This window comes from Phymastichus coffea, unplaced genomic scaffold (genome assembly GCF_024137745.1).
Source record: "Phymastichus coffea isolate CEN01 unplaced genomic scaffold, Cenicafe_Pcof_1.1 PCOF00017, whole genome shotgun sequence".
Lineage (NCBI taxonomy): Eukaryota > Metazoa > Arthropoda > Insecta > Hymenoptera > Eulophidae > Phymastichus > Phymastichus coffea.
In genome coordinates, this window is record NW_026706828.1 from 5094609 (window position 1) to 5238787 (window position 144179).

General features: G+C 36.0%; 2 protein-coding genes and 1 pseudogene across 2 annotated transcripts; 2 read left to right on the forward strand and 1 right to left on the reverse strand.

The window, feature by feature from the left end:
• Positions 1-44375: 44375 nt before the first annotated feature.
• LOC131675200 (MOB kinase activator-like 4) lies at positions 44376-99388 on the reverse strand. Its single transcript, XM_058954099.1, has 4 exons — positions 99264-99388; positions 98467-98840; positions 44747-44881; positions 44376-44681 (listed from the first exon to the last, which is right to left on the reverse strand). The coding sequence occupies exons 1-4, from the start codon at positions 99321-99323 to the stop codon at positions 44585-44587; spliced, it is 666 nt and encodes a 221-aa protein (XP_058810082.1). The 5' UTR covers positions 99324-99388; the 3' UTR covers positions 44376-44584.
• Positions 99389-100944: 1556 nt separating this feature from the next.
• Positions 100945-107085, forward strand: LOC131675190 (transcriptional enhancer factor TEF-1-like; annotated as a pseudogene).
• Positions 107086-120815: 13730 nt separating this feature from the next.
• LOC131675191 (uncharacterized) lies at positions 120816-121784 on the forward strand. Its single transcript, XM_058954087.1, has one exon. The coding sequence runs from the start codon at positions 120816-120818 to the stop codon at positions 121782-121784; it is 969 nt and encodes a 322-aa protein (XP_058810070.1).
• Positions 121785-144179: the final 22395 nt, after the last annotated feature.

Consider the following 144179-nt stretch of genomic DNA (forward strand, 5'->3'; position numbering starts at 1 on the left):
CATGCACATTTTGATTAATAATTGTGCAATGTAAATACTGATATTTTCGAGATTATTTGAAAAATATACTCGAAAATAATATTTTACTCCGATCGACGAGTAAAGCACAAATATTAGCTCGTGCTACAGCTATTAAAAAAAATTTACTGCATAAGAGTATCGATAACAATTGAATTACATATTGTAATGTAAAAAATTATATTATTAATTTAAATGAGTAATTCTTTAGAATAATATTTTTTTATTGTAGTGTAATTTTTTAATGAGTTGTAGTTGTTGCATGTAATCATAATTAAAAATTATTCCTTCAATACAGCATTACATCGTTCGTCAAAGTGGTTGAAATTTTGTTCATTTGCGCAAGTATGTATGTAATTTAATAATTTCTGTACAAGTTTTAATGTGACTCTACGAGGTACGTACGAGGGTGGTCCGATAAGTACTTAACCTCACCGCCCGATGGCGCCACTCTCGCAAAAGAAATATTCTATCGCGTAGTACAACCTTCTCGATGGTTACTGTCAAGATTTCAGCCGGATAGGAGTTGTAGTTTATTTTTGAGAGCGTGTGAAAGCAAGTGTGTCCGTTGATTTTTGAAAAATGGAAAAATGGAAAAAAAATTGGTCGGTGATCCGATTCTTGTTTTTGGAAGGGAAATCGCGCAGCGAAATCAAAAAGCGCTTGGATGCTGTGTACGGTGACTTCTCCTTCGATGGGGACCGTCAAAAATTGGTTTAACGAGTTTCAACGTGGTCGCACGTCGAGTCGATTTTTGAAGAGCAACGTCCAGGTGCTCCGAAAACGGCTACCACGGAGGATAACATGACAAAAATTCACGATTTTGTATTGGCAGATCGACGATTGAAGGTGAGCGAGATAGCTAAGATCGTAGGCATCTCAAAAGACCGCGTGGGTCATGTCCTGCATGAAATTTTAGGCATGAGAAAGCTGTCGGCGCGATGGGTGCCGCGTTTGCTCACTCCGGACAACAAGCGCAACCGTGAGACAACTTCAGAGCAATGTCTGACGCTGTTTAAGCTCAATCCGAAGGAGTTTCTGCGTCGTTTCATGACAGTCGACGAAACATGGATCCACTGGTATACACCAGAGACCAAGGAATAGTCGAAACAGTGGACTTTACCCGGCGAATGTGCTCCGAAGAAGGCGAAGACTGCCCCATCGGCCGGAAAGGTGACGGCCACCGTTTTCTGGGATTCGCAAGGTGTGATCTACATCGACTACCTGGAGAGGGGCAAAACGGTCACAGGGCTGTACTATGCCGAATTATCGGTCCGATTCAACATCGAATTGCAGAAAAAACGGTCCCATTTGGCGAAGAAAAAAGTGCCCTTCCATCATGGCAACGCACCGGCTCACATCTCCGCCGTCGCCATGACCAAATTGGTCTAATTAGGCTACGAACTGCTGCTCCATCCACCGCATTCTCCAGATTTAGCCCCGTGCGACTTCTTTTTGTTTCCAAACTTGAAAAAATCACTCGCCGGACAGAAATTTGAGTCGAATGAGGAGGTAATCGCTGCCACGAAAGCCTACTTTTCAGACCTCCAGGAAACGTATTTTTCAGACGGGTTAAACAAGTTGGAGCATAGCTGGGCCAAGTGTATTGAACTAAAAGGAGACTATGTTGAAAAATAAAACGCCACTTTTCCAAAATTTTCGTTTTTCTTTTGTAGACTAAGTACTTATCGGATCACCCTCGTATTACTACGATAAAATGTTCAGATACTGTACTTATAAATTCAATGAGCGAAAATGCAACATATTCATAAATAAATAAATTTATCATTTGTTTTGAGAAAAGAAAGACTATTTTTTTATTTGTATACGTGTCAACTAAAAAAATTTGAATCCAATGTGCGACACGTACGCATGAAAAGCATGCGCAGTAGCCGAAACCACACAGCCGTCAATTGTAACGCTGCCAAATTTACACTGTCTAGCTATCTTAACCAAAGTTGAACATTTTGTGCATGATTTTCATTAGAAAACTTTTCTATAAGGCCGATAAAGTCATGGTACTATAATGAAAATCGAAACTTCAATATCTAACGATCTCCTCTGAAAAGCTTATTGCTTTGTTAATTTGTTAAGTTACTTTAATAAAGAAATATATACTCGTTATAGTGGATCAATTGAGGAAGTTGACAATACAAATACAGTTATTTATATTGAAATACTCTATGAATGGTGCTAATTAATTTTTTTATTGAAGACCTATACTTCCGTTATGAATACTGATCAATTTGGTTATTCAAGATAACAATAAAACGAAGTTAAAAATATTTGTACGGCCGCAGTTTCAGTGTGATAACGATAATTTTGAAAACACTATATTTTTGGAAAACATGCATAACATGACCTACGTTTTTTTGCACACATATATTAATGTTATCTATGATATATTTCAAATTCATTGATGTGTAAGAAATTTAGACTTTACGGGAAATTTTTTTTTTTAATTTTTTCTTTCAATTTTTTCTTTTTAATTTCCTTAAAAAGAAAAAATTTTTATATCCAATGTCAATGATTTAATCAAATTTGCACTATTATAATTGCTTAACGTAAACTTACAATGTTTTTAATGTTTACACTATAACAAGTTTGATGTCAATTCGTTATGTCTCTCTCTCTCTCTCTACGGCAATAATATAAAGAATACTATATATTTATAATGTCATCTTTTGAATTATGTTTCTCCTTAGCAGCAGCAGACGACGACTGCGGAGAACAAGGTAAGAGAGAGTTCCGGCAGAGAGAGACCGCGTGCGCGTGTAGGTATAACTATATGTGGCGAGCCGCGTACCGCGTGCCGCGTGACGAAGGGCCGGCAATTAGCGGATAGCTCGCGAGCCGTGCAGAGGCGTTCGGTCGTGCGTATACTTATTTCAGTTTTTCTTTGTAAATCGCCTCGTGGCAAAGGAGTGATCCTTGACTGTGAGTGGGTAATGAGGTGCAACTGTACGTGCGGCACCTCCTTCCTTTCGTGATAAGCGACAATATAAATAGAGGAATTCAGCAATCTTGTCGAATTGTAATTGAGAGGCATCGACTAATGTAAGTACCGACCGTTCCCTGAATCTCTCTCTCGCTTTGCCTATCTCGCTGCTCTCTCTGAACCGTTCTGTACACTGATACGTACATAAACTATATATATATTTATATACTACTATAACTGCATGGCTTTTCTTTTGGGCTACCTTTCCTTCCTAATGCTTCCCTCAACTTTCGCAATTTAAGCTGCGTGATCCACGACGCTCTCCGCGGGCCAGTTGGCAATTCGACCTACCGGGCCGGTCTTACGTAGCAGAACGTAATCCTACAAAGAGCTGCAATTGTGTTAGCCATTACTTGATCTCGGTAAAATTAATATATTGTAGCGGTCTAAGTCCCTGTTACAACACGTAATTGCATTCGCATCACACTATTTGTTAAAAAAAAAATTTCGAATGATTGAAAGAGATAAGCTTCTGTTGATATCACGTTGCACTTTAGTCTGTTTTATATTTATATTATAATAATTTAAGCATACAAAGCGCGGCTTCCATTGAAATCAATTGGAAACTTGAGCAGGTTAGCATTTAAATTTAATGTTTAAAAAATGGATTTATGAAATTATTGAAAATTGTTATATTTAATCATTAGTTAATAATTTGTACCAAGTCCGACGTTAATCGAAAGATCCATCGAAAAAATGATTTTTTTTAAGATTGAACTTTATAAATAAACTTATTAATTTTTTTTCAAAGCTAGTACATCACAGCGTGTTTCGCGCTCTTAAAGTTAATGAAATATGAAAATATGTTACATATACTGCAACGGTAGTCGATTCAATTAATCGAACCGTTCGCGATTCTGATTTTCGCGCGTTAGTTCTAAGTATTGAGAGAGAGAGGGGGCGCGCGATCTTTCAAATTAGCAGTTACGCTTCAGCTGTATTCGAACGAGCATCGCCGATTTTTATTTGCATAGTTTTTCTCGCCGAGTAATAGTTTTCCTGGGACAATCTCGTGCGTGAGTGTGATAGCGATATTACAGCAAGTACGGGGATTCGGAAGCAGTTTGCAGCTGATAAGCAGAGTGAGGTAGCGCAGCCAATTATTCAGAGGACAGAGGCAGTTGACATTTTGCTGACATCAACAATTACGGCTGATCACCGTAATTGCACCGCAGGGTAGGTGCACCTCCCTTTATTATCGCGTGTCTAAATATATTTATTATTTTGTTCAGCCGCGTTAGCGTTGATAATTTTGTATTCGCGCCGAGCGTTAGATCGCGCCAATTTTCGTATCTTCTCTCTCTCTCTCTTTCTCACCGAAAGTTATTTAATTGTAAATCCTGTTCGCGTGCGTCAGTCTTTCGGCCCGATAAAGACTGTAGAGATTTTTATTAATAAAATCTATTAAAATTATTCGCCGATTTCGTCATATAATTTTTCCTAATAGATTAAACAATTGAAATAGGCTTAAGTTTTAATCCGATCATAGCTAGGGGATTAAGTGGATTAGGAGCAAAGTCGATTACACTTAAAACTCATCGTGTGTCACAGGGCACTTGACTTAAGGTGAGTTCAACTCCGCTTGATCGAAGACAACCAAGTTAAATCAGCTGACGTTAAGGCGAATACACGTATTAACATACGTGTTAACGGAGCGGCGGTTTGCTCTGCATCGTGGGAGTTTGCTCTTATATAAATTTCTCATTTTGCAGGTTTATCCCCCCCGTTACAATACGTGTATATAATAAAAAATAAAATTCGTAAAATATATTAAAATAATGTCAAGGATACAATTCACAATTATATAAACATAATTTTTAACTAAGTGTGACGGCGGACCATTTTTTTTTCTTAAAATTTTAATATTTCTGTATAGCATTTAAGACAAGCGGAGAAACGAGAACAGTCGCTCAAAAGCGAGGGGGACCGAAACAAGTTATTAGAATTTTTCCCCGAAAAACAATAAAACCGCGACTGCATCCGAGCCAGCGTTCTCCAACGCATGTAAAGAGCGTGTAGCCCCTTGTATGTGTTTAACACGTGTCAACATGTCGATGAGAGGAGAGAGTCATAAAACTGCGACTAACATCCTGTAAGCCACTTTTCCAACGGATTTTTCCTCCTTTTAGAATGCTCAAAAATTTACCATTGAAATGAAATAAAATTAAAATTATCTAAATACAATTGTTTCGTTATCGCAATACATCCCGGATAATTATGACTTCTCAAACCTCTCATCGAGTTCTCATTTCAAAGCTAGGATTAGTTAGAAAATAAGAAAAACAGAGAAAAATCCAAGAAAAAATTATTATATACGCGCACTATATTGTTAAACGGATTTTTATTGTAAGAAATTAGGAGATAATCGCCTTGTTAAGTTACATAAGTTTTGTATTAATACTCCGATTAAAACTGAAATAGAATTGTATGATTAGTGAAAAATTTAATACAATATTGTTCCTAGCACTAAGTAGCTTGTAAGTTATCGAGTTTACAAAAAAGAATAATTTTTAAGTTATTGTAAATCCGCTTATTGGATAAATCTTAGTTGAGAATGGTACTCGAGGAGCCATCTCACGAGCCAAGGCCTGTACCTCTGCGTCCGCTCCTCCGATTTTCTCCACGCCCCCGCTCCAATTAGGGCCCGAAAAATCAGTGAAGAAAATGAGAAGAGACAAATGGGCCAATGAAAGCATCATCGCTTACTCCACTCCTCCCAAAGCTAAGACGCTAAGAGAGGGACTTACCACCCAGCCACCCCCAGTGTATAAAAAGAGATGTACGAGCTTCGAGCAACAGTCGTGGAAAAAAAATCAAGAGAAGAAAATTCAACATTGTGCTATCAGTGAAGAAGCAGAGAGCCAAGCAGCCAAATAACAGAATAAATCTGGAATTGAACAAGGAGAAGACATCCAACACCAAACTCAACAAAACTTCTTAATAAAAAAAAGACAGTAAGCGAATAAGAAAAATCCTTTATTTCTATACTTTCCTCTCTCTTTTCTCTAGCGAAGTAATAGCTCGTGTTTCCCCTTTTTTTATTAGCTGGAGACTACTTTTGATAGGCTCCAGGTACTAATATTATTAGAAAATCCGGGTACTACTATTGATAGGACCCGTGGTGCTTCTAGCTCAAAGATTACGACTTTCGATCGGAATCTGAGAGCGGAAGTATAGGCTCTGTGGCACTTCCCCCCTCGATTTAGACAATTTCTTGACGAGTGATCCACGCCAGTTTAGGCGAGAAATCGCAGTTCTGGCGACAACGAATCCTGAGACTGCGCTAAGCCTCAGGCGCACCTGAGCTGTGTCGTTGCCACGACGTCACATAAGGAATCATGTCTTTGATTACCTAGATAAATTTTCAATGAATTCCATGATCTCACTCTAGACATACCAACATAAAGTTAACCATGATTAAAAACATCTCTTCAAAGATCAATACTAATTTTGTCTAAAGTTTACCCTTAAGATTTATTAATAGATAGTTATAGAAAAAGCCAATCGAATTAGAAACTGTCTTCTTTTAAACGAATAGATTAAGTGAATGGATATTGATTTTCACAATACAGCGTAATTCGATTGAGAAATACAATGTAATTGCTCTTGTCCCCTGTTAATATTTTACATTTTAATAAATGATTGGAAAAATCAAGTATAGTATTTGTAATCTTGTTACATTACCCAATCCTTCACTAAGACTAATATTTCCAATCAACATCACTATACATAATTTCCGTAAACATAATCGATGGGGAGGGAAGTTAGGAGGGTTTAATGTGTTGATATATTATGGTAAAACTACTTCTTGCATATCACCATTACCACAGTTTTCAGTGCTGTCTATGCCCGTATAAATGTGCTCTGTAATTTTATTTAACAAATTAGTGATTCTATTATTCATTTCATCTACATCAGCTTTTCTGGCAGATAAAATGGCACAATGACTAATTTCATCAATTTTTTCTCTTGTATTAACTTACCGAAAATGTTTTAAACAATACATTCATTTTCTGGTAATATACATTGTTGAGGAAGCCTAATATTCTTATCACGATCATTTAATGCTTCATTGCTAACATCTAATAAATATTTAGCTGAATCAATTTCATACGGTAAAACTCTTATGTTAGTTTTGAAATGAAATTTTGAAAACAATGGCCATAATTGTGAGTTTTTAATAGATAAATTCAGTATTTCATTGCACGTTCCATTGATTTTAATCGGAAGCAATTGTCTAAAATTGCCACCTAAAATCATTATTTTACCACCAAATGGTTGATCATTATTCATTATGTATTGTAATGTTTTATTTACGATTTCTAAAGTATATCGGGGAGTCATAGGAGCCTCATCCCAAATAATTACTTTAGTATCTTTTAAAATCATGGCTTCATTAAATTGTATTTTAATATTTGAAGATGAATCATTGAACATTGGAACCGGTAAGCCAAATGTCTTACGTACTGTCTTTCCATTCGGTAATAATGTTGCTACAATACCAGTGTATACTATTGTAGAACATTTAATATTATCTGACATTAATAGATTATAAATAGTAGTATAAACAAAAGTATTCCCAGATCCCTTGTCCATCTATGTAAAAGCAAGTAGAGCCAATGTAATTATCTGAACCTGATGCTTCAAGAAAGTTATCAACTATTTTTTGTTGTTCATAATTTAATTTTCCATATTGTTGATTATCAATTTGTGATCGATGATTTTCTACAACATTGTCATTATTATCAACAATGTCAATCATTACGTTTTGACCCATTGTTGGGAAGTCAGCGATACTTTTTCCTTCCTTATTCAAAATATTATTTATTTCTGAATAGGCCATTTGATAGCTGATATTCAAATTGTTGTTACGTGAAAAATCTTCAGACATTGAATCTTTAAACGTTTCTCATAATTTTTCTGGATAAATAGGTTGACAGTGAATCAGTATAAGATCAAATAAATGTCTGAGGTGTTTTGGCATCATCTACGACACTGCTTCCCTCATGGCTTTACTCCATTCATCATCATCTTCAATAATTCCTAACACCAGGCATTTATAAAACATTATTAACTGTTTTTAATTCATTGAAACTGGTAGCCCCTAACATGTAGTAATAATAATCTTAAATGATATAATTCTAATTGTGTTGGGCTTATTCTATAACGTTACCATTTTTTGCTTGTCCAATGATAACTGTAGCTGCGTCGTGTTCTTTATATATAAATATTAACGGATCGCCAGTTTCTGGTCCAACATTTTTCTGGGTTTGGGTATATATGGATTGCTTTTTTCTGGGATCCCCACAAAACATAAAGATTTTTTTCTAGGATGCCTAGAAAGTTGTTTAATGTGTTTCTGGTCTTTGATGGTTAGTAACGCGAATACTATTTTTAACCTGTACTAGGTTTGTGTACTGTAATAGTAACTTAATTGTCATTCTTATATTTTTAACAATATGAATGAATTGGAAGTTCTAAGCCACGTGAGTAGCTGTACTTTATCTGTTTTAGATAGTTTGTCAAGAAAATTAGTTTTAAACGTGCATCTAAATTTTCCAGTTATGCAAATATGCCTAACTAATTTAGATAATTACATAAAAATTAATCTTCGTGAGCCATATTTATCATACCCAATAAGTAGTAAAGAAATACATTCAGAAAGCATTCAATCTATTTTACCACTTATAGTGAAATGTATTAATATTGATAAAATGTTAAAAATTATCAGTACTCAGCAACAAATATTTGATTATATGAATATTTATTTGAAGCTCATAAGTTCTAATGCTTGTTTTATCATTGAAAAAACTTATCGTTATAAAACTATTGAGAATCAAGTAAGAATTATAGCCAAGAGAGACATTACAAAAAATACGAAAATTGAAGAATTAGTTGGATTTAATTGTACAATTTCTGATAAAGAACTAGATATATTGATAAAAAAGAAAATGGATTTTTCTGTAACCTATACTACAAAGACAAAACAAAATAAGCTACTCATAGGTCCTGCATCACTTGTAAATCATGACTGCAAAGCCAATAGAGAATTGAGAAATTGAGAAATAACATTGAGATAACATGAAATAACATTGACATCTTCCCTATTGAGAAATAACATTATTTATATAAAAACTAAAAAGAATATAAAAGCAGGTGAAGAAATAAGTTGTTATTATGGACCTGACTTTTTTGACCACAAGAATAAATAATATTTATGTGTAACGTGTAAAATAAATAAAAGAGGTGGTTACTGTATTCAAGAAGTGAACTCAATAGGTAATATAAAATAACTATTATCTTTTGCATGTATGTTACAAAAGCGGAAAATAAAGTAAATTATATTACTTTTGTAATGTATGGTCAAAAATAATTAACTTTTTTCCCTTTTCTCTTTTGATTATAGATTATTAATAACCACTTTTCATTAAAAAGTCTGAATAGATTAAGATAAAAATTGATAAAATGGGAAAATTGGTGATTTATTATAATGATTATAATTTCAACCCACAATAAATGATCATGTTATATTTTTACATACGTTTTAACTATATCTATTATTACAGATGCAATGTCATGATGAGGAAACTGTTGATTTTATTAAACAATTAAAAATATTTGACAAAGTAGCAAACTCAAGAAGTTTAAAAAAAAACATAAGTGATAATCCTAATTCAAATCAAAGAAAACTTTATGGCCAAGGCAGAAAAGGCTTACAATATGATAGTTATCTGTATACAACATTCATTGATTTTATTATTAGTGAAAAATTAGTTAGATCTGGGACGTTAATATTGACTGATAATACTACATGGAATATCGTTGAAAATGTTTATAATCGTAGTCATCGTTCGAGTTTTAAATCAGTAGAAAAATTTGTTGCAAAATTTCATGATACACTTGTCAGAGATGTATCAGGTAAATCTAATGATTGCATCACTTTTCTCTATTTCTGTGCCTTTATTTGAAAATATATTTCATTTTATAAACTTTTTTATAAACATTATTTGTAATTAAATTAATTTTATTATTTAATTTACTAAGCCTGGTTACAATTATATTCAAATACATACACTCAACATAACGCAAGTTTCTGGTCCTATTTCAATAATTGATCAATAATAATAAATGTTTGAATTTTGAACTTTTGAGTAGAATTGTGCAGCCATTGATAAAAATAATTCAATGTACAATAGAAAATGATCTCTCTTTCTAAAATACTCATTGTACAATTTTTATCTATAAATTTCATGTACGATTTGAAAATGAAAAGCACAATAACATTAATTAGAGCAAAACAGACTTTTTAAAATATATATAATTATATCTTTGTTATACAATATTTGAATTCCATTATTTTATAGATAAGAATACCAATAAAAGTATCAAACTTTTAGCTCTGGAAACAGAACTAATGAAGATTATGATAAAGCATTAGTTAAAACAGCAATAAGTCTATGCCCTATAAACTTTGCGGAGTGTATGTATGGCGAACAAATGATTTCACTACCTTTGAGAACATTAATATTAGAAAATATTTTAGGTAAATTAAACATTTCCAAAACTGCTTACAGTAAAATTTATAATAACTTGACCAAATATAAAATACATTATCAACAAATGTGCCAGCAATTGATTCATTCAGGTATGTTGTACTAAGTTATCACTTTCACATTTACATTTCATGAAATGAAACTCGATTTAACGATTGTCACGTCATCTTATATAATGAATAAACAATCCTGCAAAATCAATCAACTTAGATATAATTAATCGAAATCTACTATTATCTTTTTCTCATTTTTCGGTATATATAAACCGTATTATACGTTATAAGATTTATTACATAAAAATTTCTTGGATTATTTTGAATACTTGTCTAGTTATATATTCGAAAGAAAATTTTTATTGATAATTGAATTTTATTAATAATTATTAATAATTACCTGTAGTTAACGGAAAAATAGTTTTGGCTTTGACAACCCTCTGTAATCGTTTTCTATAATGTTGATTTGCAAAATTGTTTACCTTTCATCTGATTTTCTTACTAACAAATTTATATTGTCCTTTCAGAATTTACATTTTTAAATTTCATGCTTTACAGCCATTAATGGTTGAATTTCTGTATACAACTGATATTGTCAGATTGAACCAATTTTCATGAATTGTACAACTAGGAGTAAACGCGCGTCAAATTCCTCCACTTTTTAACAATATTATACATTATTTAACAAAGAAATTATTGCTACGTTTTACGTTTTCAAATTGCGAACTCATCAACAATGCAATAATCCCGTTATTAAATAACAAATAGGAGCAATCTAACAAGGAAACCCCCCCAACCCGACCTCACCGATTTCAATAATCCTTTGATATGTTATAGTTCATCAAAAAATAAGACATACGTATTTTTTTTTATCGGCGGAAAAACACTTTGAGGGGGTGAAAACAACCCTCAAAGTTCACCCCCAAAAATAGATTTTCCAATGTATCTCAGCATCTAATTGATATTTTACGACCAAACAAATTTCATATCACTTCTCATGTGAAAAGCAAACTAGCACATGCAATTCCGACCACAAGGGATGCAACCCTTATTTTTTTTATTTAAAATACTACCTATTTCATGGCTATTTTTATGAAAAAAATTAAAATAACCCGAAAAAAATTGGAAAAAATATTACCCTACATAAAATACAAAAATAAAGTTAATCTATTCAAGCTTTTTTTCAAACTACTCCCTTAAAGTTGAAAAACCATCCCTAAAAAATTGTTTTCAATACATTACAGGTAGTGTTGATAATTTAGTGTAAAATACGTTAAGCATCATTTATACTGTACAAACACAACTATCTCGTGCAGTTTCGACCACAAGGGTTGCAACCCCTAATTTCTGTCATCGAAATTTTTACCTTCTTTGTACCTATTTTTGAAGAAAAGTTCATAATGAGCTTAAAAAAATTAGAAAAAATATTACCATGGATAGAATAAGAAAAAAAAATTTACTTCTCATTTTTAAAACCACCCCTAATTTCGAAAAACCACCCCCAAAAAATTGTTTCCAATATATTACAGGTCCTGTTGATAATTTACTGTAAAATACGTTGCTCATCACTTATAATGCACAAACACATTTATCTCGTGCAGTTTCGACCACGAGGGTTGCAACCCCTAATTTATGTCATCGAAATTTTTACCTTCTCCATTCCTACTTTTGAAAAAAAGTTCATAATGAGCTTAAAAAATTGGAAAAATTATTATCGTGGATAGAATACGAAAAATATGTACCAATTCAAGATTATATCACCTAACAAGACCCAGAACTGGGACAACGTTTTTCCAAAGTATTTTGTTGCGCCGATTCCGAATCTGTCCGGAAAAATGATCCATCACCCAGTAGCAATTTCTAAAACTCCCCTTATATCCCAATGGAAATTTCCCGCACTAACCCGCACTATCAGAATGCTTACAACCCCCCCTAATAACCCCCTAAAAACCTCCAATGAAAATGCCATTAGCCCCCCACTAATAGCCCGAAGACATAGCTGAGCCCCCTTGCAACCTTATGGCAATGCTTGCAACCCACCGAATAACATAATGGCAACGTTATCAACTCTGCTAACTACTGGGGTTATTAGGGGGTTATTAGGGGGAGGGTCTTATTGGGGGGGGGGAGTTATTAGGAGGTTAATGGGGGGTTGTAAGCAATGCCATTGGGGGATATTAGGAAGGTTATTAGGGGGAGGTTTATTACCATCGCCATTCGGTGATTAGGAGGGTTGATAGCATTGCCATTGTTTTTGTTGGTTGAGTTTTTCTCCTTTCTTGTGACAAAAATTGTAAACTGCCAAGTAATATATATTTAATTGATTTTTATATGCGTTACTATAATTCATTCAGTTACCAATTAAAAACAATCAAAAAAATTAGGACGGATTTATTGTTCATACTTCTTACAATAATGATATTCTTCATAGAAGTGCTCGAAACATAATGATTTTTTGCACCAACCGCATCGTATAATAGCCACATTTTTGCATCCTTCTATGTCACAATGTGTATTGCAGGAATCTCCAAAACTGTAAGCAACAGGATTGTCAAAATTTTCTGGTTTTTTAGTGAGGTAACCACTCTTGAACCAGGAATATTTAAAAAGATTAGTATATCTTGGTGAAGATAATTGATTGTGGACTAACGACTGAAGTTTAATGATGTTGTTTCTTTTATGTAAATCCAAATCATAATTCATCAAAATTACGGTATCTGAAAATTGGCGGACAAAGTTCTTCCATATGCGAAATCCAAAAACATCAAGTGGCTGAATTTTTCCCGTTGTGCCAGTCAGTATTTTTTTTAAATTTATAATTTTATCACGTGGAGTTACAGTTTCTATGGCACTGTCACAATGACCGCTCCAGGAGTCAAGCAACAGCATCATATTGGAACCTACATTAGGGAAATATACTTTTTGCAGCCATATTTTAGAGATCTAAAATCAAAAATCTTATTTGTAAAATCATTTATAATGACATTAATTGTAACTAGATGGGATTATGTATACCTGTAGTCAACTTTCCAGATTTAGATGCTTCTACGTAAACATTTTCGGGTCTAAATAAAGTGGTTTCAACAATGGGTCCAAACTCACCGCTAGATTCCTTCAAAACTAAAAAGAGTGGTGACAGTAATTCTCCTGCGGCTGATATGAGTGGCTGTATAGTATAACTGTGGGTTGTTGAAGAAACTGACTGTACTAAACACTGTACCTGCTTTTCTCCTTCAACCGCTAGCGTTCTTCCGGAGTGCATTTCCAGTTGGAATCCGCTCTGATCAGAATTAAACACATTATGAATTCCAATTATTCTTATGCCTGCTTTAACATCAGCAATAAAAGTATTTGCTTTAATCGTTAGTTCTGAATTACTTTCTAGTGTTTTCTTGGTTATAAAGTTATTTATTTTCCGGGATACTATTCTATGAGCTTTCTTGAATTTACAAAGCCAGTTATCCGAAGCTTTGAATCTTACATCTTCTGATCCTATAATCTTTTGAGCTTGCAATGCCCATCGACGTATGTCACGATCATGAATGATGTAACCAGCGTCTACTGCTGCTTTAAAATTATCAAAAGTGTACTGACAAATTCTTGCAATTTTTTCTCTATAAGTACCACCTTTGTTGACTGTATGAGCCCAACGTTTCAACTGACTCACAGATGAAACTTTCTTAAATTTTTGACGTACACTTTCAACACTTAAATTTTTTTTTTGCCACTTCTCCAGTATTCTACGGCTCTTTGCTTATATTCAAAACTGACATCTTCATTGTCTTTGGTACAATGGTCGGTGGGTGCTTCGAAATCGCCAGGAAAATGGTGTTGAACTTCATCTTCTACTATTTTTGCAGCATGATCTTTGTAATCTTCTTGAAAATCTAATGTATCTTCAACGATCATATCTACTTCATTGAAATCATTCACGGAATCTATTAAAATGCTTTTAATTCTTTCCGACAATTGAATCTCTTTATAATTTGTCTCACTTTCAGGTATTTGTAGAGTTTGAAAGTAAGCTAATAATAAATTTAAAACGTTCAGAGCGTTAATTTTCATTTTTTAATCTGAAATAAAAAAAAAATATATATATATCTTATATATCTTCTATTATATTAAACAGAAGGCGCGAAATGCTCCGTGCGTCCGTCCATCCATCCGTCCCCTTTTTTTCCTTATTTTTCCTCTGTATAGGTCTCTCCTGATATCGCTGGGGAATAAGAAATAAACTGAATAACAAATAAACAAATTAGGATAAAAACAAATAAATAAACAAATTGATAAGTAAACAATAATGATAAACAAACTTATAGAAAACATTCATGAAAAAAATTAATTAATAAATTAAAAAGTTAACATATTAATTAATAAACAATAATAATAAACAAATCAATAAGTAAACAATAATTATAAACATCATTAATTAATAAATCCTCATAATCAGTGTAATTTCAATTTTTTTAATAACAAATATTAAAATCCGTAAAATTATTTGCATATAAAAAATAATTTTATAGTTATACTTACGTAGCAGGTACTACGAAATACGAATTAACGAAATAGTATCTTATTATTATTTGTACTTATAATCTTATATTCTTATTACTATTTATTATGCTGTTAGTTCAATAATCGATACAATACGTCCAACAACAAGAAAGTTGTGTTGGCTACTGATGAAGAATTACTTACTCATATTTATCAATCATGAAAATAACAGACAATCGTCAGAGACGCTGATAGTAGGACGTAAATAAAATTCTGATAATACTATCATTCATATACCAAAATTTTTGCGCATCCGAGAAACTATACTTATCTTCTAGGTATACTTATAATATTATATTATTCTTGACTTGTTTTTTTATATATATATTGAGTTTATTCAACTTAATGTTACAATGATATTTACAATATACATTTCAATTTTGTTGAGTGACGTGTCTTGTTTCTTGTTAGTGTTTTGTGTTGTATTTGTGTGTGATTGTGCTTTGATGAGTTGGTGTTTTTTTCTTTTTCTTTGTGCTTCCTTTTCCTCTTCTTTCCTCTGTCCGTATTAGGGCTTTTGCACCTTTACTGCGATATCCTCCGCTCCCTCTGCTTTCACTCATGCTTACTACGGTTCTCTCTTACCGTTTTCTCTCTTCTCTCTTTTCACTTTTCTTTTTCTTTCTCTTTTTCTTCTTCTTTTCTTCTTCTTTTCCACTTTAGTTCCCTCATCCATGCTATTTTTTCTTTGCTCCCAACCATTATTTCTTCCCACTTTTCTCCTTCTTTTCTTGTCATTTCGCATTTTTCAACTATGTGTTTCCAGTCTTCCTCTTCTTTTTGGCATAATCTACATTTCCTATTTTCCTCTTTTTCCCAGTATCTACACCCTCTTGTCTCGTTCCCTAATCTAAACCTCTCTCTTATCTGTAGCCCTCTTATTTTCCCTTCATTTTGTATTTCTATTAGTCTACTCTTCTTCATTTCCTCCCTTATCCCCTTCCACTCTCTTATATATCTTGATTCTTTCATCTTGTCTTCCATTTCTTTTTCTTCTTTTTTCTTCAGTTCTTCTCTTACTTCTTCCCAGAACTCTTCTCTTTCATCGTCTCCTTCTTCTCTCTCTCTGTATTTTTTACTTTCCCCTAGTCTTTCTTCTCTCTCTCCTTTTTTTTCATTTCTTTCTTCTCTTTTCTTTTCGTTTCTCTTCATTTCTCTCTATGCTTCTTTCTTTATTGTTCCATCCCTCTCTTCTTTTATTTTATTTTCATATCTCATCGCTCTCTCTATTGCTTTTTCTTTTATTTCTTTCCTTCCTGTTTCCCATTTTATCAGATAACTCGGTGTGTTTCTGTCCAAACCCAGTACCCATTTTATATATTTCATTTGTAGTCTTTCTATTTCCTCGTATCTTTTCCATCCCCATATTTCTGTTCCATACATTATCACGCTTTTCATTAACGCATCAAATAACATCATCCTTAGCTTCCAATTTTCTTTAAATAATCTTTCTCCCAACCCCCATACTTTTCCTAGTCCCATGTTTATTTTATCTTCTGTTTTCTTTATATGTCTCTTATTCCCATTATTTTTGCTTATTGTGAATCCCAGATAGTTATATTCTTTTACCATTTCAATTTTCTTTCCTATCCACTCAAAACTTTCTTCCTTTCCTCTTCCTCCTCCTTTCTTACATTTCATCATTTTTGACTTTTCTACGTTTAATTCCAACCCTCTTTCCTCTAAGAATCTCCTTAGTTTTTTCAGCATCTCTTTCATCCCATTTTCATTTTTTGCCATCATTACTATATCATCCGCGTATCCTATCGTCCAAATTTTCTTTCTTCCTATTACCACTCCTCCTTCCTGAATTTTACTCATTTTCTCTTCTAACTCCGCAAAGGCGAGATTAAATAGCGTGGTGCTCAGCGGGCACCCTTGCCTTACTCCCTTTTCTGTGTCGAATTCACCTATTATCTCTCCTCTAATTTTTATTCTGCATCCTGTTTCCTTGTATATTTCTTCTATGCTTCTTCTGATTCTTTTATCTATTTCTTTTTCCTTCATTATTTCCCATATCTTCTTTCTTCTTATCCTGTCAAACGCTGCTTTCATATCAGCGAAGAAGACAAACAATTTCCCACCTTTTTCTCTGATTTCTTTTCCTATTGCCGTTTTTAGCACGTATATTGCATCTGTTGTTCCTCTTTTTATTCTGAAACCCATTTGCGTATCGCTTAGTATTCCTTTTTCTTCTATCTCTCTATCTAGTCTTTTCCTTACTATTTCTGCATATATCTTGTAACCTGTGTCCATCAGCGTTATGCCCCTGTAATTACTTACTTCTTCTTTTTTCCCTTTCTTGTAGACTGGTACTATTATTCCCTTTCTCCAATCCTTCGGGAATCCTTCTCCGTTCCATACTCCATTTAGACATTTTGTCAGGTCTTTTATTAGGCTTTCTGTCCCTGCCATCCACGCTTCATTTACAATCCCATCTTCTCCTGATGCTTTTTTCTTTTTCATTCTCTTTATCACTTCTACTACCTCCCCTACTTTTATTTCCCCTCCCTCTTCTTTTTCACCTTTATCCCATTCTTCTCTTTCTTCTTTTTGATTGTAGTCCTTTTCTTTTTCTCCCAGCTGCTTCTTGAAGTGATTTAGCCATTCCTCATTACTTATCTTTTTGTCAATTTTTGTTCTTTTTTTCTTTCCTCCGCTCACTTTTTCCCAAAATTTCCTTCTCGTTCTATCCTTGCTTATTTCCTCCGCCACTTTCCTTCCTTCCTCTTCTTTTGCCTTTCTTATTTCTTCTCTGTATTCCCTCTTTGCTTCCAAGTATCTGCTTCTATCCCCAGTTCCTCTCCTTAGCTCTTTCAGAGCATTCATTACCTTGTCTCTTTTTACTTTACATTCTTCTCTCCACCAGCTTTTCCTTGTTCCTTTTTTATTTCTTATTTTCTTTTTTGTTACAGCGTTCTGCACTCTGATTTTTATCTCTTCCCACTTTTCCGTTCCTTCTATTGCTCCTATCCATCTGTGATACTCTTTTATTCCTTCTTCGCTCCAGTCTTCTCTTAACCTTTCTTCTTCTCTGTTTTTTTCTTCTTCAATCCTGTTTACTAGTTCCACTTCTACTGGTAGGTGATCCGATTTAGTTCTCTCTCCCATTTGCATTTTCTTCACTCTCTCTTCCCCTCCTATGTTTCCTACTATGTAGTCAATTGTCGACATCCCTCTCGCTCCTATATATGTAATTTCTCCTTCTTCATCTCCTTCTTTTTTCCCATTCATAATCACTAATCCCGTCTGTCCTAGCCATTTTATCATCTCTTCCCCTTCTGCGTTTAACCTACTATCCTTTGTTTTTATTTCTCCTATCTGTTCTTCGCTGTCCCACTCTCTTCCTTCGCCTCCTGTTCTAGCGTTAAAGTCTCCTCCTATTATTAATATTTTTCCTCTATTTTCCTCTATTTCTTCGGTTAGGTACTCATAATTTTCTTTTTTCTTGTGCTGCATGTAGACTGATGCAACTGTGCATTTCTCTCTCTCTATCTCTATTTCCCCTACTATGACTTCTTCAGTCCTTTCTTCCTTCCATTTTACCTTTATTCTCCCTTGTCTTTCTCTTACTGCCATCAGTCTCCCCCTATTTCCCTACCCCTTTTTCCTTCCCTTCTCGAATCCCTCCATTCAATGTTATACCCATTCAGATTTCTTCCTATTCCTATTTCTGCTTCTTCTCTTTTCACCCATGTCTCCGTAAGTCCTACTATATCAAAATTTCTAATATATTTCCAGTCTTCTTCTTCCAAGCTCTTTATTCCCGCCACATTCCAAAATAACATTTTTACTGCCTTCCTTCCCTTCACCTCCTCTCTCCTCTCTCCTCTCCCCCCTTTAATTCCGAAACCCCTCCCTTCCTTTCTTTGTCATTCTCTCCTCTCTCTCGTTCCACCTCCACTCTTCCTCCCCTGCTCTTAGCCCATTGTGCCATATTTTAACTTCCTTACCCTTATTTTTCAATTCCCTTGCTTTTCTTCTTACCTCCTCTCTTATTTTCCTTTGTTTCCACGTCCAGTCGTGATCTATATATATTTTTTTCTCCCCTAATTTACTTTTTTTCTTCATTATTCCCTCTTTTTGCTCCCATGAGGCACACTTTATTTGCCACATCCTCTTCCTTCTATATTCCATCCCTTCTTGGTTCTGTTTTGTTTCTGAGCCTCCTATGCTCCTTAGGCTTATTATTTCTCCCTTTATTCCCATTTTGTCCTTTAACCATTCCTCTGCGTCTCCTTTTTTTTCCCATTTTAGTTCTCTCTCCAGATCTGTAACAATTATATTATTTACCCTATTTTCTCTATCCATCCTCTCCTTCATGTAATCTATTTCTTCCCTATTATCTACTCCTTTTACTTCTACCCTTGTCTCTCTTCCTTCTATGTATTCTTTCATCTTATTCATCTCTTCTTCCCATCCTTTCATTTTTTCTTCCCACTTCTCTTGTCTTCTTTTTTCTTCTCTTTTCTCTTTTTTCCTTTCCTCTCTATCTTTCTCTAATTCTTCTCTAAGTTTTTCCAAACCTCTCTCCCATTTTGCCTCTCTTTTTTTCTCCGCCTCTTCCATTCGTCTCATCATTTCCTCTCTCTCTCTCTTTCCCTCTCTTCTCAACTCTCTCATTTCTGCTAGAACTTTTTCAAATACATTGTCTTCTCCTTTACTCTCCCCCACCCCTATCAATGTTCTGTCCATTTCATTCCCTTCGTCCCCCTCTGTCTCACTCCCCTCGCTTTCACTTTTGTACCTTTTCGCCTGTCTCACTTCTTCCTTGTTTCCCCCTCTCATGCCCTCTTCGCTCTCTCTACCCCTCACCCCCTTTGCCTTCCTCTTATCCCCTTTAACGTCTCTCTCTCGCTGTTCCTGGTGTTGTAAACATCTCGTTCCTGTTTCCTATTCCTATTCCCCGTCTTGCTCCCGCCTTAACTTTCTGTCTTATTCCCTCTATCTTCGCCTTTATGCCCCTCTCCTACGCTCCTCTTTTCCCGCCTTTTAACTTATCCCCCCTAACCTATCCTTTCTCTCTTTATTTCTTTTTCACCTTTCTTTCTTCACTCTTTATCTCGTTCACTTTTTCTTTTCTCCGAACGTCCTTCCACTCCTCCTGCACCTTTTCTCCGCTTTTCTCTTCACTTCCTGCTCTCCTTCACTCCAGAATCGGCTTATATTCTGCACTCACACAAGACACGTCTACTCTCTTCCAAGTCACAATCGTATCCCCTTGTTTTTTTATATAATAAAAGTTATTTATTTTTTGATAGAATTAATAAACGATAGAACGTAAAAGATTTAAAAGAGAGCAACAAAATAGCTATGGAATCATAGCTTATTTGATTTAGAAGAGATTGCAACGATATGTCAGAAAATTTTTTTAGGATGGTTTTTCAACATTGAGGGTGGTTTTGAAAATAAGTTTGAACAGGTAAATTTTTTATTCTTATTCTATCCACGGTAATATTTTTTCCAATTTTTTTAAGCTCATTATGAACTTTTTTTCAAAAATAGGAATGGAGAAGGTAAAAATTTCGATGACATAAATTAGGGGTTGCAACCCTCGTGGTCGAAACTGCACGAGATAAATGTGTTTGTACAATATAAGTGATGAGCAACGTATTTTACAGTAAATTATCAACAGGACCTGTAATGTATTGGAAACAATTTTTTGGGGGTGGTTTTTCAACATTAGGGGTGGTTTTAAAAATGAGAAGTAAATTTTTTTTTCTTATTCTATCCATGGTAATATTTTTTCTAATTTTTTTTAAGCTCATTATGAACTTTTCTTCAAAAATAAGTACAAAGAAGGTAAAAATTTCGATGACAGAAATTAGGGGTTGCAACCCTTGTGGTCGAAACTGCACGAGATAGTTGTGTTTGTACAGTATAAATGATGCTTAACGTATTTTACACTAAATTATCAACACCACCTGTAATGTATTGAAAACAATTTTTTAGGGGTGGTTTTTCAACTTTAAGGGAGTAGTTTGAAAAAAAGCTTGAATAGATTAACTTTATTTTTGTATTTTATGTAGGGTAATATTTTTTCCAATTTTTTTCGGGTTATTTTAATTTTTTTCATAAAAATAGCCATGAAATAGGTAGTATTTTAAATAAAAAAAATAAGGGTTGCATCCCTTGTGGTCGGAATTGCATGTGCTAGTTTGCTTTTCACATGAGAAGTGATATGAAATTTGTTTGGTCGTAAAATATCAATTAGATGCTGAGATACATTGGAAAATCTATTTTTGGGGGTGAACTTTGAGGGTTGTTTTCACCCCCTCAAAGTGTTTTTCCGCCGATAAAAAAAAATACGTATGTCTTATTTTTTGATGAACTATAACATATCAAAGGATTATTGAAATCGGTGAGGTCGGGTTGGGGGGGTTTCCTTGTAAGTTTCATTTGAAGTTTCTTTATTCATATAAATACTAAAGCATCTATTAGCTCTTTTAAATTGTAGTTTTTTTATAAATAATGAAACGATACTCTTGATTTCATCGATATCTAATGACTATAACAAAATATTTTTTCTTTCACAACTATGTATTTTTCAATTTTTATACCATTACAAAAGCAAAAAAATGAAATTTTTAAAAATAAATTATATACTATTATATTTATATACTATTTTCAAATTTATGGGTATACTCCTAAATGGTTCTTTTTAGTTAACTAGCTATTATTCGGGTAGATCTATGTAGTACTAAGATATAATTTTAGATGATGAATTTTAAACTTTTAAACATTTAACCACTTACATGATTTTAGCGAGATATTTATGATATAAAATAGCACAATGAAAATCACGATACGACATTTTTCTTCATTTACTTATAAATCTTCTCGTCTACCGTCAACTTTTAATAGAATAAAAAGGACAACATTTATCGACGTATATGAGAAGAGTGAAATTTCACAATCTAATAATCTCTCGCGGGCTGTTTTGAAATGAAAACTATTTTTCCATACCACGTGCACAAAGTGCTTTTTTATACGATTTGATATAATGTTCCGGAAAAAGCACTTTCTACTTGTTTATAAAAAAATATAATTTAATACATAAGCAAAAAGAGAACAGTTACTCTCGTATGGATGTTAGAACCCGATCAGTGCGAGGTCAAGAAGCCAACCAAAATCAAAACCAAAACCACTATTTGTACTAGAATTTTAACAAATTATTCAACGTAAACTACGCGTAATGAAAAATTGAAAATAATCTTCCGCATATCAATATAGTAAAATCATTCAAGGCATGTTCGAGCATTTGATGAATATATAATTTAAAAGATTATAATATTTTATTAATTATTTCTTTCAATATTATAAGTGTATCTTACTAAACAAATATATTTGACGATTTAAAATCATTAACGAGATGATTGACTATAATTTGCTTTTAGCCTAAAATATACATATATTTATAAATAAATTATAGTTAAGTCTGTATTTTAGAATTCACAAATGATTTGTCTCACAAATTCAAACCGAAAGAGCTGAAAATTCTATTAACGCCTCTAACTGATGAAGAAATCATTATGCGGACCAGTCCTGTCGTTGAAAAAGTAAAGAATCACTTTGAAGGTAAATACTTATGTACGTTATGATCCTCTAATTTATAAGTGTAGAAAATATTGATCATTTTAATCAATACTGACATATGAATACAAATTATTTGTATAAATAATTTTAGTGTGTTCATGATGATCATTCACTATGAAAATATAATAAAATAGACTTAATAATTTACATGAACATATTATTGCAATCAAGTTTTCAGTGAGCTTCCGTTACCTATTTCAGAAATAAGTAATTTTTGTACATTGAATTTGGTTGAAACTCAAGATAGAAGATTAGAAAAATATGAAGAAAATGTGTTCAAAGGTAAAGTTATGCTTTGTATAGTTAATATTTATTATTATTTATGAAGCGAGTAAAATATAATCTTTCCGGCTTCAAATTTCAGCAATTATATTTGATTACAGTCTGATCAATATATAATGACACATATATAATGTATTTAACTATATTTGTTTTATACAGATTTGATGAACAACCATTATTAGCACCTGTATACGAAAATATTATTTGCCCTTCGGAATTAATAGAAGCTAAGAACATCCAGAATGTGGAAGGTAACAAAAAAAAATGTAAATCTTGGAACTATAACCGTTTGAAATCATTTCAAATGTTTAGAGGTATGCTATTATATTAAATAATGTAACATGAGTTTTCTGAATTAGAAAAATAAATATCACATTATGAATAATTTTAGAAAACGTGGACATGGAAATAAAAAAAGCTTTCTCTTATGGACTTAAATACAGTAAATATTGACAATTTTGTCAATCGAGTTTATTAAATACGATAATTCAAAACCATTTTTTCAGATTCAAACCAACAAATTTTGATGTTGAGGAAACTGATCATTTTTAGTTTGATCAATGGACATCATTTGGGGCTACGTCAATACATGAATTCGAACAAATCACTTTTACCGCTTAACGTAAAAAAGAATTTACTTGATGCGTTATATGGGAAAGTTAATAAACATCTAATTACATTATTAGATCTGAATAAGCAATACAGATTTCTTATAATAGAAAATGTGAAGTATTTTGAAATGGTTTTAAGACAACATAATAAAAACATCCATAAAATCGTGCAGGGATCTTATAGTTTTGAAGATACTGAAGCTTTATTTTATGAAGGTAATATTAAACTCAAAATTCGTTTATTATAATATTTAAGCTAACACATACAAATTTGAAAAGAACTTCGCCCTATAATAATCAACATTTTTTAAAGGAATCAGTTTATTGTAAATAATACTGATGTTTTGTAGTTTTATCTAGATTGATCAGGTTTATTTACTTGAAAAACATAAAACTGCTGAGCGAATAGACAGCAATATATAGATACTGATTTATTAAAATATTTTTGCAGTAAAATACTTGTAATTGATATTTCGATTGTGACTCGAATACGCAAACTTTCATTTACTTAAGATAACGCGTCAGGTCCATTGTCATACAATTTATCATAAAAGAAATGGTTTACACATCGAAAAAAAAAATGCAAAAACCTCTTCAATACAAAACTCGTTAAAGTATCCCTGTATAATGAATATTACAAAATACTAACATAACAATGTACAATTTTTCAGTTATTGAAGAGATAGAAGGAAATACTAAATATAACAATGATATGGAAATACGTTAAAAAGGAATTGAAGTGTGAAAAATAACTTGTTTTGCTGAGCAGAATTTAAGAATCGGAGAAAATGCATTCTAGGGTATAATTCTATTATACATTATATAGTGGAAATTTTTAATTCTATTAACACAATGATAAAAATACTTTTTGGAAATGATACATTTTATAACTACATTTGTAATTGATGTTATCAATGAATGTGTTTCTTTAATTAATGTATAAATAATAAAATAATTGAAAAAAAATTAATAATACAAGAAAACTTTTTAATCAGCACTTTAATACTGAAAGAGCTGGAAATCTAGTAGATGGAAGGTAATCTATGAATCTCACATATAAATAGAAACTATTTTGGTTGTCAAACGTGACTTATATACCTCTTACCAGTATTACATCTATGTATACCAGAATCGTAATAAATCTGAAAAGGAAATTGATGTCGAGGGTTGATGAATCAGATATATGATATTTTTAATACTGTTGTACTTTGATCAGATTATCTGTAACGAACATTCTAGTCAATTTGTAATCTGTACGAAAAAAGATATTCAAATATACAAGACACCAATATTATACATATCTATCTTCACAAATGATTGTAGATATTGCTTTACTTAACGAGAGTAACGGGTACGCAACAATCGTCAAAATTGCGAATACAAAATTAATATTGAGGGCTTACGAAGCAAAAGTGTGTTCAATATTTAAGTACCGGCAAATATTGATAAAATTCAACGATCACGATCAACATTAATAATAAGTACACTCTACAAAATCGAATGTCTAAACATTCCTAGGATAAATATCATAGGAATCCAATTAAGATATGAAACTAGCTATTGTTATATTAGACGAGCCTAGCTAGTGTACCATGATCGCTAATATTAGGATTCGAAAATTCATTTCGAGAATTAATGAATCAAAATTAATTTGATATTTTCTCAGACTATCGGATGTTGACTTAATTTATTTATCGCAATCATCTTAACGAACATGTACACTGCACAAAATAATATGTCTAAATATTTATTAAATAAACATAAAACGAGATAAATTGAGAGACACGGCTAGATATTGCTTAAATTTACGAGCGAAGTGTTCATAACATGATGGCCGCTGATGGGTATATTCTTAACGCGAATCCATGAATCAAAATCAATTTGGTATAAAATTAGAGTATCGGATGTTGATTGAATTTATTTATCACACTCTTCCTTATCGATTCGTAAATAGTACTAAATTATCTGTCTACGTATTAATAATAAAAACCTGTCGTAAGATCACTCTAAAGATGTGGCTAAATATTGCTTTCTGTAACGAGAAAGAAGGAAACTTCAAGGTTTTGCAAATATTGCATTGAAAAGTAATAACGAAAGTTGATGCATCAAAATCGGTTTCATTTCGTTTTAGTCCATCGTATATTGACCAAATTTATTCATCACAAACATCCTAACAAATTCGTACACTGTACGAAATGATTCGTCCAAATATTTATGAAATCAATATAATACAAAACCACTTCAGAGATGTGGCTGGCTTTCGCTTATTTTGACCAGCGTCGTTTGCATATCATGATATTCGCTAATGAGTAGATTTTTAACGTTAAACTATGGATCAAAATCAATTTGGTATAAATTTAAACTATCGGATCTTGATTGAATGTAGTTATCACATTCTTCGTTATCCATTCGTACATTGTACGAAATGATCTGACGACCTATCAATTAAAAAAATATGTCGCGAGCCTACTCAAGAGATGTAGTATTGTTTTTTTAACGGGTATGAATGGAAAATAATGGATTTGCAAATATTGAATTGAAAAGTAATAATGAGAGTTGATGAATCAAAATCGAATTCTTATCTTCTTATTTTATCGTATACAGATCAAATTTATTTATTAGAATCTATCTAACAAATTCGTACACTGTACGGAATGATTTGTCAAAATATTCATGAAATTAAAATAATACAAAACCACTTGAGAGACGTGGTTAGATTTTGCTTATTTTGACCAGCGTAGTTTGCATGTCATGATCTTCGCTAATGAGTAGATTTTTAACGTTAAACTATGGATCAAAATCAATTTGCTATAAGTTTGAACTATGGGATGTTGATTGAATTAATTTATCACATTCTTCCTTATTAATTCGTACATTGTACAAAATGATCTGTCGACATATTAGTGATAAAAATTTGTCGTGAGACCACTCTAAAGATGTGGCTAGATATTGTTTTGTGTAACGAGTATGAAGGGAAATTCATGAATTTGCAAATATTGAAAGAAAAGTAATAGCGAGAGTTGATGAATCAAAATCGAGTTCATATCTTTTTAATCAGTCGAATATTGACCACATTTATTTATCACAATCATCCTAACCAATTCGTACACTGTACGATATGATTTGTCGAAATATTTATGAAATTAACATGATACAAAACCACTTGAGAGACGTGGCTAGATTTTGCTTATTTTGACCAGCGTAGTTGACATATCATGATCTTCGCTAATGAGTAGTATATTTATAATGAGAATCGATGGATCAAAATAAGTTTGGTATAAATTTAGTCTCTCGGATGTTGATTGATTTTTTTTATTACATTCTACTTTATTGATTAGTTCATTGTACGAAATGATCAGTGGACATATTAATGAATAGTCCATACATGTTACTAATATTTTATTTCTCTAATTTTACAAGGAATGTATTTTTCCGGTCAAAGCAAGTATTAGCGCGAATGTGAGAAAGGCAAATAACAGTATTCTTAGAGGAGGCGGGACTACACGTGCGTTAGTAAATAGTCGCTAATTTTGATTAGCGTATATGCCTCAAGGCCGTTTTCGAATTTAAAATCTAACGTGATTTTACTTTCGATATTTAAATTTGTTTCGAATATAATTTATGTGATGTATGAGTTGATAACATATAATGCGACAAAATGGCGTTAATATGTTTTATAGTCACAAAAGAAAAAACTAAGGATTACGTGAGAATTTGAGTAGTTGATAATTGTTTTAATTTAATTACCAACGCCACTAGCATCTTATTCATGTATATTTATTACGAACTATAACGATTACCTGTCAATATTAGCCATGATTAACTATCACGTTTATCAATGGTAAAGCTATCAGTAAATAACCGCAATAAAGTAGAAAAATGATAAAACTATGAAATTTACTTCCAAACGAATTGAAAAAGTTACGTTACATCAAATTACCACAAAGAATCAACAAAATTCAATAAATTTTACTATGGAAAACAATTGTATTGGAATCGAAAACGTCAAAGTATTAAAAAATTAATTTCAAACAAGTTAAGTAAATAAAATTATGTGGTTAATTAACTAATCCAAGCTAAAAATCATGAATAAGCATGGCAATATTTACGATTCGATAAAGTTCTCGTGCGAATTTTAGAATCTTTACATTGAGTTGTTGGGGTACAGTGGCGGACTCACGCTTGTGTATAAATACGCCCGCGTTAGCCGTAATCAAGGACTCTTTCCTCTCGTTGCGAGTAACGCGGATAGTGAACTGTGATTTTAATAAATGATTGGAGCCTGCTCTAATCTAAAAATTCAATCACGATTAAATACGATAAGATGGACCCCGATTCAATGTTGCGGTACTTCATAGGCTTATTTTCCTGCTAGTGTTAGCATTGTTTCTGGGACATACGTCCTTCCATTGCTAAGAGCTTCTCACGTTCGTCATAATGTGAGCAACTTATTAGCTAGAATTTATTTATTAACCGTGGAGAATATTGAAATGACCGTAAAATTCGCTTTATGAAAAATGTTTTTTATTAGTAAATTTAATGATTCACTACATTTATTGAAATTTGTTATAGCGCGCAACTCAAATTCTCATTTAACGTTGAATCAATTAATGCGAGGTTGAACTAAAATTTGAATTTATAAGTCGAAGCCACTTAGGTGAAAACATTACAGTGTATCAGTCACATTCGCTTTAGAGATGTAGATAGATATTGCTTTGTTCTGGTTGTAATTTTACTATTTATTGAAGTACATCCGGTATTTATCTTATAACCGTATCACAGAATTATCTAATAATCTATCTGAAGAAATGGTTTAATAAAATCGTTTTTTGATACTTTATTATACGAGGTGTGATCAAAAAGTAAGGTGAATTTTTATTTTTCTCAAAAAATATTTATTTATTCATCAATTTTTATTTTATCTCCTTCAAAGTAATCCCCCTCGGATATAATGCACTTGTGCCAACGCTTTTTCCAATCCTCAAAGCATTTTAAAAAATCATTTTTTGTGATCTTGTTTAGTTCATCCTTCGATGCCGTCTTTATCTCCTCAATCGTGGCAAAACGCCGTCCTTTCATGGGCCTCTTCAGTTTTGGGAACAAGAAGAAGTCACAGGGGGTCAGATCTGGGAAATACGGTGCCTGTGGCATCGTTACTGTGTTGGTTTTAGCCAAAAATTCGCGCACAAGCAACGATGTGTGAGCAGGGGCGTTATCATGGTGCAAAAGCCAATTTTTATTTTTCCACAAATTCGGACGTTTCTGGCGGATTGCTTCGCGCAAATTGCGCATAACTTGCAGGTAATATTCCTTATTTACTGTTCTATCCTGTGGCAAGAACTCATGATGCACCACGCCCCTGCAGTCAAAGAAAACTGTAAGCAAAACCTTTACATTTGATCGACCTTGACGTGCTTTTTTTGGTCTTGGTGTTCCAGAATGCCTCCACTGGGACGATTGAGTCTTAGTCTCGACGTCATAACCGTATACCCATGTTTCGTCACCTGTTATAACCCTGTTGAGTAAATCTGGATCATCGTTGACGTCATTCAGTAGCTCTTGGGCGATGCTCATGCGACGTTTCTTTTGGTCGAAATTGAGCAATTTCGGAACAAACTTCGCTGACACACGTCTCATGTCTAAAACACTCGTCAAAATTGATTGGCACGAACCAAATGAGATGCCAATATCATCAGCAATTTCTCTAATGGTAATTCGACGATTTTCCAACACTATTTTCTTCACTTCTTCAACATTCTCATCAGTTGTTGATGTGCTGGGGCGTCCAGAACGAGGTTCGTCGTCGGTGTCTTCTCGGCCTTCTTGGAAGAGTTTATACCACTTGTAAGCATTTTTTTGGCTTAAAGTAGACTCACCGTATGCCACTTTCAGCATTTCAAGTGTTTTGGAACATTTGATTCCATTTTTCACACAAAATTTAATGCAAACTCTTTGATCCATGTTTTTAGACAGCAGCAAATCGTGGAGCACGCAAAACACTTCTAACCTTGATGCCTCTTACAAACAAACCAAACATACTAGAAAGCTGAAATTTGGAACGTATGTTCTAGACGAGTGTACCGACATAACCAAATAAAAAAGTCGAAGATCGAACGGACGTAGCCCGCTAAATTTCAAAATTCACCTTACTTTTTGATCACACCTCGTATACCGGGCGTTCCAGACCATCCGTACAGCCATTTTAAAATCGAAAATTCGTGTTTTTGTGAAAAATGTTTCAGATGAAAGTTATTTACGACAAAGGGGTCCATCTATATGTATAATTAGTTTTGACCTTGAACATCGTTTTCAAGGTCATTTGAAGGTCGAATTGTTTTTTTTAAATGGGAACCCCTATCTTTGACACCGGATTCGGAAAGAGCGGGAAATTTTACGTCCAAAACGGTATTTTTAAATATTTTTTCGTGGCCTTGAGAAGGTCGATTTAAGGTCAAATGCTTGAAAAACTGCCTAAAAGCGTTTTTTTAATTTCTAAGATATCGAAAAATGACCTCTACAAAATTTGTTGAGAACGGAGTGGGCCACCCAATGCACCTAAAACCTTTGACCTTTAACCTCATTTTGAAGGTCATTTCAAGGTCGAAGTGTTTTTTGTAATGGAAACCCCTCTTTTTGACTCCGGATTCGTACATAGCGCCAAATCCGACGTTTGGATAAGGTATTATGTTGAGTTTCGCGCTATGTGCGAATAGAGAGAGAATTCAAACTTTTGCCGCGAAAACTAACGCTCGGCGCGAATACAAAAAAATAACGATCGCGATAAACAAAATACTTTCGATAGTATTTTTCTCGCGCAATAAAAAGGGAGGTGCACCTAACCTACGGTACAATTACGGTGATCAGCCGTAATTGTTGAAGACAATAAACGGTGCTCCTCAAATCAGCTGCGCTGCCTCACTCGCTCAGCAAATGTTGGTCGCTCCAACAAATGCTGCTGTTGAGATGTTGCTGCTGTGATGCTGCTTACTATCACTCACGCACGTCCAAAAATCTAGGAAAACTTTGTAGCAAAACGGCGAAATCATGTGCAAAATAATTGGCGGTACGCTCACAAAAGCAGCTGAGGCTTAACTGAAAACTTTTAAACTCTCGCGCGCCCTCTCTCTCTCCTAATCGTTCGCTCTAGCACCGCGAGTGTACCGAATCACGAACGGATCGATTAATCAAATCGACTACCGTTGCAGTTCCCTCCAAGTCCTGACTACTCGGGCAGGACGAATATCCGTAATTCGCCGCTATCAGGAACCTGAAAAAGAAAGAAAGGAAAGGAACCAAATGAAGGAAAAGCTTTCCTTCTTTATTCAGGGCTACATTATTATTTGCCCTCCAGGGCCTACATTATTTCTTGGCTACAACTGGCGCTCGATTTTTCGGGTAGCACCAGTGCGTAGGCTTCTTCGTGCACCGGTAGGATTTGGTCATCTCAGGCTCCGCACAAATGTAGCAGCCCCTCAGCTGCGATCGGGATTGAACCTTCCGATCGTGTTGGGTCTGCTCAGGAGACCGAGGGTACTGCTGGGCGCTGACTCCCTGGGAGGTGGTGAACGCCTTCCATCGTGGCGATCGCACGTCCATCCTGCGACCTGACCACTATTGTGATGTCAGAAACCATACGTCCGTCCACGTGGACCGTGAGCATCGGCCCAACACCAGTATCTCTCAGGGCTCTTTTCTCCTGAGCCGTTGCCGGGAGCGCTGCGGGGGATTCCTGTTCATTATCTCCCCGCAGCAGGGCCTCTCCGTAGACCCACTGGCGTTGAGCCACCTCCGCCTACTCCCCGAGCAGTTCTATGCCCTGGCGGTTCATAAAGCGTCTCAGGTGGTCCTGCACCTGAGACTGAAGATCCGTTGCATTCCGCCAGGCACTCTCCACCTCGTTGAGCCCCAGACGCACATGTCTGAAGTCGAGGAGGAAAGTTGGCTGCTCCGGGATACCGAGGTGGTTGCAGACCCAGTGCGATGCCCCACAGGTTTCCCTAAGTTCTGGGCACTGGCTCGCATTGTCCGACGTCTGGGTACGCCGGACTTGAAGGTCTGCACCCCCTGGTCCACGGTGGAATTGGGACGCTCGACTTTATCCTGGTTCTCAGTCTCGGTCGAAGCATCCTGGGAAGCTTTCTTCGGGATGACCCATGTCGCGTCACGGAGAAAATCGGCCACCGAACCGTGGTGGCGCTCCCTTCGGGTGGCCCCCTCCATCTGGACCCTGGCGAAGCTCCACAGATCTTTTATAAGCTGCGCCTCATCAGGGCCCAGCTGTAAATCCAGCAACATCTGCGTGACCACCTCGAAGATATCTTCCTCCACGACGATTCTCCGGTCTGTAACATCCAAAACAAAAAAAAATTTTGGATGAAACTCCCTGCGCGAAGAAAAATTCTATCAAATGCCGCATCCCACCAAGTTATACGTTCTCTCGCTATTTATCGCGTGAACCCCTAGGCCCTTGTCGGTTAGCGTTCAGGATTATCGGCTCAACCGTCCTTTGCACGACGGACACAGTCTTTCCAGGCCTACCTCTCCCTCTAGATTCCTTTAAGGGAGAGTTGTCGCCCTTGCCTGACCGGTGACTGTCTCTGGGACCTTTCGAGGTCGATCTCGATCTTTCTTGGTTGGGGCAGATATCGGTAAATCCGACGCTTCGGTGGGATCGTTACCTACGGCCGTGAGGGCTACTAATCCAATCCGCTCGCTTGACAAATCCCCGCCCGGATCATCGCAGGCTTTCGTGGATTCGTTCGTCTCCAATGGCTCCTATTCGCGCGGCTCGCGAGGATCTTTGACGATCGCTTTCTTGCTTTCCTCATCCTCACCCGGACCGTAATATGGTTTAAGGTCTTTGGCATGGAAGAGCTCAGGCAGGATCTCCAGCTGATTGCCTAGCCTGTACTTGTTGGAACCGTAAACCTCTTCAATCACATACGTACCGGCGTATTTCGGCGCCAATTTGGCTGATATGCCTTGGGTAGCCGAGGAGAGTACCCTGTTTCTCTTCCATATCCAATCTCCGACCTTAAACTTGGATTGACGTCAATTCCGGTCATAATAACCCGTCTGACACGCCACTTCCTCTTTTGAATTGGAGTTGGCTCGCTCCCACAAATTATGGAGCTTCTCCATATATTCAGCCCAATCCACTATAGCTTGGCCCTGCGATCACTCAAGGGCTTGCTGATTCTGGGATCTTCTGAACGTCAAAGGAGGTAACGGCTGACGCACAAATATGAGCATCACAGAATTATATCCGGTGGCGCTAAGAATTGTCGTGTTCAACGCGAAGTTGAACTCTGACAGTTCATCCCAGCTCTTATGATCACGGCTCACATACGACGTGATCATGGTTTTGAGCGTCTTGTTTACTCGCTCTGTGGGATTCGCTTGGGGATGATACACGGGAGTCAAAGCGCCTTGAATTCCGTTCATCTAGAGGTATGAATCAACTTCCTGATTCTTGAACGCGGTTCCATTATCCGACAAGAATACCTCGGGCGCGCCAAACCTAGTGACAATCCGATCGTGTAGCTACTTCGCGATCGTCCACCCATTGACTTTGCGTATCGCAACGCACTCTACTCAGCGAGTAAAAAGATCTACAAAGACTAAGACATACTCAAAACATCGAGAGCTTTTGGGAAATGGGCCAGTGATATCACGGGCCATCACCTGCCAGGGTCGTGACACTTGTCTACGACCCATCAGCCCGCAAGGTACCCTTTGTTCTACCTTGAATTGCTGACATACCGGGCATCTCTTTACGTACTCTCTGACCTAATCATACATCTTAGGCCAGTAATACAAGTGCTACAGAGATCGTACGCTCTCGTCCTTGATACCATGCAGTTGGAGCATCATCCTGGAGCCCTCCTGACACATTGTGATCTCCCCTTCGATATTCAATATCAAAGACATTGCCTTGCAATGCTAGCGCCCACCGCGCTAGTCTTCCCGTGAGATTTCTCATACTGTGGAGCCATTTCAGGCAACTATGATCAGTGAAACCATGAAGTCATGCCCTTCAATGTACGACTGGAACTTTTCAATGGCCCATACCACTACCAAGCACTCTTTCTCGGAGACCGTGTAATTCCTTTCAGCGCTGTTGAGTGATCGGCTGGCGTATTCTATCACACGCTCTTCTTCATCGACATCCTGAGTGAGAACTGCTCCGATCCCACTGTCACTGGCCTCAGTTTGTAGTATAAACTGACCGCTAGGATCAGGTGGTTGCAGTATTGGAGCGGAAGTCATCGCCTCCTAAAACCTCGTGAAAGCTAGGTTTTGCTCCTTCTCCCAAGAGAAACGTACATTCTTTTTCGTCAGGCGGTTTATAGGTTCAGCGATCATGGCGAAATTGGGTATAAAACGTTTATACCACGATGTCATTCCCATGAATCGCTTAACCTGTTTGACAGTCCGGAGTATTAGATACTCCAGTATCCGTCTTATCTTCTCGGGATCTGGTCTTACTCCGTCCTGGTTTACGAGGACTTTCAAGTACCTTACCTCCGTCTTATAGAAGTGGCTTTTGACTTTGTTGATGGTTAGACCCAAACCCTGAATTCTCCTTAATACCTTTTCCAGGTGCCACTTATGCTCCTCAAATGACGATGAAACCACAATTACGTCGCCGAGGTAAGCAATTTTATGGATCGAGCACTTCCAACATCTATTCTGTACTCAACCCACATGGCACAGCCTGAAGTCTGTCCTCCGATAGGAATCAATCTTCTGACGAGGTCTTCGATTTCCTCAAGCTATATTTCCGTGGCCTCCCACAGTCCTACCGGTGCGATAAATGCTGTACCATCAATTCCAGCCACTTCCATTGGTACTTTTACCTGGGCGTCCTTAAGCCATTGTTTCTTTGGCACAATGTCTGTGCTTTTCGTATGAAAATTAATTCAGTACGAAAGGTGATGTTATAGGAAATTTTGATGAATTTAAAGAAAGAATGATTGAGTTATATTTCATGAATTGACGAAGGATACAACTGAGAGCGTACAAGCTCGTCGAAGGCTCTCAGCTAACTAACTGCCGACTCCTGCAATAGTCGTCAATCTTAGTCTTAAAAGCAAGAAAAAAAAGAAAAGCAGAAAAATGAGACGAGTGTCGAACCGAAACGTAGACGATAGTCACGATAACGTGGTCGTGGCTTAGTTGTGTCGTTTATGCGCCGTCGGGGGTAACACATGTTAACCATAACGAGACTCGAAACGCGTAAACTAATAAAGTAGACTGTAGGGCACAAAGAGAGAACTCGACACTATCTCAACGACGCGGCGAGGCGCCGCTTTTCGTAGAATTACTTAAATTAAATATAATGAGTGAATAATAAATGAATATTAGCAAACAATATAAAATGAATTATAATTATATGCAAATAATTTGAGTTCAAGTAAATAAAATTTAGAGTCTATGAAATTGTCCGATATAATAACATTAAAATCACTCGATATCGTACAGCCATAATTCATCCTTATCGGGATCCAAAACTGCGCGGAACTATCTTATAAAGTTCGCGCCTACATAGCAGTCATCTGTGAGCAGTGGCGTAATGGCGACTTTAATCTTTCTTGTGATTCCCCTTACCTTAAACGGGAACATCACGTGACCAATGATGTGGCATGGATGTCCGTCTGCGAGACTTGGATCGCCTGCCCTAGTCATATTCAATTCGAGTCCCATCTCCGATGGCAATCTCAGCCCTAACTAACCCATGACCGTAGATGAGGCGGCGGTATGATAGAGTGTTCTAATCTTAAAGTCTATGTCTATCCGCAACCACCATCTGGTCTCATCCTCTGGGTCATATTCACGAGTCGCATCCTTTCCTCCATTCGTCGCGCTTCTCAGCGGTTCCTTTCCTTCCGCTGCTGCTACGACGATAGGCTTGCTCGTACTCGTGGATTCTTTCGGCAGAAGAGCTTTTTGTGTGGAGGAATCTGAACCTTTCAGGTCTTTGGGTTGCTCGATCCTCATATCTATCGAGTCTTCACCCTGATCCACAACTTGTATGTGGCCACCTGGTCCTTCCAGGATGACCACCCCCCTACTCTGCCGAGGGCTGGCATCGGGCTCAATCGCCTTCTGCTCCGATGTACCGCTAGATCCCGGGCTCTCTTGATGCCCTCCTAGGATCTGTTTGGATCCAAGAGAGAGAAAGAGAGAGAGAGAGAGAGAGAGAGAGAGAGAGAGAGCGAGAGACTACTTTTGAAATAGTTACTGTTTCTTCTATTCACTTTTATTGTAAAATTTTGATACACAACTCCTAGTTTCAGGCATACACGTTGCGATTAAAAATCACTGGTTGACGAGGAAGCGAAGTAGCCAATTAAACGAAGTATCTGGAGTACTGTCATTAACAATGAGGACCTATCTTTTTAAAACCTTGGCGAGTGAATTTCTCATCCTGAAATTTTGGGCACCCTGGAAAGTTGGGCCAATTTATCCTTATGAACCTACAAGATGGTGACCTCACGCCGATAACTTTTCTTCAAGCCGCTTCAACAATCAATGGTTAATGTTCTCCGTTCATTGCACGTCCTAGGAATGCCGGCAGCTCAGGAAGCAACTCCGCGTAAGCGCGTATGTTACCTAACAGTCGGAACTAGTAAGGGGAAATTCTCGCTACAGACCGTCCTCGGTTGAAAATAAAATCAGCATGCAAGGAGGGCAAAGTTAACAAGGCATAAATAACAGATATCGGTTACTCTTCACTTTCCTTTATTCACTAGCTAGGGTACATCGTCGATCAGAATGGTGGATGGGTAGCGCGGATCGAGGCGATTTAATACACGACGGCAACGAATCCACACGTCTCAGCGGATCAAACACGCGACAAATTAAGCGCACAATCCCAAATTCTTGACGGCGAGTAACACTTCACCTAGCTATCCGAATTCTACACTTCTTACGCTCGAGTTAGTCAAGAAAAATGGCGGTTGGTCAGCACGATTCGGTCGGAGCACTCTATTCCCAGCGTTGGCGAATCCACGCGTCATGACGGAATTAAAGATATGGCAAATCACACGCAGCAACACCTAATTCTAACTAATAAGAGGTACTTTGCCTACTTACGTATTTGAAACCTGAAGATTCACTCGACTGCTTCCCAAATCACTCGATTTTCTCGGCTAGTAACAGATCTGCTTACAGCGAAGCTCACGATCAGTGGCAAAATGGACAAGCAACGGCTCTTCACGGTCAAAGATCCTTTACTTCTCCTCTTTCCGAGAAGAAATCATTTTATTGGCCCATATGCTAATTCGGATATCGTTAGTGCCCTCCGAATATCCCCGTCATTAGTCAATATATAAATTAGAAAAGTAACAGCGTCCTCATTTTATCTCCTACTTTCTTCGCTATTTACAATCTCTCACCCTCCACTAAATCGGCCAGCATTGATTGATGAGAAAGATCTACCGGTACTCCTATTTATTTTTTGGTGCGGACGGAAATCAAATTTTATTCTAATTCGCTTATTGGTCGTGACGTCACCGACGAGTTTCGTCAGAGTTTCAAATTTCTTCAAGTAAGTTAGAAATGGCCTCTTGATTTTTTAAATTAAAAATCTTTAAAAAACACAAAACTAAGTAAAAAGTAAAAAAAGGTAAAATTATTGATTATTATAGAAAATTGGGTTGAGTTTAATAAAAAAAACTTTGTTTTCTTAATTTTTTCAAAATTTCAATCAATCGGTCCAGGAAAACCACTCAACCGATCGATCTACCGAATTAGGGAGCCTTTAGGGTACATTAAGCTATAAAATTTACTTCTAATCTAAGCTTTCCCTCCAATATTGACGAAGATACAGTTCATTAACCAAAAAAAGACGAAATGGTATTTATTTGATCTTTTTTTACGTTAACATTACAGGTGGACAATTTTTTTTTTTTTTTGAAACTAACCATGACAGATTTTTATAGGAAATTTCTGCAAAAAAAGAAATCCCCTGTCCGCTTGCTGGGCGACTAGTACTTTCAGATATCGGCAGTTGAGTGAAAAAGGATCCTTTTGCATTGAAAATGTAATATCTCGAAGACAAATGGTCGTATCCGAGTCCCGTAAAAATTCCGTAAAAATTGAAGCTGAATAAATAGGCCATGCAACCTATGCATTAGTCTAGCGCGAAAAAATTTTTCCATGCCCGTAGAGCAAAAAAAATGTAAAATAATATGAAAACTTTTTCTTGGTGCTTTATCCAAGAATTACATAACTACCGGTATTCCGAAAAATTTTGAAACCAAAAAATTCAAAAACTAGAATCTTCAAGCTTCGATTCAAAAGCTTTGTTTTTTATTTTCTGTATGACCATCTTTCACTGAAATACAGCCTTTGGAACATCACCAGAAATTTTGTTCCTTTAATTTTTGCGAGAAGTTTATTAATAAAATTAGATGAATAATTTCACGGTCAATGAATAATTTAGCTGCCGCGTGTCTCTAATCAACTGTCGAAAATTTGAGTCGTTTAACATATTGACTTTTAGGTTTGCATTAATATGTCGCGTAATTATGAAATTAAGATGTCAGGTGCCTCGATTTTTGGTTTACTAAGCTTTTGATTTAGCTGAGTTTGATCGATTGTTACATTGTGAACTAATTTTACAGTAAATAAATGTTACATTTTAGAACGTAACAATATTAATAACAAAAATAAGAATATAAAAGTATTTGAAAATAGAGACTAAGGATGGTCATTTAAAATTATTTAACGTCTGGTATAACATCTTGAATATTATTTGTACACCATAGTTTTAAATAGTCGTTTTATTAATGCAAACTTTTTTTATATGGAAATACTCGATTTGAATATCCTCTACATTATCCTCTTTAATAACACAAGTGCATAAAAAAAAAGTTTAATGTTTATCGACGAAACCATAATATTCCTAAGTAATTTTTTCCGCTGAATCTGAATCTAGCGTCAATTTAATCCCAGCATGTCAAGTCTAAGGACATTTGAAAGTCAAATCTAGGAAAAATAGCCTACTACATTCAAATCATCTTTATCTTTTGTTTTTCGTCTCGCTAAATTCAAATCAGGAGTCCGTTTTATAAAAAGGTCAAGGTCATTTTAAGGTCAAAACTATTCATTTTGCCAAAAATGAATTTTTGACTGCAGATTCTGAAGGACCGAAAAATTTTACTTCCAGATATGATTTTTATTTATTTTTTTATCTTAACGCCGCTTACTTCAATGTTACTAATTTTTTGTATAAGAATTGTAAAAATGACAAAATATAACTCCATGGAGCTAGAATATATTAATATATTTTTGTGATCTCTGAATTCAAGATCCGAGTAAGGCCGCGAGGTCAGTCTTTCCAAGGTCAAATCACAAAAGAAATGCTTGAATAGGATAAGAAAGTGTATTTTTAAGTTTTTGTGGTCACTGAATCTGATTCTGAGATCCATTTAGTCATTTGGAGTTAAGATCAAGGTCATTTTAAGGTTACACATCATTTTGGAATTATAAATTTTCTATAATCATAACAAAGAATTTCAGATCTGTTATAGCATCTGAATTTTTGTGTGTTGGAACCTAGGGCACCTCCATATATGACGGCGGAAAATAGTTTTTGCTTTTTGTTTTCCTGGTAAAACTCTGAAAGGTGAAGGCATTAATGCTGTCATGGCCGATACTCGAGAAGATAATGTTGCAGAATTTCAGATGTCCAGTATCGGCAGTTGATCAGGATGAGCAAGTGGATCCACAATTGTCGTTAACAAGCTACCGAAGCTCTACATTAGTGGGTAACTTGACTTCTGTTGAGTGTAATGTTACAAAAATAAACTCTAGATCTCTTGTTCGATTATATTCTCAATGGATCAAAGTCCATTCGATGACCTTGAATGGTCTTTCATCTTGCTAAGTCAAATAGACACCAGAATCAGATTCAGCGACTACTAAAACATATTAGAGCAATATTTCTGATTGTTTGAACCTTTCAGTTCCGATTTGACCATCATTTGATCTTCAGCACGATCTCATGGAGTATAAAGGGAATCGAATTCAGACTCAACGATCTCGAAAACATATTTATGTAGCAGTATAGTCTACATTATTGTATTTTTTGCAATTTTTACATAAAAAGTTTATATAATAACATAATTACCTTGAAGTAACCTTCAGTGTTATGATACAAAAATTAATAAAAATTATCTGGACGTAAAATTTTCCATTCTTTCAGAATCTGCAGTGAAAAAATTCATTTTTGGCAAAATAAATAAATTTGACCTTAACATAACTTTGACTTTGACTTTCTTCGTTAAAACGGACAACAGATTTGAATTTTGCGACGCGAAAAATGTAAAAAAAGATGATTTAAATGGAGTAGTCTATTTTTCCTGGATTTGACCTTCGAATGCCCTTGAACCTGACGTGTTGAGGTTAAACGGGTATCCGAATCGGATTGAGCAGAAAAAAATTAATAATAGGAATACTATGGTTTTATCGATAGACATTAAACTTCATTGTTTTTTAGTGAGACTGTGTAATAAACTGAACCGATATTTCTGTATTCATTATTACAGTTTGTAAATATCAAGATATTTTCAGTTTGTAAAAGATTATTTGCTGTTTCTAAAAATTTTTTGCCAAACAACACTAACTACTTAAGTTCGGTTTGGGATTTTTCGTAATGTTGGTATATTTCCACCAACCGTTATTGAATTCTTTAATTTAATTCCCATAGAATTTAAGGGAGTACTACCGGTTAATGATTGACGGTTCAGAAAAGTCTGAGACGGAACTAGCCAATAAATTTTTATGAACTTTTGGAGCATAAATAAAATTTTATAAGCAATTTGATTGCCATGCACTTAGTACATGCTAATAGTACATTTTTTTCTTGCCTAGATTAAATTTAACTAAAGGTTCAGAAATAGCTGGAACTTCGTAACATATTAGATAATAAGCTATATAACAACGTTAGTACTTTACAGAAAGAGTTCAGAGTTTGTGAGCGTAATAATATATACACGAAAATAATGTCTTACGGATAACTAGCGTTCATTTACACGATGTGATAACGTCGTAAGAGGTTAGAATGGGCAGGCCATTGAAAAACTCATTATTTATGCTGAATATATATACCTTTATATATACTCGTAATTCTGCGACGTCCAAAGCCACATTTATTAAAATTTTCTATCTAATAAAATCATCCACGTTAGTGTTTGTATTTTAATAAGCTTTTCATATATAACGCACTATATATTTAAAGTAAGAAATATAAGCCATCTTGCCAGTAGTTTATATGGTAAACTATATTTTATTTCGATAGATAGTAATTCGATATTTGACCGGATCCATTTCAGATCGGGCAGGCCTACGGCAATGATATCTCCGATTGACTCGGCTGTGGAGTATGTTATTCTACTTCAAAAATAAGCCGACACGTATTTTTTTTTTTCAATTAGACCTCTACATCATTTTTTACGAGTATTTTAAAAAAGTGGTTAAAAAATAAATTTTCTAAAAATCAAATATTAAAATTTGAAAAAATGCTCTATATTTTCTAATTTTTTTACTTAATATGTTATTTATAGCTTATTTTACTGTATTTCTTATACTCTTTCGAATGCGCCATGCAGAATAAAAAAATATTGAAAATTGGCGGGAAAAACTCAATTTTTCGAAAAAATTTCAAACTCAATTTTCTCAAAAAAGCCATCGTTTTTTTTTTCAAATTTTTATGATAGATTAAGCATTACAAGACCTTTAAATTGGTATAGGAGTGATTGCGTACTTTTACGTTTTAGTGATAAAATATCGATTTTTCGTTTTTTTTTTGCCCAAAACATTGATAATTATAGTTTTAACATGTGAAACGTGTTTATATATATATATATATATATATATATATAGATATTTATATATACATCCATACATACATATACAAGAATTGTACGTTTGATAGTAGTCTTGCGATTTGATAGAATTACATTCCTTCTTCTATAAATAGCTTATAAATATACACGTGCTCGCATTGCTGATAGCACATAGTTCAGTTTCTATCAGTCGTAAATTGTGTACACACAGAGAAGCATGCATGCTTTCTAGGTGTATATTATATATTAAAGCAAGTGTACGTTATAACAAAAATCACTTTAGATCATAACTGAGTGTTTTATTTCTGTGTTTATAATTATGACTCCACATAGTACATATTCAGATAAGAGAGTTAAGTGTTGTGACTTTTTAAAAAGGCATAAATCATGTGTATATAAAACTTAAAACAAGCGATTTAAAAGCCTTGGTGACTTAGCTAATAAATTGAAATTGAAGTTTGGCAGAAAAAAATTTGAACCGTTTGATAAGCAAAAAAATAAAAAAAACTAAAAACAGAAAGACTAAAAAGTCTGGAAAATAAAAAATATAATTTTTATTACTTAAATAAATGAGTTTATTTTGAAACTTTTCATAAAAATAAAGTGTTTTTTATTTTAATTTTGTTGTAATAATTTTTTTGAACATTCACAATGTATTTCATATCTATATAATACATATAAAATATATATGTAAATAAGTTTTACATGTCAAAACTATAATTATCAATGATTTTATTTTATTAAATTTTTGATCTTAGGAGTTATCCCTGTAAATAAGATCAGAAATTTAATAAAATAAAATCATCAAATATCAGGAGTGAAAACATAAGATTTTTTTATAATTATCAATGTTTTGAGCAAAAAAAAAACGAAAAATCGATATTTTATCATTAAAACGTAAAAGTACGCGATCACTCCTATACCAATTTAAAGGTCTTGTAATGCTTAATCTATCATAAAAATTTGAAAAAAAAAACGATGGCTTTTTTGAGAAAATTGAGTTTGAAATTTTTTCAAAAAATTGAGTTTTTCCCGCCAATTTTCAATATTTTTTTATTCTGCATGGCGCATTCGAAAGAGTATAAGAAATATAGTAAAATAAGCTATAAATAACATATTAAGTAAAAAAATTAGAAAATATAGAGCATTTTTTAAAATTTTAATATTTGATTTTTAGAAAATTTATTTTTTAACCACTTTTTTAAAATACTCGTAAAAAATGATGTAGAGGTCTAATCGAAAAAAAAAAAAAATACGTGTCGGCTTATTTTTGAAGTAGAATAACATACTCCACAGCAGAGTCAATCGGAGATATCATTGCCGTAGGCCTGCCCGATCTGAAATGGATCCGGTCATAGATAACTTTATTACCTTCTTGAGGTATAACCGCTTCTTTGAGGAAAGAACAAATACATGAATTACAACTTGTAATTAAACTATACAAGGCGAAAGCTCAATAGCTACGGTGCGTCACAGCTATGCCCCGCGATTTTGGGTCCTACTTCGGTTAAGGAAGCCGGCGTTAACTCCCAAAATATAAATTCACCACGAATGGCTGAAATATTGAGGCCAAGCAATTAAGACATAACATACACCAATTTCATATATATATATATGTGTGTGTGTGTGTTATAAACGGCGATCTCTTTATTACGCCCAATAAAAGCAATTACAAAATTAAATAAATAATTATAGAGTGAGTAAACGGACTCGCTCATACACTAAAACGCGATCAACAACTGAACAAAATTCGAATTAATAACAAAATTACAAAGACTGATCGTATTCGCTCACTCGTGAAAACGCGACAATCGAGTGCAATTTAGGCGAAGAGAATACGATCGAATTCGCTCAGTATCCTCTACGCAAAAGGATAAAATTACGACCGCGAAATTCCGAACGAGAGCTGGTGCAGAGAGAAAAGAAAGTTAGATGCTCTGGAGAGTTACCCACCAGGTTCCGTCGTACTTCGCTCACAGATGACAATCCGGAGGCGACGGGAGTGCAGCCCAACTGGCAGAGGCGCTCGAGGGATAACGATACCTGCGTTGCTGTTCAGCCTCGAAGATTGAAATGAGGGGCACCTTGCCAGGACTTTCTGTCTTTGCTTCGGTAATGATACCAAACTCGTATCTTGGTGCTCCACGGCACGGCCCCTTTAGAGAGTATCCCGGGTAGCTCGGACAAACAGACATTCTTCGGTCTTTCTCCACCTTTTTACGAACTCTCTTTCTGGCTTTTGGCTGCATCTTTCCTCTAACATTCTCTCGGCTCTTCTTCTGATTTCTCTTTCGATTCCCGCGAATTCTCTCGCTTAAGAATCTGCCGATTCACCCCCTCTCTTCGCTAATTAGTTGCTCTCTTTCTCTTTCTCTGTTCTCGCTCTCGTTCTAATCTCGAGCCCCCTTCCTCCAACAGCGCTCACATCTTCCAAGCTCTGCAATAAACTAAGCGTGAATGCCATGATGCCGCAGCAACGCCTGGTCACTGCGTCCGTGCGAGGAGAGTGCCGCACACAGGGCCAGCGATTATCGCTGTTCGCCCTGTCACAACTATTTGACTGTTATGTCACGACTTCGTAGGTATTTTGATTGAAATTTAGTTCGAATGCAATAGAAATTCCGATTTCATATTGTAAATCTACTACAAAAAAAATTAAATAAAGCAATTGTATTAATTTTCCAAAGATACTTCAGTATCAAATAAATATTTTATATATCTTTATATTTTATATATTTTTATATATCTGAATTTTTTATATTCATTTGAACCTATATGCGTAAGGTTTGGACACCACCTGGACCACTTTACCCATATCTTTTACCGCAAATAAGCCTATCTTTTATAATTCAGCTTTTATACGTCTTTTCAAAGAAAGTACACATAATTATAATTTTTTGTATACATAAAATTTTTATTATACGTCTTCAAAGTGTTATAAAATGAAATGATAGGGTGACATGAAAACTGATGTGTGCGCGTACGTGCGTGTGTGTATGTAAAATTTGATATATTTTAAGAAGTTTTTATTGGCCAAATAAAACAAATAATTTTAGTGGATTTTAGATAAATAACGAACTAATATTATTAGCATTGTTTGAAACATTCGATTCATATAAGGACGTTATGCTTCATTATCAATAATTCCTTCACCGTCTGAAATCGGTACTATTAGATTATCTTTTGACATCAGATTATATTTTGTTACAAACGCTGTAAAACTGTAAAATAAATTTAATATAGTTATGAAATGCATAGAATAATCTATTATCTAAATAATACTAACCGACGACACAATGAAGTCTCATTCTCGAAATCGTCAAATATCATTTTATGATGGAAGTAAGCATGTGAAAATATTCTATAAACCCTGCGACATACTGATCCAAGTTTAGCAACTGATGAATCCTTAATAAAAACTCTAGAACAGAATATTAAAAATACAATACTTCTTTTTGTGCATAAAAGTACAATATTTTATTTTAAAAATCATTGTAATTATACTAATTTTTATTGTTTTCTATGAGGTTATATTCAATATTTTGTTGTATTTGTTTACACAAGAAATTAAAAGTAGACGAATTACATATATTTATACGGAATTGATAAATACTAGTAATCACTATGCGCGTTGAACACTCATGAAATTATATAAAGCATATAAATAATTTCAAATTCTTACATCATATTTTTGCATCACATCAGCAAGCCAACCACATGCCAAATATATATCTCTAAATGACTAATTACAATCAGTAGAGGCTTCACTTCTCATCATTCTCCTTTTTAGTAAGGATATTTCTTCAGAAATACAAGCAATATTAAAGAACATATTTCATTACTTCTCAAAATAGTTGTCAGCTAAATGCATAATGCGATGGTTTAGTCAGTTTTATTATAGTCGAATTAGTCGAGATTTAGCAGTCAAAAACTAAAATTAACAAAAATTGGATTATTGGTGCAATGAAAAACTGACGACTCTAAAAACGCAATGCAACAATAGATACCACATAAGACTTGTCTTACAAAATAGTGATGGGAAAAATATGCAAAATTCATATGTGACCCCAAATAACATATCCAAAATTCGCACAAATCGAAGATTCATTTTAAAAATAAATGACTTTTTTTGGATTTTCCTATTTGTCTCGGCTATTTCCGAAACAATCGAAAATCAGCGAAATCCACGTGTAAGCTGAGTCAATTCCGCATATTTTGAATAAAAAAAAATTTTCTCATAGAATAATTTAGGTCGAAATTACGGTCATTTGAAAAAAAATATCAATTTGTATTCTTGTAATATTGGTTTTTCGATGAATAATTTCAGATGACTACAGAGATTTAAAAATTATAAAAAAAAGAAAACACATGTGAGTAGGTAAACTAGAGAGGCCTTAGTTCAGAGGGGTATCAGCTCACTGAGCTGAGATGTCCTCCCTGAGCTGATGCCCGTGCGTTCTATGGTACACACTTTGATTTTATTGTGTATGTATGTGCGTGTGTGTGTAAAATTTTTAGACATAAAATAAGGTAAATGTTATCAGAATAAAACGGACAGACAGATCGAGGCATCGAAGGCGCGTCCTCTGGATCCGCAGGGCGATGCTCTACCGCTAAAGCCACTGCCACTGGTACCCCGGATAGTTCTCATCGTGTATATATTATTAATTTATTATTATGGTGATACTAATATTTCTCCCCTAAATAATTTTATTATAATTTGTGCGTGCGCGCGCGCGTGTGTGTATGTGTGCGTGTGTGTCTCATCTACCGAAGATGGTTCAATAGAAAAAAAGTGCAAGTACCTGTGAAGACAAAGATGAAAAAAATGCAACACAAAATCCTGCTTACTTTCTTTTATTTGTAGCCTTCGTGGTTGTAAGCTACTATAAATAGCACGGTGTAAGAATTATCGAGTCATTCGTCAACCAGTATTCCAATAAAATGGATCGCTACTCTGAAGTAAAGTACTCTCGTCTTCCTCAGGAAGACCCGGACGAAAAGAAAAACAAAGAATCATTGACATGGAAATAAAGTATTTCCAAATTTTCGAGCAATACTAATAATTTTCCTGGACAGAAAGGCTATCAGCAGTTCAATAATGAAAAGAAGGACTAGTAATCATATGTACACATGTCATCATTGTACACCACCTCAACTACAATGAATAAACACTTTTTTTCATCTAAATTCTATGTTCTATAAATTTTTTGGTTGATAAAAAATACAAAATTTATTATAAAAAGATAAACTGCTGCTGATGCTGTCATCGTCAGAGTCAGCGAAGAATTTCGTTTTTTTTGGATGGTTTAATAAAAAAAAATAAAAGAATATTTTTTTGTATCAATTGAAACATCTTATTCTACATGTTTTTAAAAAATATAAGTTTGACATTCTTTTTTTACAGGAGACGTGGGTAGAAAAAAATAAAGAACTAAATTTAATTAATAAATTGAACAAAAAATATAGGCGGAAAATGAAGGCTACGATCAAAGTGAAAACGAGAGGGAGAGCTAGTGGGGGGTTATGGTAGGGAATAAGAGAAAGATAAGTAAAAACGCGGAGATAGAAGAATGGGAATATGGAATAGTAATAAGGAATATTTGGATGGAGAAAGAAAAAAATTGATGTTATAACGATTTATAACAACGTGAAAACGAGCAGAATGATCAGCAAACTGAAAGGAGTAATAGAGGTGAGTTTAGTTGAAGGGAAGAAATTTATTATAGCAGGGGATTTCAATATAAGGGCGGGAAGCAAACAGATAAGTAAGGGCAGAAAGAGGAATTCGGAGGACAAAAAAACGACGCGGGAGGGATTAAAACTGATAGAAAGCCTCAAATACTGTAACGCGGAAATAAAAAACGGATGTTGCAACGGAGACGAAAGGGGGGAAATTACTTTTATTGGGGATGCGGGCTCATCGGTCCTCGATTTGGTAATAGAAAGAGGAATTGGGCTGACAAAAATAGTGACGGGGATAGAAATAGTAACACGGATAGAATCTGACCACCTACCAGTAATTTTCGTGTTGGAGAAAAGTGAAAAAAAGGGAGGAGGAAGGGGAAGAAGAGGCTAGAGAAAGACTTATATGGAGGAAAGAAAAGGCAGAGGAATATGAGGTTTCGATGGGGAAAAAATGGAGGATAGAAGAACTGAGGGGCAAATCACTGCAGGATAAATTGAATAATTTGGTAACGAAAATAAAAGTAACAGCAGAAGAATTAAAGATGAAATGTAGTGTAAGGGAGTGGAGGTCGAGTAGAAACAATGATAGAGAGATAAGAATCCAAAAAAAGAAAGTATGAGAAGAGTTGAATATATGGAGAGCAGACAGAACGGTGAAAAAGAGAGAGTTATGGAAAAGTGAGAAAAACAAATTAAAAGAGATGATAGCGAGAAAAGTAAGAAAGGAAAACGAAAAAAAGATCAAAGTCATGGCAACAAGCAGGGACATGGGGGAATTCTGGAGGATAGTAAATAAAGAAAGGCCGAAGAGAAGCAGAAACGGGGAAATAATTAAAAGAGAGGAATGGGCCGAACACTTTAAGAATTTACTAGGAGCAACAGGGGAAGAGAGGAGATACCCGAACAAGGAGGGAAGCATGAACGAGAGGGGGAACGAGAATGAGAGAGGAAGCGCGAACCTGGAGGGAGAAGCGAATGAGGGGATAGAAGAGGGGGAGGTTGAGGACAGGTTAAATAGGAGGATAAGTGAGAAAGAATTTAGATGCTTTGAAACAAATGAAAAACAGAAAAGCAGCGAGTCAGAACGGACTCTCCATTGAATTCATAAAGGGACTACCGGATATTAGGATAAAAACATTTCTCCCTCAAATGTAAATCGGAAAAAAAGCTTTGTAACAAGGCTCTCTATCGACGATAACGCAGGCTTGCCCATACTCGAAGGTGGGTTGACAGTAGATGAGCTAGTCGTTGCGCGCGTTGCTGGCTCTTCCCACGTTTTTGCTGCCCGATACTCGAGCTTATACCATCCATAATCATCTCTACTTCTTCGAGAACGTACTAGTACAGAGCTCGATCCGATCGGCACATTGCCGCAACTTCTGTTGCGAATGAAAAGGCAGCGGCCAGCCCAGCAATGATGTTCCGTCACAGGGTCGTCACCTTCTTCCCAACGACAGACTTCCAGACCACATTCAAAACAGCGCACACGATCGATCTGCCCCGTATAATAAAAGCCCGCCACAGCAAGATCTGCTGGTTGTACGTGTGCGCATGTCCATTGAAATATGAAGCTATCCAGCTTCGTTTGCTTAAATCTGCACAAATAAAAAATATTGAAAAAAAATATAAAGTATGTTCTATAAACAATAAAACAAATAATTACCTATAGTCAATCTTGTTGGATCTCATTGTAGAATGCTCGTATCACCTTTTTTTTCTTTCGCACTTTACACTAGTTCACGCTCGATGCCAATGCGACTGCTTATGAGATGCAGTTCACTTTTCTAGCGGACAATTGAGGTTTCCCCTCCATTCTCCATTAAAAACATTCTATACGTGCCATACGTGCCATACATTCCATTCATTCCATACATGCCATATCTTCCATAAAAAATTCATTTAATTTGTTATGAGTTATACATATACATGCGCGCGCGCATTTTTTTATTGTTTTATTGTTGTTTTTTAATAACGATATTTCAACTATTTTAATTAAGAAGAAATTACCTATCCTTTCTGTTGAATTTAATTGTTAACAATGTACATATAAATAATTACTTGTCTACATCTAATACTCTATAAGATAAAAATTAGTAACTTTATTTATCGTATTTTTTCTCGTAATAATCTTTCAGTGAAAAAGATGTGACTTATCGGTAAAATTCATTTAAGAACAAGAAAAAAAAATAAGAAAAAAAAGAATAGACATACAGGAGAATTGAAACCAGCCTCCTTTGCATTTATATGACAATGCTCTACCGTCTGAGCCATTGTCGCTCTTTCTAAAGATAGTGCGTACTAACTGTATATTACTTTATGATTTAGGAAAAAATTATCATTTTTAGTATTATTTTGTACACTGAATTAAACGAACTATTTTAATATAATATATTTTTTAACTTATTAAAAAATACTTACCTTATACTTACCTGCTCGTTTCGCTGAAAATGGAGGGTAGGAATAAAGAAAAACACAAGGTTGAATTCATTCGTAATTCGGAATTATTATTGTTTTTTTGTTGAAACGTTTGTTTTTTAGTACTTATCTTAGCGACTACGATATATTTACACGTACGTTTAAATAGGACTCAAAAGTGCTGATTTATAAAAATTATATAAGTTTTTTTTATTGAACAAATAGTTAGTCTATGTTATATTTAAACATACGTTTGAATAACACTGAAAAGTGCTGATTTATAAAATTAATATAAGTTTTTTTATTTAACAAATAGTTTGTCTATAATTGAAATTTAGCACTGAAAAGTGCTGTTTTAAATTTATATTAATCGATGATATCAATTAACTGTCGGGATTGTATAGCTTCGCCAACTTGAAAAAAAGGTGGCCCTGAAATGGGCCGATCGTTCGCTACAACTTGTCACTACAAACGGCTTATTACCATCTACGATTCGTCTGTTGCGTGAAAAAAAGCGCACGCGCTATCGCGATCCTGTATTAATACACATTGGCGTTTTTTCTCCGCACTAATCGCTATTGCTTTAGCTACTCTCACCACTAATTATGATTGTGGTCTCACCGTCTCCATGCTCCTGATCGTCTTCGACGGTGATGTGTAAATTTCATATATATTAATTTTTTTATAGGTCTGATGATGATGATGATGATGATGACATATAGATGGTTTGCCCATATTTGATCGATCATACGACGCCTCAGCCGCTCTTGGTGAACTTAGTTTCACTAGAGCAACAAGAGACGTTCTACCAATAAGAACAGGTATGAATTTTTCTTTTTTCTTTTTTTCTAATCGGAGTAGTTTGTTATAAGTTTCATTTTGTTGCAGGTCTACGATCACGACGACACCATGCTAGTATGCGAGGGCTGGGAGTGCGCATACTGCGCCACTGGTCGCTACAGTCGGTAGCCGCAGTGGATAGAATCACCACCACAGCGCGGGAGCAAACGGCACGACGATCGGACTGGACCGGTCAGACACGTCGTGCGCCAGTTATTCCGATCGCGGTTGACAACTCCCGAAAATACCCCCGCAGGACCATCCACATCGGTGCTACTGCACGATCTCGTCATCACGGGGAAAAAGCGACTGTCCATCATGGACGACACAGTCGACGGCGCCCCGCTGACGATGACGATGACGATAACGACAACGACAACTAAGCATCACTCATTATTATTTTTAGTTATATTTTATAAAGGGTCTAGCCGGATAAGATGGTCGAATGTGCCCTTGACGATTTCGGAAAAGTGATTACACCATCTTGTTCGTCTTGAAAAATGATGAAGATTCCTAGATTTTCAGACCCCAAAATGCCCTAGGGACCCCAAAAAGTCGCATATAGTGACTTTCAGTTTTTTGACGATATCTCGGTCAATTTTTGAGCTAGGAAATTTTTTTTTTTGCATTTTGTAGGGTTTTTGAAGCCCGACAAAATGATGCTATTCAAAAAAATTTTGGCGCGAAATTCAAATTTTTACAGCCGTTTGAAAATTTTGAAATTGAATAAAAAAAAAACAAAGACAGACGCATCGCTGAAAAAAATATATATTGTGTATTTTCAACTCAAAAATGCCTGTGAATTTTTTCAGATTTTTAAAAGTGGTGGAACGATCTTCAAAAAAATTGAAACCACAAAAAAACTCAGTTTTTTGCTCCTAGCCCTTTTAGGTTATGTTCTATCACATAATCGACAACATTTTTGAATTCTACGGGAAAAAATACATCGAAAACATGTATCTTACATTCAGAAATAATTTTTTTTTACCCGTCGATCGGGAAGGAATGAAGGTCTATACAGTGAACACGGCAAACCTGCGTAGGAAATCTTTTGTTTCGCTGAATTTTTGGTGGGCTTTGATGATTTCACAACATTTCAAGCTCATTTTCCATCCATTTTTTCCCCTGGAATACGATAGTGCTATCAGTTTCATAATACTACACAACCTCAAAGTGGTACAAACGAAATACCAATATCAATTTAATAAATGAGCCATTTTTCTACGCTGATCGACCTCTTTGTTCTATTGTTTAGTAATAAAATATTTCTCTATTATAAACAACCAAGATGGAAGCTTTTCTATTTTCATTCTTATTCAAAATTATGAAGCGTTATATGAAACTTATGAGATGTAGCACATGCGCAATAAGGCGTTGCCCAGTGCGATATGCGCCGATTTTGACCATCAAAATTGATTACAGAGTAGTGAAAATCAGTACACAATGTATGATATGGCATATGCGCAATGCCCAGTGCGCATGTGCCATATCTCAATTGTCAATAAGACCCTACATATGAATATAAATATTCATCGGTGCGTCAAATACCGAAGCATGAGTTGTAATTGTTGTATTCTATAATTGCGTGATGAGTTGGTATTAAAATTGAGAATAGTTGATAAATTGTGCTGAGCTACATTTGTGAAGTGAGCAAACCGTTTTTCCGAAGGAGCATTTCAAGAATTCAAGAGCAATCTTCCAAGCTGTCAAACGTCAGTTTGCAAGTATTTATGAAAAACGTGTATGCGCCCTTATGTTGATACATCCTGAACAATTACATGGTGACCGGCTGTTTAAAAAGTTTTTACACCTCGGCTGTTTCTTTCTAATAACGGTATCTGATGTTATTGTTGACGTTTCATCCTTAAAATTATTGTATTTACATATTTTTAAAGCAGAGCATTGAGAAGCATATTGAGTGGATTATATTATTCTTTACTGTGAGTATAATAGAAAGGTTTCTTTCTACTTGATTATATTAACTTGGTTATACTGCTTACCAGTGTTCATGTATAAATGTAAAATGTAATGTTTCATTGTAAATGTAATGTTCATGTATAAATACTTAATATAAATAAATAAATAAGACATTTACTCTTGGTATACAAATATTGGAGATTAATTGATAAAATAAGTTCAATGAGTCTAACCAACCATGTATTCTCTTGTATGTATGTAGAAAAAAGTAAGTTTTTTTCTAACAGTAGTTGATTGAATTTTTAGCTAGCATTTGAAAGTTATAATACTATTTGGGTACTATTCAACTAAACCTAGATTGGAAAAGAAATGTTTGAATACACGCATTGATTTTGTTGATGCAAAGCTGGCTTGTTACATTTTCAGTTGGATAATAGTTTTATAATAAAAGGTCCATGAAATATATTTTGTACAATATGTACTTGCTGATACGACTAAAAACTACATCACCTCTGCTCAGCTCTTGCGGCTTGCTGAAAACTGAATGATTTGTAATGACACTTAATAGATATAACTTGCAGTCAGAAATAAATGTCATTTAGAAAATTTTAATTTTTATGCAAACTTATTTTGCTACATACTCATATTGCCTATTCAAAACTGATATTGATTAACAGCTGGTTTTGAAATTTAATCTTACTAGTAAATCAATTTACCGGATAACTATAATCGCAATAAGTTTTCTGAACAACTGCACACTCTCAAGTAGGGTATTCTGTGCTTGACTTGACACACATCAGTCTATAACTATCGAATGATAAATTATTTTATTATTTTTATCAACATTTATTCTCAAGTAAACACTTTGCGTTCACTATTTTTACGATTGCATCACAAAATATTCAATAAGTCACTTATCTGTTAACTAATATTGGTTCAAGGGTCAAACTCTTTATAGTTTGATGATTTTAAACACACTTATTATAATAACTTTTTTTTGACATGTTAACTGATAGGTGATACAGACACTCAAGGGTATAGGCAGGTCGAGATACCAACTTTAAACTTAAATAATTTTCAACATTACTTTTATCATCATTGTATTTCTGGTACAAAAGCATTCCAAAAATATGGTCCAAAAATTATTTAAGTTGAGTTAAACAACTCAAATGTCTACATGTATGTCATATAATGACGATCATTGAAATAGGTTTGTAATGAATAACTTGACCAAGATTCTTCCTTTAAAGATTTTCTAAAAGAGTAATATATAAGCTAAAAATCTGTCATATGATTTTTATTCGTATTCAAAATATCAAAAGTTGGAGCATTAGTCATCGAAAAACTCCAGAAAACCATCAATTTTTACTGATTTTCAATGTTTTTCATACTTTTAAAATATAACAACCCATTCTTATGCCAAACCGTATGACAGTTTTCAAGAATAACTATTTCTGAACCCAATTCTAGATTTGAGTTTTTCACTGTACAACTATTTAGCGACAACACAATAGCATTCGGACCAACTTTTACTGCCCATCATGGCATTCGAAAAGCTTACTTGGTCCTCTTATTTTGATAACATTCGATAATTATTTCCTACCAGCTACATGAATCTCTTCAACTTGAATGTAAAAAACGAATTATACGTGTATTATAGTGGAGTATATTTACAGAATTGAAGCACTTTTGAAATGTCAAGATTATTTTTTATACTCACAATGTAATATAAAAAGTACTCTAATACTAATCTGTTGTATTTCATCCTATAATCGTTCAAATAAGATAAAATTAGTGAAATATGGAAAATTGACATTTTCAAAAACACTTCTTGTGTCGATTAATTGCGGTACCTAAAATAATCATTTGGGCTACCGATTTTTTTTTCCTTTAAGTTTAGTAGTTGAGGAATGAAAATACGTAATGAAAAAAATTTTGATAATTGCAAAATTTTTCAACAAATCTCGACACGCCTATACCCTTAACCTTAATAAGAATCATCAAAACTTACATCAACATGTTTATATCATTCTCTTTTTTTAGATTCTCAGTATTATATCCGCAATGAACGACAAATGTATAGAATGTTCTATTTCAACAAAGAAAATGGTTGGACTCAAGTACACAGTGGGTACAGTCGATGATGCTGATAAAATAAAGGATATTCTTGATATCCCCATTGATGTTGGAAATGTTTTGTGTAGCAAATGTTGGTCCGGGGTTCGTTTCTCTTTGTCAAAAATACGCAAAGAAACGACAACAGTTTCTCCGCCAGATAGTCAAGTGCTGTCTTCTGAATCTCCAAATGTAGTAGAAAAGAAAGATCCAGTTTATGAACCTCCCAAAGTTCAAAAACCCCTTGCGGAAGAATCAATTGAACTACCTTATAAGAGAGTAGTTTCTACTCACGCATACTGCTTTATATGTGGAAAAGAATCAAGCATTATTAACATTCCTTTTGAAGCGCGTAAGCAGCTTTTTTCAGAAACGGGAATTTTTATCCCACAGGGAAATCGATGCTGTCATCAACACCTTTTGAAAAATCGACTTTATCCAGATGAAATAAAAGACTTGAGAGTTGTTGCTCATTCGTCCTCTATCAAAGCATCAGATTTAACAAAATTGCTTAATAAGTTGAGCATAGATTCGGATAGAGAACTAATGGATAGAATTGCTAATTTTTCAATTCCTGAAGAACGTATTTACACATTCACTGGACTTACTTGGGAACAAATAATCAAATTACGGGATATGATGACTTCTCTGAGAAATTCGGACAATCGAACTGTAACACAAGCACTTGTTGTTTTTTTATTCAGGTTGCGTACCGGAAATTCGAATGAAATGATTTGTTCCATCCTCGGACTAGAAAGACATCAACAAGTCTCAGATTTTTCGACGTCTATTCTCGATTCTTTTGAAAAAGATGTCTTGCCCTCCCGTTTCGGACTAAAGGCTGCATATCGTGACCAACTGATTCGTGATCATACAACACCTCTTCTGAATAAACTTCACAACGTCAGCGATCTAAATCTTGGACTCGTTGGTGACGGTACTTACATAAAACATCAAAAGAGCTCTAATAATGAGTATCAGAGGAAATCATATTCGGGGCACAAAAAACTTCCTTTGTGTAAACCGTTCACGCTTTGTGCTTTAGATGGTTATGTTGTAGACGTGTTGGGGCCTTTTTATGCTACGGAGAATGACGCTACGATTTTGGGTTCTCTATGAGCTGAAGATCAAAGTGATTTGAAGAAATTGATGTGCAAGGAAAATGACGTTTTTGTGCTCGATCGTGGATTCCGTGACATTCAGAGTAGATTAGAAGATGAGAAATATCGGGTTTTGATGCCATCGTTGAAAAATAAAAAAGACAAGCAATTGACGGCTCAAGAAGTAAACGAATCACGACTCGTCACTATGCTTCGTTGGGTTGTCGAAGCTGTGCATGGTATTGTTGCTCAGAAGTACAAGTTTTTCCATCAACAGCTGGATAATCGATACTTACCCAAAGCTGGACTGTATTGTAAAATTGTTTGCTTTCTAATCAATGAATTCGGAAAACGATTAGTGTCAAGGGCTTCTCTTGATGAAGAATTAGCAGAGTATGTTCTTTCGAAAAGTTCAAATGAAAATAGTTTGGCAGTTGAAGCTCATACAGCACATTGGGGCCGAAGAAAGAGTCAGTTCATACAATTGAAATCTTCTGAAGTCCTTGATTTCCCTGAAATGACAGAACAGGATCTCATCAAGTTTTTCACAGGCACGTACCAACTTCAGCAAACAATTTCTTACCTAGCCGAAATGATGAACGATCAAAACGAGTTGAATTTGAGTTATTGCAAAGTAACTATTAATATCATCAAGGTACAAGTGAGATCTAGGCATATTTCTCGACGAAACTACAATTGTTACATTGACTACAAGCCAGATTCAATCGGCTACGCTGGAATTTCACGTCATTATTGTGAATGTTCCAACGGCATGCGAACCATCAGCTGCTGCTCTCACGTGGCTGCAGTCATCTACTACCTGTCGCACGGTAGATACCTGTCCAAAATTTTGAGACCTGCCGAAATTCTCACCAAGATTTTTGAACGCGAACAGGTAACGCCTGTCATTGAAGATGACAGTGATGAAGAGTAGGATTGACACTTTACTTACCCGTGATGAAGGTGATAGCCAACTCAGGTAAGCCTTCAAAGTTCAAAAAAATCTTTTGCCAAAAAATTGAGTACCATTGATTTTTAGCTCAAAAATTGACCGAGATATCGTCAAAAAACTGAAAGTCACTATATGCGACTTTTTGGGGTCCCTAGGGCATTTTGGGGTCTGAAAATCTAGGGATCTTCATCATTTTTCAAGACGAACAAGATGGTGTAATCACTTTTCCGAAATCGTCAAGGGCACATTCGACCATCTTATCCGGCTAGACCCTTTATATATAAGTTCTTTTAAATTATTGTATTTTTTATATGTATTTATATAGTAATAAATGATTATTAATAATAATATCTCTTTTATTTCAGCGAACTAATACACACACACACACACACGCGCGCGCGCGCGCGCACACACACACACACCCATACTTTGAACAGCAAAAAAAATAATTCATCATATTCTACTTATGATAAATACAGTCGAACCTGACGCACTACCTCCTACCGCACTGCCTTTTCCCGTGCACTGCGCGCTCTCTCTCCCTAAGCACTGCGCGGCAGACACTGCCGTATACTGCTAATCCGGGAACCGGGTATCATCCCGTATACTCTAAGACGGCAGAAAGTAAAAACCATGTAAATCTTATGTATTTTTACCTGCTGAATCCAATGGTACTAATAATTTTTACGACAAACCCCTAGGCTTTGTTTAAAACTCAGTTGTTTAAATAATCGTGTACAAATAATTCTTTTTCAATAAAATAATTTTTTATAGATAATTTGGGTCATTTTAAGATGAAAACGTCTCTTGTAGTTTTTTTTTAAAATACATTTTTAAAAAGTTAATAATTGAAAAATTAACTTTTTTTGCAAGTTTAACTGTTAATAATTTTTGATCTATTAAATATTTTTTAGAAATTGAAAACTCAATTTTTTCAAAATTGTGCACTGTAAATATGTAATATTTATAAACAACTTTTAGAATTTAGGTTTGGAAAAATACAAGTTTCCTATTTTTCTCTATATGTAATTTCATTGAAAAATAAACATTTCCGGGATTGAATAATAAGCATTATTGAAATATTTATTTGTCAATGAGAAACATTTTTAACCTTAATATTTCATTAAAATTTAAATACCACGAAAAAGCAATACTCAAAAAACATTATTTATTTTCATCAATGAAGCATTTTTTTAATTACCCAAGCCACGTGGAAAATATGCATTAATATTTACTTTTGTTTAGTAAGGAATATATTTTTAACCATCAAATTTACTGTTTTTCTCTAGAAAGTATAGCGCGTATAATATTTTCCGGTGTCAAATTTATTCGGGCCCCTCAGATCTTCGCTCACCAGCGGGAGTATACGCACACCTGGTCCAACGCTCTGATTGGCTGACGCGCGGCGTGCAGTGCACGGGTCGGCTACTCCCGAGAGCAGGCAGTGCGTTAGGTTCGACTGTATATATAATATTTATTACAATAAGTATATTTATTAAATTTATTATAATAATATATAATATTTATTATAATTAGTGTATATAATAAAAGAAGAAATTCATTATATACTAATTACAATAAATATATATAATAGCATTATTATTTGTATGTATTAGCGTTTAGGCCCCCCATATCAATTATGTAGCTAATATACAAGGGTCTTTTGAAAAGTCCGTGCAAAGTCAGAGAGATGGCGCTACTAGTGCGTATCAAGGTAATTTTCAATTAGTGGCATATCTTGGAAGAGCGCACATCAAGTTTCAGCCAGATCGGCCAATTACTTTGCGTTTTACATTCGTTTCAATCAAAGAAATCGAGTGGTTGTAAAAAAATGGACGAAAAAGAATTTCGTGTATTGATTAAACATTACTTTTTCAAAGGTAAAACGCCTCAGGAGAATAAACACAAGCTTGATAAATATTATGGTGATTGTGCACCTTCGATTAGAATGATTTATAAGTGGTTTCGAAATATTCGGAGTGGCCATATGAGCACAAAAGACGCTGAACGTTCTGGACGCCCTGTTGAGGTTACCACTTCAGAAATCATTGATAAAATCCATGATATGGTGATGGCTGACAGAAAAGTGAAGGTGCGTGAGATTGCTAGTACTGTAGGCATCTCGAGCGAACGAGTACATAATATTTTGCACCAATATTTGGACATGAAAAAGCTATCCGCTAGATGGGAGCCGCGATTGCTCACGATTGACCAAAAACGAGAACGTGTGAAGTGTTGCAAGAATGGTTGCAGCTGTTCCAGCAAAATTCGCAGGACTTTAAGCGTCATTTCATCACTGTAGATGAAACATGGATACATCACTACACTTCTGAGACCAAAGAATAGTCTAAACAATGGGTTACCAAGGGGGAATCTGCTCCGAAAAAGGCGAAGATAATTCCTTCAGCCGGGAAGGTTATGGCGGCTGTCTTTTGGGATTCGCAAGGAATAATCTTCATCGACTATCTGGAAAAGGGTAAAACCATTACAGGCGAATATTATTCATCGTTATTGGATCGTTTGAAAACCAAGTTGCTAGAGAAACGTCCACGATTAGCCCACAAAAAAGTCCTCTTCCACAACGATAATGCGCCAGCTCACGCCTCAGCAGTTGTGGCCGCAAAACTGATGAAGATAGGGTTCCAACTCGTTTCACATCCCTCCTATTCTCCAGACTTGGCTCCGTCGGACTACTATTTGTTCCCTAATATGAAAAAATGGCTGAATGGGCAAAAGATTTTATTCAAACGAGGTGATTGCAGAAACGAATGCCTATTTTACAGACTTGGACAAATCCTATTATTTGGAAGGGATTAACAAACTAGAGCAGCGTTGGATAAAGTGTATAAGCCTAAAAGGAGACTATGTTGAAAAATAAAAAAGATTTATTAAAAAAAATCAAGCAGTTTTTATTTTTGCACGGACTTTTCAAACGACCCTCGTACACAATATGAATTGCCTGTAGTACTAGTGGCAGTAGCTCTAGCGGTAGAGCATCGGCCTGAGGATCCACAAGCCGCACGTTCGATCCCTCAATCTCTCCGTCCGTTTTTTTCCGATAATATTTACCTTGTTTTACGTCTAAAAATTTAACCACACACACAATAAAATCAAAGCGCGTAATACAGAATATACGGGCAGCATCAGAGCACATCAGTACAGTAGGGGCGGGGGGAGGGGGGAGTGCATAGAACGCACGTGTATCAGTTCAGTAAAGGGGAGGGGGTGAATCGACAGTGAAAGTCATGGGCATCGGCTCAGGGGGGGGAGGCGAGTTGACAGTGCTGAGCTGAAGATGCACGGGAATCAGCTCAGGGAGAACTCAACTCAGTGAGCAGATACCCCTCTGAGCTAAAGCCTCTCTAGTTTCCGAACTCACTGTTAGTGTTGATGCAAAATTTCATAATAGAATAGACATAGTTATATATATTAGTGTCGTTACTATGTATCATGTGTTCGATACTAATTACTCTTTCTATATCTTCATTGAGTACACTAATTTGTTTTTTTTTTTCATTAATAATGTTAGTAGAATATTTTTTGATAATTGATCTCGTACATGAACCATATACGATGAATGTTTTAAGTAAAAAATTCCTACATAATATCTCAGCTCTGTGTTGTAGCATTGTCATTTTGGCTTCGTCAAGACATTGGTAGAGGTATTCATTCTTTCGCCAAGAGCCATCGTTGTGGCAAAATATTGTATCCTTCCTAGCTTGGCTTTTCTTACTTTTTGTGTGGGATAATAAATAAAAGAGCATAATTTATTATGGCTCTTACATAACTTTTATAAAAGTTAAGGGACGTGGATGGGTGAGCACCCCACCATAGACATATCAGAAATCTAATATATTAAGTGCTCTATATGCTTTTATTAGTACATATTTTATGTATTTAGCAAAGTTTAGTTCATGATAGAAATACAGTCCGAGAAATGACGTGTTTTTACGAGTCTAATTTTTTATTTGCTAAGACAATTTCAGTGTCACCAGGACGATATCCTTCCTTATTAAAATGCATATAGCTTGTTTTTATTGGTGCGATGTCAAGGCCAATAATTCTCAATCTGGTAGTGAGAATATTCAACGTGTTTTCCATCAAGATCTTGGACTCTTCCAGATTAGCCGTCTTGATATAAAGCACAACGTCATCGGCAAACTGTAGGTTATTGATTATGACATATCTGAATGAATTATTTAAAAACATGACATCTGTGTAGTATTTTTTACAGATAAAGTAAAGATATGAAATAATGGTCAAATAAAATGCAAGTTTTATATATGAAATTTCTTATTATATTTGATTTGGAAATTTTATAACCATTCTATGTGATGGAATAGGATGAGTAATCATAAGTATATAGTAAATAAAATCGAAAATAAAAAATAAACTTGGCAGTTACTAAAACATAGATAAATCTATAAAAATAGAACAATTATTTGTTAAAATTTATAAGTTAACAGTTCTTCTTACTTATGCTTATGCCCCACTGAAAATAAGTATACAAATGTTGTATAGAATATTTACGAAATTTGTACAAGAATATATATAAATTTTATACAAATTTTGCATGAAATTTTTACAAATTTTGTACGTAATAATCAACTTGTTCTTAAAAATTGAGTGAATAAATAATATATGCTTATCGTGAATCAAATAACGTGACAGCTTCTATAGAAGATGAACTATATATGCAAAATGAAAAAATCAAAGAAAATGAATGAGCTAACTAAAATTTGAATTTGACACCTTCATGTTAGCAGATTTATAATTTACCGTTTTGCTAACGACGACGGTAAGGATACATACGATTTCTTTTTATTACATGGAATGTGAACATTGTTTATGAATTATTCCATCGTATTTATAAATAATTTAACAAAAAAAATAATTAAAAAGATAATAATTAATAATTACACACAAGTACAATTCTGGTAGTATGAAAGTTTTAGGTTTATATCTTAATCGGGTCGGTTATTTTTCTTTATTTTGTTATTTTTGCTATCTAATTCATCTTGTAAAGAAGCTGCCCACGTTATTTTGCTAATAACACAACCTCACATAATTTCAAAATGGAAAAAATCCAAAAACGCGATAGTATATTTCCGTAAGTTTTCGAAGCGTTTAATCGGAATCTGGTTTGAGAATTGATCCATCACTTAAGGTTCTTGAGATATCTTAACCTAAAAGTGTGAAAATCACGATATTTTGCTATGTTCGAGATTATGTAACACCGTGAATACATTGTTTTTTTCAAAAACAAAATCATAACAAAGTATCAGTTATTTCCATTAAAACCAATTTTTCGGATTAGAGTTATCTTATTTTTTTATTAAGATATCATTGATTGAAGTTAAGTACTTTAACCTTGAATTGAACCCCAATTGCCTTAACCTAACCTCTGATCCCTGTAATCTGTGACCATATAAGTCTGGGCTTATATAAGGTCCTGGAGCTTTGAACTTCAATTGTACAAATTTTGTACAGAATCTGTAGGAAATTTATACAAGAATAGAATCGAAATATTTACAAAATTTGGTCCCGACTCCTGTAACCTCAGGCCATAGAACCCTAAACTCTTGAGTTCCGATAAATAGCTTTAACAACTGACCTCTGTAACCTATGAAAAATCGATAAAAAAATCTCTAATCCAAAAAATAAGGTTTAAAGGGCAAGAGTATTGTTCTCTGATGGTTTTATTAGACTTGGAAAAAAATTTATTCACAGTGTTACATAACCTTGACATAACAAGTAATCGTGATTTTTGTACTTATGGGTTAGGATATATCGAGAACCTTAGGTGATGGAAGATTCAAATTCAGCTTATCGAATACCGTCGAAAATACACTATAATATTTCTAGGATTTTATGAACGTCGGGCATTGTAATATGCGTATGTATTCAATTTTTTAGAAAGAGAAATTTCGTTTGAAATTTATACAAAACTTATACAAAAATTGTACCAAACTTGTACTAATTTTGTACACATTTTTTTTGAAAAATTCGTGTACAAATTTCGTACGAATATTGCACAAGATGTGTAAAGATTTCGATTCTATTCTTGTACAAATTTCCTACAAATTCTGTACAAAATTTGTATATTTATTTCCAGTAGGATAGAGGTTAAGTAATAAAAATTATGATTAGATATTAATTTAGACTATCGATGTGAAATGCAGGTACGACATTGGGTCAATAAATACTTAGAAAATCTAAGGGATGGTGCGCAAGGTCTCACAGTGGGAATATTATTATAGCATTAATGGTGCAGAAAAAAAATGTATATAAAAAATTACAGATAGACTACTCTATTGAAAAAAAAATCACGTGATTTTCAACGTTATATCACATGATTATTAAGGAAGACTCGGGATATAAATATTACGTAATATTACGTTGTAATTTGTTTTGTAATATCACATGACTATTAGGGTAGTTCAAGGGCAGAAATGCTATATGATATTATCTAATTTATTAAATAATATAACATGATTTTTGGTCGAGTCCTAAGAGACGGAATTCTACGTGATTTCTTACCTGACATCACCTGATCTCTTGTCGAATCCCAAGAGACGGGAATGCTACGCGAATTCATGTGATTTGTTACTTACCATCGTATGACTATTGCACTGTTACGTCTCACAACGTATTTTTGCAGAGATTTCTATTTTTTAACATTGTACATACAATTCCGAAATTCAAACTCTTGAAGAGACCAATATTATTTATACATTTGCAGAAAATCATTGAACTTACACAAACCCTCACTACGAACGAACACACCGCGAAACAAAATCTTTGTATTCAGCGAATTATGATGTAGCAAATGCGGACTATTTTAATTGCTAATGTTGAAAACAAGTAATGTAATAAAGAGATTATAAAAGGTCTTACCTACGTTTTTGCGAGCAGTTTTTATAAGTTTTTTTAAAAATTTGTACTTAGAGCTCCGTACCACGCCAGTTCGACAATTCGGTGTTACTTTTACTTCTACTTAACTCATTCCATTAAAACTTTTATTCCAAACGAACCGTATTAGGAACCTTTCTATTATTTTTTAATAAACACTACTTACAACTTATTTGTTAGCAGTCACAAAGTGAGAATTGTTTTATCGATTTATTTCAACATTACCTGTCCTGATTTACAGACGTATTCAACAAACGAGCCACAAGGTACTATATAGTAATAAATAATTATCTACCATATTTATTTAATCTATCTATCAGTCAGAATTTATTCGCTATTACGTTTAGCAATTAAGTGAGCCTCCCCAATTAGATTTCTTATTGGTACGTCTTAAATAATAGGTTTAACACCAGGTAATTAACGCCCAAGACGTAACAATAGTTTCCGATACTATTTAAATAAATTTTTGAACAAACAAAACAATAAAAATAAATAAGCGTCAACTGGAAATCCGTAGCCTCACAATAAACGAGGATAAACCAAGAATTCGTACTTCACAATACATGAGCATAAACCGTAGAGTTTTAGCCAGTCTTTTTATATTTTAACGTATAGTTCTAAATAAATTTGCAGTTCCAAAATAAAAAAGAAATACAGTTTGAAATTTTTACTATAACGCGTAGTTCGGAAATTCGTTTTATAAATAAGAGAGAAAAAACTCGTTTAATTATCTGTCGATAAATTATATTTCTACATTCTTTATACATATATAAAACGTTGAGCAAATATGAACAGTTTAAATCTCTTTTATTCTTATATTTTATTTAATATATTATTATTCTATTAATGTACTATCACATGCTAAAAAAATTAATACGATTTCTTCAATAGCTGAACTTAAAAACAGGATTTCGTAATTGGAGGCTGTTTTACTTTTTTATTGTACAGTGGCTACGCCTTCTCCTGGAGCTGACCTGACTTCTCAGCCAAGCCCATGTCAAGCTCTACCCGCCCTGGAGGCGGTAGCTCCACGTAAGAGAGGGAGGCCCCGTAAGTCCCAAAACCTACCGCCTGCGTGGCCACCAGTTATGCTTTCGCCTCGCCGACTACGTTCGCAATATAATCCCACATCGTAGTTATTAGGGTGCTCTTACATGCGAGCGGACAAGCGGACACCCAAAACTCATAAAATTTTGTCCGCCGGTCGAAAATTTTTTGTCCGCTGGCGCACGGAAAACTGTTCGCCGGCGGACGAACAAAGGGTTCTCCGTTGAAGGCTCCAGTATATTGGTATCTCAATAATTATCAATTGTTTTTTTTTTCAATAATGCCATTTGAAGCCATTCTCACGGCGTGCGGAAAGTAGCCTTCCACACGCGTTTATCGAGTTCTTTTTAGTACTTTTAGCTCTGCGATTTGATAACTAATGATTTTAGCAGAAAAAGCTTCAGATAAAAGTTGTTCCTTATTATATTATCTACAAAAAAGTCAGTGTAGCCATTATTGTAAATACATTAGTTTACTTGCAAATTTAGAAAAAACATGAAATTTTGTAAACCATTTCAGGTTTTCGTGATTTTTTTGGTCAAATAATAATTTTAGAATAGTGCCTTCACTGACTTTTTTGTAGATAATATAATAAGGAACAACTTTTATCTGAAGCTTTTTCTGCTAAAATCATTAGTTATCAAACCGCAGAGATAAAAGTAGAAAAAAATGCTGTGACGCTACGCAGTAACTATACTTGACTACACTATACGTCGCGGGAAACGTCTGTTAGGTTGCCGCATTTACTTGCTGTGTACCATTGAATATTAAGGATTATTTATCATTTAAAATTGCACATTATTTCATAAATTAATAAATTTCTCTTGTTGCTGACGTCACTGCAAGACTTTATCATCGAATAAATTCAATAATAATAGGCCGTTATGTCCTACAAACAAAATTTATTTCATGTAAATTGAAAATCGTTCAATTTTTGCGATTCGAAGTTCAATAAAATTGTCTTTTCATAGAGACAATGAAAATCGTAAAACGATAACAATTAATCTCTCAAATTAAGTTTCGAGTTTTCCTCCTCACACTTTATTTAATTTTTTGTGGGGCAACGAAAAAGGGCCAAGCGCCCATAGACGCCCCGCGGCGCAAAGCCTCAACGGCCGCTTCATCTTTGGGCAAACGTCGTTAAGGGATGATGCCACGCTATTCAATTTTGCCCAAATTGTTATGTTATCTAAACACGATTTTTACAACGGTAGGCCGAGCATAACTAACCTTGGACTTTATTTCAAAATCTGTTTCTATAATCTATTTGCAATTACTCAAACCATTCATCGCATCATCAGTCCCCTTTGCGTTGGCATTAACGGTAGTTAAAGTTGTAAAATAATAAAATTGTCTTTCGACAGAGACAATGATAATGGTAAAACGATGACAATTGAACACTTGAATTAAGTTTTGGGTTTTCCCGAGAATGCAGTTAAGCTTTTCTTATTTTTTCAAAACAATTTCAATAAAACTTCAGTAAATTATTTTTATCTTTTATTTCATTATAATATAAATATTCATAATCTATTACATTTATATGTTATATTTTTGTACATCTATTTTATTTATATACAGATATGTCGCGCATAAGTTGCCGGAGAGTTTTTTTCGCGGCTGGCGAATGGAGACAAACGGTTCTTATTTATTATATTTATAGTTACGTCTATTCTATTTGTAGTAAACGATCATCAATGAGATTTGATACGTCGCGCATAAGTCGCCGGAGAATTTTTTTATCTTTAATGCTCTGTAGTTTTATGTACCACAATTCCACGGTTGCATCTAACTCGCTTCTTTCACTACCTGTGGTAAACGACGAAGCAAGAACTTGTTCTAAATCGGGCACATGTAAATTCGTCACAGACTCCTTTATCGCGTCCGCTAATGTTTTTGCTGCATCCATTATTGGCTTATTTTTCTGCATATTTTTGTGAGTCCTACTCGTTGTAAACTCTGGCATCACCGGTGCTACTTCGGAGCAGTCCATGTCAGTTTCATTACCGATTCCGTCGTCGCCGAGATTGCCGAATCCCATATTCGACGTCGTTTCCCGAGTATCCAAATCGGTTTTGTCAAGAAAAGCAAGACTATCCATCAGTGGCCAGCGTTTTTTGAAACTCGCGGCTGATCCACTCCTGGGTGCCTTTCTTTTCAATCTTCGGCGGTAATCCACCAGGTGTTTCCACTGCTTTGCGACTTGTTTTGCGTCCGAGCCCAATTCGCTACCAACTTGTTCCCATAAATCTCTCATCCTCATTCTTGACTTCCGTTGAATGGGAAGTGTCGTGTCCCATAGCTCTGGTCGTTCACGGACGAGATTTATCAGCATTTCGTCCGATGATGCTTCGTTCGATGGCGGTTGTTGTTCCTCAATAATGCGGACATTCAAAGCGGCTCTGCTCATGATTTCCTGAATTGACGGAAAAGGGTTCGCCATCGGCTCCACGGGGATAGGAATACATGATGTCTCCCTCTGTCCATGGACTCTTGAGCTCCAGAGTATGTTTTCATCATCTGAAATGACAATAAACCATATGTTGAGAAATATATCAATAAACAACATTAATAATCTTAGTGAATGACATATATTCAACTCACCAACTTTCGGATATATTACACCTAGATTATCGGTGTAAATATCATGATAACCTTGAAGGCACTCATGATTTTCCGTTTCATACCCGTCCAACTCTCGTCTACATAAGCCACACGTATAGAGCAATTCCCACATCTGCAAATCAAGAGAATCACAATAATTAATTTCATTACATAATCCAGAATTGAATGTACAAAACGAAATACAACTTCTAACGTGTTATTTATCTCTATCTTAAAAAAAACAAAACTCACCTCGAACAAGTCACTCATCGTATGATTGTGTATGATGAAATACACGAAGTAGAGCTGGTTTAAGTAGTTATCAGATCACACTGCAGCAACGATTGCGACGATTTTACAGAGCACAACTAATTTTAGCAAAGCGATTATTAGCAAAGAGAAGACACTGCACCAACGATTTCTCGGCTACTATGCTGATCGACTTGACTAGCTCAACTTGTATAGCTAACTCCCTACTTTTCACTGTTGCCTAAAAATTTTACAGTGGCAAATCATCGCATCAAGTTTTGCCCCTCCATCACTTATAGCCTTCTGTTTTACTTCGAGTCGACCAGTGAAAACTTATAGTCAGCTCCCTCTTCGAGACTTTCTCTGGAAAGGATCCTCCTACACTTTTGGCTCAACCTCTGCACTATAGTGGGCGCGTCCGTGCAAAAGTATAAATTGGATGCAGTTTCAGTGAACGACACTATTTGCGTGGCAAGTTTCCTGCAATAAGCTGTGTATTGTGTCACCATGAGTTTTGAAAATCCGAACCCTAGTTCTTCAGAGCTCTCTCGTCCATGGGCACGAAGTAGATTAGACAGGAAAAAACTATTATACGCAAAAGAGTATTGTAAAGCAGTCTGCGCAGTACATACTACTTGGATCAACAAAGTGGCAGAATCCAGCGTTGAATTCCTTACGCTCGTCGATGAAGAATTGAAGAAAGGAAGAAAACGTTCATGCTGGGTAACGCCGTTGTTCGAACAACGCAAAAATCTTGGATTTTTAGCGTGGTACCCTTTGCTTACATCCTCGCAGCATCTAAACCACTTTAGAATGTCAGCAATGCAGATGGAAGAGTTACTTTTAATAGTCGGACCGTACATAACTAAGCAGTTTGTAGTTAGAGAGCCAATACCACCAAACGAGAGATTAGCTTTAACACTAAGGTATTTCAACATTTTTCTTTATTGATGATTATTCGTAATAATTATTTGTTATTTATACATAAAATAACATGAACAACTTATTTTAGATACTTAGCTTCCGGCGATTATATGCAGTCGATATCGCAAAAGTTTTATGTGTCAGGACCAGCTGTAAGCAATATTGTTTACCAGACCTGCCAAGCCATTTGGGCTGTACTTCAGCCACTTGTTTTACCAGCGAATATACCAACGGAGGAGTGGCTCAAAATCGCACGTGGTTTTCAAAATACTTGGCAATTTCCAAATTGTATAGGTGCTATTGACGGGAAACATGTACGGATCCAAGTAAGTAAAAGTCATACTTTTATAACAAAAAAGAATAAAAAGAAAATTGAGTGCCGAAGTGAAAACTTTCATGGGAGACTTTTAAAAGGGTATCTTTCGATAACGGCTGAACCGCTTCGAATTATGATTTGAAATTTTGATAGCATACTCCTACACTTTAGATTCATGTAGTAAAGGAATTATTTTCATCGATGTATTGGGGGATACATAATCTCTTTAAACTAAGATTAACAAATTTTTAAATAATTTTTTTTTTCAGTGTCCTCCAAACGCAGGTTCCCAAAACTTCAATTACAAAGGGTACCACAGCATCGTATTATTAGCCGTTTGCGATGCCAATTATCTTATCCGGTGTGTGGATATTGGCGCATACGGACGTAGAAGCGACGGTGGAATTTTCAGCGACTGTATCTTTGGGCAGAAATTCGAGTCGAACGATATGAATGTTCCCGAACCAGCTCCAATTTCTACCCAAAGACCAACATCATTACCGTACTGTTTGGTCGGTGATGAAGCTTTCCCTGCCAAAAGATACATGCAGAGACCTTATCCGAAGCAGAATTTGGAGATAAGACAACGTATTTACAATTATCGCTTGAGTCGTGCCAGAAGAACTATAGAAAACATCTTCGGTATACTCGCTAATACGTGGCGAGTATATCACCAAGCAATAAATGCTAGTGAGAGGACCACCATCGAGATTGTCAAGGCAACAGTCTGTTTGCATAATTGGCTCCGCAAACAAGAGCCTTGTGAATTTAATACCGACATGGATGATATTCAACGGCAAGGAGAATCATTCGATGAAGTCGAAGATGTTATAACTATCAACAACAGCGCAAGATCAACGTGGAAGATCAGAGAGGAATTTTGTCGTTATTTCAATAATGAAGGAGCGGTTCCTTGGCAGAATGAACAGATATAAACAGAACAATTTAATAATTATAACTCGCTGCGTACGACAGTTCAGCCGCCGCGTACGACATTTGGATCGCCGCGTACAACGGTACATAAAACGAAACATTGCACGTCAGATCCTACGCTTCATTGTATCCATGCGGCTCAAAAAACGCCTGCCTCTATTCGCCTGCCGCGAAAAAAACTCTCCGGCAACTTATGCGCGACATATCTGTATATAAATAAAATAGATGTACAAAAATATAACATATAAATGTAATAGATTATGAATATTTATATTATAATGAAATAAAAGATAAAAATAATTTACTGAAGTTTTATTGAAATTGTTTTGAAAAAATAAGAAAAGCTTAACTGCATTCTCGGGAAAACCCAAAACTTAATTCAAGTGTTCAATTGTCATCGTTTTACCATTATCATTGTCTCTGTCGAAAGACAATTTTATTATTTTACAACTTTAACTACCGTTAATGCCAACGCAAAGGGGACTGATGATGCGATGAATGGTTTGAGTAATTGCAAATAGATTATAGAAACAGATTTTGAAATAAAGTCCAAGGTTAGTTATGCTCGGCCTACCGTTGTAAAAATCGTGTTTAGATAACATAACAATTTGGGCAAAATTGAATAGCGTGGCATCATCCCTTAACGACGTTTGCCCAAAGATGAAGCGGCCGTTGAGGCTTTGCGCCGCGGGGCGTCTATGGGCGCTTGGCCCTTTTTCGTTGCCCCACAAAAAATTAAATAAAGTGTGAGGAGGAAAACTCGAAACTTAATTTGAGAGATTAATTGTTATCGTTTTACGATTTTCATTGTCTCTATGAAAAGACAATTTTATTGAACTTCGAATCGCAAAAATTGAACGATTTTCAATTTACATGAAATAAATTTTGTTTGTAGGACATAACGGCCTATTATTATTGAATTTATTCGATGATAAAGTCTTGCAGTGACGTCAGCAACAAGAGAAATTTATTAATTTATGAAATAATGTGCAATTTTAAATGATAAATAATCCTTAATATTCAATGGTACACAGCAAGTAAATGCGGCAACCTAACAGACGTTTCCCGCGACGTATAGTGTAGTCAAGTATAGTTACTGCGTAGCGTCACAGCATTTTTTTCTACTTTTATCTCTGCGGTTTGATAACTAATGATTTTAGCAGAAAAAGCTTCAGATAAAAGTTGTTCCTTATTATATTATCTACAAAAAAGTCAGTGAAGGCACTATTCTAAAATTATTATTTGACCAAAAAAATCACGAAAACCTAAAATGGTTTACAAAATTTCATGTTTTTTCTAAATTTGCAAGTAAACTAATGTATTTACAATAATGGCTACACTGACTTTTTTGTAGATAATATAATAAGGAACAACTTTTATCTGAAGCTTTTTCTGCTAAAATCATTAGTTATCAAATCGCAGAGCTAAAAGTACTAAAAAGAACTCGATAAACGCGTGTGGAAGGCTACTTTCCGCACGCCGTGAGAATGGCTTCAAATGGCATTATTGAAAAAAAAAACAATTGATAATTATTGAGATACCAATATACTGGAGCCTTCAACGGAGAACCCTTTGTTCGTCCGCCGGCGAACAGTTTTCCGTGCGCCAGCGGACAAAAAATTTTCGACCGGCGGACAAAATTTTATGAGTTTTGGGTGTCCGCTTGTCCGCTCGCATGTAAGAGCACCCTAATAACTACGATGTGGGATTATATTGCGAACGTAGTCGGCGAGGCGAAAGCATAACTGGTGGCCACGCAGGCGGTAGGTTTTGGGACTTACGGGGCCTCCCTCTCTTACGTGGAGCTACCGCCTCCAGGGCGGGTAGAGCTTGACATGAGCTTGGCTGAGAAGTCAGGTCAGCTCCAGGAGAAGGCGTAGCCACTGTAGTAGAGTCCTGAGTCGCCGAACGATCCGCTGCCTCCGGGCTCTCCTCGCGGATAGCTAAGTTATTTTGCCCTTCTGTGTTGTCTACCATTTCTGAGGCGGCGGCGTGAAGGAATTGTTCCTTGTCGTTGCATATTTTAAGCTGATTTACAGCTACCTTTCCTATATTTACTCCACTTTCTGATTGGAGCAGATAGGAATTCATTCCCAAACGTTTAGTCACGATGAATGGACCACACAATTTTGGACAAAGTTTGGCGGCAATGGCTTTAGCCGCCGAAGAGAGAACATGATTTTTCGCCCAGACTTTGTCACCGACATTATAGACGACGTCGCGATGGCAATCGTTAAGGTACTTTTCCTGTAGCGTCTGCGCGGTTTTGCTATTTTTCAGAGCTCCAGCTCGTACTTCGACGAGTTTTTCCATACGGTCGCGCCATTCATCACGGGCAGTAGCCTCCAATGGTAGGACCGACGCACGCTCCTTCTCGCGTCGAACCGTGCAAGGGGGCGCTGGATGTCGCCCGTAGTTGAGGAAAGCTGGGCTTGAGCGAGTAGCTTCATGAATGGCTGAGTTATAGGCGAATGCGAATTCCGCTATGTGTTCATCCCATTTCGCATGCTTATCCTCAATGAAAGCGGCAATCATAGTTTTAATAGTCCGATTTACTTGCTCTGTGGGGTTCGACTGTGGATTATACGAGGCGCATGTTCCATGGACCACTCCGTGTGACTTCAGGAACTCATCCACTAACTTGTTTTTGAAGGGCGTGCCATTATCCGAAAGAAAACGGTCAGGGGTTCCGAAGCGAAGAAAAACCCGTTGATTGAGTTCTTTCTTAATGGTTTTACCGTTAGCCTTACGGATTGGAATGCATTCGATCCAACGAGTGAACACATCCATAAAGATGAGCAGGTGCTCATGGCCTTGGGGCGAGTGAGGCTAAGGCCCCATGGTGTCACCGCAGACCCCTTCCCAGGGACAGGTAACTACGTGTTTACCCATGAGTCCTGCAGGGGATTTTTGCTCTACTTTTACTTGTTGGCAAATCATACAGTTACGCACAAAGTGCGCAACATCTTTGTACATACCAGGCCAATGATAGCGTAATACGGCTCGTTGATGAGTCTTATATCGTCCTTGATGGCCCGATGTCGGCTCATCGTGGCATTCCGCCAGAACTTTCTCTCGTTGTTCTCGAGGAACTACTAGCTTCCATGCGTCGTCATCATTGCCCATCAAATCATCGACTATTGGGTCAGGTCGATAAACATATAAGCGGCCACCTACTACTTTCCAGTAGGGATGCGCTTTAGGATCCTGAGCGACTTGTGGGATCTTGCGTCTATACCAGGGGTCTTTGGTATTGTCGTTGAGGGAGAGAGAGGCTAAAGCGGCGACGATATCTTCGTCTGTCTTGAACATACGTGAAAATGCATCGGGCACGACATTGTCCTTGCCTTTGCGGTGCACGATGTCAAAGTCGTAGCCTTGAAGGCGTAACGACCAGCGGCCTAGTTTCCCATTAGGGTTCTTCAGATTCCTAAGCCAAGTCAGACTGTGGTGGTCTGTAACCACTGTAAAGTGATAGCCTTCTATGTATGGGCGACATTTCTCAATTGACCAGATTACCGCGAGGCATTCTTGCTCGGTGACTGACAGGCGACGCTCGGCAGCGGTGAGGATTCTGCTGCCGTAACAAATGACATAGTCGACTCCATTTATTTTTTGAACCAACACGAAGCCAATGCCCGTGTCGCTGGCATCACATTCGATAGAGAATGGGGCATTTGGGTCTGGTCTAGCCAGAACTGGAGCGGAAGCAAGGAGAGCTTTAAGTTGCTCGAAGGAGGCCCAATGTTCTTCGGTCCATACATATTTGGAATCTTTCCTAGTAAGGGAAGTGAGTGGTTCCGCAATGGCTGCAAAGTCATCCAGAAACTTCCTGTACCACGAGGCCATGCCAAAGAAAGAACGTAGTTGACGCAAATTTTTAGGTCTCGGGTATTGTAAAATGGGTTTCACTCTCTCAGGATCCGGTCGGCATCCATCTCGATTCACAAGTACGCCGAGGTAGCGCACCTCTGACATACAGATCTTAGACTTTTTCCTATTTATAGTAAGCCCAGCCTCGTTAACTCGCTTCAGAATCAACGTGAGCCACTTTACGTAATCGGCAAACGTATCCGTTGCAATGATCAGATCATCTAAATAGGCAAAGGTAAAAGGCTCCATTTCGGGCGTGATAAGCTTATCCGCCAGCACTTGAAACGTAGCAGGACCGCCAGCCAAGCCATAAGGCATCCGAGTAAATTCATAAAACCCATACCTTAAGTGGAATCTGCCAAAAGGCTCCCGAACAATCTAGGGCTCTTATATATTTGGCGTGTTGTATCTTGCGTAAAATAACATCCATATAAGGTAATCCATATAAGGTCTACACAAAACCGATACGTTCCATCTGGTTTCAGGATCATTACCACTGGGCTAGACCATTCGCTCTTGGATCTCCGGATCACTCCCATCTACAACATTTTATGTACTTTATTTTATGTACTGCATTTCGTCCTCTATTTACTTAGACACTGGATAGTATCTTTGCTTAATCGGGCGCGGGCTAGTGAGGTTAATTTCATGAACGATCCATCCGGTGCAACCTAACTATTCACCAGAAGTTTCGGGGATCAAGCTATGCATGACCCTATCGATTTCAGCTCTCTGCTCACCTGTGAGATCTTCGATCCTCAGAGAGAACAAGGCCATTGCCTCTTCAGACTTCTCGGAGGAGAGGGCTGCGGGCATGCCTACGGAGCAATCTTTGAAAGTTAGCCTGTTAGTCGTGGGATCCAACATGGCCGAAAAGGCGCGTTTGAAGTCAGCACCTAAAGTGCACTCGGTGTCGACTTCTGATAAAATGAGAGCGTTAATCGCATGAGTTACCCCTCCCAAGGTAAAGGGTAACTTTACGATACCCATAATGGGTACGTAGTGACCATCGACTGCCTTTGCTCCTGGGCCCACATAAGGATGTACGCGTCTATTCAAGGCGGTGGCAATCGAAACAGCGTTTGGGCCGAGGACAGTATGGGAAGATCCGGTATCCCAGAGGCCTCTAAATTTATAATCGCCGACACTCACGGTCAGCCACCAAAGAGGTAACTTCTCAACCTGGGCGCTAGCCACAGTACCACCATCGCCGGGCTGTTGCACGTCGGAAGAATTAACTTGAGCTAGCATCGGGTGTTCACCGTGTTGTGTACAGCCTGCGGAGCTCCTGTGTCGCCGCTAGTTTCGAAGGTCCCGTGGTTTGGGGGAGCAGTAGGGACCTCATCTACGTGCTCTCTTCGTCGTTTTTTGCTTTGAGTTTAGCACTTTCCAGAGGACCACACTCTGGACAAGACTTTTTCGTATAGTTGGGCCAACTGCAGTTCCAACAAAGAAGTTTATCTCCGTCAGGGCCGGCTGCCCGGTCCTTATTCTTATCCGACCTTGGCGTAGCCACTAAAGAGGGATTTTTATCGCGGGGTCTAAGACCTCCTCGACCACGGCCTCTGCCTCTATACGAGTCCCAACGAGGGTTCTTAGACTCCTCACGGCGGTTGAACTCGGAGTTGGTACCAGTGCTCCCTTCCTTGGCCTGAATAGTAGATGATTTGGAGCTTTCCATTTCTCTGAGCTTCTTCTCAAGGATTCTCGTCATCAACTTTTCCAATTCGTCCGCTGAAGCGCTGGGAGAGCTCTCGTTCATGGAGGATAGGCCGGACGGCTTATTCTTGGTGCCCCTCGGAGGCCTATACGCTGTCTCAGGTAGGATGCTGTACTCAACTGGAGGTGGGGGGTTCCACTGTCCAGCTTCATCATCTTCAGCCTCTTGGGCTTTGGTCAAAAGTACCCGAACGTTCTCCAGGTCATTCCTATAGTGCTTCGGTTTCTTGTGAAGCTTAGGCAGCATATTATCGATGACGAGGGTTATCTCGTCTTTCATCTCCCACGGCGGATCCATTCTTTTCAAAATGGTAAGCAGGGCTACGCTATATTCTGTCACTGGTTCTTCTGCACCCTGGGTTCGGCAATGGGCTTCTACAATTAGGTTTCTCCGATTTTTCTTTGATTTGCTGTAGGTTGCGAGAGCCGTATCTTTAAATTCGTCGAAAGTGTCCCAGGTTTTTCTTAGGGCCCTATACCAAAAGAGAGCTGATCCGGTGAATAAGGGAGTCATGGAGTCCAACAGCTCTGTATCCGCCACTCGGTCTAGGCGCCGGTTCTCCTCTACTCTTTCCAGGAACTCTCCAATGCTTAGCCCTTCGGCACCTGAAAATTTGATTTTCCACTCTCTGACTGTTTTCCCCAGGTTCCTGCTCGGATGGTAATAGGCTGGACCTGTTTGATGTAAACTAGTCGTGTGGCTGGCTACTGGTGGGTAGAAATGTGCACACTGTTGTGGTGAGTTCAATGTCGCGCTAGGTATGGCCCCCCTCCCCCAGCTCGAGCTTGCCGGGGCGGTCGAGGTAACGAGGGAAGCCGTCGGGCCGAGCGAAGAAAGGACATTGAATGGGGCATGCCCCCTGTCGTGCGAGTGGGCCTGCGGGGGTGTAAAATGCCTTTGGGCCGTCGAGGTAATTGTGGAGAGAAATGCATTAGGCGATGCCATCGCAGAGGGATTTGCGGTGGAGTGGAACATCGGTGTCCGTGGGTCCAGTGACGAAGTGGTCGGGGGATGAACTGTGTCGTTAAATTTTTGTGTTTCGTTATAGTAATTATAACTTAAGGTGTCCTGGAATTGCACTGTTTTTGAACTTTGTGTTTCTAGGCGAGTTAGTTCTGCTGCTTGCTGTTGATTGATGGACCAGCTTGTTTTTAACTGCTCGTGCAGTTGTATGTTCGCTGTGTACAGCGTTTTCCGTTTTGAGTTTTTGTAAGTCCGTTCCAAGGCGACTGAAATGACTTTCGTATTGTTTCAGCAGGTTTTTAGTTTCTTCTACTTCTTTTTGCCAGGCTGCAAATTGTGTCTGGAATTGTGTTCGTTCTGCATGTCTTGCCATTTCTAATTTCCATCCTCTACGCAATTCATCTGCTATAAATTTCATCGTAATTTCTGTCTGGCCATTGGGCAGTACGATTTTTATTTGTTCTTGACTAGTACTATCGTACTTTGACGTTGACGCGGTAGTAGTGGGTTGGGTGTTGTGGTGTTGTTTACGAGGGTTACATTTGTCGTCGTAAATGTGATTGTCTGTTGTGATGGTAATACTTGATGGCTTTGTCCTTGTGGATTTGTGACTTCGGGAGATTGCGAGTCTGCTCCGAGGGTTAGTGACATTTCGCTGTTACCGTTGTGAGGTGAGCTGGTTGCCAAACGCTCTTCACTTTCTTCATTTATGGTAATTGGAAGGCTTATATATCTTTCCATTTCTAAAGCTGTATGTAGGTCTTTACTAATGTCGGATGGTAGTGTACCTGACTTGAAGAATGTTTTGGCTAAGTCATCCCGTCTTGTACGGGCCAATGCATCATCTTCGACTTTGGACGCTAAGAAGTCCTGTGCTGTATAGTCTCCTTGTAGTCTGCGGTATAATCTGTCCGCTCGCTCCAGAAAGCGTCCTTCGTTGTGCAATTCTAATTGTGATAGTGCGTTGTCTAGGTCGATACTTGATAAATTTCGGACCCAGGTAAGCAGTTGTTCGTTTAATTTTTCTTTAAAGATTGTTAAGTCGTCGAGCGTCCAATTAGTTGCCATTGTTGTCGTTTCTTGAGTTTAATTTTATCATTTTGATTTGTTTTTATTAATTTTATTTTATAATTGTTAGCAGACTGAGCTAGTTCGGAGACGCTACCGAAAAAAACGAACGAAAGTTGTTAGCCGAAATCGTTAAAGGCTAAGTTAAATGATCGTTAATTGAGTTTAAATCAATTCAACATCTAGCGCAATATATACTGCGTGCGCTCCAAAAGCGAAGTTGAAATTCTTTCAGGCGTCAGTCCAGTTGGATTCGCTCTAAGAATTATCGCGAGGCAATTATGCGAAAGAAAGAAAAAATGTGCCTGCGCCGCCGAGAAAGGTTGTTATATATTATTGTATATATGTACATTTATATATATATATATTATCGTTTTGATTTGACTAGCTTGTTGGTTTATAGGCGAACGAAAGTCCACGTTTCGTCGAATTCACATACAACAACACACTTTTCGCCATGTCCTATGTAAACATACACATATTCATACGTACAATCGTGTGATATTTCTTAAACGGCGTAGCCTTGAAAAATATATTATATTCAAATATTGAAATAGTTTGAAATTGCTCGACAAGCGAGGCCTATAGCAATTTCAAGGCTGCCTTGTAAATAACACACTGTGTTTACATTCGCTGCGCAACCTGAGTCTCTATTATACACGCACTGATGCTCTATCGTTTTCGTAAACACGCAGCGTCGTGTCTCTCGCACGAAGAAGGAAAAGAAAAAGCTACTTGGAATGCCACTGTCGATTGGGCGCCAATATAACGGGGTTGTTACTAACTCGCGTTATTTCGCGAGAGAACAGAGAATAATAATTGTAGCTCGTTATGGGCATACAATAACCGCACGAGACTATGCCCGGATGCTTAGTTATGCCTTAAGGCCCGCGGGAGCGTCGTGGACCAAGCAGCTAGTCTTCGTATTAATTCGTCGACGGGGAAGCGTGGAAGGTTGTAGAGTTGGGTGTAAATAAGAGGAAGGTATACATAAGATAAAACGGTATTTATATAGCATAAGGGTTTACAAGGAATGCAGCGCAGCGATAAAGAGAGAGAGAATAACTAGCTAGCGAGAGAGAAACAAGGCACGCAAGAAGGTACTTACATAGGCGGACTGGACCACGGATGAACCCTCAAATACAGTGGAACTGACAGCAAACTCGCACTCGTTTACTCCCACACACTCTCACACAGCACTCTCGATGGACCAATTGCAATGGGTGGTTTCTCCTTCTAGCTGCCGCAGGGCCAAGTTGAGAGTCTAAATAAAAAGTAGTTGTCGATCTTCACTGCGAAAGCCGGCCGGCGGGAGCACGTGTGCTTACGGACGCGATCCACAAGCTAGTGTCGCGAAAGAGCTCCCCACTCTCTCTCCCCTTTTCTGTCGAACCTAGGTCGGTTCCTATCGCGCGACCGTCTCTGCTCTAACACATGAGCATACCTTCGGTTTAGACCTGCACGAGCTTATCCTTCCTCTCGCTAGTTCGCGTTGCATATTATGTATTCTCTCTTTCTCTTACCTTGTACTCTATTGTCCGCTGCGGCTGCTACTTCTAGACATTGTACATAAATTAATATTATGCCAAATAAAGAATATAGATATAAATATATAAGTATATAGGTACATAAATAAGAGTGGACGTTTGAGAAGGAGAGACATAACGAGTGGTTTATCATACGTTATAAGCCTAAAGCAGACTTATAGTCTGTTCAATGCTGTATTAAATTCTATAGTCCGGTCATTCTGGTACGAAAAAAAAATAGATCTATATTTTTTGCGAACAGCGAAATTTTTTTTTATTTCGACGCAGAATAACACGTAGATAATGGGAAAAATAGGTTTGATTTCGAAAAGTTTCCGGAACATTATTTTATTAACGATTTATTACAAAAATAAGGTACTTTTTTAGTGATTCGCTTATATCTTTTTTCCTAATTATCTTATCGATATAAGCTCAACGGAATTCGATTCCTTAGATAATTCTACATGAGGATAAGCATGTTTAAAAATTAAATTTTTTTTATTAACAAACAATATCTTGGGCTGTTTCCAAGATTGCAAAAGAAAACAATCGCTTATATCTTCTTTAATTTTCAATGAATTTGGTCTAAACTTTCAGAGCCGATACATCTTTAAAAAATTTATAATAGGAAGCCGGTCCGATATTTCGAAAGTTAATTGTGTACGAGTTAGAGCGCAAAAAAGTGTCAACTTTGACGGTTTACCGCGGCTGTCCTGACCAGATTTCGAAAAGAGGACCAAATGTAAGCAATAAACATATTGGAATCTAATAAAACTCATTCGATTGGTAGTTGAAAGACCTTTCATTTAAAAAAAAAGTATCTTTCTACGATAATTAGGAGCCGAGATATTATTTTGGTTTTTAATCCATAACTCATCTTGTTTATAACTTTTTTCAAATTTAATTGCTGATTTCGATTTGAGAAGAATTTACCTATACGCTGAATTTTTTTAAGCTATGCAAAATTTTCATTTCTATAAGCAAAGTTAATTGTAACAATTGGAGCGCGCCACACGGCCGCGCGCGTCCCCCGCGGCGGTGGTGGGGGTCAGGGGAATGATCCTCTCCTCACGGCTTCGAGGCTTTCGAGCTACCTTAGTTGCATAATTAGCTTACACCACTTCTAAATATGGTAGAATTTTTTTTTTTTAAGTATTTTTTTCTCTACATTCTGATTTTTTTATCAGAATTTCATTAAATATCGTCTATCCTGCCCAATTTGCACAATAAAATATCAAAATTAATATTTATTGAAATTTCGTTTTTTAACCCATTTCTTCCCAAGGCGCCATTTTATAGTCGATTTGTTTTTGACCGAGGAAAACCTCAAAATAATCGAAAATGTATACTAGAAGTCACTTTTCTATTGTAAAATTTCCCGCTCTTTACGAATCTGCAGTCAGAATTAGGATATTTTTCACGGAAAATTACAAAATGGCGTCTTAAATGTTGATGAAAATTTAGTATTACATTAGAATTTTTCTTTCAGAAATTAGCTGCTGAAATTTATAGAATCAGGATGAAAATGTAGATTTACATTGAAAATGTTAGTTCTTTGATAAACCTAGGCATTACGAATTTTCCTGGAACATTTTTCCAAGATGGCGGCCAGCAACATGTTGACAAGCGGGGAAATCTAAAATTTTCTAAATAAAAGCCGATTTAGAGAATGAATATATACTACCTATACTTTCGATGTCGCTGAATACAATGCTAGTATCAATTTCACTTTTACAAAATGGCGGATCCAATATGGCGTCGTTAATACCAAAATGATGAGCACCAGTGAGTGGGTACTCAATTCCTATGTTTTGAATATCGCTGAATACAATGCTAATGTCCGTTTTCAATTTTACAAAATAGCGGATCTAATATGGCGTCGGTAGTACCAAAATCAGGTAATGTTAATAAAATTGCGAATCTAATTACTATATTTTTTTCTGGATTCTTTGTCCCTACAGTTGGATAAATCCTTTGTCTTCTCGAGTATTGTAAAGTGTGTATTTTATAACGGTCTTTTTCAAGATAGTTGGAGCATATTCACTCTTTTCTTCGGCTGTCTCTCCAATAGTCCTTTTCAGGATAATTGGCGAACTTTCCCATCTTGTGGAGGATTGAAAAGTGCGTATTTCTCTAACGGTCTTTTCAAGATAGTTGGAGCATATTCACTCTTTTTCTTCGGCTGTCTCTCCAATAGTCCTTTTCAGGATAATTGGCGAGATTTTCCATCTTGTGGAGGATTGAAAAGTGCGTATTTCTCTAACGGTCTTTTTCAAGATAGTTGGAGCATATTCACTCTTTTTCTTCGGCTGTCTCTCCAATAGTCCTTTTCAGGATAATTGGCGAGATTTTCCATCTTGTGGAGGATTGAAAAGTGCGTATTTCTCTAACGGTCTTTTTTAAGATAGTTGGAGCATATTCACTCTTTTTCTTCGGCTGTCTCTCCAATAGTCCTTTTCAGGATAATTGGCGAGCTTTACTATTCACCGAGTATTTTTTCAAGATAAATATTTATCAGATTCGGACTCTAAAAGAAGTTTCATAAAACTAGCAAAATCATGCCGAAACGTAAGTCGATGAGGAATGCCAGTGTTGATAGCAGTGTTGTAGAAAACAATGATCATAGTGAATAAGATGAAAATGATCATGAAGTTATGTGGATACCCGATGATGATAATAGTGACGTAGAAGGTCTCGATAATGACGGAGAAGCTGATGGAACTTCTAGATTCACTGATGCAGTAGCCTTATCTTATGAAGAAGTGTATCAAAATTTTTCCGCAAACGAGAAAAAGTTAGAAGCCTCACATAAATACGAATAGATAGATCAAGAAAGACCATACGATGTTCAACTTGAATCAGAAATATATAATTTTGAAGCAATAAAACAAAATGTACTAGGAAAGGAACCTCGAGAATTATTTGAAATGTTTTTTTGTGATAGAATGAGAGATTACATTATTGAAGCGATAACTGAAAATGGATTTGAATTAGATCCAGATCATTTCAACAAATTTTTAGGTATTATCATTTTTTCCACTTCCAATATTCGTAAAAGCTATAGAGATTACTGGTCGACTGATGAAATGTGGCATTCCGATGTTATTTTAGTAACGATGAATAGAAATTTGTTTGAAAAAATTAAGTCTAATTTGAAAACTTCGAAAAATTCGGATAAGACTGATAATGACAAAGTTTGGAAAGTTCGTGTAATTTTAAACATTTTCAGAGAAAATGTAAAACAGTTTGGATTTTTTTGCTCTTCTTTATCAATAGATGAAATGATGATTAAATTTTTCGGTCGCACGCTTCTAAAACAATTCATCAAAGACAAACCAATACGTTTTGGAATAAAATTATGGGCCCTTTGTACTTCTAATGGATTTGTTTTAGAAATAGATATCTATTGTGGAAAAAATAATTGTCAAAGTGACACGAAGTTCTCTAAATGCAGTTTAGGATCTCGGGCAGTGATAAATATGCTTCATGTTTTTCTAACATCGGTCGATAAGAATGATGTAGCTAAATATCATCTATATTTTGATAGATTTTTCACATCCCCTGATTTACTGGTACACTTGAAAAAACAAAACCTGCGTGCAACAGGTACGGTTAGAGATGATCGTGTTTTTACAAAGGAGATATTTCCAAAAGTGTTGGATAAATCAAGTAAAAACTCGAAAACATTGATCAAAAATCCTGAACAGAAGACATTGATAGATAAACATAAACTAGATAAAAAGAAAGCTGTTAGAGGATCTTATGTTGTAAGTCATGATAAAACCAGTGGTATAAATTACATTACGGTAATGGACTCGAAACCAGTGTCCATATTATATACAGCCGTTGGCGTTACACCTACTATTCCAATGGAACGATTCGATAAAACAGCTAAACGTAAAGTACCAATTAAATTTCCTGGAACATTCAAGCCATACAACAAATTTATGGGAGGAGTTGATCTTCATGATCAATACTGCAGTGATCTAAAAACGAATATTGGTTCAAAGAAATGGACATGGGTTATTTTATGTAGATTGATCGAGTCTTCACTGACAAATGCTTTGATTTTGTACAATATGGTGAACAAAAAGAGAATGTCTAGTAAAGATTTTGCAAAAAGTGTTGCAAAGTCTTATTTAGAGCAACCGATTGAAAAGTTATCAAAGCATTTGAAACTCACAATACCTGATCGTAGACGAATGTGTATAAAGTGTACCATAAGAACAATATTTTATTGCTATAACTGTAAAACTCATTTCTGTGATACTTGTTTCAGAGAGTATCATCATATTCACAATAAATCCACAAAATCTTCACAAAGAATATGCAAAGCTAGCAATGACTGCAAGAAACGTACGAATATTTATTGCGAACAATGTCAAGAGTATCTATGTGCAAATTGTTTTGACTCTGACCATCTTGAAAAAACAGGTACGCTTGATGAATAATTTCTTCCACTATTGCATCAATTATTTTGGAAAATACTAGAAAAAGTGCTAAAAATTCAAGACAAAATGTAGCACTTAGATTTGCGATTTTATCAACACAAACTGATTTTGGTATTACCGACGCCATATTGGATCCGCCATTTTGTAAAATTGAAATTGACACTAGCATTGTATTCAGCGACATCGAAAGTATAGGTAGTATATATTCATTCTCTAAATCGGCTTTTATTTAGAAAATTTTAGATTTCCCCGCTTGTCAACATGTTGCTGGCCGCTCAGGATTTTCATCCTGATTCTATAAATTTCAGCAACTAATTTCTGAAAGAAAAATTCTAATGTAATACTAAATTTTCATCAACATTTAAGACGCCATTTTGTAATTTTCCGTGAAAAATATCCTAATTCTGACTGCAGATTCGTAAAGAGCGGGAAATTTTACAATAGAAAAGTGACTTCTAGTATACATTTTCGATTATTTTGAGGTTTTCCTCGGTCAAAAACAAATCGACTATAAAATGGCGCCTTGGGAAGAAATGGGTTAATATGAATCCCATACAATCTTACACCCATGTTATGTAATTTATAAAAGAAAAATTAGTTTATAAGACGAAAAAAATCAAAATTTCCACTTAAATTTATAGTAAAAAAAAATCTCGTCTATCTCAAAGATATTTTCGTATGCTACTTGAATCTATAATAATATTTTTATAGTATATTCTATTTAATGGGGAAGTTTCACTTTTAAAGGTATAAATAATTCTTTTCATGATTATTTTGCATATAATACATTTTTTTTATTATACAAGAATAACAATTACAATAAAATGTTTTTTTATAAATCATATGTCTTAATATATATTCGATGAAATAATTATAATTAAATTTTCGTAATGAGATACATAAAAATAGATAAATATAGGTGCATCAATTATTATAATTTTTTTCTTTTGCGAGAAGAAACATTATTTTCCATATCTGTGTCGCTATTACTAGATTCGGAATCATCATTCAGATTCATATTATTTGGGTCTGATTCGTCAAATTCTTGGTTTAATTCAAGTCCATCGTTATGTAACAGTTTTTCCGAAGAGAAAATATTTGTATAAGCTGAATTTATTTGGTTTTCTAAGATTTCAATTTCGTCTTCTTCATAATTTTCTACAAAATCAATTTTTTCGCAATTAGAACAATTTTTTCCATGAACATGATGATATTACTGCAGTTACGCATTCCAGTAGCAATGGTTTTGTGGTTGTGATCGGCATCAAACCATATTCGGTTTTACTCCAACCCCATTCTTCAGCTTTTAATTCTACATTGTCCCACAATTTTAATTGATAGTAAACGCGCAAACAGTAATGAATAGCAGCATCTTCTGAAGGAGGCATTATACTCATTTGAAAGCCGGAATTTGTTTTTTTTTTGTTTAAACATTTCGTAGCGGATTTTTGGAAGGGTTCTTTCTTCGAATGTTTCTCTTACGCCATACAAATAAGCAATTAATTTAAAATCTAATAATGCGACTATCTGTTGAGATAATAGTTGATCTCTTATACCGAATTCTCTACATAAATATTGTAACATCGAATCTTTTTGAACAAGATCAATAAAACTAGCTTTTCCTTTTCCATAAAAAGTTGAGGTCGTATCACAGCCTGTAAAAGCATGCATTATTTTCGGGTGTAAGATATGTTAGTAACACAAGAAGATCTATATCTTGGCCAACTACGATAACCGAATCGTACTCTTCCGCCTCGTGAATTGTAGTGTGTATAATCATCGCGTCCGCGTATTCCTTTGCATGCTTTACCCTATAGTTCGATTTCATTAATTCCGTCTGCAAGTAGTGAATGATTTACCTTTTGTTATTTTCATTTGATAAAAATACTGATTGTGATACGGACGCGATAGCCGCCGCTGCTTCGTTAAAAGTTGATGAAAACATCAAGGACCCATGGTACAGAAAACATGGATCGGGTGTATTCCGATTAGGAAGGCCAATGCGAAGGCCAATTAAAAGGGAGCTCAACGAGCGCATATTTCTCCGGTATGGTGTCCCTGATAAATTCCTGTCGGATAATGGGACACCGTTCAAGAACAAGCTTGTGGATAGCTTCCTTGAGTCTAAGGGTGTGATTCATGCGACATGCACACTCTATTTCCCGAAGTCCAATCCCACGGAAAGAGCTAATAGGACTATTAAGACCATGATTTCGGCATTCATCAAAGAGCGTCACAATACTTGGGATAAGCACGTGGCAGAGTTCGCCTTCGCATATAACACTGCTGTGCAGGAAGCTACTCGCTCTAACCCCGCATTTCTGAATATGGAAGGAACCCTGAGTTGCCTAACTCCACAAAAAGGGACGAGGAAAGGAAAGCGGAGGACGAGGAAAGGAAAGCGGAGGACGAGTTTCAAGGAGAAGCCCTAGAAGACTGGCGCTCACGCATGGAAAGGCTCGAGGAATACAGAGCAAAGGCGTCAAAGAACTCGAGAGCCGTTCAAGATCGCCAGGAGATCTATTATAATAGGAAACACCGCGATGTGACTTTCAACGTAGGCGACAAAGTGTGGGCGAAGAATCACTTACTGTCGTCGTCAGCCAAGACCATCGTAGCCAAGTTAGATCCGAAATACTGCAGCCCCTTTGTAATAGCACATCAGAACGGTCCAAGTTCCTACCAGCTCAGGGATGAGAATGGTATAGACTTCGGTAAGGTTGCCTTGGAAGGTCTGAAGCCCTGCTTCGACCAAGCGCAGCTCCCCGACAACGAGGGGAGTGAAGGTGACGAGTTCAACGACGAACCCGACCAAGCTCAACCTCAGTTAGGCCGGTCGGTAGCGGTTACGTGGGATGATGCGGCAGAAGTAGGTCGAGAGGAAATCACCAAAACGGAACTTACGCCGACCGTAGTGCCTAAGAGGAGAGGACGCCCTCGAGGATCGAAGAAACCTCCGTTAACCCCAGTGGCCGCATCCCCTCGACGTCTGCGCCCTAGGACCCACTGACGGGAATAGACTTTTTGACCCATCTCCCCTCCTTCCTATTAGCGCCTGAAATCTTGACTGATTGTATCTGACTTAATTACAGATAATGTCGGCGGACCGACAACTGTGGGTGTCCCAGGAGCTGATCGAAGGGATTGCGCGACTGACGCATGAATTACTGGCAGCAGGAGCTTCACCTATCCTGGTGCGCTTGGTTACCCCAGCCACGGCCGATCTGGCATGGCTACCAGGTACCCCCAGCCTACCGGCTATTGGCGCGCCATCGGAGGCGTCATCGCACATCCCCGAGGCAATCGCTTCGGTCATGGTGCCGGACGGATCAGCTCACCGAACAGCGTTCACACACGATAAAGTCCTTCCAGGGATCATTGAAGCCACATCTGAGGGCAAGCAGACACCGATCCCGTTGCCTGGCCCAAAGGACTCACCTGTGTCAACGCATACTCAGACCTCTCCAACAGTTATCGGGGCAGTCTTTGAAGACGAGGTAGCCCCGAGTCCACTACCAGGACCAACAGTGGCCAAAGATTCGTCCGACGAGTGGGGCGAGATCCTGGCTCGAGCTAAGATAGCCAGGAAAGCCCGCATTGAAGCCACCAAGCTGGAGCAAGAGGCCTACAAGGCTGTCCTCGACTTCACCGGTCATCCATGTCCTCAAGCAGCGGAGCTAGCGAAAGAATGGCTCCCCAAAGTACAGGAGGCCATTGACCTAGCTGTCTACCTCGAGGAGACACGCTCGGCCTGGCTCACGGAGAGGAAGAGAAGACTGGATGCAGAGCAGGAAAGAGAGCGTATCATAGCAGAGCAGGCTAAGAAGCTCCAAGAACTACACGCTCTGCGGGCCCAGCTGGCGGGTGTGGAAAAAGAGAACGCCAGCCGTCCTCTCCTTGTTCCCAACCCACACACGTCCAACAGGGTGAAGAACGAACCAGGCCACCATGCGAGGCAAGGAGCTGCTGCTACTCGCCCATGTGGCAAGTGGGATGGCCTCCGTCTGGACCTTCATGTACAATGCATGTATCACTCAATAAAAATCAATAAAAAATAAAGAACTAAAATCATGAAGACAACCTTTTTATCTTGAATGACCTACGTGTGATTATAATTTTCTGTTTTTCAGACCAGACCATGTAGCTCGAGAGATATATCCTCACCTACAAGTCCTTCAATCCAATAAAACTAATGAAAGTACAAACTCAACATTTGATTCAGCTCTAGGTGAAATTATCAATATCATAGTCTCATACGATACAGGTTGGACTAAACACGGCAACGGACGAAGCTACGACAGCCTAAACGGCTACAGTGCAATCATTGGATTTTTGACGGGCAAGATATTAGATTATGCAACAAGAAATCGAAAATGTCGGATGTGTGAACTGGGTCACGACAAAAGTGATCACGATTGCCGTCTTAATTATCGTGGTAGTGCGAAAGGGATGGAAGCGGATGCAGGTGTACAATTAATTAACCACAGTAATATTTTGAAAGATGCTAAAGTACAAGTACGTGTGATTATTGGGGACGAAGATAGCTCCATAATTGCAGCTGTTAGGAAAGATAATCTTTCTGTTTCTTTTCACAAGTTAGCTGATAAAAATCATTTAGTCAAAAGTTTTGCTAGCGAATTGCATGAGATGAGCGAAGATTATAAACAATTGAATAGAAAGGGTATCATTCCTCACATAAAAAAATGCTTTGCTTATGCTGTTGCTCAAAATAAAGGCAATAGTGATAGATTAGCAAGAGAACTTCGCCGGATGCCAGACCATTTGTATGATCGTCATGAAAACTGTGGCTTATGGTGTAAAAATAAAGAGAACCATACGATTAAGCTTACAGATGAAACTTTACATGAAAAGCTCGTGCAATTTTACAATAAATATGCTGCAAATGCTGGAAAATTTTCAGTAGCAGCTTCTAGTCAAGGTAATGAAAGTTTTAATAATGTTATTGCACATAAGGCACACAAAAATCAATGTCTCAGTCGCAGTGGAGCTTGCGACTTTAGAGTCGGCGATGGTGTATGCGTCTGGAATGATGGTGAAAATTGTATCACTAACAAGGAAGGTACCCGAGGTGTACCTCACCGATTTTCTTGAAATTGTGATATGTTGTAGAACATCAAAAAATATTCGACGCGTATTTTTTTATACGTGCCCATAAGCCCATTTTAGGGGTGAAACCCACCCTTGAAGTTCACCCCTAAAAACAAATTTTTTTTAATTTCTCGAATACAATTCGTAATTTTTTACTGAAACAAAGTGGGTAACACTTGTTATTGAAAAGCACATATTTATGCATTGTTTTTAGTCATCAGACTTGTAACCCCCGTTTTTTATTAATGAAAAACTATATTTGATGACCATTTTTTTCACTATACACATTCCAAAATCTGTTAAATCTTGACAAAATTAATTGTTTTATGCACAATAATCAAAAATAAAGTTGACCTGTTCCGGCATTTTCAAAAAAAAATCCCTTGAGGGGGTGAGCTACCCCTAACATTTATACTATTATATTTCATTATTCCATTACGATATCATGGTGTAAATCTCTTGGATACTATTAAAATTGTTAAGTAGTTGATGTAGTTTGAAATTTTCTGAAATCAGCCCTTACAAATGAATTCATCCCTAAAACTCAATCTCAAGTATTATTTTTTCATTACTTGAAAATACCCTAGGACTATTCAGTGGCATAAAACATGTAATAATATTAGTTCACATCCTTGGTATTGAATTAGAATTCTTCACCCCACTAATGTATCAACCCCTATTTTTCAATAAAAAAATGACACCCTTTTCCATATGAAAATACTAGTTTCTTGAGTTTGACGAAAAAAATTTTGGCAGTATGCACAATATTCAAATACGAAATCGACTGTTCTCACCTTAATAAAAATAACCTATAATAAGGGGTGTACCAGCCCCACAGGAGATATTGTCGTATCTCTATGATTTTATTCTTTTTCTATGGGACTTTCAAAAGTAATAAAAAATTAATGATTCAAAGCAAGAAGAACTAACTAATTATCGAATAAATGCATACGAAGAATAAACGTATAAACGCTTGGAAAACAAATTAAGAGAAGTGAACAGCTTAAAATAACAAGATAAGATTAAATTTATCATTTTCTTGTTGTTGTTGTCGAGATCGGACGGTGGGAAAAACCTCAACGGTTAAATTATCGTCTTGCTATGTTTTGGATAGATAAGACCTTTTTCGACGATGCGATCACACTCTTGAACTCACAATCACCTCGCCAAAACAACACACGAATATTTGATATTACTTCTCATCATCAGTCTTTAGTCAGAGCTTCATCGAGCTCGTTTGAATCAGTATATTAATTGTGAGTGCAGTGTTTGTTGAATTTACAAGAAATTACATTGGAATCCAATAAATGTGCAACCAAATTTCAAACTTCAAATTTCATCAAAGTATAACATAGTATTTTGGAATTCGTACATATTAATTCTACCATATAATTTTTGGTCAATACTTATTTCCTGATTGTAAGTAAAATTTCCTTTTGCGTAAAATTTCTTAACGCGGTAATTGATAGATATTGTATACATGCCCTCGCCATTTTTCAAAAAACGCACAGAAATTGATAGTACTCTATTTTACAGCTCTTTACAAGCCCTATCTAAAGAAACCATAAAAAATTATTTTCATCATTTTTTTTACTCTACATTTTTGAATTAAATATTTTTCCGAAGAGAAAAGCTCAAAAATTTTCATACTCACATCGTATTTGACGAAAATAATTTTTTAATTAGTGATTTAGATATAGCTTATAAAGAGTTATAAAATGCAATACTTCATATTTTTATGTGGTCTTTTTCCAGAATTGGTGAGGGATCAAAGATGGACAAGAAATTTTGGAATTTTCAATATTCAATTATCGTTCGAAGAAATTAGAAATGAAATTGATACGTAATTGTCAGTGTAATGTTGATTTAAATGATATTAAAAATTATTGCCTGACTTTGTAAAAAAATATTCAAATTAATGCGCTTCGGATTTCATCATATAAAAAACAAATAATAATTATTATTTCTATGTATTGGAAAAATGACTATTAATCCTATAAATGTTATACAATTATTATTATTATCTTTTCAAGCTATGAATATACAAGAAAGTCCCATTACTAAAGATGAAATTGCTTTGAAGGATAATATAGAAAAACTATTACTTGATTGTATAAATAACTTTGAGGATCCAGAATTCATTGTGGAATCTACATTAGCTTTTCAAGAACCATTTAAGGATACTGAAATGCATATTGTTGAAGATATTGATAAAATCTGGTCAGCGGATGTTGATGAACACTCACTAGTATGTAAAGCGGATACAGAAGATCTATCTTGGGATTACAAACGAAAAGCTGTGGACTATTGGAGAAGCGGAGTTACGAAAAATCTCGCTCTGCAAACCGTGCAGCATAGATTTCGAAAAGTCCAATCAATTACACAGTTGAAACGATGGGCGCATACTTTGAATAAAGGAGGCACTTATAAAGAAAAAATTGGAAGAATCAATAAATTTGTATTAGATAATTTTCAGTCGGCTTCCGATGCCGGTTATATAATTCACGATAGAGATTTACAAAAATGGGCATTACAAGCTCAGAAAATCGTTGGACATGAAGATATAAGGTTTAAAGCGTCACGTCATTGGCTACAAAATTTTAAAAAGGCTCACAGAATAGTCAGCAGAAAGATAAATAAATTCGTAACAAAAAAGACTGTTGAAGGGAGAGAATATTTACAAAAAACAGCTGATGATTTTGTTTCAGATGTGAAAAAAATAATTAAAAGCAAAGGTTTAGAATCAATTTACAATTCAGATCAGAGTGGATTTCAAATTGAAATGCACTCGGGAAGAACACTAGCTATTGAAGGCGAAAAGCAAATTGAATGTTTTGTAGAATCTGTAAGTTCGACGACTCACAGTTACACAATTCAACCACTCATTTCAGGTGATGGGAGACTGATTTCCCCATTATTCATTGTTTTAAAAGAAAGTAAAGGAACCTTTGGACCGGTAGTAGAATCCAAATTATTCAAGCCATCAAATATTTACGCGATGCCTTCCGCTTCTGGCAAACTGACTTCAGGTATGATATTTATTATTGATGATTACAGTTTTTAACTTATGTCATGTGAATAAAAATGAGTTTTTTCAATGGTTACAGAACATTTCAAAACATGGCTGAAGGATGTGTATTTTCCCAATGTTGGGCATTCAAGTGTCTTATTAATTGATTCGTGGAGTGGGCATTGCCCTGATGCTGTAAAGGAAGCAGCACCTCCAAACAAAATTGTTGATGTAAAAATAATTCCAAAAGGAACAACAGGCAAAATTCAGCCACTAGATGCTTTCGGCTTCCGAGTGTGGAAAAATTACGTCCGTCGCTTCGAGGACAGTGTAACATTAATGAATGAGGATATAGAACTTCATAAAAGAAATAACATTATAAAACTCCAATCCTTGGTACATAATCAATTGTCATCTCCTCGATACAATAACCTATTCAAATATTCATGGTATAAAAGTGGCTACGTTGAATCAAAGCCAGATAAATTTGATAACCCCGTAGATTTTAGTTTTGGTAATGATTGTAATGAGCGTTGTGAAGTTCCTGGTTGCTCTAACTCAGCAATTGTAAGATGCTCTTGGTGTAAGAAATCATTATGCTTGAAACATTTTTTTAATGATTATCATTATTGCCAGGATTATAAAAAGTAACATTAAAACTCGAAACTATTGAAATATTAAATTTAAAATTTTTTTGTACTTTGAATCATTAACTTTTTATTACTTTTGAAAGTCCCATAGAAAAAGAATAAAATCATAGAGATACGACAATATCTCCTGTGGGGCTGGTACACCCCTTATTATAGGTTATTTTTATTAAGGTGAGAACAGTCGATTTCGTATTTGAATATTGTGCATACTGCCAAAATTTTTTTCGTCAAACTCAAGAAACTAGTATTTTCATATGGAAAAGGGTGTCATTTTTTTATTGAAAAATAGGGGTTGATACATTAGTGGGGTGAAGAATTCTAATTCAATACCAAGGATGTGAACTAATATTATTACACGTTTTACGCCACTGAATAGTCCTAGGGTATTTTCAAGTAATGAAAAAATAATACTTGAGATTGAGTTTTAGGGATGAATTCATTTGTAAGGGCTGATTTCAGAAAATTTCAAACTACATCAACTACTTAACAATTTTAATAGTATCCAAGAGATTTACACCATGATATCGTAATGGAATAATGAAATATAATAGTATAAATGTTAGGGGTAGCTCACCCCCTCAAGGGATTTTTTTTTTGAAAATGCCAGAACAGGTCAACTTTATTTTTGATTATTGTGCATAAAAAAATTAATTTTGTCAAGATTTAACAGATTTTGGAATGTGTATAGTGAAAAAAATGGTCATCAAATATAGTTTTTCATTAATAAAAAACGGGGGTTACGAGTCTGATGACTAAAAACAATGCATAAATATGTGCTTTTCAATAACAAGTGTTACCCACTTTGTTTCAGTAAAAAATTACGAATTGTATTCGAGAAATTAAAAAAAATTTGTTTTTAGGGGTGAACTTCAAGGGTGGGTTTCACCCCTTAAATAGGCTTATGGGCACGTATAAAAAAATACGCGTCGAATATTTTTTGATGTTCTACAACATATCACAATTTCAAGAAAATCGGTGAGGTACACCTCGGGTACCTTCCTTGTAAGTCCTCTTCTGTTTATTATTTTTCTCTTCGACATAATTGATTTCTTCATAAAGGAAGGATACACAAGGATTGAAGAGGAGATTGACATTTTACTATTCGCCGACGATCTCACCATACTAGCTGATAATATAGTTGATCTCCAAGGGAAGCTTGATGTTTTAGCTAAATACTGCAGACTCAAAGGTTTAAAGGTCAACATTGATAAAACTGTAGTACTGAAATGCAGTAACGGCGGACGAATCAAAAAAGAAAAATCCATCAAGTTCGAGAACGTACCTCTAAAACTAGTCAAATCGTACACTTATCTAGGAATCGTGTTCTCGTCAACTGGTTCGTTTAAGCCGACCTTGAATAACGCCCTCAGCAAAGAAAAATCAGCCCTTGGGGCCGTCTGGAAGATTCTATGCTTTGGTAACAATTCTTCTCTCGCAACAGCTACGGTTCTCTTCGATTCAATGGTGTCATCAACTGCACTCTACGCCTCGGAAATTTAGGCTCTTAGTCATACGGAGAAACTTGAGCAAATTCACACTTTGTTTTTAAAACGCCTTTTAAACCTACCTCGTTTCACGCCTGGTTATATGGCACGTATTGAAACTGGATCTTTTTCTCTTGAAGTAAAGGTATTAATGAGAGCGCTACAATACTGGGTAAAAATTCTTTCCTATGAACCTGCCAGGTACCCCAGACGCATGTACGATAAGCTGAAAAGGAACGATAATTCCGTATCGAATAGCTCAAAACTTAATTGGTTCTCGCAACTCCTGTCGGCATTGAATAGATCCGGACATGGCTATTTACTGGACAGTGAGGATGTTAATTCAATTCTTCTTGCTCTTCCGACCATTGACGGCAGACTAAGGGGCTTTGCTTCAATAGCGACGTCAATCGAGCCGCGCATTCCTCGTTTAGTCCCAACTACAAAAACTTAAATAACCTACAGTCGCCTTACTGCGAACGATACCTCACGCTTGCTCTACCCCTGGTGTACAAGAGGATGCTGGCCGCGGCCAGACTATCTGGTAACTTTAGTTTAGTGTCCAATGTATTACAGCCTACGCGACAAATATTTTAAAGATTCGAGTTTAATTGAAATATTGAATGTTGCTGATTCTAAATCTGTCTCATCGTTTTACAACTTTTTGTCTAGTATTTTAAGAATAAGAGATTTCAGTATATCTGACTTAAAGGACTAAATTTTTCTCATGTTTAACGCAACCGTTTCTAATCCTAATTTAGACATTATCTTATCTACTATAATACGACGCGTTTTATTTTAATCGTTCTGTACTTTGTAAAATCTTGTACATTATATATTTCCTTTTATCTGTACACTACCAGCGAATTGCTCTAAATCACGATGTTATACATTACCTTTTACAAATGTTGAGCTACTCTCTCAACTATCTGTAGTGGGTCTTTACCCGAAATCAGGAAATAAATAATAATAATAATAATAATAATAATAAAACTGAAAGAACGGTTCTTGGGGTGAACGTGATGAGTAGTTTCCACCCCTTAAATGGTTTCTTCGCCTCACGAATGAACACTTCTGGCTTTTTGTTAGTCGTGCATAGCATATTGAACAGATTCAATGTTAGTTACATTAATTTCAGTTATACAGTTAACTCAAAGCGCTTAATTTCAATGAAAATAAAAAAATTAATTCAAGGGTAGTTTAATCTTAAATTAGGAAAAAATAAAAAACACGTCAACTTTGATTCTTAATGCCCTTCTAAATAATAAAAGTTAGAAGAGAATTGAATTAAATTCACAATTTTATCAGACAAAAATGTAGGAGAAAAATCACTTCCCTCCTTATAAAAAGTAAGGGTTGCAACCCTCTGGAGCTTTGGTACGCTACGTGACACTGTTATACAGCAACAATGAATATCCAGTTGGTTCCAAGAGAATATCTTATTTAGAAGAAATATATCGAAAAAACGATTTTCGGGAGTGAACTTTAGGGCAGTTTTCACCCTTTCAAACCATGTATTAGCACATAAAAAAAAAATGCGTCGACTATTTGTCAGTCCACTACCACATTCAAAGTTTCATCGAAATCGGTTACTTACACTTGGTGTACCTTCCTTGTCAGTTATTTTTCCTACCCTACTTATTGTTACTAGTATACAACATTTTGACACAGATTACTTACTGAACCAATCAGTGCGTTTATTTTCACTTTTTGATTTTGACTGGACAACAAAGAGGTCAGGTAAGTTATGATATACTTCAATTATTACAACTGTGGTGATTCGTACGGATATAAAAAAAATCCTGATACATATAAACATTCTAATATTAAGAATGGTCTGAGTGATGACAATTTGTTTGAAGATTTACAATGTTAGTTGAATAATTTGGCAAAGAAATGACCAGAATTTTGTGCAGATATTTCAGTTAATATGAATGAGAGCTTTAATACTTTTATTGCTAGTTTTGCTCCAAAATCACGTACTTGCCTGTAGTAAAAAACGGTACATTAAACGAAACTTTTTCCGCGGGTCCTCGACAACAATATCATTTGTAAAATTCACCGATGGCTTAATAATTTTACGGGGTAGATACCGTTTAATTATTTTTATTCGCGCAACTTTATTGAAGGGCGAATGTAATCATCTATGCTCAATACATAATCCGGAGAGCATGGGGAAACAGGTGTCAGTCAACCAATAGATCTACTAATCTACGAAAATGTGAGTGGAAGCAATATGGAATAAGCGAGTCGAAAGCACTTGTTAACAACACGAACAGAATCTTTTATTGCCTATCAAATGTTACACTGGATCGGCCCGCGCGTTTATGTTGACATCGGCGCTCGCTCATCGACAACAATATGCGGTGTCGGGACGCTCGCTGCTCTTTGTTGAAAGAGCTATTACATGCACGCTTCGGATGCCGGAAATTAGTCGTCACTTATGCAATTGTATCGCGACCGCGAAATTAAGCTGGCCAGCTTACCTTAATATTGCAGGCGTACGAAGCGGACGATAGAGAGTCACACTGCGTGAGAACTGTTTTTTTTGTCAATGCCGCGGATCGCGAGTTCGCGCACACGTGGTTTCGCCCTCGATGGCGAAACCTCACGCATACTCTGCCGGTCTCGTGGAAGGTGATGCTTCTCCGCCGGGTCGGGTCTCTCCCTTCGGCAGCTGTACAGCACCTTGGCAACAGCGATCGCCCCTCTAGATCACTGGCGCGGACTATTTCCTTTCGATTTCCGATATTGGTGGCTTACGAATCGGTAGTTGTCTAGTAAGCGGACGAGCACGATGATGGAAGAATCCTCATTTACGGGCAAGCGTGATGGTGGTTAGAGCTTCACTGGTTCAATTTCAAGCGCGCGCGTTCCGTCTGCTCGCGTGCCGAATTCCTTCGTTACGTTCCTAATTTCCCCAGTAGGTGCTGCCCCCCGCGAGCAGCAATCAGGTTATTTTATTAGCGCTAATTCGACGTTTACCGTCACATATATTAATAAGAAACGTGCTACGAAAGACTGAGAAATTTCGCGAAAGTACCATATTGACGTGGCTCTTGGGGTAATTGTTATGGGATACGATACGTGACATTTTTAGATAGATTTTATTTTTTTTTTCTTGCGTTCCAACTTAGCATATTATAATCTTTTCTGTTAAATATAAATATTATAAAATAATACAAGTGATATTATATTTCCGTAGGTTTTTAAAATGCTTAATCCGAATCTGGCTTTAGAATTGATTCATCACCTATGGTTCTTAAAATATCCTAACCTGAAAATGCGAAAATTATGATATTTTCTATGTTCAAGGTTATATAAATTATTATTTTATCTAATGGACAATGTAATAAATATGTAATAAGTATTTCAGCAGTTTCATATGACTACATTAAAACAACCCAATCGCCATGACGTGACCCCCAATGGCTGTATAGGTTACAATCTGTGACCTCTAAATCCTTGAACTCCGGTTTCCTGAACCCCAAACCCTTACAACCCTAGATCCCCAAACCCCAATTTAATGTTATTACGAATCTGCTAAAATACTTAATACTAACCAATGATATTTTCATAAAAAAAAGATTTCTAATCCAAAAATATAGGATTTAAAATAGAAAAAGGTTGCTTTGTGATAGGTTTACTGGTTTTTGAAAAATAAAATTATTCAGTGTTACGTAACCTCAAATATAACAAATATGATTTTTGCACTTTTAGGTTAGAATATCTCGAAAATCTTAGGTGATGTATTAATTCTGAAGTTAGATTCAGCGCAATGAATACTTTTGGAAATATATTATTATCACGTTTCTGGTTTTTTTTGTCACAATTGTCACTGCTCAGCTTGCTCAACAAAAACACATTGAAGTTTACAAGCTCAATTAAAATGTTATTCATTTAGCTCATATCAAAAAAGACACATGCAAAAATAAGTATAATGAAAAATCACAAGAAAGTGATCATTACTATTTTTATTATACTTAACTCTCTTTTGTAAGATAATTATTTTATTACAAAGAAATTGGAAGCCAACACTGATTATTAATTTAGTTTACAGATAGAAGAGCTCTTTTGCACTGGCCCATGACATATAAAACTATTTTAAATTTTGTTTTGAAATCATTTCTCAATTAACACTTTGAACTATGTATATATCATACCTACTATATATTATATTATACCTATTAATATATATATGTATATATATATATATATATATATATATAATATATATTTTACCTATTATATCATACTTACTGTAAAGATTTTTAACGTCAACAAATTTATAGTAGCTGAGATTCTACTTAATCAATACTAATCATTTCATTGAAAAATTTTGTAATCAATTTTTTCCAGCGAAAATTCAGAGTAGTTTTGAGTATTGGATTTCTTACAAAGTAGTATACAGAATCTGCATTATGATATCAAACTCTGCATACTTAAATTTAACTACTGAGTTTCTTCTCAACTATTCTTATGTATATTCCTAATCATTATACATATTTACATTTTTAATAAACCAAATAAAACTTTCACCAGAAGTATTAACAAAATTATATAGAAAAACATCTGTACAACTACATAAAAATTTATAAATAAGCAGATGGCATATTTCACCCTTATTTATAGTTTTCAATTCATTAATTTTTAAGTGAAACTAAATTTATATACAACATAAAAATGTTAATTATATAAAAAAAAAAAAGAAATCCTTCATTTTCCAAAACAGGTAATAAATTTTTTAAATGACCTAACTATTAAACCAACTAATCTTTTACAATTAAGTATACAAAGTCTGTCAACATATTAATTTATTTATTTTTTAAATTCTATGTCAATCACCACAAATTTGTTGCAGGTTTATTCTACCCATTTTCATTTTGCTTTAAATCTACAGATTTTGCACTGAATTACAGTGCAAAACATTTTGTGAAAATGTAGTTTCAGAGAAAATTCAAAATTAAAGCAGACTTACTTTAGCATTAATACTAAATATATATAAAACCTTTAAACCCAAGACTTAAATTATTAACATATTCAAATTGTAAAAATAATCTCATATGAAGAGATCCCCCACCAATATAAATAATTATAAATTTGTAATGATAGTGACCATTTTTAATACAGAAAGTTATTTTACCTGCTTGGGAAATATTTGTTACTGTTCAATAAACAAGCTGCACCATCTAATGTATGTCTCGTATAATCAATTGCAGGGCATTCTTTTGGTGTTTTATGTGCTGCACATAAAAAAATCCATTGTTCAGTAGCTGTCATTTGTGTGCATGTTTCTGGATGACATTCATTTTGCAATCTTACTGCTAAACCATTCAATTCCATACAAAATTGTCTGAGATGTTCATATTTCCATACTCCTTCATCTTGTGATTCTGGCATTGTAAGAATGAAATCAATATTTGATGAATCAGTTCTAATAGTTTGTTGAATATATTGTTGAACAGCTAATGTACTATCCATTTCTTCAAAAGGCTCATCTGGCCATCTATAAAAATCCTAAGAACACCGCAAATTAATAAATTATTTAATTGAAACTGAGATAACTTCAAAATATCACAGCATGAAAGGTCGATCACCTATTTAAAACCATCAATGCAAAAAATAGACTAAAAATCTTAATTAGTTTTTAATTATCAATCTAATATATATATATAGAAAGTTACAAGCTTTCTATAAATAAAGTAGATATGTATATGTGTATAGTTTATTTATACCTATACAAATTCAAAGAGAAATAAAAACATAGATTTTAATAATTTATAGAAGAAAATTTTGTAGAATTATAAATATAAATAAGATATCTATAAATGAAATCTTAAACGAAAAGTAAAACAACTTAAAGAATTAATAAATACATCAAATTTTAAATACAATTATTTATTACTGTTATAATCGTTATAATTATGGACTAATTTTTACTTTTGCCGATGTTCCAGATCTTGTCCTCCTGACAATTACAGATCCTTCTGCAGTCTTCATTTTGTTCTGTTTACTATTCTGGCCATGGAGACTATATACAGGAGTGGAAGCACAATGTATAAGCCGTCGGCGTTAGAAAGTGCCCAAAATACTATTTCCGTGACCTCAGCACATTTATTCATGAAAAATTAGCAACCCAGGTATCAAAAAATTCCGCGTAATCTGCGCGTTCCAAATCCGCTGTTAAAAAAATACCGCGTCCCTTAGTTGCTAAGTAATTGTTTAAAAACATGTTTGTGCTGGGTCCTTTTTCTAAAAATGATATCTCAACAACGGTTCATTATTCTGATAATCTGATGACGCCAATCGATTGCGGTAATTTTATTCAATCGATAAAAAATTTTATACGGTCGAAAACAATGAATATTTCACTAAAATAGTTAAATAATTAATTTCGCTATAAAACTGGCTTATGGCGCATGCGCAATAAAAAATCATCTGTACTCAGTAGTCTCAGTACTGATATATATATATGTATATGTGCAGGTCAAGCTTTAGTGAGTCGAGCAGACAACTGAGATAGAGGCAACTCTCTAGTCTCAACGAATTCGTGCACACTTTTTCTATATAAAAAGTGAAGATCTTGGGGTGTCGTTATTCACATTAGGGTAGTTTGATTTTTTTAATACTCAATTGAATGAAACATAACATTGCGCAATAGATACAATTGCCAGGACTGGTCAGGACGAACATAACCTACCAATATTTGACTCGTCACTTAGATAAGTATATTTATTTTTCTATACATCGTTTTTATAAACACTTTAACAATCACCTGCTTGATTGAGATGCTTTGTGATTTATTTAATATTTCTGGGTCGTGTCACTGCAATACTGAAGTGGACAGCTACATGCTCTGGCTACACATAAGGATTACACTCTCTCTCTCTCTCTCTTATCAGTGAAATGTGCCGTGATGATAGGTACTACATTGAACATGCTAACAAATTACAAGTTGTATGTTATATTTTGGTTTTGACTGGTAGCATGATTCATTTCTTAAGTGACGCTCAGTGCTACTAGCGAGATGAGGAGAGATAGTTTGAGATCCAGCTGCAGGTGGATCAAGAGGAGTTACCAAGAAACAGGAAGAGGGCAAATCAGCTGGAGCAAGGTGTCAGACAGAAAGCTGAAGGAGGATGAGGAAAGCGAGAGGCTGTCTCTAGAGATGCGCAAGCAGCTACTGAAGATGCAATAAGCAGTATACGGATGTAGGTTTGTTACACATTTAGTTACACATTTCTAATGTTGTCTGTTACTGAAGACACTTGAACATAAAAAATTTCAAGCTCTTGCTGGATGATTTATATTTTTATGTAATTATCAGTGGTCATTGCGCAACTCATTAAACCTTGCATTTACTTATTCTAATGCTTGTGCCGACAACTTGATATTGAATGTATGGATACTTATGGAGAATTAAGTTGAAAATAGCTGCGTAGCAGATGATTGATTCGCATTGTTGATTTTTATTGCAGTTGAATAGCGGCTCCAACATCCTATATACATCTACAACAGTTGTAATCAGGACAAATCAGCCAATTCACTCATCGTACTAATTTACCATTTGGTTGCATGGCACTCACTTGTTCATCAAAGAAATCATATCACTCTACAAAACATGGCCATTGCTGTAAGTATTATGTTTTAAGTAATGTTTATTATTCGTATCAATGTCAACATAATTTTTGGATGCACATCCTTTAGAAACTTACAGTCTTATGCTTATACAATATAATACAACCTCTACAAAGAAAATAGACTCGTTTTATATATGAAATAGTGCAATAACACAGATTCAACTACATTAGATAAAAGTTCAAGTAGAATGATAAGTATTGATTATTTTTTCAGTTTGGAAACAGACTCTCGGCAATAGATTTATTTGAAGATACTCCTGCAAATAAAATTGATCTTACTCAACTTTCTGCTGGAAAGCATATCATTGCTTCTGCTGTACCAAATGATTTTACTCCAGGATGCTCCAAAGGTAGTTTATTGTTTAATATATCATATTACAACTTTTTTTTTTATGGGATTGATAAATAATTTCAATCTTTGCATATATTCGCATAGATCCTCAGAAGTTGATTCTCGAGGACAGGGTGGATTCCAACGTAGACGAAAAGAGGTTTTAAATGCTGAAAGAGAACATACGTACTTGAGAGTAAGGCTCGCAAGAACTTCCATTTTTTTAAATATTGAAAAAAAAGTATATTATCGCTAAACCTAATTTGATCCCAAATGCCAATAACCGTATGTCGAATTCTGCGATTGACTACTGCACAACTGATCGTTCGCTCACAGTTTCTTTTCGAATGTTGTTAATTTTGTGTACACAACTCATGCCCTGCCTGCAAATGTGGCTTCTTTTCTAATTTGAAAAAGCTTGCGGCGAAGACTCGCTTGAATACTCGCGTTGGTCATATTTATATATATATATATGTATATATATCTAACTATATATATATAGTCGTAAGGGGGCCTCGGAATCTGATCCCTCCCCCCCCTCCCCATAATTTTGTCCCCTCCCCGTCCCCTCCCCAATTGATATTTTTAAGATTGCATAAAAATCAGAAAAAATCACCGTGTTTTTACCGTGTTTTTGAGTGATTGGATGAAATTTTTAATTTTTCATGGCCCCTCCCCACATCAAAAAATAAAAAATAACCCCTCCCCCCCTCCCCACAATTTTGCCCCCCCCCCCCCTCCCCATTTGTTCATTTACATGTTTTTATGCGAATTTTAACAAAATATATTTATGTTTGCATTTTTTTTAATGAATGCCATGTATTTACTTCTAATATTGATAGCATATCAATAGTAGAAGTTCAAAGAAAGTTTTAGCTCACGTATTGAAACCTCGCCATGCATACAGAAAGGATGAGTAAACTAAAAGTTAATCTAAAAATTTTCAAGAAGTAAAGTTTTATATAAAAATGGCTTTGCCTCCCGATATGCTCAGCTTGATCGACCGAACCGTTCAATCGAATGTAAACTGACTGGGATTTTATTATTAATGCGCCATGATATTTACTTCCATGGTGGTGTGGAAATAATATCATTCATTGAATATAATATTATCAGTTCCTATTTTTTAAATTGCAACATGTAACTCAATTTTACTCAACTCTCCTTTGGGGGGTTGACGAGCGGAGCGAGTAGGGGGGCGAAGCCCCACTAGTATATATATATACCGACAAATACGGGTCTTTTTGTGCAGCAATTCTGGTATCCGGATCTGCAGCCAGGCACGTCATAGGACAGCGAGCCTTTCCCGCAGCCGACCTACACGGGTAAACTAGCTACGGCGGTGTTCAGCAGCGAAATGATACAACCACAGCCGTGTAACGGTCCTATATATGAGCTATTTATTAAATCACTGAATGACTGCAACTAGTCTAACGTATCTATCTGTTTACCCTGCTAAAAAAGTTCCATTCATTCCTATTCGGGATCATTCATATTCAATGGTAATCAATGAACTGAATGGTTCAATGTTCCGATGACGATTGAAACTGAATGGTTTTCAATAATACTTCATGGTAAACATAACTAATAGTAAAACTTACCATTAAATATAATAGAATTCAATCTTTCTGAATAATACTTTGTATAGGAATGGTTTCAATGATAATCTATCCAATTGCATTGAATGAATATCAATCACAGTTCAATAAAATAATTAATCAATGATATTTTATTGTATATCTTTCTATGAATTTTAATAATTTTTCGATACAATAATTGTCCAATCATATTTTATTGAATCATATTATATGGATATTAATTTTTATCCAATTACACGGTTGGTCAATAATATTTTATAGAATGGTTTTCCATATATGCCAATATGAGCAAAAGCAATACTGTAACTTTAGCAATATTTCATTTAATAGTTTTTTTTTTAATCTTAATGATTGGTCAATATAAAAATAACCCAATCGCATTCAATGAGGTATAGTATTCTATAATTTCTTATGAAAGGCAAACAAAAAAATTTCAAATATTTTCAATGGAATATTTTTTAATGAAATCTAATGATTGGTAAATGCAAGTAAAACTCAATCGTATTCTATTGAGAAGTTGTTTGTATAGTTTTGAATAATCCTTCATTCTACAAACTTATCAAATATAATTTTATTCTATAATTTTTCATTTGATGATGAAAGAAAAAATTTCCATAATTGAATGATTTTTTATAAATTTGAATAGTTGTTCGATACTATAATTGAAGAATCGTATCTTATGCTTTGGATATTATAATTTTATATAGGTCATGAATGAAAAAACTCCGTATATGATTTGATTGAATAGACTTTTATCAATTTTAATAGTTTTTAAGTAAAAACATATTCGAATATAATTTTTAATGGGTATTCGATTTTTTTTCAATTGTAAATAAATGGTTTTTTATGTACATCAACAAATTACAAAAATTGACATGAACATTATTATTGGATTTCAAATGAATTGGGCATTTTGCATAAATATCTAGCATTTCTAACGTCTACCAAAATTATTTTGCAATCTATTTCACCAATGGGTTTGATGAGATCAATCTCGTTTTCGCTTTGAATTTTTCGGATATGAGTTACTCCTTCAAATGGATATTCTGGAAATACGTTGTACGTTTGTACAACAATGTATGAATCGTCGTCATGTTCGAGAATTTTTGTTATTCTAGCGTATTGTCCACTAGTAAGTCTAACGACAGTATCATCAGTTTTCTTCGCTCGATTGTATTCTTCACTGTGATATACAGTGCTTTTATAAATACACTTTTTGTAAACCATGCACCAATCCTTAATTATGCAATAACAAACCATTCATACTTATTCAATGGGATTAATTTCTGCTATTGCATAATATTGGATTAATGTGATTTTCACATTAAAAACTATCGAAAATTATTCAACGTCAAAAAAAAAGTTGATTCTGCGATAACAAACCATTAATCCCCATTCAATTAGATTGATATTTTCTACTGGATATTATTGAGTTGTTACGACTTTCGTATTCAAAACTATTGAAAATTATTCAACGATACGAGACTTGAATATTGCAATAACAAACCATTGATATCAATTCAATCAAATTGATTATCGCATTCGAATGGTTTCAAATCTTCGATTTGACTACGAATTTTACCATTGAAATCGATTGGGTAACATACATGAGAAATTTCATTGAATCCTATTGAAAACCATTACTTTAATATTATATTTTTCTATTGATAATGATTAATCTCGATTAGGAATCAATAGTAATCTATATTATTGGAACCAATAGTATTTAATATCTTGACATTTCTTGTTGGATGAGGAATCATATTCAATGGTCATTTGGAGTGTTCAGATCGAAGATTGAAAACCATTCAGAAATTCTTCAATGGTTTTCAATGGAACTTTTATAGCAGGGTATTCAAAACAATACATTAAGCGGCGCTACCTCACTGTTTACGCGACTGTATACAAATAAGAGTCGAATCAAAATAAACAGCGTGACGTCACAAAGTAATAGACATAGATATAATGATTTAGGATATTAAGAAAAATATGTTAATTTTAATATAACAAAGTATCGATTATATAGATTTTAGCATGTAGATTTATAATATTATAACAAAAATCTCATTCAATTATGAAATAATAATGAATATCAATATGCAAAAGTTGATTTATTTATTAACATATGAAATATTAGAAAAATATAAATAATTAATATGCAAAGTGAACAAACATAGAACATGAGTAAGAATTGGTTTCATTAATAACAGCTAAATAATAACTGTTATTAATAAATAAACAATTAATAATTTATTTAAACAATAAGCTATATATAGAACGAAAATATTAAGTTTATACTTGATAATGATAACTTTATAATTTAGAAATGTTATATAATTAATCTAATAATTGCATATTAAGATTAGAAAAAAACCGTTACAAATATGAAAAATTAGTCATAATTCAAATGTTATTAATTAATTTAAATAATTAATTTTGGAGAATACTTTCAAAATTAATCAACTATAAAGTTATATAAAAATTTAATAATTTTCTATTGTAAATAATGTAATATCACGTTAATTAACTTTATTAGTTAATAACTTTTGACGACACTATTGGCGATAATTGTATATTGTATAAAATCAACAAATAACAAATTCTGTAAAGTTTACATGTGTTAAAAACTTAATATTAATGGTTATTTACTTGTAAATTAAGAAAACTCATTTCTCAAAATTCGCGAATGTCTCTCGAATTTTCGATGAAATCTCTCCTGCAAAAATAAGCGGGAAAATCTGTGTATAAATAGGCCCACCTTTGCACAGGCTAGCATTCACTTCTAGCCTTGCAAGGTGAGCGCATGAGTCTGAATAAACTTGGATTAATACCTAAGTTCTTTCTCTCATTGTGATTAACTAAGCAAGACTATCCTTTCCTTATAATTTGAGCTCGACTTATAGAATATCTCGCGCTATAAGTAACTTGGGCCGAATTATATCCTATCAAAGAAAGACTTTAGCTCTGCTTATTGTCTGACTTTCCTCGATATATTGCACTTACTTATGTATATTTGATTTACTTATTTATTACATTTGATTTATTTATCTATTTTCTTGACAATTAGAGTAAAATCATTGGAAACAAATTCTTACTCATTAGCTAGATTACGAGAGTTCGAATTATTTTATTTATAAGTGATACGAACATCACACCCGCCACCGCCACCGCCACCGCCACCGGGAAGGACGAGGCATCGCCAAGCACGAACTCAAGTTCGTCAAGTTCTCCGCATTTATGGAACAACCGAGAGATCACGACCATGTCAGTATTTCACTCGAACCTCAAACCCATTAAACTTTAAGTTCCAGATTATTCGTAAAAGCCGAAAAAAAATACAAACAAACAAAAAGAAACTAACGATCGATCGTTTTGGTTGCAGTATCACAGGCATCTGTTCGTACTTATAAACGGCTCAGCAAGTTACACCGACCGGCTGCTCGAGGCGATCGACGTCAGGCAAAGAATAGACAAGTTTCTGGAGAAGAATGGCGGCCTTCAAGAACTGTACGAATAGGGTCCCCAGGCAGCTTTCTTCCTCGTCAAGTTCTGGGCTGATCTCAATACCAACATCCAGGACGAAGGCGGTGCCTTCTACAGCGTTACCAGCCAGTAATTTTTCTATCTTTTGACTTGGAAAGTAGTGTGCCGTCTTTGTGCACTCGCGCGTGACTTTCTATGTCATGAAGAATCGTAGCGGCACACTGTCACGTGCATTCGCTCAATCCGCTTGATCTGCTTCAACAGGTACGAGAACAACGAGAAGATGACGATAAGGTGTTTGACGAAAGTCTGCTCCTTCGGCAAGCAGGTCATCGAGAAGGTGGAAACGGAATACGCGAGGTTCGAGAACAGGAGGTTCGTCTACCGCATCAACTGCTCGCCCATGTGCGAGTAAATGATCAACTTTATTTACAAACTGAAACACCTGCCGGAAAAGTACATGATGAATAGCGTTCTCAAAAAGTACACAATTCTTTTCTTCAGGTATCACTTCCTGCACAATGTTTTCCTGTGATCTTTGGTTTATTCTTTTTTGCTCGTTTGTTAACGCTTACTCGATGTTATTTGTTTACAGGTTGTTACAAACAGGAACGCACAAGAAACTTTACTTCTTCACAGCGTACGACTTCGAAGTTTCGACGTCCGAGTACGGCACTTCACATCACATATACAATACGGTCAAGGACTAGCGTGCTCGACAATTTCATTCGCCGTGCATATCGACAAAAAGTCTTAATTAGTTAGAACTGACATGAAACGCGAACTTGAACGGTCACTTTAAACAAAAATAGTATCTCGATTACATAAAATGAATACCAAACTGAAAAATCCATAAATAAAAAATCCACCTATAAAAATCCACAATTCAATTTATTTGTAAGGGAGTGAATTCGTGTGAGATGAACTGAACTTGGCATTTTTATAATTTACAGAGACTCGCGGTTGCATTATTTTGTTTATTATAAATATGCATTGTATCACGCGAGCGCACTGGCGAGCGCACTGGCGAGCGCACCGTTCCATTTCGTCTCTGCGCGTGAGTGCCATTCAAGGTGTTCGCTAAACCAAAAAAATACACAACAATCGGCCCTATATTCTCTCCTCTCCAAGGATTCAGTTTTCATCATCTCAATTCCACGAAAATCCAAAAGCAACAATAAAATAGCCTCGGTGTAAGAAAAGCAAGATGACAAGCATATTGGATCACGTCAAGGCGTATACTACTTCGTCGCCGAAGCCGGCGATTTCGAAAGTAATTTGGTATTTCTTGGGATTTGGCAACTACTTGCCGACTGTTATATGCAGCTGTAAATTGCTACAATTCTTCATGAATTATGCGGCATAGAATTTTAATAATTTTCATGGTTCGGTCTTTCGGTGGATTTTGTACTAGGTGGAAAACGGAGTAAACGTTATTACATGATTGTAGAAGGTAGCACACTGAAAGAGCTCAATGTTGGACCAGAAACACTGAATCAAGCTGTTCTTTGGCAGACAGAATCGGATAATTCTAAATTAAGGCCTTGAAATTAAAAAATATACATATATTTATTTTATCTTGCATATTTCGTTTTATATAGTAACATTAAACGTTTCCAACACTTTCAGTTTTCTTTCAAAGTCATATTATCACAGCAAATGTAAAATATTGTAACTTATGCTGAATACATGAAAGGAATATGAAGGAATTTTTTATACATTTTTGATAGATTACTTATTAAATTCATTTATTACTTTCACCAACACAATCATTACTAAAGAAATATTGTGATCATTTAATGCTAGAACCAGTAAATGTACATACTTATTTTTTAACACTGTCATCCTATCATTTGTCATTCTGTATTGTGTGCAATGTCTTGTCACTACTCGAAAACTGAGTATACTTATACTAGGATTGCCGATGCGATTGAAAATAACTTTTTCAGGGCCCCCCCTACCCCTATATAGATATACCAACCAATGTTGTTGGTGAACAGCTTTGCTCCATGGTTTGGTGACGAATAATGCTTTAACTCCATAAACAAAAATGTTGTACGATAGTTTTTACCGATAGAATTACGATGAATCAGCTTCAATTCGTTCAATCCAATGGTTTCTTCAAAAATAATTCTCAAAAATAAGTTCATGAAAATCAACATTGAAGTCGATTCTCAATTGTTTAGCCATCTCAGCTTTTAGGTTTGTTTACTTCTGCTACCTCTTCTTCGACAATAAATCTTGAAAAACCTATTGGATTTGGAGAACTGGAATTGATTCATCGTATTTCTATCGGTTAAAACTATCGATTAACATTTTTATTTATATAGTTTGAGCATTATCTGTTGCTAAACTATGGAGCAAAGTTGGTCACTCTCAACATTGGCTTTGTATATCTATATAGGGGTAGGGGGGCCCCTTAATTTTCAACTGAAATCAGCAACATACACGGCAACAGAAATTTTCACATCGCTTGGTAAAAATTTCAATGGTTCTATTTGATTTACCATATCATTTCGTCTTTCCCACGTACCATTTTTTAATAAATAGGCGTAGTAATGCAAATCAGGAACTGTTTGTGGAGGAAGACGTGAGTGTAGTGACAACTTTGGTCTCGATAAATCCATAAAAGCGACAACTCCGGACAATTTGTAGTTTGTCTTTTGGACACGTAACGACGGTGGAATTCCATTTGCATTATTGACTTTACCATTGTTGAGAAATAAGTATTCCAAGTTAACTAATAGCAGTGAGTCGACGATATAATTGTTAATTCTATTTGGAGTTTTGCATCGAGAACAGAATGTATTTCCACGACAAAAATGTAGATTCAAGTAGCGCTGAAGAGAATCCATTCCTTGATTTTGGAAATTGTTAACTTGTGACACAGGTATAATGGCTATGGAGTATTCATCAATTCTGATGAAATCACAATTAGTGCAACTGACGGTCCTTTTAATCAAAGGTCGATCGGAAAAGAATTTTTCCAGAAGATCACTGACATTATACACGCAGGTGATCGTTGAACCTGTTATTTCAGTTGTTGGTAATGATTGCATGAGTCGTGCTCTTTCTTGATAGATAAAAGTTTTGCAAAAATTTCTTTCACAGTATAATTTGATGACCCTTAGACAGTCGTTATTACTTCGATCCTTTACTAATCTTTGAAAGCGTTCCAATGTTTCATAGGAAAACGAGAATATTTTTGAAATTGAATCAACAGGACACGTGTTGGTAGTGTAGTATAATTTTGTCTGCCCGTTCTCTTGAATCATAACAGGATGTATTTTATTATTTCCATTTATTATAATAACATCCATGACATCATGGCTTCCACTAACACTCATCGTATTCTGATTCTTATCGTCAATCTTTTGATAATTTTCGTTTTTAAGTTTTTTATGATTGCTGGTAGATTCCTTTGACGCCCCTTTTGTTGTTGATTGAGATTTTGTTGTCGTGGTTGTAAAGTTTTTCGCTTGGATAGGAATCTTGGACTTTGGCTGATTTTTTGCAAATTCAATTTCTTCTGTTTCGTTGTCCATGATTCTGCTCTGAGCAAAAGCGATTGTTACTTCGATTTGCTGTTCAAGATTCTTGAAAAATTTATTGGCACTAATTGGATAAGTGATAAAATCCAATGTCTTTAAGTTTTTGAAATTTGCCTCGGATCCTGCAGATATGGCTTTAATATTCGGCGAATTATATGCTTTTCTCAATAAATTGGTCCACGCAGGTGCTTGCACGTAAAGATAAAAGATGTTATCTTTGATATCTGGGCATCGTAGCATATTACTCATCGCACCGTCGGTGATCTCATTAATACAGTTTGATTTTACTCTCTGATGAATTGCCTTGATGAAACCATTTATACAATTTTCTGTTACGATATCCTTGAACTCGTCCTCATTTTGAAAATTTAATACTTTTGAATCGGCCTCGGTTGGTTCTCGTAAGACTTGGTGGACATCATTCCTATCAAAAGTTTTGATTTTGTCCATTATCCAATTCAACTGTCTCTCACATTCAGTCCCGGGAACAATGTATATCGTTTCTGACAGAATAAATATTGCGAACAGTACATCTCCTAATAATTGCAAACTTTCGATTTCTAAAGAATATCCAATTATTCGCAGATATATATTATCTTTGGTGCTATAACTGACTTTTTTGAAACATCCCCATCTTGCAGAAGCTTTCATTACATGGGCTCTGTCTTGTCGAATCCAAATCCTTGGTAGCTGCATCTCAGAAGGTTTTCCAAGCATCTGATCCAACGAATACTGGAACCCGATTTCTAAATATCTCCTATATGTACATTTGTTGTACGCCAAAGATGCGCCACCGAGAAAGGCTAACGAGCCATCGGTCGTAGCTTTATCTGGAAAAGGTGCTCCATCTCGTATACCGTCAGTCAGCCACTTTTTTATCGTATTCGTATCATGTTTTTTAGATACCATGTGTTGTAAGGGTACGATTTTATTGTCTAGAATCGTGACGGCAGCGTAATATAGAATGTAGTTTGTCTCGTGAGTTGGTGTGCGTAATTGTTTTACAAAACTGCCGGATGCATCCATAGAAATACACAATCTGCCCTTTTTAGCAATATTATTCCATATAGTTATCTGATTGTCCGTATGGAATTTTAACACGAATGGATGTGCCTGCAGGTGACGAATACACGAATTAGGTGTCTCTGACATGTATATTAATGAAGAGTATACGTCTTTTGGCCCTTTGATATCTAACTCTTTCTCAATAGCTCTTTGCCTGGCCTTCCTTAACGTAACTGTCGTTTGAAGATCAGCTGGTTCCGGATCACCAAACTGAAAAAATTTATCAGCAACCAAGGTTCTATATCGACTAGCCTTTACATACTTTAAAGTTTTTCTTGCTATCTTCAGCGGCTTCCCTTTCAAAAATCGCTTTCCTCTGTGCAATATTCCAGATGTATCAAACGTCTTCATATGTATCACAGCATTATTTGTTCCATCTGAAAACTATCGCAAAATCCATAAATAAAAGTTCCACATTCTCTACATTAGCCGTAGAAATTGAATAGTGGACGGTCAAGACTTTGTTAGACAGTCTGTTTTTTAAACGAAAAACAGCATTTCAACTTGGTAGTCGAGTAGATTTTCCTTGCAAATATATCTGTCCATCCCTTATTCAACCTCGAAACTGGGTATCGACTATTCTTGTAAAACACTTCAATTGGTTGAACTTTACCATACTCAATCGGATTTAAATAAAATCTGAAATTGAGTGGTGGAGAATTATGGGAATTTTTATTTGCAATTGGCAGTCCATCAACGTCGAACTCTTCATCAGAATCACATGATTCCTCTTCTGTATCACTTGTCTTCTCACCAGACTCATCGCTACCGAATCTATTAAAATCTTTCTTATTAGTCTCTGCGACTTCAGCTTTTTTCCTTAGAGCACTTAACAATGTATTTTTGTTTTGAAGTACCGATATGTATAAATTGTGAATTTCTATTGTATGGTACAATTTTTGTAAATTTCGTTTTGCTCTGGTCCAGACATAAATTTTTTCCGGCTTCAACTCTCCGTTCTGGTGAAAAATCGGCAAATTCTTTAAAACTTTAAATCTGACTTGAAAAGGCACTTTAGCTTTGCTCGGCATCTATAAAAAATTTTTTTAAACCGTTGATATAACTGTAGGAAGGTATTTTTTCTTTAATATGTTACCTTTATGGGTGAACTATGAGAGTTGTTATAAGGCCTCAAAATTTCATAGAAATCATCTCAATATTTCATAGAAAAAATAGCTTTATACAAAGGCCTTCAATTAACCACAACTATACTTGCACGAACCGACATCTGAAAAAAAAACAACACAATTTTCACCATACGTTTTCAATCAATTCTAATTGAAATAATAAAGTCTCACTAAAATCAATCGCGTCGTTTTATTTTTTACCCTTTTTGTAGAAATATCACTCGTAGCGGCTGATTGGCAATTACACTTGCGCACAATGTATTGGAAGAGACTGACTTTCGGCGCCTTCTGCTCTTTTCTGCGAAAAGACGGTCTTCGAGATCGGCGCTTCGGAGTCATATTACTTCAATCTGTAAACACGATGTCCAGATAAGCATAACGGTCAAAAAATGCAATATACTTAAAATCATGGGGTTTTGTTTCCATTTTTATGTTTTGGAATGTCTATTGGTCAAAGTTATATAATTCATTGTAAATGAACAGAATTATGGATAGAAGTTTAGAGCGGATATTTCGTATTCAAGTAGTAACCTGTGAAGAAAGATTAGCTCGACAGTTGATGTAGAATATAACTATAGTGGGTGAAATAAGCAATCGAATTTACTAGTTTCAAAGTTATCACATAGACTATAACAAATCTATGAACTAACAGCACTATAGAAAATATTGTATAGAGGAATATAAAATATTGAGATGGTAAAAATTCAATGATATATTATAAGAGCAATCATTGATTGAACATCGTACTTAACCTAGTTGTTTCATTTTTTCAGGAGATGAAGGCATTAGCAACGACGAGAAGAGTTCGATGTACATTTAGAAAAAACGACAGAGAAAATTCTATAATGAATGAAAATGAAAGTTGTACGGAAAAGAAGCGGAATCATAACACGATCAAAACAAATAAGGTACAACGTCAATATCAGGCTAAAAAATTAATTTTGTTTTCCATGAAAATTGAAATAAGTGGAAAAAAGGAATGATGATAGAGGAAATCATCTGCTACCATTCAATTGAAGCAACGATATCACTCGAATTCACTTGAAGTTTCAGAAAAAATTTATTGAAATACTGAAAATTTGTTAAGTAACGCTTTTACTCAATCATTTTTTTAATATGAATATTTTTTTTCGTAAACAGTAAATTATAGCACGCGTTCCAAGAGTTACAAATGAATTATCGTGTAGTTGCATCAAGTTAAACTTTATTGTGGTGTGCTCAAAGACGAAATCATATTGTTTGTCCGATAATATTTGAATTCGGAAAGTTTGAATTCACGTAGTTAATACTATTTCTGCGCGCTTCATTTTCTACGCATCACAAATCGTTCTCCCACCTTTCTTATTCAATGTTCTTGTGACGCTTTCAAGCTAATTTTTATACGTATACACAACCCCGAATTTTGCGCGCCACTCAGTATTCGATAAATGTTTTCACGCCGTCTCTCTGTCCTACTATTCTCAACAAAATTTTACAAAGCGCAGACGAGGTTGGAGTTAATTTTTTTTATCAAACTATACTAAAAAATTTTCTTTTTAAATAAGTAGTAATTTTTTTTGTAGGAAATACAAAAGAGTCCAAAAATAACAAAACGCAAGAAATCAGTAAACGAAACTAACATCAAAGAGAATGAAAGCATCAATTCAATCAGTGACGACGACGTAGATGATCCATATGAGCCCCATGACATTTCAAATACTTCAGAATGTTTGGTAATTTTTTCACATTCTAAATGATCCTTGACATAAGTAAATATGTATATACAGAAGAAAAGAAGAGGAAGAAAGCCTGCGTTCACAGCTGATGATATAGTAGAGAAATTGAAAGATGAAGATATATTTCATGAAAATGGGGAATTGAAGAAAGAATCAGATGATATTTGGAATACTGTTAAATTCAAGTTTGGTAATAAACTACTAAAGCATACATTGTATCTAAAAGTCTTAAATGACGACGATCTGATACAATCGACACTCCTTTCAGCCAAGTTTGATCATCAAGCTCCGTTTTCCGGGGTAGATGGAGAGTCAGTGTCGAGCGAATGTGTTGCAATGAAAGGTGAAACCCTTCGAGGCTTAGAGGCTGTTTTCAATGATGTTTATTACAAATCCATGCTTATAGAGCTTTCTAACAAACCTCTTCACGTATTTTACTGGTGGACGGAACAGAGAAACTTGTATCAAGACTTTTACAAGAAAGTGGATTTCCCAATTATACTGTCCAGCTCTCTACAAGTGCATCTTCAAATAATTGGGAACAAAGAGACTGAGAGGATAAACTGTGTCGCTGTTCATAGTGAAATTAACGGACACCCGATTTCATTTTGCCAATCTATGATGACAAGAACAGATGAAGATATTCTACACTACTTTCTCAGTGAATGGCTAAGAGAGAAAATACCAGCTCCTACATATGTAATTTGCACCCTTTCGGATTTAAACGCTGTGATGCTTGCTTTCAATTTTATGACTGTCAACGAGTATTGTTCAAAATAACTAGGTTTTTTCGAGAATTCTAAAAGTGAGCTGCCGAGTTCTGTGGTAAAAATTGAAAGTATCTCTTTTGCAAAAAATGTGAAAATTATAATAGATAACTGTTTTGATGGCGATGGTTATGATGAAGTACGAAAATTTCACTACGAATGTATAATTTATCTCGCATCTATCACTGACTTTATTGTATTTGAATAGACCATTAAAAAAATATTTTTAATACTCAAAAGTGACTACATCAATGATGAGATCAGAGGGTTTATAATGGATCTAAGAGCAGTCGGTTCTGGTGAAGAAGTACAAGCGTGGAAAACTAAATGTGAAGCCTACAATGTTGACGAAATGAAGGGATATACACTGCACGACGTTTTGAATTGCAGTCAGAATCAGAACAGCACTAATTATTTTTACAAAAGGTATAAAGAATCTAAAAACCATTGTAGTAGAACTGGGAATGAAGGGAACGCGTATAAAAACATCGGCTATTTGAAAATTTTTACAAAGTTATTGCACAGTTTTCCAGTATGGACTAATGTACACTCCCGCCCAATAATCTTTGCCCACCTGAGAACAAAACGACTATAACTTTGAAACTCCATATCTCGGCTGGAAATACACCTACAGAGCTCTACGGGGGCTCATTTGAAAGGGTTTTTCGAGCACTTTTCAATGGTGTATATTAAAATCATGCTTAGATATTTCCCTTGCAGATAGGGCGGCGAATATCAAAACAAAAATTACGAAATTTTTGCTTTTTCTTTAACCGCTTGCCATTTCGAGAAAAAAAATCGTAGAAAAATTCTAAACATAGCATTTTTTAGCTCCTTTTCTGATCTATCCAAAACACTCATTCAAAAATAATTTTCGTCTAAATTCAGCGATTATATGAGCATTTCATTCAAAAACAGCATCTATATTCATTGCTCTGTATCTCGGAAAATTCGAATTGTAGAAAAAAATTTTTTTAGAAGAAAATGCTCTATTTTGTAAGTAGAATACGTGAACGAAATTTCATAATCATATGAAAACATTTTTTTTTCAGTCGTAATATCAAGTAGTCTAATTTTTTCAATATTTCACTTTGGAATAATAAAACAGATCATTTATACTCGAAGCTATTCTATTAATTGTAGACAAATATTAATTGTATGCAAATCTCGATCAACGAAAAATCTAAGTAGAAAAATTAATCTAATCTACCAAAACTGACATAACTAATGATTAGTGAAAAAAATTTTTTTTTAATGTTGTTCTAATCTTCTAAAAAATTGTTTACCATAGTAACATATTATTGAAGTATGGCACCGAGAGATTTTAGTAAACGTTATCAAGTTATTGGATAAGAGCTAAAAAATGCTAAGTTTAGAATTTTTCTACGATTTTTTTTCTCGAAATGGCAAGCGGTTAAAGAAAAAGCAAAAATTTTCGTAATTTTTGTTTTGATATTCGCCATCCTATCTGCAAGGGAAATATCTAAGCATAATTTTAATATAAACCATTGAAAAGTGTTCAAAAAACCCTTTCAAATGAGCCCCCGCAGAGCTCTGTAGGTGTATTTCCAGCCGAGATATGGAGTTTCAAAATTATAGTCGTTTTGTTCTTAGGTGGGCAAAGATTATTGGGCGGGAGTGTATAAAGTTCGTCATATTATTTATTATACGCTCTTCATTTCTTTGCGCCTGACTCCCCCCCCCCGGTTCCGTTTGCGTTTTTTAGCGTTAAAAAACGTTTTAAAAACGTTTGTAACACGTTTTTATAATGAGCTGATATTCAAATACGTTTTGAAAATATTTTCTTTTTATTAAAAAATTTTAATCTTTTTATACAACTTTTTTTTCACGTAGCCAGTCCCATACTATTCTAACGTTTATGTTATTTATTTGATTAATTTATTCAATACTTTTAATATCAATCAATACTTTTTTCTACTTTTTATAATTACGTATTGTTACGTACGTCGCTATGGGTTATCACCGCACGCGCAAACTGCCTGACGTCTGGAGAGAGACCGTTGCGATGGCAGATCGAACGATCGAAAGTTGTCTGCCGATCCCAACATTTAACACACCGTTCTCTTTTTTGAACGACATCGTTCTCTTTTTTGACACCACGTGGCTTGACGCTCCGATGCACGGCTACCTCTGCGTCATGGACGATGGTGTTCGACACCGAAGTTCCCCCATTAAGAGCGTGCTCGAAAAGAACGAAACGCCGAAGTTATTGTTGTCGTGTTAAGGGAGGAAGATCACGAATGGTTGCGCGGCCGCGATTACTAGCATAAAGCTTTTCTTGTGAGCTCGTTTTGCGAGAAGCGGGGAATTGAAGTGTTTATCTTGTGTGAAAGAGAGAGAGCCGTTATCTCGCGAAGCTAAGTCGAGGTTGCGCGCACTTTCGCTCGCTAACTCTACAGAATATATAATACCTCGTTTGTTACTGGCCAGTCAACAAACCCTAATCGCCTCGCATAAGTTGGCCTAGAACCAATCGTCTCCTTTTGAGATGGCTCGCCTTCGCTGGTTGTCGAATTGTCTCGAGCCCGTAACTCGGAGATTTTCTTTGTCTAACGTCGGCTGTAAAGCACTGCAGGAGACGATCAGCACGGAACACATCACTATGGGGCAATTGTAGACTCGATGCCGTATCATACAAACTTTGAATCTGTCGTAAATCTCTCATGGATACCACGCGCGATGAGGAATCTCCTACCCTGCCGAAATGTCGCGGCACCGAAATTCCGAGAACCAACGGTTGTCGAAGTTCGATACAGTGGCACGTGTTGATAAGCTAGGACGCCGGTACACGTGCGCATCGCTTTCTTCTCTCGCTCTCTCTCGCCCTCTCACTAAAATTCAATTCGAATTCGTCGCTCGTTACACAGTATACAATAAAATACATAAAAATTTATTATACCATTATTCAAATTAATTAATTAATTTTAAAATTAACATTCTGTTTCAGTTTCTGGTTCCTCACTCCGTTGATCATCGTATATTTTTTATGTCAAGTCGCTCAGAGATTTCGTCGTTTCAGCTAAAAACTGATTCAAAATAATAATAAAAATATATTCATTTTTAAATAGATTTTAATTAATTCTCTATCCGAATCTATACGAAAATGTGAAAAAAGTTGTTCAAATAAATTTATTTTGATTAAATGATAAGAAACTCTGCTCTTATGCATATGAAAAAATGTTTTGAAATGAAAATTTACTTAAAGAGGTTTTTGGAGTCGCTAATTACGAATATGCTGTCAAAATTTTGATTTTCTAAATTTAAGATGGCGGATTCAAGATAACGAATCAAATTTTTTTAAGAATCAATATATTTTTGGCTATAAATGTTTACTCAGAGCTTTTTATAGTCGCTGATAACGAATATGCTATCAGAATTCTGATTTTTCTAGTCTAAGATGGCGGATGGAGGATGGCGGAAAAAAGAAAATCGGTGCTTCCCCAACATGAAAAGCGATTTTCCAGGCCATTTTGCCTGGATAGGCAATTGAACGTTACATCTGCTTAATCGTTTCATTTCTTTATCCGCCAGTTTCTAAAGTCGCCTGTCAACCTGTAGCTTAGAGAGGGCTGAACCTTTTTTCCTTGACAATCTGATGAAGAGTAAATTCTAGCTAACTGTCATCTACTCAAGACGAAATCACCCAAGCCGTCAGGAGAAGTCCCAATTGAGTTGACGCTTATAATTAATGAGAAATTTATGGTCGAGCAAAAAATCTCCTTTAATAAATCACCGCAATTCCGTTTACTGACGGGATTAGATTGTAAACTTCAGTATCTGTATTGATTAATCGATTATGGGAGATTATACTCCCAATAATTTCCATATTTTCACAGGTAACTTATTTGTGACCGACTAGCTTGGAGGAGCTTAGTTCATTCACTTATAAAAATTATATGAAAAGATATTGTTGTTAAAGAATTATTTTGAGTTTTCAAATAAGAGTTTGTAACGTTAAAGGTAAGCATACAGGAGGTGGCGGTTAATGCAGCATACCTACACGCGTGGAGTTAACCTCCATAGCCGTGAATTATTTGAACTGTCAATTAACCTTCCCGTAGGATGATTCGGGATTGGAATAAATGTAAAGCATAATTAGAATCAAACATAAATAGATTTATTGAATATAAAAAAAGATAATCTCAAATGCTAAATTACAACGTGTCTGGATTTTCGGAGGTCTCGGATGCACCTTTGTAACAAAAGGAAATAAAAACCCGTCTCTCATAATTTCGATCGGATATCGGAGTTGCATGCCTATCTACGAGAGCACGACAAGACCGAGGGTCAACATATCGTCATCGACTGTCGCAAAGGACTCGTATTCGCTGGTCGTTGCTAAATCTCCACCCTTCCAGTGAAGGGGCAGCGGCAGTAACGGTATGAAAGTCTAGGAAGCTAGACGATCAGCGAGAACGTACTTGCCATTTACAAGGGGGAGACTCCCGATCAAACTCCGTAGTCTCTACAAAAAGAGTGATTAGGTGAATCACTAAATCACTAGGTTTGGCCCGTCCGGGTTCTCTTATATTATATAGGAGATTGATGTTAGGCTGAGTTGATCGGTGTCGCTTTCCGATTATGTATATCAGCTGAGGAAGACTGTCGTAACTGCGCGGCAGATGCGCAGCTTAGTGGTGGCTACGGGACATATCTGTCACACGTTTCAAAATAAGCATTTTTAAGTTTCTATATTTTTAGGTTAGTCAGAAAGTGACGTCGGTTGTATATCAACACGTTAATGGTGAGGTTTGCTCTGTTAATTAAGGTTGAAATATGATTCAATAGACGTAATAAAAACGTATTTAGCCGAAACGGAATAAGAAATATGAAAGACAAATCGTTATAATATTGTTACGAATGCGATTTATAATATCGAATTCGTACGTTTGTATCCACGGCAACGTCAGAATAAATATTTTTGTTGTTGTTTAGTTAGTTGACTCCTGAGCGTCAAATTGAAAGCATCACGTTTGTGTTTCAATAAAGTTTAGTTTGAGTTATTTGCGTATTTTTATTGACTATACGTAAACGTAACATTTTGGGGGCTCGTCCGTTTTTGAATTTGTCCGGACTTTTCTTGAATTTGTGACAGTGAACTGTTTGTACAACATGAGTTTTCAAAAATCTGAAAAAACAACACGTACACCATCACGCGTGCCGCTGCAGACAAAGACGAGGGCACAATCTGCAATTGAAGCTGCGACCACTGCTGCTGCTTCAAACGACACTGCTACATCGGACATTTTCGAAGTGGAAGCCACCGTCGAAAATGTAAATATATCATCCGTTAATATTTCTAATTCTACATCTGCTCAACAAACAATTTTGCCTTCGAGTTTGCCGAACGACCCGCTGTCGCTGGATCAAGGTCCATGCTCGTTAACTTCTCTGCCGGTGAATGAAATACAACATATACGTCACGAAACCAGTACAATATGGTGTGCTGCCGGTTGATGAATCACAGTCTTTTCTTCGCCAACTTAATGCAGCAAAGGCAGAATCAGAAAAACTACGTCTAGAAGTTGCAGCTTTACGTCGTCTTCGAGAGAAAGATGCACAAGCTAACCGAGAAGAACGTGACCGATTATCTCAACGACAAGCTACATTAGAGAAAGCTAACCAAGACGAACATCGCTTACGAACCGACATTGAATCACAGTTTCGCAGAGAACTAGCAGAGACACAATTACGATTAACACAGCTAAGCAACTGCAGTACATCTGTCATTTCACCATCGGTTTCTTGTAATGTTGTACCGATTCCATCTACCTCTATTTTTCAACCCAACCCTCCCCACAAACACATAACCCTACTCTTACACATACATCTGTTTCAATCCCTCAACATTCGCTATATACCCCTATATCACCTATAAATGTAAACACAGCCAACCTTTCTAACACTCAACCACTTCCAATTGCGAATACCCATATCAATGTGGCGACGCGCGCACGGCATATTTTCGATATTCGATTGTGAAGTTGCCGTCGTAGAGCTGATTTTGTTATATTCGACGCGCCAATGTTTCTACATGATTTTTCTTCAGTCGTTATCATGACAGCCAAATCATAATCACATATTAATAAAGATATTTACTATATATTGTCTCTACACATTCATTCTCTTCATTGGTGACCCCGAATTAAAGTATATTTAAAAAAAAAAAGAAAGTTAACTTTTGAGAGTGAAGAATGGTGTTACCCCGAGACAACCAGCAAGAAGAGCTCAGTGCACAACTCGAACAGTTTCGCCTCGACAACGAGCGACTCACTCGGGAACTGGCTCAGCAGCAGGAGCAACAACTGCAACAACAGCGACAGCAGAACAATGATGGCCTTGCAGCAGGCGGCGCACCCGTCCCAGTTAACCCCATCCCTGCACCGGCAGTTCATCGTGTTGCTGTCAAGCTACCGCCCTTTTGGTCGGACCGGCCTAGCATGTGGTTTGCGCAGGCGGATTCGCAATTCATTATCTCCAACATCACAAACGAAGTAACAAAATTCCATTACGTCGTTTCACAATTGGATACTCGTATAGCTGTCGAAGTTGAGGATGTCATCGTCAATCCGCCCGCCGATAATCCGTATACTTTTTTGCGCACCAAACTGATTGAGCGTTTGTCTGCCTCAGAGGAACAACGCGTGAGGCGCCTGATTAGTGAGGAGGAACTAGGTGATCGCAAACCCTCGCAGTTCCTTCGCCACCTTCGCACGCTTATTGGCACGACAGTCATCCCGGATAATCTCTTGCGTCAGTTTTGTCTCCAGCGTCTTCCGTCTCACGTTCAAGCCATCATCACTGCGCAAATGACGGCTCAACCGACCTTGACCCTCGATAATCAGTCCGAAATCGCTGACAAAATCATCGAGGTGTCTCCAGCAACGCCTTTATCCGTCCGAGCCACCTCTGTTTCAACGTCCACCGAACAAGAAGTATCAAACAACGCGTTGATTTGTGCCATCGAATCGTTGTCAAAGGAAGTCGCAGAGCTTCGTAGAAATCGAAGCAACAGCCGAGGACGTCAACGCAGCCAATATAAGCAAGATTTCAGTCCTGATTCATCTCGTCTGTGTTGGTACCATCGCAAATTCCAGGAAAAAGCTACGAAGTGCACCAAGCCGTGTGCTTACAAACCGGGAAACGACTACGGCAGTTCGTAAGGACGGCGTCGAACTGTTTGTCTCCGGGCAGCCATCTCTTCGTGACCGATCAGACCTCCAAGCGAAATTTTCTTGTTGACACAGGGTCTGATATTTGTTGTTATCCTCGTCGTTTTCTTCGTCAGCGTTATTCACCTACTAATTTTAACTTGGTTGCAGCGAACGGCAGTGCAATTAAGACGTACGGCTATCTCCCGCTTAATCTTAATTTTGGTTTGCGGAGGGAGTTCAAATGGAAGTTTGTCATCGCTGACGTTGATGTCCCAATCATCGGTTCGGATTTTCTGTCGCACTTCCATTTGCTACCTGATTGTCATATGAAACTTCTCGTTGATGGTACCACTAATTTACGAACAAACGCTCAGGTAAAAAAAGTTTTTCAGCTCAGTGTGAAAACCGTCGCAATGTCTTCTTCGCCCGAATTTTCTCATATTCTCGCTGAATTTCCTGATTTGACTCATCCTTGTGGTAAAGATCGTGAGATTAAACACAATACTGTTCATTACATTCACACTACTCCAGGTCCTCCAGTCTCTAGTACTCCTCGTCGATTAGCTCCGGACAAACTCAACGTCGCCAAGAAACAATTTAAGGACATGGTCGAGGCTGGCACAGCCCGCCCTTCTTCAAGTTGTTGGTCGTCACCGTTGCATTTAGCTCCAAAAGGCGAGTCAGACTGGAGACCCTGTGGTGATTATCGTCATCTCAATAGCCGTACTATTCCGGATCGTTATCCTGTTCGGCACATCCACGATTTCACAAGTAATTTAGATGGTTGCACGATCTTTTCAAAAATCGACCTTGTCAAAGCGTATAACCAAATTCCTGTTTTCGTTGACGACATTTGCAAAACTGCCATTACTACACCATTCGGTCTTTTCGAATTTCCTTATATGACGTTCGGTCTTCGTAACGCAGGTCAAACTTTCCAACGCTTTATGGATGAAGTTTTGTTCGGTTTAGATTTTTGCTACGCTTATATTGACGACATATTAATTTTCTCTCGTTCTATTGATGAGCATAAAAAGCACCTCAGAATTGTTTTCGAGCGTCTTTCTCGATACGGTGTCTTAGTTAATGCGTCAAAATGTGTTTTCGGTGTTCCGGAACTCAATTTTCTTGGATATATGGTATCTTCGAGCGGTATTCAAGCTCCGCATGAGCGTATCACGGCAATTCAAAATTTTTCTTTGCCTCAAACTGCGCAGGGCTTACGTCGTTTTCTCGGTATGATGGATTTCTATCGACTATTTATTCCGCACGCTTCTGAGTTTGAAGCACCACTTCACGACGCACTAAGTAACCCACCTTTGAAAGGTAAGCAAAAGGTACCATGGACTCAAGAGCTTGAAAAAGCTTTTCAAGCTTGCAAAGATTGTCTTTCCTCGGCTACTCTTTTAGTTCATCCACGAATTGGTGTACCTCTCGGTATATTCGCTGACGTTTCAGGCTTTGCTGCTGGCGGAAGTTTTCAGCAGTTTGTTAATGGTTCTTGGCAGCCGCTCGCATTTTTCTCAAAAAAGTTGACTCCTAAACAAGCGCAGTTACCGGCATATTACCGGGAACTTCTTGGTACATATATGACAGTCCACCATTTTCGTCATTTTCTCGAAGGACATCACTTCACTATTTTCACCGATCACAAACCTTTAATTTATGTTTTCGGACAAAAGCGTGACAATTTACCTCCTGTGCAAAGAAATCAGGTTGCATTTATTTCTGAATATACTACAGATATTCAACATATCAGCGGGGCAGATAATGTAGTTGCAGACGCTCTTTCCCGCATTGAGGCAATTTCAAAACCATTGAACTACGAGTCATTGGCAAGATTTCAAGAAGACGATGAAGAACTCAAGACTTTTCTGAATCAACATACATCTCTTCAGCTTAAGAAGATCAAAGTTCCTGGATGTCAAGGATCAGTGTACTGTGACGTTTCATCTGGTAAGGCAAGACCTTTTATCTCTGCTCCATTTCGTCGTCAAGTTTTTGAACAGCTCCACAGCCTCAGTCATCCTGGAGTCAAAACGACCGTAAAACTTATTAGCGATCGTTTTGTTTGGCCTTCCATGCGGAAGGATTGCCGTATTTGGGCTCGAGCTTGCTTGGATTGTCAACGTTCTAAAATTTCACGTCATGTGAAATCATCTATTGGCATTTTCGATCTTCCAGCTCATCGTTTTTCGCATGTTCACGTCGATATCATTGGTCCTCTGCCTTCCGTTCGCTCTTTTAGGTACTGTCTGACTGTTGTCGATCGTTTCACTCGTTGGCCGGAAGTTTTTCCACTTGAGAACATCACTGCAGAATCTGTCGCTCAAGCATTCCTCAGCGGTTGGATTTCTCGTTTTGGTTGTCCTCAAATCGTTACAACAGATCGAGGTTCTCAATTTACTTCATTTTTGTTTCGTGTACTCGACGATTATTTCAGCATCAAGCACAAATATACCACTAGTTGGCACCCTCCAGCTAATGGCCTCGTCGAGTGTCTTCATCGACCTCTTAAGGCTGCTATTATGGCTCATTCTGATGTAAACTGGGTTGAAGCTCTTCCTCTCGTTCTTCTTGGTATTCGCTCTGCTTTCAAAGCCGATATTAATTCATCATCGGCTGAATTAGTCTACGGCGAACCTTTACGTCTCCCAGGCGAGTTTATTTCAGCCAACGCTCAGACCGCTGAAGATCATCCGACTTTCCTGGCCGCTCTTCGTGATCGCATGGCTCGCCTAAGACCAACGCCAGCATCAAGACATTCAAAGCCTGGAGTTTTCGTTTACAAGGAACTTCGAGACTGCACGCACGTATTTTTACGTGAAGGGCCAGAACGACGATCTCTGCAACAACCATACAGAGGCCCTTTCGAAATTATTGACCGCAACGATAAAACTATGACTCTAAAAATTAACAACAAACCAAACCAAGTTACGATTGACAGATGTGTACCAGCGTTTATTTTAAATGAACCACCACCAGTTTTCTCATCACCATCGAAGCCTACGCCCTCACCTTCACCACCAGTTGAGAAGCCTCTACCTCCACCTGCACCATCACCAGTGAAACCTTTGCCTCCATCTGCATCACTATTAAAAAAGCCAGAGCGGACAACTCGTTCCGGAAGACGTGTGCATTTCCCGGACCGTTTCCAACCCTGACCTTTTTCACTCCGCAGGGGGGTAGTGTGGCGACGCGCGCACGGCATATTTTCGATATTCGATTGTGAAGTTGCCGTCGTAGAGCTGATTTTGTTATATTCGACGCGCCAATGTTTCTACATGATTTTTCTTCAGTCGTTATCATGACAGCCAAATCATAATCACATATTAATAAAGATATTTACTATATATTGTCTCTACACATTCATTCTCTTCATCAATTTAGGATATAACCTACAACCCGACACTTTTGATGGTACTTCATCCTTCCTCGATTTCATTCATCAGTTCGACATTATTGCTTAGTTTATTAGATGGGATGACAACAAAAGTTGTATTGCATTAATTTCTTGTTTACGTGGACAAGCTCGAACCGTATTAGATAGTTTCGAACATGGCTGTATTAATTTTGCAGATTTACGTTCAAAATTAGACCTTCGATTTGGCAATAGTTTTCAGGCATTAAATAGTTTTTCGTTATTTCAAAGTAGACGTCAGCAAACGAATGAGGATTTCGTTGTACTCGCTATGGATTTGGAAAGATTAGCCAGATCAGTATTTGCTCGTTCTCCACCGGAAGAACAAGATAAAATTGCTTGTTCACAATTTATCCTTGCTCTGCTTGATAATTCTATTCGCGAACAGTTACAATTAGAACATATAGTCTCTTTAAAAAATGCTGTCGCTCGTGATTTTGAGATAAAAGCTATTAGAGAACAAAATCGTAGATTTACCCCACAGGTTCCACCACCATTACTTGGTTTTGTTCCTGCTATCCCGACTGTGACTGTCCGAAATTTTTATCAACCACAAAAACCTCTTTCCAGTAACCAACATGCCCCCATTCAGAAGTTCACTGACCCCGGGTGTTGTTGGGAGTGTGGTTTCACTAATCATATCCGCGTTAATTGCTCTAAGCTTAATAAGAAGGGAAATTAGAATGTCTCAAATAGAACTTTCTGGGGTGAGTTTGACAAATAGCAATAAAGCCCCATTGCAACCACGTAATCCTAATTCTCTTCATTTCGGAAGAATCTCAAGGAATCCAAAAATTTTTCATTTTTCTGGTAAAGCTAATGAAACTTCATGTACATTTAAAATCGATCCCGGCTCTGATATTTCAATTTTAAATTTTAAATTGTTTGATCCCAGTAAAGAAAGAATTCCTTGTGATTCTTCTAACCTTAAATACCCTACAGGCGAAAATGTTCCTGTATATTTTAAGACACCTGTTAATATAGAATTAGGAAAACACCGTTTGGATTTAATTATCTATGTCGCTGACATAGGAGATGATTGCATTTTAGGGTTAGATTTTCTTGATGCTGCAGGCATTACTTCCTATATAGAAACAGGCCTCTTTGGTAATTTCCCAGTTTCCGAACAACGAACTTGTGGTTGTATTTCTTCCTCTTCTTCTTCCTCTGAAATTCCTGAATATTTACAAGACTTGTACGAGAGAAGTTGCATTGAATTGAATATTTCTCAGAAAGAGAAATTCAAAGAATTCCTTATTCAACATAAGTCGTCTTTTACGGATGGATCAGTAAATATTAGTGCATGTAATAAGATCGAACATAAGATAGAGCTTTCTGACCCCCGTCCATTAAACAACCTCTTCGTAGACCCCCTTTTCACTACAATGCAGAAATCCAAAAAATGATTTTGGAAATGCAAAAACATGGAGCTATTAGAAAATCTAAAAGTTCTTGGTGTTCCCCTGTAGTTATATAAAAAAAAAAGATGGTACATTACGGTTTTGTGTAGACTTCAGAAAGTTAAATGCTGTTACAATTAAAGATTCTTTTCCTTTACCAAATATTTCAGAAATTCTCGATGATCTAATAGGGTATTCTTGGTTTTCAATATTAGATTTAAAGTTAGGATATGGGCAAATTAAACTCAGATCTCAGGATAAAGAAAAAACAGCATTTTCTGTAGGTAATGGTCTTTGGGAATTTGAGGTTATGGCTTTCGGTTTGTGCAATGCTCCAGCTACCTTTGAAAAGTTAATGGAGGATATTCTTCAAGATTTGATCCACAAAATTTGTCTAGTTTAACTAGACGATATTATGGTTAAGGCTAAGAACTTCGAAGAAATGTTAGATAATTTGGATAAGGTTTTCTCTTGTTTAGATACGGTGAATATGAAACTTAACACGAAAAAGTGCGAACTTTTTAAGAGGCAGACAGAATACCTAGGTCATATTATATCTCAGGAGGGTATAGGTATGGACCCCAAGAAAGTTTCTGCTGTCTTGGAATGGCCAATTCCTAAGACAAAGAAACAGATTAGGAGTTTTATTGGGTTCGCTTCATATTCAAAAAGATTCGTCCCAAAGTTTTCTGACATAGTCAAACCTCTTTATAAGTTAACTGAGAAAAACATTCCATTTGTTTGGACTTCTGAATGTCAGAAAGCTTTTGATAAGTTAAAGCAGGCCTTGACATCCCCTCCTATTTTAGCATATCCAGATAAAGATGACGAATTTATCTTAGATACTGATGCATCAGGATATATGGGATTGGTGCTGTTCTTTTACAAATTCAGAATGGTGTAGAACGAACAATTGCGTATTATAGTAGAGTTCTATCCAAAGCTGAGAGCAATTACTGCGTCACTAGAAGAGAACTTTGAACGGTTATAGATTCTTCTGAATATTTCTCCCATTATCTCATTGGTAAGAAGTTTTTAATTCAGCTCTTACATGGCTAATCTCTTTTCGGAACTTAAACGATCAGTTAGCTAGGTGGTTAGGAAAATTAAGTAAATTTAATTTTGAGGTTATTCATAGGAAAGGATCTTCTGATAGTAATGCAGATGGACTTTCACGTCGTCCCTGCGATGATTCTTTTTGTAGATATTGCTCAAAAATTGAAAACAACTATGCTGTTGAAAAGGTAGTCGGTCGAATCTGTCTTCTTGAAAATAATCCTATTGATTGGAAAATAGAACAAGGAAAAGATGAGGACATTAGTGTCCTACTTAAATTTAAAAAGGAGGATAAACGCCCTGATAGACGTATTGTTTCTTCAAAAAGTCCTTCGTTTAAATTTTATACTCCTTAGTGGGATTCTCTTTTTATTCGTAATGATCTTCTTTTTAGACGTTAGGAATCACATGATTTGAAAACATGTGTATGGCAATTAATTGTTCCAAAGAGTAGGATCAATGAAGTGCTCAAAGAAGCTCACGATTCTTCTACTGGTGGCCATTTTGGTATAAACAAAACTCTGGACAAGGTTCGACGTCGTTTTTACTGGGATTCCTATAAAAAAGATGTTGAAAATTGGTGTAAGAGTTAGTGATCTTTGTATTGCTAAAAAGGGACCATCAGGGAGAGGTGTTCGCGGCATTCTGCGCTCCTAACGACGCAGGAGTGGACGTTCATTTTTTTTGAGGTTGCTATATTTATTGTGTGATTGCGAGTGTATGTGTGTGGTCTCGCTTTCTTTTGCGTCTTAACACGTCTGGATAGGTGAAAGACCCAAACCGTGGAAGAATGCGACGGTTTGTGGCTCACGTGTTGAGCGCGGTCACACTCGAGCGTCCGATTGCACGCCGGCGATCGAGGGCCACACTGACGCATAGTGGAATTACCCGGTTGCTGTTCAGCCCCACTCTCAAGGCCAAGATAAGAAGGGGGGTTTTTATTTCTCTCTCTTTGTTTTAGTCTCCCTGATTGGCTGGCCCTGATGAGGCCATATCGTGCCAGTTTTTCGGCTCTATGGGTTAACGGCTTGATGAGGCAGAGTTCTTCCTCACTCTGCATTGAGTGTAGATCGTTGCGTGTAGTTAGTTACTATAGGTGTGCGTTTTCATTGTTCTGTTCAGGCGCTGTATTCCGCGCGCCTTAGTTATAAGTGTTATTATTGAGTTGCATCGAGCAACTGGTACGTGTGTGTGTCTCTTTCTCTCCTTCGCCTGCGACCGCTTCAAAAGAGCTACAGCAATCATCGGCCTAGCTGAGAGTACGTGCCGTACTCTTTGAGACGTTTCTGAACCCTGGACAGCCCGATCAGCGGCACTCGGCCCACCTCGAACACTAGGAGTTGCGTAGTGCGGGCCGTGCTCGTGTCCAAGACGTTGCCACTACGCTCCTCCACGAGACGTCTTCCTTCTCGCACGAGTCGTGTATGCGGCATCACTCGGTCAGCGTTGTTTAGTGAATGGCGATTCATATAAGGTATCGTTTAGTAGTTTAAAGGCTATACGAGCAATCTGTAAGTAGCATAGCAGATAGTAGATTTTCTTTGTAGTTATAAGTTCATCTCTTTGTATCTTTCTGTTATTAAATAACTTTTATTTACAACCTCACATACCCACCTGCTTTAATTAACTTACCCTTGCCTCTCTCCTTTATTGCAACTAATTAATCGTACAGATTAAACAAGAGGTAAAAGTACTTTACAGATTTATAATGTTGGAGCTCCATTTGAAAGACTTCAAATCGATATTTTAGGCAAATTACCTCCTTCTTCATCAGGTAATAGGTAGTTAATGGTTATAATGAATTGTTTTATAAGATGGCCTGAAGTAATTCCTCTAAAAAATATTCAGGCCAATTGCTTGGGCATTAGTCTCCCAAGTCATTTCCCGTCATGGAGTTCCATTAGAAATCTATACAGATCAGGGTAGGAATTTTGAGTCAAATTTGTTCAAAAAGTTAACAGTTTTATTGGGTATCCATAAAACTAGAACGACACCTTTACACCCACAATCTAATGGTCAAGTCGAGTGTCTTAATAGAATAATTCTGTAGTATCTGTCGTTGTTCGTTTCAGAAAATCAACGGAATTGGGATGAACTTATTCCACTTTTTCTTCTGGCATTTCGTTCTTCACGAAATGAGACAACAGGGATGACTCCTGCGGAGATGTACCTTAGAGAGGATCTTCGATTGCCCATTGACTTACTCCAAGGATGTCCATCCAACGTTGTTCCCGAAACTCCCTCCAATTATGTCACAAGAATTCGTCATCAATTACACCAAATTCATGATGTTGCTCGAAAAAAGATGAATTTACAATCCAACCGTACCAAGATAACCTATGATAAATCTTCTGTTTTCAAATCATTTGAAGTCAAAGAAAAAGTTTGGTTCTTCAATCCGAAGACAAAAATTGAAAAAACCCCGAAGTTGCAATCCGATTGGAAAGGTCCATATGAAGTTATTCGAAAAATTAACGACGTTGTTTATTGTATAAGACAATCCCCTAGACATAAGAATAAAATTGTACATAGTGATAGACTTGCGAAATACGTTGACCGTCGTTAATTGGAGAACTGTCCTCCTTGAGTTTTTGGTGATGTGGTTTCCCTCAAGCTGTGGGCAAATGCTAGAACAGGAACTTGGGTTGGACCACAGAGCGTCAACTCCCAACCAAGTTCAATCTCCTATATATCCCCCATAATACTCCTTTCGAAATTTCTTGACGTTCAAGAAACGGGCCCTTTGTTTTCTGGAATTATGATTGGCTTGGGGCCTAGAGTCGTCATTGGAAGACTGAAAACCAACCTGCTTGGAGTCAAGAGAGAAGATTCAAGAATCAAGAGAAGGGTCCCAGTTTTCTTCTGGAATGTTGGTTAGGTTTTGCTCGAAGATTTGGTATCTTGGGCAACCTTGGAGCCTTTATTGGTTGAAGACGGATTAACCCGCTTCGTTCAAGATTTTCTTATTGTCGAGGACGACAATTATTTTTCAAAGGAGGGGGTAGTGTGACGAATGCGATTTATAATATCGAATTCGTACGTTTGTATCCACGGCAACGTCAGAATAAATATTTTTGTTGTTGTTTAGTTAGTTGATGCCTGAGCGTCAAATTGAAAGCATCACGTTTGTGTTTCAATAAAGTTTAGTTATTTGCATATTTTTATTGACTATACGTTGTAACAGGCTGCCGTTTAACCTCTAATCCCTATCGAATATGACTATTCGTATAGTCTAAGGACGCCGTGTTATCTATGTGCTGTAAGCACACTAACTCACCTTGTCCCGGTGTGCGCCTGCGCCGAGTTCTCTTACCGTTCTAAGTTGGATTCTCGATCTCTCCGCTAGGGGCGCTGGCGCGCTCGCTTAGCAGCGCTCCGTCGGCCACTGCTGACAATTCGGTTGGCGAGCAGCTTCGTAGGTTGCTTACGTGATTCGTGCTGAACTACCGGCGCGTTAGAATCGAACGTAAACAATAACACTGCTTTCGGACAAAGGGAAGACAAAACAATGAGATCGTTGCGTGTTAATCTCAGATCACTTTATTTATTTAAAACGTGTATAAGAGAGGGATTTGCCGAGAGACTTTCGCACGCTATTTCGAATGACGATTTAATCGGGGAGAGAGAGGGTGAATCTCGCGATCGTCGCGGACTATTCGCTCGCACGCTTATAATAATTTCGCCGCGTGCGCTGCGCGGGATCGCCCGCTAATTACAATAAATAGTGCTATGCATCTACCGCGGAATCGAAGTGGATACGGTGGCCAACCGTATCCTTCTAAACTTGTTGGATGCCGGACCGCCTCTGCGTCTGCTCCTGCGCTGGGGCTGACTCGCTGCTGCTGCTGTTGCCGAGGTTGCTCTAGCAACTGCTGAAGCCGCGCACGTTTAACAGTGCGAGCACTTGACACTCCTCTCGCTCCACTCTCACTAATTATATGCTGCACTCCCTGGATCTCACTCAGAAAACGATAAAACACGTTGGGATCTCGAACTCAATCGCTATGATGCAGCCGGACTGAAGGTCACAGTCATACTGGCTAGCTAACTCTCCCCTCCCGGTCATTTCCCCCAACGCGCCCTCTCTCTTTCTCTCAAACCGTTCGCGGCTGTTACGCTCAGTCGCTGAGTAACTCACGCGAGTCTAAACGATTTTCGGCAATCGTTGCAATGTAAACGTAACAATATTTTCAATTTTGTGATATTTGCAATGTGATGTTTCTAAATAATTATATAAATCTAAATTTTGCAAATAAATATTGCTAAAAGCATCAGTAACTTTTTCTACAGGACAAAACTATTTTTACTTTTAACTGCATGTCATTTTCGAACAAATTAGTGAAAAAAATCACGATTAACAGATTTAAAGAAAAAATAATATTTATTTTTAACAAAAGAAATGGACTGTTATGAGTACAGTTTTAAATAACAATTGTTAGTTACCTTCTAATATTCTATAAAAATTTGTGCTTTTCAATGCTTTCTTCCCTTTTTGACCCTTCGCACTATGCCGTTTCTGAACATGAATGTTCATAACTGCGTTCAACAGCAATCTTGTTGACAATCGCCAATTTCCGTCGTAGTCAATCTTTTTCATTAAATATTTCATCTGAAAAAATATTGTTTGTTGTTTTATTAATCATTTGATTTGGAAAAATACGCATCACTCGCAATATTTTAAGAAATTGCTTAAACTTATATTTATGTTTTAAAAACTTTAAAAAAAATTCAACTTATATAATAAGTGGATAATTTGCCATGTGAAAAAATTTTTCACTGAAAGGCATTATAAGGTAAGTTACACAGGCCGACAAAATTTGACCAAACTCCACAACCTGAGACCGGACCTAGTGTACCCGAAGTATTTTGTTGCGCTGAAAACAAATCCGAGCTCAGAATTTAGCCTATACGTCTGAGTTCCGAGATATTCTAACCTAAAAGTGCAAAAAATACCGTTTTTTGCTCATTTTGAGGTTACATACCATCTTGAATAAATTTTTTTTTCCAAAACGAGGAAAAGCATCACAAAGGAGCACTCTTATCCTTTGAAATCCATCTTTTAGATTCAAGATGGCTTTTTTTTTCATCGAGATATCATTGATTGAAGTTAAATATTTTCGCAGTTTTGTAACAACGTTGAAACAGCCTATGTAGCATATGTGAGGCTATAAGCCCAATTTATAAGTGATCGTATTCGATCGAAAAAATCTATATATAGGTTTTTGAGGTTGCTGTTAAAGAATATAAGGACAGATTTTGAAAATTCAAAACGGCGGATCCAATATGGCGGACCTAAAATTTTATAAGTGATCTCATTCGACCGAAAAAATGTGCACATGGGTTTTCGGGGTTGCTGATTACGAACATATGGTCAGATTTTGAAAAATCAAAATGGCGTTTTTAGGTGTTTTGGTGTTTTTGGGTGTTTTTGGTGTTTTTGGGGTCACTGATCACGAATACGAAGTCAGATTTTGAAACTAAGGTAACCCTAAACCCTGTAACCTGCGAGGCTATAACCCCAAACCCTCTAACCCCAAGTTCCTTAACCCCCGAACCCTGTAACCTGCGAGGCTATAACCCCAAACCCTCTAACCCCAATTTTCTTAACCCCTGAACCCTGTACCCTGCGACCCAATAACCCCATGACGCTACACCCCCACTTACTCAACCCACAAACCCTGTACCCTGCGACCCAATAACCCCATGACGCTGCACCCCCACTTACTAACCCCACAAACTCTGTATCCTGCGACCGAATACCTACCTTGGTAGTGCATTTCTTGTTGATACAAATCCTGGTGAAATCTTTCGCCCATCTCTTCGCTGTACGCTCCAAGATTTTCAGGGAAATAGTCCAAGTGACATTTGAGAAAATGCAATTTGAGACTCATATTGCATTGCAATATTCGATAGTGTTCTAGCATATCAGACACAATTTTTTTATAATGAGGATCCTTCTTGTTTCCTAAAAATCCTTGCACTGTATTCTTAAAACCTAACCAAGCATTTTTTTCAATGGGCGTCATTGTTTTTATAAATTCATCATCGTTTATGAGCTTTCTAATATCAGGACCCACAAAAATACCTTCCGATACTTTTGCATCACTCAAATTAGGAAATGTAGACCTAATGTACTTAAAACAGTCACCTTCTTGATTTAACTTTTTCACAAACTGCTTTATGAGACCTAATTTGATATGCAATGGTGGTAATAATATATTGTTTCTGTCAATAAGAGATTTTTCAACCACATTGTACTCCCCAATTTCCACTCACGTCTTTTTGGCCACTTCTCTTGTTTCCACTGCAGTTCCTGTTTTGCACGGCTATCCCAAAGGCAAAGAAAGCAAGGGTATTTAACGTTACCCGATTTCAAACCTACTATAAGGTTGATCATTTTAAAGTCACCACAAAGAAGCCAGCCGTGATCATTATACTTTATTTTTTCCAAAAGTAATTGGAAATTCATGTAAGATTCCTTGAGTACAGTAGAGTGGCCTACCGGAAGTGCAGCATATGTATTTCCATTATTCAACAGAACTGCTTTCAGGCTTTTCACTGAGGAATCTATGAAAAGACGCCAATCTTCTGGCTTATATATACCACTTTGATATAAATTCATAAGTTCTCTAATGTCATTACAAAAAACTATTCCATCTTCTTTTGAAAAAAATTTAAGAAACTCTTTTTCTCTTTTTCTGTAAACAGTAACTTTAGTACCGGATGACAGTAGGTTCCTTTCTTTAAGCCTGGAGGCAAGAAGCTCAGCTTTGTCTTTCGGTAGGTTTAGATCGCGAATAAGATCATTCAATGCATTTTGGTCAAACAATTTAGGACTTTCATCATCCGAACTAGATTCAAAAGGAAATTCTCCAGTCTCATCTGTTTCCTCGGTATCCATTGATACCGGGTCAGATTCATCGACTCTTTTCTCAGAACCTCTCATAGTTCCTACTTCTGCTGGTGTTACGCTGTTTACAAAAGGATATTCTATTTTGTACAAATATTGTTTTTTGAAACCTGTTGTATCGCATAAACAAAAGTAGCAATCTGTTGTATGATCTCTTGGCTCGCGCCATATAGCTGGCCGAATGACGACATCTGTCATTGTATCTTTTCCATTCCATTTCATCAAAAATTGTCTACACGTATTGCAAATTGACTTAGGTACCCATGTTTTATCTAAACTCGTCATCTGTTGCCCGTAGCAATTATTGTATAATGTCTGTATAGATGTAGTTATTGGTCTACGGTATTTTTCCGTATCATATTTTCCACATATATAACAAAATGTGTTTACTTTATTAAAACAAGAAACTCGCGAACTCATTGTAAATAGTAAATTAAATAATAACATAATAATTAAATGTATCTTTCGGTAATTTGTCTTACGAAATGATGAACTTTGACAATTACCATTCACACAGAATCAACAAGTTAGCCGGATCTCCAACACGAGAAAATATATTGGACCAACTACCTATTCAAAGAGACCTTTTCCACAATTTTTAATCACACACTCGCACTTATAAATAAATTTCTAATGAAGAGAAAATGCTAGTAAAAAACTATACCAATATCAATCTCACGTATGCATCCAACCGTTAGCCCGCCACTCAAACGTGATCTCTAACACGGAAGGAACTAAAAAAACATAAAATTTCTTTAGCCTAGCATTTCGGAGTAACTTCGAAGTTGAAAAGACTTCCAAAAGGTATTCAAACCGGTGGCTGTAAATTTTAGCCTGTACCTCAAACGTGATATCTTGTAAATCGAGTATTCAAATCAATCGCGTAGTTAAAATATTCTAGAGGCGAAACTCCTTCTATCAATTTTTCTATGCTACTGAAATATTGCTAGTAATACACTTTTTCTCATGTGCACCGAACCGTTAGCCTGACACTCAAACGTGATCTCTAACACGGAAGGAATAAAAAGAAACGAGTGTTTTCATATATCTCTTAAACTGTCAGCTTACTATTCCAGAGCAACCTCGAAGAAGAAAAAATTTTCTGAACAATGATCACAATTTGAACCAGCGGATAACACTTTCCGTCTGTAACTGAAACGTGATTTCTAATTTATGATAACTTAAAATTTATCACATTTTTGAATATTCTAAGAAAATCAAGTCTCATGATCCAACTCTAGTAAAGTTATGATAAAAAAAATTGAAAATCGATTAAGTTCAGTATTTTTTACAATGTTTAGCATATGGAGTCATGTAATTTTCAGACAATGTTGGAAATAACATTTCAATTGTCAACTATTGGTTGGTGACATTACCAAAACTAAAGTATGATATACCGTGCGATTATGAGGAAATTGGCCATAGGCCATCCCGTGTTGCCATTTAGTTTATATGGGAAAGCAGGTATAAATTGCAGGGGGTCTTTTCAGGTCACCTACCTGCTTTTCCATGTAAACTAAATGGTAACACGGGATGGCCTATGGCCACTTTCCTCATAATCGCACGGTAGATATAAAGGTTTTGGACTCTAGGGCGGCAAGATACTGGGTTTGTGGGTTGAGTAAGTGGGGGTGTAGCGTCTTGGGGTCGCAGGTTACAGGGCCCGGGGGTTAAGGAAATTGGGGTTAAAGGGTTTGGGGTTATAGGGTCGCAGGTTACAAGGTTCGGGGGTTAAGGAAATTGGGTTCACGGGGTTTGGGGTTATAGCCTCGCAGGTTACAGGGTTCGGGGGTTAAGGAAATTGGGGTCAGAGGGTTTGGGGTTACAGGGTCACAGGTTACAAGGTTCGGGGGTTAAGGAAATTGGGGTTAGAGGGTTTGGGGTTATAGCCTCGCAGGTTACAGGGTTTAGGGTTGCCTCAGTTTCTTAATCTGACTTCGTATTCGTGATCAGTGACCCCAAAAACACATGTATACATTTTTTCGGTCGAATGAGATCACTTATAAAATTTTAGGTGCGCCATATTGGATCCGCCATTTTGAATTTTCAAAATCTGTCCTTATATTCTTTAACAGCAACCTCAAAAACCCATATATAGATTTTTTCGATCGAATACGATCACTTATAAATTGGGCTTATAGCCTCACATATGCTACATAGGCTGTTTTAACGTTGTTACAAAACTCCGAATATATTTAACTTCAATCAATGATATCTCGACGAAAAAAAAGCCATCTTGAATCTGAAAAATGGATTTCAAAGGACAAGAGAGCTTCTTTGTGATGCTTCTACTCGTTTTGGAAAAAAAAATTTATTCAAGATGCTATGTAACCTCAAAAATAGCAAAAAACGGTGTTTTTTGCACTTTTAGGTTAGGATATCTCGCAACTCAGACGTATAGGCTAAATTCTGAGCTCGGATTCGTTTTCAGCGCACCAAAATACTTCGGGTACACTAGGTCTCAGGTTCTGAGATTTGTTGGCCTGTGTTATCTATTAAAAACTGTTATAATCATTTGTGTTTTAATTTGAATAAAAAATGATAAAAATTCTTCTTAAATCAAAGATCTTTTTATTAACAACCAAATTCTATTTCTTTAATTCCAATGCAAAAGCTTTATTGCTTCATCGTAAAATTCTATTTTGCATCTAAGTAACTTCATATTTATGTCGTTTTCCTACGATACAATTATGTGATAATGGTGAAAAAGTTTCCATGAATATTTATTCTAATAGTTACAAATATGTGATAATAGCATTAGTCGAAGGAATATCGCTCAAGAGCTGTCAAACGACATCAATGATGACCTTGATATACTCAGAAGAGTCATAACTGGTGACGAATCATGGGTTTATGGCTATGACCCAATCATCCCGATGAAAAACTCCAGAAGTGCTAAGACCGAAAAAAGCACGTCAAGTTCGATCACATGTCAAGGTTTTGCTCACTGTTTTCTTTGATTACCGTGGCGTAGTTCATCAGAAATTTTTACCGCAAGGTCATGCGGTCAATAAGGAGTATTACCTGTAAGTTATTCGTCGTTTGCGAGAAGCTATACGAAAAAAACATCCGAAATTGTGAGAAAACAATTCATGGATTTTGCATTACGATAATTCACCTACTCACTCATCGTTGCTTGTATCGAACATTTTGGCCAAAAACAAAACCACAATTATGCTTCAGGCACCATATTCACTGGATATGGCCCCCTGCGACTTTTTCCTGTTCTCAAAACTCAAGAAACCCATGATAAGTCGGAGGTTTGGAACGATTGAAGAGATAAAAAAAGATCGCTGGAAGAAGTCAAGGCTATGTGTTTTGAGGATTAGAAAAAACGTCGATACAAGAGTATTATATCTGAGGGGGATTACTTTGAAGGGGACAACATAAATATTGATGAATAAATAAATATTTGTTCATAAAAATAAAAATTTACCTTACTTTTTGAACACACCTCGTACAGCGTGTATTTTCGGTATGATAGGCAAATGCGAATCAATATAATGTAACGGTCCTATCTATGAGCTAGTTTATTATTTCACTGAATCACTGCAACCCGTCAAACGCATCTATCTGTTTACACAAATTATCATCTTAAACGGCGCCACTTAACCGATTATTCAATTGTCATAATGCAAGAGTCTAATTTCATAACCATATAAGGAGCGTGACGTCACAAAGTAATAGATATAGATATAATGATTTCGGTTATTTGAGAAAAATATGTTAATTAGATGTAATTTTGATATAACAAAGTATTTCTTATATAGATTTTAGTACGTAGATTTAGAATACAGTAATACGAATTGCGTTTAATTATTAATTAATAAGGAATTTTAATATGCAAAGTTAATTTGTTTATTACACTACAAATATGAATTATTAGAAAAATGTAAATAGTCCATATTCAAAATGAATATCTAAAGAACATGAGTAAGAATTGGTTTCATTAATAACAGCTTAATAATAACTGTTATTAATTGTAACGGGGGAGATAAATCTGAAAATGGGAAATTTATTTAAGAACAAACTCCCACGATGCAGAGCAAACCGCCGCTCCGTTAAACACGTATGATAATACGTGTATTCGCCTGAACGTTAGATGATTTATCCTAGTTGTCTTCAATTGATCGGGGTTAAACTCACCTTAAGTCACGTGTCTTGTTACACTTGATGAGTTTTAAGTGTGAGCGACTTTACTCCTAATCTTCTTAATCCCCTAGACGTAATTGGATTAAAACCTAAGCCTGTTTCAAATACTTAAGCTACCAGGAAAATCAAATGACGAAAACGGCGAATAAATTTAACAGACTTTAATTAAAAAAAAAATCACTAGTCTTTGTTGGACCGAAAGACTGACGCACGAAAATAGGATTTTACAATTTAATTATGTGAGAAAGAGAGAGAGAGAGTAGATTTGAATTCTACCGCGAACTAACGCACAGCGCGATTACAAAAAATAACGCTATCACGAATAAACAAAATACCGAATGTATTTTGTATCGCTTAATATGATGGAAGGTACACCTACCATGCGGTGCAATTACAGTGATCAGCCGTAATTGTTGTTGTAAAAAATCTCAACTGCCGCTGCCCCTTAATTATCAGCTGCGCTGGCTCGATCTGCCTCAAATTAGCTACAAAGCTGCTGCTTCTCCACTGCTACTGGTTATCTTGAAAATACCGTTGCACTCACGCATGAAATTGTCCCAAAAAAACTAATTATTCGGCGAAAACAAAGTGCAATACAAATCGGCGGTAAATTCACGTTCACAGCTAAGGCGTAACTGCTTATTGAAATGATCGCGCGCCCCCTCTTTCTCTCAATAGTTCGAACTAACGCGCGAGAAGCAGAATCGCGAACGGTTCGATTAATTAAATCGACTACCGTTGCATAATAAATAAATAATTAATAATTTATTTAAACAGTAAGTTGTATATAGAACGAAAGCGTTAATTTTATAAGTAATAATGATAGCTTTGTAATTTATAAATCTTAGATAATTAATCTAGTAATTACGGTATAAATTTATAGAAAAAACCGTTACAATTATGAAAATTTGTTATAATTCAAATGTTATTAACTAATTTGAATATTTCTTTTTAGAAATTACTTCTAAAATTAATAAACGATAAAGTTATGTAAAAACTTAATATTTTTCTATTGTAAATATTGTAATACCGCATTAATTAACTTTATTAGTTAATAACTTTTGACAATACTATTTGCGGTAATTGTAAATTACACTAAATCGACCAATAACTAATTCTGTAAAGTTCACATGTATTGAAAATTTAGTATTGATCTTTATTTACTTGTAAATTAAGAAAATTGATTTCGCAAAATTCGCGAATGTTTCTTAAAGATTCGAAAACTTCTCGAAGAGAACTCTCCTGCGAAAATAGGCGGGAAAATCTATGTATAAATACGCCTACTATTGCACAGGCTGGTATTCACTTCTAACCTTGCAAAGTGAGCGCATGAGATTGAATAAACTTGGCTAATACCTAAGTTCTTTCTCTCATTGTGATTAACTGAGCAAGACCTTTTCTTTCCTATAATTCGAGCACAACTTATAGAACAGCTCGCGCTATAAGAAACTTGGGCCGAATTATATCCTCTACAAGGAAGACTTTAGCTCTGCTTATGGGACAATTCGCACCATAAGAAACTAGGGCATTGTCTGACTTTCCTCGATATATTGCACTTACTTATGTATATTTGATTTACTTATTTATTACATTTGATTTATTTATCTATTTTCTTGACAATTAGAGTAAAATCATTGGAAACAAATTCTTACTCATTAGCTAGATTACGAGAGTTCGAATTATTTTATTTATAAGTGATACGAACATCACAATAAGCTTAGCATTAAAAAATATACCTGAAATGGACATATTTTGTAAAGAAATATTGTGAATCAGTGTTAAAATCCATTTTTTTTTAAATTTTTTGCTACTATCATAACTTTTCATAAAAAACATTTTTTTCACTAGAAAAATATCTTTCTTAAAAAGGGTTTTATAAAAAATATTTTGAAGAAAAGGTTAAATGACTCAAAATATGATATAGAATAGAAAAAAAATAAACCCCGAGGAGGTTATTCCGACTCCATCTCAGGTATCGTCTGGCGAGAGATGACCGAAAGAGCATGCGCTATGCAGCTTCCTCGAAAGTAAAAGATGGTGGCATGTAAGCAAGCAGCCGATTACGCTATCTTTTACAGTTATTAATAATTTTGGTCATACTTTCAAGTCAGAAGGAAGAAAAATAGAACTTTTTGCGTAGATTTATAACTGTAGATGAAAGTGTATCCATCATCATACTCCTGAAAAGAAGGAACAATTAAAATAGTGTATTGCAAAAAGCGAACTTGCTACGAAAAATGTAATGAAGGTTTAATCTACTAGAAAAATGATGCCGACTGCGTTTGAAAAAGTCACGGAATTGCATTGAACGATTATTTCAAGGAAGTAAAACAACGCCAGTTGCGTATATCACATCCTCTGCTATTGATAAAGTAAAGGCAGAAATTTTAAAAATGAAAGAAAGTGCTTTTTCATCAAGTCAACGCTCCTGCTCACACTAGAGTGATCGCCCCGGTTAAAATTGAAAACTTGTATTTCGAATTAGTAGACCATCCACTGTATTCGCCAGATCTGGCCCTCAATAACTTTTTCCCGTTTCTTAACTATAAAGTTTCACTTGTAGGAGTGAGAGATTTTGATCGAACGAGGGGATTATCACATATACATAAACGCTTATTTTGAGAAGAAAGTCGTTAACTATTATTTGAAAGGGACAACGAAGAGTATCGTTGGAATAACTGTATCGACTTTGAAGATAACTATGTTAAAAAATAAAAATGATTTTAGAGAAAAAATGTCTTGCTTGTTGGTTAATTGGACACTTTATATATAACTCTCGTATAGATTTTTATGATTTTCTATTACAGACTCTACATAAACTTACCATTTTTGCTCGAAATTTTTTCGACTGTGTTATCATTTAGTCGAAAGTTTGAAATAATTTGTCATTTTCTAATTTTTTAAAATATGAATGTAGTAGCATCTTCTTTTCACCCCATTTTTGGTCATACATAGTCTGGTTAGTATTTGGTGCCGGTATACCGCTGACGCTCGACTTACATTGATTTACTATTATAACCTCTTGATTTTTTAGAAATCAAAATTATAGTTACAGAGAATATGAAAATGGCTTCATGATTGCTTTGAAGTAGTCCAATTTTCTTTCCGGCGATTTATAAAAAAGTAGACTATTATATTCGGGACCTTTCCAATTAAAAAACAGGCTTATAAATGTAAAGACTTTCTTAGCAAAAAGATAGAATCAAAGTGTTAGATGGTAGGGTTTAAGCGACACACTGGTTGGTGGCCATTGACACGATTGATATAGTTATAGAAGGAGCCATCGTGCAACCAGAAGTTGAATTAGAGACAGAATGTAAGTGAGCTATCATGCGTGTCGATAAAAAATGAGGTCGTTATCGTGATTCCCAACGCACAAATGAGAGATTTTGCCTTTGCTATCTTAACAATCAGAATTTCAAACCGCTATTCTCGGATTGTAATTAGTTATGACTATATACATCGTACTTGACATCACAATATAAACCAGAAACGTTTTTGGTCCGATTCAATAACAGTTTGCAGTGGATTTACGCAAGATCATGTTTAAAAGAAAAATGTAGACGAGAAATCGCTTAGGACAAATCAGTGGTATTTCAATCTAGTGGTCAGTGCTGACGCGATTAAATCCGGAAAAGGTCAGACTTAAGTAGGAGAACACATGTCAGGCAGTAAATTCTATGAAGATTACTGTCATTTTTAACAAAATCAAACAGTTTCCGTGATGTCCATGAATTTGTTAAGTTAACTAATAAATTAAAAAATCAATGTAAAAAAATAATCATGAGTGTTTTATGAACAATATTTTAGGGCAAGGAAAACTACGAAATGTGCATTTCTGAGAACTGCAGTCCAACTCTAAATGATGCAACGAAAATATACGATGTCAATCGTTGGCTCGTTGGGTCTGAGTTTCTTTGAGCTCATCTGTCATTTTTGACCATAGAAAAATGTTATAAGAAACCGGATAGCTATAAATCAATGGCTATCCCACAACTGCGCTACCTCGCAGACGGTATTGTCAAGTTATAATGTCAGCGCGATTATGAAAGTACATAAAATGGTGACGTCAAATGTACTACAAAAGAAATTTAGACAGTTTCTTCCATAAAAGAAAAGAAGATTAAACGAAGTATATGGAACGATGCTGTTGCCATTATTTTGGTATTGTGATACTCAAGCGGCATGGTTTACCGAAGAAACAGTCTAATCCAGAAAAGCGAATTACGTAGGTAAAAAATCGACTTTCAAGGTGATTAATATTTAAATTACAATGAATAATGATGAATTACTAATCAATGGAAATTAAATTTTTTAAATAAAAAATTATATGGAAAGTTATTAACAAAAACTTTAACTTTAATGTAATAGTCTAGCTACTTATTATTATAGGCACTTTTGACTACATAACTCAGCTTTTGATATGAAGAATTACGTACTTAACATTTTATTTATTTTCCCATTCAAGTCAGCTACTAAATTTGCTATTTTCATAATGCAGCTATTATTTTCGTCATTGGTATCTAGAAAAAATGTCAAAGAGATAAAATTATATAAAATTTAAATTATTAGAATCTGAAAAGTTAGCTTCATGCCCTTCTAAAAGTACAATCACAAGTCGCAAGACAATAATGAAAGCTACTTCTCCATATAAATTGCATTTTGTTTACGAATGTTTCGTTCATGAAAATTATTTATTAATTTTGTATGCAATCGTATTAAACCTTATGACAAATATTTAGATTTTGAATGGACTATTGATTACATTTATAAGGATATTCGTCATTATTTTTGTACGTGAGGAGTAGACGTAACATACGTAAAAGACGTAGAGATGTATAAAAATAAAACCAAGCGTTAGAAGATCTTAAAATGGCGGAATGCAACATTACTCAGAACTTCAAACTCAAATAACTTTCTAAAATCAAAAACTATCGAAGTGAAACTTTTTCCGGATAATAGAAAAGAATCTAGACTTTTTAAAACCATATACCACATGAGGAAATCGATACGTGGAAACATGAAAAGAAAGTACATCTATTCCACAAATCTGACGTTTTCCCATTTCATTGTATTATAGTGTCGCGGCCGGCTAGCAGTCTCGTGACCACTTCGGGCCTACTCGCCTACGGCTCTCGACCGCGACCCTTGATCTTCATATTAGTTAAATATTTATACTAAAAGACCGTAGGTTCTGATCGGCCACTACCATTACTCGCGTATAAAAATGTTTAACTGTGATCAACAATAACTTGAAAACGGTGCGGCGAATCGATTGCAAACTTTGCACAGTCATTCATAATCATATTTACTCTGTATATGTACAAAGTTTGAATCAATTCTACAATTTTTTATTTTGCTAGAGAGGTAAATAAATGGGATCTAGCTTCTACTTCTTCATCTCATTCACAAAAAAATGCTTTTCACCTGTTCACCAGAAATAGTATAAAACAAAAGTAAAATAA

Bases quoted from the DNA above. Each gene is read 5' to 3' on its own strand.
- LOC131675200 (XM_058954099.1), bottom strand. From the start codon at position 99,323: ATGAAGACTGCAGAAGGATCTGTAATTGTCAGGAGGACAAGATCTGGA. The intron at 44,882-98,466 runs GTAAAATAACTT...ATTCTGTTCTAG, and splicing joins AACAAATATTTCCCAAGCAG to AGTTTTTATTAAGGATTCAT. The intron at 44,682-44,746 runs GTTAGTATTATT...TTTATTTTACAG, and splicing joins GAGACTTCATTGTGTCGTCG to TTTTACAGCGTTTGTAACAA.
- LOC131675191 (XM_058954087.1), top strand. From the start codon at position 120,816: ATGGTGTTACCCCGAGACAACCAGCAAGAAGAGCTCAGTGCACAACTC.